Source organism: Fistularia commersonii, chromosome 14, assembly GCF_037954325.1.
Source record: "Fistularia commersonii isolate RoL2024-O1a breed Wild chromosome 14, RoL_Fcom_v1.0, whole genome shotgun sequence".
NCBI lineage: Eukaryota > Metazoa > Chordata > Actinopteri > Syngnathiformes > Fistulariidae > Fistularia > Fistularia commersonii.
In genome coordinates, this window is record NC_141297.1 from 17,975,190 (window position 1) to 18,100,584 (window position 125,395).

General features: G+C 41.5%; 3 protein-coding genes, 1 long non-coding RNA gene and 1 pseudogene across 7 annotated transcripts; 2 read left to right on the plus strand and 3 right to left on the minus strand.

Annotated features, from left to right (window-relative positions):
• Positions 1-772: 772 nt before the first annotated feature.
• On the minus strand, positions 773-1,871 carry LOC147227435 (uncharacterized). Its single transcript, XR_015107122.1, has 2 exons — positions 1,772-1,871; positions 773-1,186 (listed from the first exon to the last, which is right to left on the minus strand). It is a non-coding gene; the product is annotated as an uncharacterized LOC147227435 (long non-coding RNA).
• Positions 1,872-2,100: 229 nt separating this feature from the next.
• On the plus strand, positions 2,101-32,810 carry ccdc22 (CCC complex scaffolding subunit CCDC22). 2 transcript variants are annotated; one of them, XM_086159554.1, is made up of 16 exons: positions 2,101-2,381; positions 2,933-3,110; positions 3,230-3,362; positions 4,167-4,273; positions 11,273-11,345; positions 12,461-12,630; positions 15,668-15,883; positions 16,015-16,191; positions 17,964-18,083; positions 18,169-18,285; positions 19,389-19,490; positions 19,581-19,688; positions 21,402-21,497; positions 22,653-22,712; positions 22,802-22,876; positions 32,148-32,810. In XM_086159554.1, the coding sequence occupies exons 1-16, from the start codon at positions 2,332-2,334 to the stop codon at positions 32,259-32,261; spliced, it is 1,896 nt and encodes a 631-aa protein (XP_086015680.1). In that variant the 5' UTR covers positions 2,101-2,331; the 3' UTR covers positions 32,262-32,810. The 2 variants fall into 2 exon arrangements, with proteins under 2 accessions (XP_086015680.1, XP_086015681.1); XM_086159555.1 differs by having other exon boundaries at positions 2,192-2,381; positions 12,503-12,630; positions 32,148-32,407.
• Positions 32,811-41,313: 8,503 nt separating this feature from the next.
• Positions 41,314-44,851, minus strand: LOC147227437 (uncharacterized; annotated as a pseudogene).
• A 539-nt stretch (positions 44,852-45,390) lies between these two features.
• LOC147227438 (sodium-coupled neutral amino acid transporter 3-like) lies at positions 45,391-63,242 on the minus strand. Of its 2 annotated transcripts, none has more exons than XM_086159654.1 (16): positions 63,124-63,242; positions 57,904-58,019; positions 57,362-57,431; positions 57,012-57,127; positions 54,570-54,643; positions 54,332-54,424; positions 54,083-54,164; positions 50,676-50,758; positions 50,443-50,501; positions 49,256-49,372; positions 49,059-49,138; positions 47,605-47,705; positions 47,345-47,469; positions 46,502-46,646; positions 45,832-45,935; positions 45,391-45,732 (listed from the first exon to the last, which is right to left on the minus strand). In XM_086159654.1, the coding sequence occupies exons 2-16, from the start codon at positions 57,963-57,965 to the stop codon at positions 45,628-45,630; spliced, it is 1,416 nt and encodes a 471-aa protein (XP_086015780.1). In that variant the 5' UTR covers positions 57,966-58,019; positions 63,124-63,242; the 3' UTR covers positions 45,391-45,627. The 2 variants fall into 2 exon arrangements, with proteins under 2 accessions (XP_086015780.1, XP_086015781.1); XM_086159655.1 differs by having other exon boundaries at positions 57,904-57,966; positions 63,124-63,175.
• Positions 63,243-70,826: 7,584 nt separating this feature from the next.
• Positions 70,827-117,087, plus strand: plod1a (procollagen-lysine, 2-oxoglutarate 5-dioxygenase 1a). Of its 2 annotated transcripts, none has more exons than XM_086160043.1 (19): positions 70,827-71,077; positions 72,633-72,724; positions 73,106-73,236; positions 75,830-75,993; positions 79,197-79,309; positions 79,941-80,004; positions 84,059-84,156; positions 87,532-87,633; positions 87,753-87,884; positions 88,103-88,224; positions 88,496-88,600; positions 88,718-88,843; positions 90,804-90,945; positions 91,165-91,278; positions 92,918-92,983; positions 102,073-102,177; positions 103,453-103,599; positions 104,293-104,418; positions 116,868-117,087. In XM_086160043.1, the coding sequence occupies exons 1-19, from the start codon at positions 70,987-70,989 to the stop codon at positions 116,976-116,978; spliced, it is 2,151 nt and encodes a 716-aa protein (XP_086016169.1). In that variant the 5' UTR covers positions 70,827-70,986; the 3' UTR covers positions 116,979-117,087. The 2 variants fall into 2 exon arrangements, with proteins under 2 accessions (XP_086016169.1, XP_086016168.1); XM_086160042.1 differs by lacking the exon at positions 116,868-117,087 and adding an exon at positions 106,343-106,763.
• Positions 117,088-125,395: the final 8,308 nt, after the last annotated feature.

Genomic DNA, 125,395 nt, shown 5'->3' on the forward strand with positions numbered 1-125,395 from the left:
GTGGCATTCAGTCGGCCCCCCGATTCTGTGGATACACCTGTGGGTCCTGAGTATGTCATGAAGCTTCAGACCGTCTGGATACAGCACACAGTTTTGCTCGAGAGCAGCGGCAGAGGGCTGGGGTGAGGCAAAAACGGAGCTATGATGTAGGAGCTCAGGAGAGACACTTGCTGGCAAGAGAGTTGGTCTGGGTGTACAGTCCTCAGTGCAAGAATGGCCGGTGTCCTAAGCTGGACAGCCATTGGGTGGAGCATTGTAGAGTCCTAAAGCGGCTGGGGGAAGTAGTGTACAGCAGTGATCCCCAACCCCCGGGTTGCAAACCAGTACTGGTCCGTCGATCAATTGGTCATTGGGGGCCGCCCAAGAAATAATCAATTATTTCTGTTGGATTTATTATCTGAGTCTGAACAATCTTTATTTTGAAAAGTCTTTCATTTTGAAAAATGACTGGAAACTCTCGGTTTCATCTCGGTGAATTGAGCGCCAAAGCTGTAACCCACAAGCTAGCAAAATTAGTAAAAAACAGACGTTAGACAGAAAGTTTCTTTTTGAAAGGGAAAAGGTATAGTGAAGAGACAGAAGAAGAGCCTACAACTTCCAAGAAAAAACAATTCAACAGACAGTACCAGGAATTCTACTTGAAATGTGGATTTATCATAACAGGTGATTCCCACAGACCAAGCCGCTCTGCATAATATGCGGCAATGAGGCAATGAAGCCTTCTTTATACTCATGTTGTTGGTGCAATGTTACGAGGAAGCTGCTAATAAAGTCACAGAGTACACAGAGGATTCAAGTTTATTATTATAGTCGCAATATAAACAATCTACATGTACACCCGGCTGCAGTAAAATTGTCAAGCATTGACCAGTCCGCAGTGATAAAAAGATTGGGGACCACTGGTGTACAGGGTGCTGTTGCCTTGCTGAAGAAGAGACGTGGCCCTGCACAGAGACAGACTGGCCTCCTACAGAGGGGGGCTCTCCTTGGTTGTTCAGAGGAGAGCAGAAAGCCCTTCCCACTCTGGGTCCCCCCCCCCCATAGCTCATTCTCCCTCTTCCCCCGCTGGAGGCAGAACTGGCAGTTCCCCGGCCCCCATCTCCTCAGGCAGCTGGTCCTCAGAGGCAGAGAAGAGCTTCAGCTTGGCTCAGAGACTTTGTGGGTCCCCTTAGCAGGGAGTGAAGCGCTTTGAATAAAATGTGTTAGTATTATTATATGACTATTATATGTAGTAGTTTTCTAACTCATAACGTACCGAAACCTTGTCTCTACAGTCCACTTTCTGCTTTGCAAATTAAATTTTCCCCACTGGGGAACAATTAAAGGCACATTCTATTCTATTCTCCCTCCATCTTCGACTGCTTATCCTGCAGTCAGGGTCACGGGGATGCTGAAGCCTATCCCAGCTGTCATCAGGTGAGAGGTAGGGTTTCCAATCAATCATATGGCCACATATGTAGATAAACAAACACATAAACAGCCACTTCACCCATTTGGGACAATTTATCTGCTGCATGTTTTTGGACTGTGGGAGAAAACCGGATCCGAAAAGAACCCATGCATACATCATGCAAACTATACACAGAGGGACCCTTGTCGGAATCGAAACAGTGTCCTTCGTGACACTGACCGAAGCGTTAACCACTACGCCGCCGTGCATTTTCACCGTTCTATTCTATTCTATTCTATTCTATTCTATTCTATTCTATTCTATTCTATTCTATTCTATTCTATTAAAAATATGTAGTTAGATAAAAAGATATATTCAAACCTTTGGAAATATGTGATCCAAGTGCTGTTCCGTGGCGTATAATATGTAAATTTGTTAAGCAAGACGTTAGAAATTTAAAAAAAAAATCGTTCATTTTTCCGGTCATGGGACAGTGGCGTTTAATGCATGCTGGGAATTGTAGTTCTTTGTTGCCACATTGGTCTCAGAAGGAAATCTTCGAGAGGACTCAATCTCCCAGAAACACTGTCCACATTCTCTCAAGACTTCATTTTCAGTCTGAGCGAGACGCAGAACTGTTAACTTCTCTTGTTTGTTGCAAATAAGACTGAAGACAACCGATTTAGAACAGAAGTTTGTAGCAAGGCATCCCGGCTACACTGAAATATTGCGATGGATTGAGCGATGACAAGCGGCAGCCTTGCTAAGTAACAAGTGGCTTGTTCTTTATGGTCAGAAGATGGAAGCTTACTCTCTTGACTGCTATTAAAACAATGGGAAGCCATTCTAGTATCCTCTTAGTAAATATTCACAAATTAGCCAATAGAATCTAATGTTTTGCGATATCCCTGTTAGCTAACAGCTAGAAAGGAACCTCAGTAATGGAGGAAGTAGACAAAATTCTGATCCACGCCCTCAAACATGCCGGAACGTAAGTATTAAATTTGAATCATGGTTTCAGCGCTTCTCTTGCCAAAATGAATTGCAGGGTGAGCGTGCAGTTGCGTTAGTCAATTGCTACAGCCGTATGTCATGAAGTATAAAACTTAGCTCAGCGAGGTATGCAGTCAGTAATGTATGATTCAACACGCAGCAGCGCAAGTCAGAAAGGCGTGCCCCCATTCCTTCAGTCGCCTTTTCTGTTACACAAGGGGTTTTACTCTCAAATACTTACTTTTAATTTTTTGTAATCTACTGGAAACTTAACTTCGTATCTTTTTTCAGGAATTACAATGCACTTATTGTCTCAGCAAAGCCAGAGGGAACTATAGCTAGCAGGAAACTATATTAAGAAGATTGTTTTTTTGTTGTGGCTGTCGCTGGTCTGGTGACCAACTAACCATGGTTGGTTTTAGTTTTTCCTTTTGAAGTGAGTGAATTAAACCCAGAGAGTAATTGCATCTAAGACTGGCATAATATTTTGGAAAAGTGTGTTGAATTTGTTGTAATATTTCATTTTGGTACTTCTTGTGCGACTTGTAGAGAGGTGGGTGAGGAGGTCCACAGCATCAAAGAGTTCACAATAGAGCTGATCGTTCAGGCCGTTGTCCAATGCATCCGGGTGATTGATCCAGGTCTGGGCAGCACGCTGCGGACCTTGCTACCCCCTGGCATGTCCGCACGCTTTAGAGTGGGTATGAGTTTGGCACAGGCTTGTCAGGTAAGACGTGATAAATCATAAAATCTTCATTTTTATACAAAAGGATAGTTTAGGCGAAAACAATTGAAAGATTGCCGCATCTGTTTAATTGCTAATTATGTTAAATTGCTAAATTCCAGGACATTGGCTATAAAGGAGAGATAGGCTACCAGACCTTTCTGTACAGCAGTGAGCCAGAGATCCGCTCCCTGCTCATGTTCCTGGTTGAGAAACTTCCCAGGGAGAGTGCTGAGGTCTCAGACCAGCCAACAGGTACCATGCTCATATTTGTTCAGCCTTATCCAACAGTTTATCAACGTCTCAATGCGATATCTAATTATATTCAAATTGTTCGAGGGTTGATAATCAGGGTTTTAGCAATGTCACTTTCTCAGGGACTAAGATTAGACCACTCACACTGAGATGATTCGATTAAAGTCTTGATCCGTTTTCATCAACAAGATCCTATTCAGTTCTTGTCAAACTCATCAGTCCAGTTGCTTTCATCAAAAGCAACTTGACTTGACAAGAATTCACCATGACCTTGATGACTGAGAACCTCCACAGACATACTATCTAATAGGTGTCAAATTGCCAATTATTCAGTGTGATACAATCCAAAATGTGGGCCTTCTAGGGCTGAAATGTAATTTTATAGCTGTGTGTACTATGACAGTCTTATGTCTTTTCTTTTTTTAAATCAATTTAGTGTAGAAATATCAGCATGGTTTATTTTCTCCAGTTTAAGTTAATCATATACTTGCAAGAAAGCAGTACATGAGTCATAGGTGAGTAACTTGTGTTTCCAAATTGAAGATTTTCACCTTGTTTTTCTGGGTGCACTTTATGCAAAACCTCAACCTTGGGAAATTTTAGATAAGAATGTTGTGTGATATTTTATATAATGCTCAGCATATGTTTTCTTCTTAAACATTTGTTCAGTAGTTTTTTGTTTTTTATATCTGGCTTTGACAACTCTACCTATCCATCCAACACCTTTTTTTTGTTGTGACGAGTTGACATTGATATCATCATTCTTTGCACTGTTGACTGGACATTGATTGTTTTCCCCCGAAGGTAAATTGGCAGTCCTCCAGAGAGCCATTGCAGGTTCCATTAAAGCCCAGTTGGCTATCCCCAGGCTGCCTCCAAACTGCAGACTGCCACTGCATGGTGAAATACAAGTAAACTTTTTAAAATTGCTTTTTGGTATCTTGGAATAAAAGAATGTTGATAATTGAACCTCTAAGCCAGGAGTCCCCAAGCTTTTTCCTGTAAGGGCCAAAAAACTTTTCCCTTCTCTGACGGGGAGCCGGGCCAGTTTGTAGCAAAAAGTGTGACGATCGCATAGGTGTCTTAGTCAACATTTATTGTTTACCAAAAGCCACACATAACCAAAAATTGACTCTTTCTGGGATCTTGACAGGAAAAAAAAATCAGAAAATAAATAACATTATTAATGAAATAAATAACACTATTTATGAAATAAATGATAACCAAACAACCCTTTTCAAGTTTTTCACAGAAAAAGACCAATGAACATTGACTTTTTTTCTTGTTAAAACTGTTTTCAGCTCTCTCATATCAAATTCACTGTGAAAACCAGAAAGCAAGCAGGCTATGAAACCGAACTGATACCAACACCTGCCAACACAACACATTTCATTATCAGTATGGTTGTAGAATGGATTTTATCCCAGTAGATTTCATTATGATTATACTTGTTTGTACTCAGAATGGCTCGTTCAAGTCAAAAAAGTAAGCTTACTTATATATGTTCATCCCGATTAGACCAGCCCAATTAGACTGCAAGACGCGCCCACCATACTAGGAGCTCTGTCAGTAGTGATGCTTACAAGCTTTGACCAGCCCAGGTTCAACTCTCCCATGGTTTGGCATACTTTGCCAAAAATATTCTCCCCCGCCGTAGTCCCCTTGAGACTTTGGGGGGCTGCCAGATCCTCGCATATTTCAAAGTTTGGTCTAACTCCACAAATAAAAATTAGCAGCTGCGCTGTGTCCTGCACATCCGTGCTCTCATTCAGTGCTAATGAAAAAAAGTCAAATTCTTTAATCTTCTGCTGCAGCTGGGCATATACATTACCTCCAATTTCTTCGATGCATCTTGTGATTGTAGTCACCGACATACTCACGACATTAAGACATCTTTCTTCTCGGGACACACCCCCTCTGCAACAGCATTCTTGACAAATTCTCCATCAGTGAAAGGTTTACCGCTCCTTGCTATCAGTTGAGCAACCCAAAAGCTCGCTCGAACAGAGGACTGATTCAGCTGAGCTTGGCATACAAATGCATTCTGCTAAACTAACAGTCCATTTTTTAGCTTTGAGAGTTTGTCTCCGCATTTGGCCTTGCAAGCTACCATACTCGTCTTTGTGACGGGATTCATAGTGTCGGTGCAGATTGTATTCTTTGAGAGAGTCATTGAAGATATGTCCAGGTTTCACCACCAGGTGTATTTTAGGTCTAATCCGACATGGCAACGGAATTGACTTCAAGGAAAAGACTGGATGACAACCTCGAAGGCATGGTGACAACTGGAGAGACAGAGGACAGCTTGGAGAGATGGCAACTGGGGGAGGGAGGGGTAGCATCCCGAGCTGCAGCTCCCACAAGGGAGCACCCACACAACGCTACAGAGAACCCAAAAGAGACATACCCCCAGGGGTGCCCGAGAGGGGGGGAGAATGAGCACCCCAAACGGACGGATTTTCTGGTAACAACCCTCGCAAGTTGACAATCAACCGTGGGCGCAGTCTGCAAATGTTGCAAGATCCACAAAAATCTGAGAGGTCTGAAGATTCATCAGACAGAGATGCGCTGCCTAAGGAATCCCGTGGTGCAACGCACAGTGCCAGTACCTAGTACGGCATCTGGTGAGGCGGAGGAGGATCCAGGCCCGGAGACAGCCCACAGTGCCCAGAGCCTCCACGCACTACTGGTAACACCCCAAAGTAGACCATCAGTACATCGACGGATTTTGTGGCCCGCTGCTAACAAGGAGTCTGAATGCAGACAATTTGATGAAGATGTTGATTCAGCCCTGAAAGTAACAGCAAAAGGTCGTGTGGACCAGAGGCTGAAGACAATGAACACGTTCATTATAAGCATCGCATCAGACAGGCTTGGCACCAAAGAACAGCAAGCCACCAAGCCTACAACAGCACCAATTCCAAACCGGCATGAGAAAAAGATCTCTCAACTCAGGCAAGAGCAGAGGACACCAAGGAGCCAGTTCAGGAATGCGAGTGACAATGAGAAGGAAGCCTTGGCAGAACTGAGGGGCGTGGTAAGGGAGAAGCTACTCACCCTCCGTCGGGCTCAGTGGCACAGGAAGAGGGGCAAGGAGAGGGTTCACAAGCGCAGTGCCTTCATTGTGAACCCTTTTGGATTTTCCCTCACCAATGCACCTACCCTGAAGGAAGTCAGAGAGACCATCAGAGCTTCCAGGGTGGCATCTGCATCAGGCCATAGTGGAGTTCCCAACAAGGTCTTCAAACAGTTCCCGTGCGTGCTGGAGCACCTGTGGAAGATCTTCAGAGCAATCTGGAAAACAGGGAAGGTACCCCAGAAGTACCTTATACAGAGGGAGTATTGATTCCCAAGGAGGAGAATGCAAAAGACATCGAACAGTTCAGATCAATCTCCCTTCTCAGCGTAGAGTGCAAGGCCTTCTCCAAGATCGTTTCCAACTGCCTCGAGATTTCTGCTGAAGAACACCTACATCGACACCTCTGTGCAGAAGGGAGGAGTCCGAGGGGTGTATGGAGCACACTAATTCGTGAAGCCAGAGAGAGAAGGGGTGATCTGGCAGTACTTTGGCTGTACCTTGCCAATGCTTACAGGTCGATTCCACATAAGCTGGTGGAATTAGCCCTGAGCAAATACCATGTCCCAGAAAGGTGCGCATCCTCGACTATTAAGACAATTTTAGTCTGAAGGTGTACTGGGGCATTTACATTTGATTGGCACCGTCTGGAGAAAGGCATTATCACCGGCTTCATAATCTCGATGTCCCTGTTCGCCCTCGCCATGAATATGCTGGTGAAGTCTGCAGAAGTAGAGTACCGAGGCCCATTGTCTAGATCTGGTACCCGACAGCCACCGATCAGAGCATTAATGGATGATCTCACGGTAACCACAACACCTGTGCCCAGCTGCAGATGGCTCCTGCAAGGTCTGGATCGTCTCATCACTTGGGCAAGAATGAGCTTCAAGCCCGAAAAGTCCAGGTCCCTGGTCTTCAGGAAGGGGAAGGTGAAGGACTGCTTCCGATTCAGCCTGGGTGACGCCACTTTTCCATCCGTGTCAGAGAAAACAGGGAAGAGCATCGGAAAGCTCTTCACCACCAATCAGAAGGACACCGCTGCAGGTCGAGCAGCCAGCGGCCAGAAGCTTTCTACTGTGGGCAAGTCTGGACTTCCTGGGAAATTCAAGGCCTGGATCTATCAGCACAGCGTCCTGCCTTGTCTCCTGTGGCCACTGCGGATGTGAGAAATCCCAGTTATGACCGTGGAGGGCTTTGAGAGAAAGATTAACCAGTACCTGCACAAGTGGCTGGGCCTGCCGCAGAGTCTGAGCAGTATCGCGCTGTTTGGACAGGGACCAAGCCCCAGCTACCTTTCAGCAGTGTCACTGAGGAGTTCAAGGTCGCCAAGGCTAGAGAAGTGGATCTGATCTGTGGAGGGTGGAGCCACATCATTTCAAGTTCCTCGTACAATCTGTGTACTCCCAAGCCCCTGCTAACCTGTTCACCTGGGGCCTGAAAGATGCACCTTAGTGCCAGCTCTTTCAGCGGAAGGGATCATTAGAACACATCCTCGGCTGTTGCTCAAAGGCCTTGGGAGATGGGAGGTACTGCTGGCACCACGACCAGGTCCTGCGGGCAATAGCAGACACCAGCTGCACCGGCATCAACATCAGCAAGGGACAACAGCCAACCAAGAGAGCCCTTGCCTTTGTCCGAGCAGGGGAGAAACCTTAACCCTCCAAGAAGACACAAGGGGGCCTGCTTTCAACAGCAAGGGACTGGCAACTCTTGGTTGATCTGGGGAGGCACTTGCGTTTCCCAGACAACGTTGCAGCCATGACACTCCCTCCAGACATAATGTTGATGTCAACTTCCAGCAGGCAGGTGGTGCTCCTCGAGTTAACTGTTCCCTGGGAGGACAGAATGGAGGAAGCCCAGGAGAGGAAAGAGCAAGATACGCAGAGCTTGTGGCTGAGTGCCGGAGGAACGGTTGAAATGCCCGCTGCGAGCCTATTGAGGTGGGCTGCAGGGGCTTCGCAGGCAGATCCCGACATCATGCCCTTGGACTCCAAGGAATTTGCGGACTGCAGAGGCAAAGAGCCACTAAAAACATCTTGGTAGCAGCTGAGAAAGCTTCACGGTGGCTCTGGCTGAAAAGGGGGGAGGCGGGGCATAGGGCGCTACCTGGACACAAGTCAAGGGACTGATCAACCCTTGCTGGGTCGCCCCAGTTAGTGTGTATGACTAAGACCCGAAACACCTAGTGCTCTCGGAAGAGTCACTGAAGATGTGGCCAGGTTGCACCACCAGGTGTATTTTAGGTCTTTGTCTCATCTGTCAAGAGACGGTGGCTGTATTCAAACAGCCTTTTCTTTGCATTGAACCAAAAAATAATCGTTTGTCCACTGCAGGTTAAATACTCTGCATTCTGTATCTATTTTTTTCTTGCCTAATCTTTTCACCATTATTCCATGTTACTTGACAGGGGTGTGTCCAGGATTTTTCTTTTTATGAGGGAGGGGTTTCAGATTGCACAGACTGCAGAAGTGTGGACTACAATGTTACGTTTTATGCATGTACAAGTCACGATTACATGGGCAGAAAAAAAAAAAAAAGTCATAATGCATCTTTGGTATTGTTCAGGGGCCGGGCAAAATGTGGAGGCGGGCCGTATCTGGCCCCCGCGCCGTAGTTTGGGAACCACTGCTCTAAGCTGTGCTGTAGGATTTAGGTTTTCCAGAAATGATTGTCAGGAAGCACAGATGCAAAGAGTCATACCCTTCTAACAAGTAAATATCTTGATTAAAATCAACATTATTTTCTCCTGTTGTCCCTTTCACTTTTGCCATAATTATTTTTCAATTCCAATGATGATAAATTGTAGGGCATTCATTTAACCTTTCATTAATGTCAGTGTACATTGTACAGTGACATTGCATACATTGGTTTATACATGTTTCATCCTGTCAAATTCATTAATACTAATAACCCCCTATTGTTTTGTACTGTTTCAATTGGAACTATAAATAAAATATGATAGAACCCCAAACACCTAGAAGAAGAGCCAATTTTCTTTCACTTTGTCAGTTCATGTGGTTTGGGAACGTAATAGTTTGTCTGATCTATATCTTTTGGGGACCTTTTATTTCAAGATTCAAAGTTTATTGTCATATGTACAGTCTGGAAACGTGTTTCCCTGTACAATTAAATTCTTACTTTGCTGTCCACAGATTAGTATTATGACTAAATAATAACAATAATGATAATAAACATACTGTCATAACCTGATGTAATAGTGCCGTGAAAAAAACAGCAAGGCACTACGAACGTACACAGAAATGTAAACTGTATTAGAAAATGTAAATAGTATTGTCCAAGTTAAAGTTGAGAATGGCTTTGAGTGTACAAAGTACAAGTGCTGGTTGTATGCAGATGGTGTAAATAGACAATTAAGTGATATGAACAGGGCTGAAATGAAGAGTTGAGTACAGCACTGGCTGTGCGGCATTTAAAGTGCAGAATTGGAGAACTGTCGTGAGGTGGTACATGACTGCATTAATTCCTGTCTCCTGTTCGAGAATCTGATGGCATTTGGGTAGAATGACTTCTTCAGTTGCAACTGAAGAGGTAAAAGTCTTAAGGGTGAGGAAGAAAGACAATAAGTCTTCTGAGTTTACGGGAATTTATTACAGAAACAATGCAGGGATTACAATGAACAACCAGCAATTGTCAGCAATGGCTGACAACGATCATCAGTGATCGGCAGTCACTTGCAACCAGTATCAGAGTTCAAGCTTCTCTATTTGGCCAAATAGGATGCAGTCTCCTTACAGACTGGACACCAATTGAGGTTCTAGGCAAGCTTTTATAGAGAAAACGAGACATAGAACATGCACACATAATTGTCATCTAATTAAGAAACAGAGAAAGTATATGTTACACAATAAGGATAGCCTGAATCCTCCCCCAGGGATGTCCTACATTTTACACTGCCTTATACCTCCTTTAAGATGTTGACATAGGAAGCTCTTTGTTACAACCATAACAAACTGGAGACAGCAAATATATCCCATCAAACCTTGGCATGGAAGAGTTAGAGTACGATACTTGGGACAGAGATGCCCAGATTGAGCTAATTCAGTCTGCTGCCCATGTGAACTGGCCCTGGATAAGTCATGAGACAGTGACGACAATAATTTGTTTTGATACCTAATTGAAATTTGGTAAAATTTTGCTGTGGTATGTTCCGAAAATTAAACCTTAAATGTATTTTGCTTTTTAAATTTAATCATGTCACAGAATGGGCAGTCTGTAAGATGAAAATGCAGTTTGGATTGCCTATTACTCCTTTAGTTATGAATCAAAATGTGCTGCTGCATTCTGAAAAGGAAAAAGCAATTCTGGTCATGCATTTTAATTTTCAAATTTGCCTTATCTAATTGAAATTTGATAACATTTTGCTGGGGTATGCTGTAATAATTGTATTTTAAATGTAATAAATGTTTTTTGCCTTTTCATTTGGATTATGTCACAAAATGAGCAGCCTGGAAGAAGAAATTGAAAATGCAGTTTGGATTACTTATTACTCATTTTAGTTAGGAGTCAAATTGCTGCCACAAAATGAAAATGAAAAAGCATTCTGCTCATGCATTTTGATTTGAATGTGTTGGAATTGTTGTTAACCTTTTATACAAGTGAAGATCAAGCAATATGTTCACCCCCCCCCCCCCCCATAAAAAAATAAAATCATTGTATGATATAACAAGACTTTGTCCCAGTATATGGATGTTTGATGTATTTCACATGTTCTTGATGTCCAAGATACTTACCACTAGTAGCAAAAATCACTTGTGTTGAAACAATTTACCGGTACTTTGTTGCAACTGACAACTAATCTGTCTTTGCTGTTTAGACACAAGGGGCATCCCACAGCTTCCACATGCAGCCCCTTAGTATGCCACACTTCAGCACCGAGGCACTGAGAGGTAGGCTCCTTTTCACCTTTAGCAAATGTTAAAAGTAATGAATCTGACCTGTGTAAAAAGGCTGTAAAAATGGATGGTAGGCTACCACTGGTAGCAACTTGGTCTGACTTATTAATCAAGGTAAAAGGTATCAAGGTAAACATTATAAATGTATTTATATTATCTATGAAGAGAATTTAAAGAAAATAATGATATTTGCGAAAACAATTTTCTCTCTCATCTTTGGTCCAGAATGTTATATACTTTCATGACACAAAAGTCCACACATTTGGAAAATGGGTTAAAAGGTTATGTGCACACATGTTATGCTGTCACACTGTCTTTAGTGGGCATATTGCAAATGTTAGCATGAATTAATAGATATAAACATTACAACTATCAGTCGGTCAATTTTTCTTTTATATTGCAACTTTTAAACAAGTTAAATGCAATTCAAAGATCCATGTTTACAAAAAAATCAACAAGGAAAAGTTAAGGTAAATGTGGTTGGTTCCTCTGCTGTAACTGAGCGTCTCAACTCGTGGAAGCCTCTCACCCTGAGGGAACCCTCTTTTCCCTCAGTCCTAGTCTCTTTTTTGCTCTCTCATTGTGCCCCCCTCTTCATCTTCCTTTGCTCATTCGCTGGTTCCTCAAACCATGCAGATACACATAAACTTTAATCAGAATGCTTCAGGAAGTTCCAAGTAACTGTTTGTTGAGATTAACCAAAGGAACATAGCCTAAACATCCAGTATGTATCTCAGGTTGTTCGTATGGTGTCCCTGGGTCAGGTCTCGGCTCCTGCTGGAGAGTTCTACAGACTCATAAATTATCATAATTGTCTTATTAGTGACCCTAGGCAGGAACATGTTGTCCAACTTGAAGTATGACAGAGCAAGGGAACCATAATTAACAAGAGAGAGAAAACAAACGCTAAATTGAGAAGGTACTGTATAAAAGCACAAGAAAAACACAGTTCTTCAACTTCAGTGATCATGCATTGCATGTAAAAATCTTATGTGATCCCAACATTGTCAATATTCAGTTTTTGTTGTTACTCTGAGTTCTAACCAGTTATGTGACTTTGTGGATATCATTATATGGGGACTAAGACTGTTTTCTGACGTATGATTCAGAGATGACAGACTACCAACAACAAATTCTGCCACCCGTAACAGCTCAGCCTTCTTATCATGCCTCTGTGGTGGCATCTATACTGGAGCAACACACAGCTGAGCTGAGTTCTGCTCAAGAGTGGGGTAACGAGTGGAACAGTCAGGGACTCCTGTCTCGCCTCACACCACAGGCAAGTTGTGTCTCTTGCTAAATTCATGTAACTTTCTTTTGTATTACTCCTTTTATGTGAGGATGGAGGACTACATCAATTTTACGTCATCATTGGCCATTATCCACCTCTTTGAATTACAACTTTCTGAGGAACGGCCTATGACAAGATATTTAAAGTCCTTACTGACTGATCTTAATGAGAAATTGATTAGAATGGCCTTCTTTTTAAGAGAAACATTTTGTTTGTTGATTGACCCTTGGCACCATTCAATTATTTTCCATCAGCGGTTTCTGTGTGTTGCATTCTGTATTACCTAATGTTTAGGACAGCCAGTCCTGGACTTTGAAAACCCCTATCTTACTGCTTCAAGTAGAAAAAAAGTCAAAACTTTCTATATTTTATATGTCCAATATAAAAGCCTTTTCCATGTGATTGAAAGTTGTCACATTCATATGGTTTTCATCAAGATTTATATAGATAGAAATAGCAACATAAATGGCAAAGCAAACATCAGTATTGGATTGGGTCTTTACTTCTTTGATGTTTTGCTTCTTGTCATGTCCATGTGATCATTATAGCTCAGAGATTTTAGCTCCGTATTCAGATGTAACAACATCTCAGGTTGTTTCATTACTTAACACCACAAAATGTTCCAGTAAAAGGTAATGCATAGTTTGCATTATTCCAAAGCAGAATTGCTCATCAGCTTCTCCCCCGCTGTCCTCACGAAGTGATAATTGTCACTGCATCTTGATCACTGCCACATCTTTTCAGTGTCAGCTCACTTTATGTATCTTAATGCACTTACGTTTGTCTTTGGGTTTTTTCAACATACTTTCAGAGCAGTCATGTTGGTCTGTGTTCTGTATACTGTTCAATCCACATATAATTTGCAAATAGCTTTGCACCTTGCAATGGTTGTTGATTAAAAAAAAATACTATTAATACTCAAATACTATTAATTACATTTACATCTAACTTATTTACATCTCACGTATGCATGACTGTAGCTTTCAGCCAGGAGAAGATGTCGTCAAATGGGTCAGACTTTCACAGGGTGTTTCAACCCTGGACCACTTGTCCTCCAGTTGGTGGGTTTACAGTGAGCGCCAGTCACTGCCTGTCTCCTGGACCCCTGCTCAAAGAGATGCTAAAGGGCTCCAGTCTCCAGATTTCAAGCCACATGAGTTTCCTCTTCGGTAGGTCTCACTTTATCCAGACTCCTTTTTAACTAAGTTCGACTGCCCAAGACCTGGGCCTTTCCTGCTCCAGGTGTCGGACCTCAGCTTGTATCATGTCTCTCCTCTTCCTTGGGTCTCCTTTTGAAGTGGTTGGATCTGAGTCCTTGCCTCCCTATGCATGGGTTTCTAATGATGTCCTTCAGCTTCAGCGTGCTTTCATCTTGTGCCACTGATGTGTCAGGTATCCATTTGTATCCTGAACTTGTAGTGACCCCTGCACTTTAGACCTTTTCATCAGTGGAGTTGTAGCACATCATCACAACCCTGCACTTTGCCACCTTGAACTCTTGAACTCTTCAACCACTGATGATAGTAATACTTGTAAATGGCCAGACCTGTATATCTCTATTGATGTGAATCTTGATGGGATTTAAGTCACTTGCGAAGACGTTTATTTGCTCTCTTCTCGACTCCTTCCTGGTATCCTGGTAAGGATGGTTGTATATGGCTATGCCTGAACAGTTCTGAGCTTTGAGGGCACTGCTGCAGTTGATAATAGGTAGTGTGATGAGCTTGTTGGCGAGTGGTGGTCTCTAAATTTGCGTTGCTTGGATTTTCTATGCACCTCTGTAGTCCTTTTCTGCTCACTGAAGAGCACTTGTGTTGATGCAGTTTTGCGCCAAGTTTGGCGGTCTTGCTCCAGAACTTCCCAGGAACTTGGGTCGCTATCAAAACTCTTCAAAGAGACACACTTTCAGCCATACAAAGGCAGACCTTGCCCAAGCAATACACACGTTCACTTCATGCATGCATTGGAGAAACAATTCACGCTGTCCTGCATCTTGGACCCTGTGGCAATTTTGAGTGCACAGTTATATGTGAACAGGACCTTTTCACCTTAAGGTTGGGCAGTAGCCTCTGCTAGTTTAGTTAGTTGTGTGTGTGGTGGTTATGGCTCCAGCTTCCACTGTATCCTTGCCTGCTGCTTTGTCACTTGCCCATCACCACAGGAACTGACTGAGAGGATGTGAATGGGAGACAGGTGATGTCTTGACTTGCATAAATTGGATTATAATGAGAAAGAGTTATGCAAGTTTTCTGTATCACTCTCTCTCACCCCAGCCTGTCATAATTCAGTTGTCCTAGTCAAGACAACTGGAACCAAGGCAGAATTCAATAAATGCTCAGCAGTGTCCTGGTGTGTGTCACTGTGACCTGGTTGTGATCCACAGAGCCTTGCTAGGTCTACCTATCTGCCCATTAAAACTAGTTGATTTCCTCTGTGCAATCCTCTAGGTCCAGTCTTCACATGCATAGACAAGCCTTGACTTGACAGTTTTGCAGATCCACTTACCTTCACCTATTATTGATGCACAGTTGGAGCCGTTTCCAGGGTGTGGCTGCTGTTGCAAACAGCTACAGGGAGCCACAGGTGGGAGTTGAGTATCATGTGGGGTCCAAGGTGAACAAACTACTCAGGACAGCATGACAAGTTTCTCCAACAGAAGTACTACCTCTCCTCTGGCACCTCATGTACTATTGACACCCCATAAACCCATAAATGTGTACAGGATTATAAAGGTGTATACAAATGACATCCATCTCTTACTTTTTCCTATTGCATTATATATGATGGAAAAAAGATGTTGCGTAAATATTGCTCTGGCTCAGAAAATATATATTTAGCAGTCAGAACTAATACATTGTGACTGTGCTTGAAAACTTTGCGTTCATGTATTTCAATCTAATGTAAAAATAGTATGTTAGCCTGACTAATCACTTTGAAGATTAAATTGTTCTGAAGGCTAAGCATGATGCAAAACAGGCTTTGTGTGCTGTCAACATCCTGACACATTTTCTTTCTCTCTCAACAGGACTACAGGGCCAGGAAACTGATGCGATTGCAAAAACGCATCCAGGAGCAGCTACGGTTTGCAGTACATCCACCTCCTAAAAGTGCCTTTGGTCATTTTCACTTTAACACTGACCTGTCAGATGTACTACAAGCCTTCAGAGGCTCCGCCCCTCATGAGGACATCCTGACCAATGGCTCTCACTTTACCCATACCCAGAAGTTCAACTTCTCATCAGTGCGTAGCACACTAGGGCCAGAAGTATTAAAATTTGTGTCTGGAGTATGTCTGGAGTATGGTGTATTATTGATCTCTATTATATGCTGTTGGATATAAGTGTATGCTAACTGTAACATTGTGTGTTTAAGATCCAGGATCCAGAAAATCTGGCTGGTCCTATACAACTTGGGCGCCAGTCAGGGAGTGACACTCAGCGCTGTCAGCAGAAAGAGCTGGATTCACTGCTGCTGCAGTTCAAGCAGCTTTGCTGTGATGTGGACCAGCTAGCAGGAAACATGAAGCAGCTGAGTGTCACAAATGCACAGGTCCTACCCACACAGACACTCTTTCTCTAAATTTCTCTTCATCTGGTATTATACTGTAAATGTAGTTCTAATTAAGTTGCATAGTTGATGCTGTTATTACTCACATATTGAAGTATTCAAGGGAAATGTAAATGGTCACAACATTCATCTCAGCTGGTGTTTACTTTGCACAATGCACTGCATGACTGCAGGATTGCATCAGCTCTGTAAATAAATTGTGTCAGTAGTTTGTAAGGTTGAGGATTTTATTTTATCTTTTATGAAGTAACTGTACAGTCACATCATCGCCACAGCTTTATTAAAGACCCACAGAACATCCAGAAATATGCTCTTAGTTGGAATTAAGATATATGCATGGCTGCATATAAATATGCATATATAGGTATATATCAAAAAATTGAATATCATGGTTGGTTGTCTATTTGTGTGGCCCTGCAATTGACTGGCAACCAGTCCAGTGTGTACCCTGCCTCTCGCCCAATGATAGCAGGGATAGGCTCCAGCATCCCCTGCGACCCTGAGTGCAGGATAAGCAGCAGAAGATGGATGGATGGATAAATGGATAAATGGATGGAAGTTCAGTATTATTTGCTGGATAACGAAAACCAAATTTCAGTATCTCAGAAAATTAGCATATTACACAAGCGGCCTTGAGGTCATCTGCGCTGTTAAGTCTGGTGTGTCTCATCTTCCTCTTGATAATACTCCATAGTTTCTCTATGGGGCTCTGGTCATACAAGATTGCTGGCCAATCAAGCACTGTTACACCAGATATTCAAAATTTACTTAGATTTGAAAAGAGGAGTTTGGGCCACTGAGCAACAGTTCAGGTCTTTTTCTCCAAAGCCCAGATAAGACACTTTTGATGTCCATGGTTCAGGATTGACTTGACAGAATTATTGCAACATTTGTTGCAAGATTTGTCTATGCGTTGTGGCACTAGATACACGGACCCCAGCCTCAGTCCACTCCTTGTGAAGCTCCCTCAAATGCTGTAATGGATTTTGCTTGACAATCTTCTCAAGGCTGTTATCCCTTGTGCTTCTGCACCTGTTCCTACCACTCAACTTTCTATGAATATTCTTGGATACAGCACTCTGAACAACCAGTTTCTTTAGCAATGATCTTTTGCGGCTTATCCTCATGTGGAGGTGTCAATGACCATCTTCTTGGCATATGATTGTGTAGCCTATTGACCCAGACTGAGACCATTTAAAGGCTCTGGAAACCTTTGCAGGTGTGTTGACTTGATTAGGCTTTTAGGGTGTGACACTGACTTTTCAAGGTTGAACTTTTCACAATATTCAAATTTTCTGAGACACTGAATTTTGCATTTCAGTGTCTGTAAGTCATAATCATCAAAGTAGCTTGAAAGGCTTAAAATATTTCATGCAGTGTGTAATGACTGTATAAAATGTGTTTCACTATCTGAAATAAGTGACAAAAATATTCAACTTTTTCATGACATTTAATTTTTTGGGATGTGTATATGAGGAATATCAATATTCTTTTTGAACAACTTGTTTTTTTACCCCTGAAACCTAAAAGAAAGTTCAAAAAAGTAGATTGTAAACTACAAGGGCCCCCCCCTCCCCCCCTCCTGTAATTTCATGTCAATGTAATTTGGTGTCTAATGAGACTCCAGAGTTGACGAAAGCAAATAAGGAAATACTTGATTAAAAAAGATGTACAGGAGCGGTGTCATAACAGCAGCCATAATGTTTGAACAGTAACAAAAATCTTTTTTCAAATGTATAATTGTTTGAGTGCAGGTGTATGATGAGTTGAAGCAGCGAGAAGTGGAAAACAGTGAGGAAGTGGAAAAGGTACACTTAAAGAAGAAAACAATTGACATGTTGCCAAATGCAGAGACCCACCTAGTGAATCTTCAGGTAAGAGAGCTGAGTTAAATAGGTCTGTCCTTCAAATGTTATTGGGCATCCAAACTTATTTGAAATTCTGGTTTGTTGTTGCTAGGATCTGGTAGAGGCCAGTGCCAATCATGTATTGAGCCTTGCCACTCAGTGGGAGAAACACCGTGCTCCACTCATTGATGAGCACCGCAGGCTCAAAGAAATCTGTAGTCATCAGGATGTAAGTGTGTGTAAACATAGATTAATTGATTTATTTCTTCCTCTTCTTTCGGCTTTTCCCTTAAGGGGTCGCCACAGCAAATCAACTTTCTCCATCTAACCCTATTCTCTCTATCCTCCTCTCTCACTCCAACTACCTTCATATCCTCTCTCACTGCGTCCATAAATCTTCCTGTTGGTCTTCCTCGAGACCTCTTGCCTGGTAGCTCCAATGCCAGCATCCATCTACCAATATATTCTCTTTCCCTCCTTTGTACATGACAGAACCATCTCAGTCTGGCTTCTCTGACCTTCTCTCCAAAACATCTAACGTGCGGTTCCTCTGATAGACTCATTCCTGACCCTATCCATCCTGGTCACTCCCAAAGAGAACCTCAACATCTTCATCTCTGCCACCTCAAATTCTGCCCCCTGTCTTTTCATCATTGTACCTGTTTCTAGGCCATACAACATCGCTGGTCTCACCACTGTCTTGTACACTTTTCCTTTCATTCTGGCCAAAAGTGTTCTATCACATAGTACCCCGGACACTTTTCTCCACCTATTCCAACCTGCTTGGACCCGTCTCGTCACCTATTCTCCACCCTTTCTGTTGCTCTGGACTGTTGATCCCAAGTACCTGAAATCCTCCAATTTCTTGATCTCCACTCCCTGTAGCCTCTTACTACAGATCGCAATGTCATCTGCAAACATCACAGTCCATGGAGATTCCTGTCTAACCTCATCTGTCAGCCTATCCATCACCATTGAGCTAATCCCTGATGGAGTCCCACCTCCACCTTGAACTTCTCTGTTACTCCCACAGCACACCGTACCACTATCTCACAGCTAGCATACATGTCCTGCACTAGTTTAACATACTTCTCTGCCACTCCAGACTTCCTCATACAATATCAGAGCTCCTCTCTTGGCACCCTGTCATATGCTTTTTCTAGGTCTACAAAAACACAGTGCAACTCCCTCTGGCCTTCTCTGTACTTTTCTATTAGCATTCTCAACACACATACTGCATCTGTTGTACTCTTTCTTGGCATGAAGCCATGTTCAGAAATGCTGAATTCTGATAGAGCAAAATTAGTCTGCTAATTATTTTGTTTCTTTCAGCGGGAATCCTCCCAAAAACTGTCTGAAATCAAGTCTCTTCATGATAAAATCTGCGTTTCATCAGATGAGGCAAAGAAGAAGGAAGAACTATACAAGCAGCTGGTACCAGTCAATTCAATTTATTTTGGAAGCCTGGGCATACTCTATTAATCCATTCATTAATTAATTTAGATTGTCTGTTGTCCACTCAAGGTAACACAGTTAGATAGTCAAGCCCAAGACACTTCTCGAGCGTCTTATACCCAGAGGATCCTTGAGATTGTAAGCAACATCAAGAAACAAAAGGCTGAAATTACAAAGGTATGTGAACAAATCATTGTGAGAAGATGGCTGCTTTGACGTTTGGGGGTTCATCTGTGAAGTTGTTTAAGGGGCAATGCTCAATGTTTTTAGCGGCTATGTCCCATAGATAGGGAAATTCTGAGGTGAATTAGATTAAGTGATGCTCAATGTCTTCAGAGCTGAGAGGGTGGTATTTGATATGCTGATGCAGACAACAAAGGTGATAAGGAAGTGATTGGCAGGTTTGGTGTCCAGGATAGAAAGACAGAGAAACAGATGGTGGTAGACTTTGCAGAAAGGATGGAAATTGCTCTTGTGAATACCTTCTTCTAGAAGGGGCAGGAACATAAGATAGACAAAAGAGGGACAGACTTTTTGTGGGGTGGATAAGCAAGTAGTGAAATTTATGATTGTAAAGGTTCTCAATCATCCAGGTCAAGTGTTGCTAACTCACAACTGACAGCCAAATGAACCCTGCTCAACCCCTACTCAAGACAGCCAACCAGTGTCTATTGTTCCTAACAATGCACATTTTTTGCCAAGCACAGGAAACTTCAGGGCCTACCCCTTTCCCTAGTGCTTATATACTTCAAACTCCCCACAGTCAGTTAGAATTGAAGAAGCTCTTGGATGAGAGGCTATATCCTCAACAAACCAAGCCAAGTTCAATTTTATGATAAAATGAGAGGGCAAGAGATAAAACATTTGTCTGCAAGAAGCTTCAAGGCAAATGGTATCCATTGGAAGCATAGAGGTTCGGAGGAGCTAAAACAGAGTTTAGTGGAAGCAATAAATTATGCAGTTCAGAATGGGGACCATGAAAATGTTTGCAGTGTAGAAAATTCAAAGCAAGTCATGAATTTCTTAGAGGTTGCAAAAACATAACAGCAACTTGTATAAAAGACTGACATTTTACTTGACATCAAGCATTTAATGGACTATCTCTGGTGAACTAGACAAAAAAAAAAACAAATCTTTAGAATGTAATTGATCTCTTTTTTTTAAGTATAGTTCTAGAAATTTTCCATTAGCCCTTCATTCAGGATTCTTGTCTTATTCTTGTCTTTAATATCTGGTATCTTGAACGATATAGTCAACATTCACATCGTCAACAGTCAAAAGATTTCTTTGGGAATCGAACTAAAACAAAATTGTGTTTGATCTCTTTCACACTTGTAGTGCAGCTATTTCAATGAAAATGAGTAATAAAAGTGCAACCACCTCTGAGACTCACCCCCTATTTCATAACCTAAACAATTGAAATACATTTTGTATCTATTATTGGCATAATTAAAGAATTTAAAAGAAAAATAACTGATTGTGTGAACTTAACTACCATTCATGGGCTAGCTTGGCATGTATAGACGCAAAGAAAGATCTTGCTGAGGTAAACAAATTATGTTTACAGTAGTAGGGACGGGAAAATACAAAATTGACAGTGACAGCGGTATTTGAGATGTGATGAGACTGGTCAGCGCAGCGAATCTTAGTAAACTGTTGTTCTAACAAGAGCCTTATGTTCTTTACCAACCGATGATCTGAAATGTGAAAAATGTTTTTGTTTTTAAGTTAAACTGCCTTGAAAGTTGACTGAACCTTGACATGCCTATGACAAGGATTAAATTTAGGAATGCAGAAAGTCAGAAGAATGAGTTGTCAAAAGAAAAACTCAGTCTGTGCTATCAACGAGAAGCAAATTTCTCAACAAAACTGTTTTTATCCCCTCCACAGATTTTGTCTGACACCAAGGAGTTGCAAAAAGAGATAAACAGTCTTACCGGAAAATTGGATAGGACTTTTGCTGTGACTGATGAGCTGGTCTTTAAGGTCTGTGTTTCATTTTGTGTATCTGTCAGGTTAAGCAACAATGTGATTTTTCTAAGTGAAGACAGCTGAGTCCTTCTGACTTTTGGTGTGATAAAATTTGTTTGATTTGGAACACTAAATATGTGTTATTCATTCAATAGTCCGTGTGATGGATTGCAGCGGCCCCCAACGTTTTTTGTGCCGGGGACAGGTTTTATGCATGAAAATGTTTCTGCAGACCAGTTAGAGGCTCAGGGGTTCAAATAATATAAACTTTTGTCAGTTCACAGTATTTATCTGAACACAACAATTACACTTTATCTTAGGCAACAGTAAGGCGAAAGCGGAAACAATCATTTTTCAAAATAAGATCCAAAACATCAAATGAAAAAACTACAATTTGTTCAAGAAAGATTTTCTTTGCAGACCAGTACCAAATGATCTGCGGACCGGTACCGGGGGTAGGGGAACACTGATTTAGTGGATTATTGTTTTTAGTGAAAGGAATATCTAACTCATGTAAGTCTCATTTGTCCTTCTTTTACTATTTGTAAATAAAATCCAATTCAAAGGCTATCACTATCAGAGGACAAAGGCGCCTAAGTTGTGAAATTCTGTGTAATAAGTAAATGTGGCAAGGAAGTATAAGCATAGTACAAAATACATTCAATGAATTATAACAAACATCTATTTTTGTATTTTTGATTATGTAAACCATATAAATAGGTTCTGATGTTGCTCTGAATTGCACAAACATTATGCAATACATAGCTTTCAGACTTTTAAATGATACCTCCATACCTGTGAGAATACATTTTATGACATGGGTCTTTACAAATTACCCATCTCCTGATGGGATGGGTGGTAAGGAACTATTTGCAAAGAAAAGTGAGAAAATTATTTGTAGGTCAAGAGATAGCAAGAACTGGGCAATTACAATGGCAAGTTTGGAAGAAAGTGGCTGCCTTGAGTTAAAAGTGTAAATCACAGGAACCGAGACACTCCACTATTGGAAAAAAAAATATGCTCATGTTGTGATATGATGATTTGGAAAGAAAACCGAAAAGAGATGAGGTTTTCATAAATGTTTGTTCCCAGATTTATCAAATCATTGTTCAATCAATCGTCAGTATTTTTGTGAGTGTAATTGACCATTTATTTCAAATTACCTTAAAGGATGCCAAAAAGGACGAGTCTGTCCGCAAGGCCTACAAGTACCTGGCTGCCCTACATGAAGTAAGATATACATCATCTTTCTTTTGTTTTACTCTTTAACACATTTGAGACATGGTTTTACTTAATCTAGCTTTGCACCCCCTCCCCAGAACTGCCACCAATTGATTCAAACAATTGAGGACACGGGCACGATCCTAAGAGAGATTCGAGACCTCGAAGAACAGGTGGGAATTTGATTTACATCAAACACTTTTAAGATGTTGCATGCAACATTCTGGAACTTTACCCTGTTAGCTTTTGACAGGAAATCCCAGGAAAATCAGATTAATCACAGCGATTACTTCAGGATCTGCTAGACAAAAACCGTAAAATACAGGAAGGGGTGAATTTTAAATTTGACCCCTTGTTAAATTACTGCCAAACTCTGCTACAATCAGTAAGAAAATGGAGAAATAATGATAGCAATGTAAGAAAAAGAATGCAAACATCTTGTCATTGTATATGAAGGTTTGTTTTACTGTCTTAAGAATGGTTCCTTCTTAAAGCCTTCATTACTAAAAGTGGTGTAATACCTGCCATATCATGGTGAGCCCAGACATTGAACTGCTAGTGGTGACCCTGCATCTATACTGTTTGGAAGAGGAGTTCACATGTGCCATCATTATCATGGTTTACATTCTGCCGACTCTGGCAGCTACTGAGCAGATAACGTCACATGCAGACTCCAGACACATCCAAATGCACTCCTAGTCATCTCTTGTCATTTCAATCACACCTCTGGTGATTCACAAACTTCTCATCAATTCGTTAGATCACATATGTCAAAGTCACGGCCCGCGGGAGCCCGTGAACAAATTATCTCTGGCCCCTGGGATGAAATTGAATTATTATTAGAACCAGCCCGCAGGCCACAGCCGCCTGCTGGTGTTTTGGCCTCACCAATACTACATTCACTACAATGCAACGGTACCGCGCGAACTCACTGCGGCGCAGCTGGTTTCATTCTTCATCAGCAGTCAGAGCAGATGTCAAATTTCAGCTACCTCCTCCCCGAAAATGGCTTGACAAAAGGTGGACGCTGAAAACAGGGGAATTCAAGGCAGGTGGGAGGCAGAGTACATGTAAAAGGCAAACCTGTGTGTCTTTTATGGGGAGAAAGTTTGGCTGCAGATGCGTATAGAAAACTTGAGCCACTTTCCAGCTGCCAGACCATTGGAAGTAGTACAGTTTGCCTATATGATCAACATACTTGCAGCCGACTCCCGACGGCGATTTGCTGACTTTGAAGCCCAAAAAAGCAGGTTTGCACTGCTCTGCAATTCTTTTGCAGTTGACGTGAAAAGCGCACCACCAAACCTACAAATGGAGTTGATTGAGCTCCAGTACAATGACACACGGAAGGAAAAACATGAGAGTGGGTGCTGCTGAGTTTGCACGTTTCATCCCCGTCATAATGCCCCAGCTGCGCATCCAAGCTGCTCGGATGCTCTCTATGTTTTGCAGCATATACCTGAGTGAATAACTGCTCTCTTTGATGAAGCTAAACAAATCATCGCTCAGGAGCCGTCTTAATGATAAGCACCTTCGCTCAATCCTGAGGATTTCCTCATCTCAGAGCCTGACCCCGAACATTGATGAACTTGTACAAAAGATGAGACACCACCAAGTATCAGGCTCAGCCTCAGACAAGTGATCATCACAGAGCATGAACGTATTTTTAGTTTTTCAGTCAATTAAATTTTTACATTTTTTTCTACAAGACATGTGATTTTTCTTTGAAAAAAATATTATTTTGTCTGTGTGCCATAGATTTTTGTATTTTATTTGTTCATATTTATTTTTCAGTTAATAGATTTATTTTTCAGTTAATGGACTGATTGCAGATAGGAGCCATCAGAAAGAATACAACTGATTTGATTTATTTATTTTTATTTTCTCATTTTACTATTTGAAAGCAGTAATTGATGTGATCATAGAGCAGCACGATATTGCATCTTCAGTTTAGAATGCATGCAATTTCATTTATGTATTTAGGTCTTGGTTCAATAGGCTATGTTCGGTCAGTTCAATATGATATAATAAACACTGAATTGGTCTGGCCCTCAGCTTGTAACAAATTTGTTTTTTTGGCCCTCCGTGTATTTGACTTTGACACCTCTGCGTTAGCTGCTCTAAGAATACGTTGAGGACGCATACCAGTCTCCTACCTTACCCTCACTTATGGAACTCCGATCACAACTGGTACTTCTCACCTGTAAGTACTCTCCCATTTTCCAACAACAGTCCACTGCAACCAGAAATGTGAGAGACTGGTCAGAAGACGGACAGAAATCTCTGCAGGGGGTGCTTTAAAGCCACTAGCACCATGACTAACTGTCTATCCAGTGCACAACTACTTCTGTGTGGATGCTGTTATCCCATCAAAGACTGCCCAACAATAAAACCTGGACCACAACTGACCTGAAGGAGCTTTTGAATAAAAAGGAAAGATGCTTCAGGAATGGGGAAAGAGCAGAGGAGAGCACAGAAGGAGCTGAAGCTGAAAGAGAGCGCAGAGAATGTGGTGTATCCTGTCACTTGCATTTAGGATTGTGATGATGTCTACATTGGAGAGACCGAACAACCGCTGCACAATCTGATGGCCCAACACAAACGAGCCACCATTTCACCCCAAACAGCCTTACGTCTACTTTCCTCCATCAAGGGGCACAGAGCAGAAGGCATCCTTCAGAGAACCCAATGACAGCTTCTTAATGAACGGATAAGACAGACACACTTCATGATAGACGTCCTGGAAACCAAACTCACACAAATAAGGGAAGAAACAACATCACATTTTTCTGGTTTGGTCATGGAGGACATTAACAGGTTTGTAGAGAAGGCACAGACAACTCAACACAACATTAGCAAGGAAAGACGGAGACAGAAATTTCTGCTATCTCCAGAAGAAACTAACCAGGCCTCATTCCAACGCAATCCTTACATGGAACGGAAACAAAAATACCCCCAACACAGACAACAAGAACTGGGTTAGGAAGTTATGCAGCCACCAACTAAACCCAATGATATTGGTGTCCTGTCTAGAGGTCTAAATTTTGCAGTCAACCCAGATTGGGTCCCAATAGATGACATCATCATGTTAAATGAAACAGCCATACGCAACAACCACATCTCCGATACAGAAGCTGAGCATATCCAACTCAAGGTCTCAGCAGCACTCTTCAGTGCCAAACCACCCCCATCCAATTTAATACCTGAAGACAAGACGGCGCTCTCCCCACTCCAAAAGAACAAGAGCATCCATCCTCCCAGCCGACAAAGGTAGATGTACAGAAGTTCTGGATAAAAAGGATTACTAAGCAAAGATGGACAATCTCATCAGGGACACAACAACATATGAAACCCTGAAACAGGACCCAGCCAACACATACAATACAAGAAGAAAGTGGTCAGCTGTCTACAGCTTCTAGAAAAGGATACAGCCATGGACAAACCACTTTATTATCGACTGTACCCAGAAGCCCATATCCCCTATAGTGATGAACATGTACATGGAGGAGGTTAAGAGGAAGGCCCTCGCTTTGTTCAAGGGAACACCACCAAGCCACTGATTCAGGTATATAGACAACACAGGGGTCAAGATCAAGAAGATTGAGATAGAAGCTTTCACCACTCACCTCATCATGATCAACACCCCCTCAAATTCATAAGGGCGGACGTCACTGCTAACCAACTCCCCGTCTTGGACTGTTGCATTCACATCCAACAAGACAGAAGCTTGGACATCAAGATTTAAAGGCAACCAACACACAGAGAACAGTATTTACTTTTCAACTCACACCACCCCCTTGAGCACAAACTGGGGGTAATCAGAACTCTACCTCAACCTTGTTGCCTTCAGCAGTTGATGGGATGTCCTTGGCTCGATGAGGTAAACACATTAGGAAAGCCCTGAGATGCTGCGGCTACCCTAATTGGGCCTTCCCCAAATCAAAAACCACTACACGCAGGAATATAGAACAGGAGGAAAACAAGGAACAAAAGCTCATCATCAAACAATATGTTGCTGGTGTTTCAGAGAAACTCCGAAGGGTGTTCAACAAAAAACATATACTGGTGCATTTTAAACCCCACAACACCCAGAGACAAAAACTGGTACATCGAAAGGACATAACACCCAGGTATAAGATAGAGAATGTGGTGAATGCTGTCACTTGCACTGAGGATTGCGAGGATGTCTACATCCTCGCAATCCTGGAGAGACCGAACAACCTCTGCATAAACCGATGGCCCAACAACGGAGAGCCACCACTTCAGGGCAGGACATCGTGGTCCACTTACACCTGAAGGACAACGGTCACTCTGTTGAAAGGAGCAATGCCAGATGATTCAAGAGAGGAGTCAAAGAAGCCAACTTTGTCAAAACAGAAAACCATCTCTGAACAGAGGAGGGGGACTCAGACACAACCATTCACAAACGTATGGACAACGGTCACTCTTTTGAAAGGAGCAATGCCAGATGGTTCAAGAGAGGAGTCAAAGAAGCCAACTTTGTCAAAACAGAAAAACATCTCTGAACAGAGGAGGGGGACTCAGACACAACCATTCACAAACGTATAACCAAGACAGGTTTGCACACATGGACTAGGCCATCTGCACCCTCCAAACAACCAGGATTTACCTTCACCACCAGAACCAGGCCCCGGTAACATCTGCATGAGCCTCAGTTCATGTGCTCCAAGAGGTTTCACTCCTTTGTTTAGCTTTACCTTTTCATAATCCAATCTGGGTAATCCCACAAAGTTGCTATTTAGTTCCAATGAATGGCACCCCCCTTAGCAAAAAAAAACCCCTTAGATAGTTTCTGTTTGCCAACTCTGTCATTTACATAACAAGCCACCATAACCTTGATCCACTCAAAACCCAGAAACTCCCCACAAGTCATTAGAACAAAGAAGCCTCTCAGATGAGTGGTGAAGCATCTTCAATTGAAGATATTAAAGTCCAGATGCCACGACAGGAAGATTTCGACAAATGAGTGAATGGTTGTTTGCCTATTGCCCATACAACCCTGAGCAGGATAAACTGTAGACCAGGAGTGTCAAACTCATTTCACATCGTGGGCCACATACGGCCTGGGTAGATGTCAAGTGGGCCGGACCATTAAAATTATAGCATACTTAGCTATAAATAACCAAAATATCATGTCTTTCCTTTGTTTTGGTGTAAAGAAGCACAAGAACATTAGGAAAATCTTGAAATTTAATCAACAGTCCTTTTACAAAACATTTCATGAAATACCTCATATTTTCTTAGACCTCTAGGTTGGATGAAATTTACAGCATGAACAACCACCTCCATGACGTGGTCCATTTTCAAGGACCTTCAACACAATGCCACCTTGTGCAAAATACAGTGAAATGTCCAGAAACAATCTCCTCCATTAAGGGCTTGTACTCTCTCTCTGAACTTTGTCACGACACCTGTTTTCTTTCCAATCATCTCTGTTTCAATTGGCTGTCTAAATCTGCCGATAGTTCCAAAATCCTCTCTGCCATAGTATTCTTCCTCAGGCTAATATTGGCAAAAGCTGGTCGCTTCTCGGGACATACGAGTTCAGCCGCCTTCATCATGCATCTTTTAACAAAGTCACCGTCGGAATATGGCTTTGATGCTAATGCTATTTCACTAGCAATTAGGTAGCTGACTTTCACCGTCGATTCACTGACTTCTCGGCTATGGGTGAAAGTGGACTGCTGTTTCCTTAGACCAGCCAACAGTTCGTTGATCTTATCTCTTCTCAGTTGTCCTTGCAAGCTGTGATATTTTTTGCTGTGATGAGTCTCATAGTGGCGCCGAATATTATATTCCTTAAATACCGAAAGTTGTTGCAATCTCACCAAGCACAAAGGCTTCTCGTGCGTCTCCGTAAATAAATAGGACGTAGTCCATTTTTCTTTGAAAATTCTACACTCTTTATCTACTTTTCTCTGTTTTGATAACATTTTGGCTAATAAGATGGAGTGGGGAGGGAGAAAACAGGGTAGAAACAACGTCTTAACAAGCAGCAGACAGCGCATTGATACCGTCTGCTCTTTGGCCTGTCTCGGTGATGTGGGTTTTCTACTCTGACCAAAACGGTGCACCCCGAGTGGATAATTTTTGAGTTGCATTTAATTAAGAAAATATAATCCATGTCTTTTATGCATTTTTTTTACTCTCAAATCATCCTGCGGACTTGATCGAACCTCCTTTCGAGCTGATTACGGCCCACGGGCCGTATATGTTTGACACCCTTGCTGTAGACAGTGGATGGATGAATGGATAAATACTACCCTAAGCAGGAAATTGTGTTAGAGATTAAGGAGGGGGAGTAAATTTGCTCTCATGCAGTTCTAGCAGTCATTGGGGGTTTATAGTGTGGAGAGAATTGAGGAGTTTGACAGCATGCAGGGAAAAAGACTTTGCAAGTCTCTTAGTTCCTTAGTGTCTACCTTATGGCAGAACTGTGAAAAGGTTGTCTTGCGGAGGTGTAATGTCCTTTGTGACACCTTGGGCCCTCCTGATGCTCTTGATATGTCAATGTCCTCTAGTGACAGGAAGACATTTTCTTAGCTGTCTTGATCACCCTCAGTATAGCCTTCCTGTCCTGAGCTGTGCAGCGTCCACACAGTGATGGAGCTGTTGACACTCTTCATGATGCGTCTGGGGAAGTTCAGCCACTGCTATGACTTCCTCAGGAGGTGATAGGTGTTGTGAGACCAAGTGACATAATTGCTACTGTGAGTCCAGAGAAACTTTTTTACCCTCTCCACCTGTTGTTGGTGTTGGTCTGGGACACCGTGCAGTCACAGGTTAAGAGGATGTATAGCACAGAGCTCAGCTCAGAACCCCGGGGGGGTCCCTGATGTGCAGTTCCCAGTTCTCACTGACTGGGGTCTGAGTGATGTTGGGGTGATGGGGTCTGTCGGACCTTCGCTGGGCCCCCTGCAGTTCGCATACCAGCCCCGGATAGGAGTGGAAGACGCCATCATCTTCCTGCTGCACAGAGTCTACACCCACCTTGAGGAGGCAGGAAGCATTGTGAGAGTCATGTTCTTTGACTTCTCCAGTGCTTTCAACACCATTTGACCTGCCCTGCTGAACAGGAAGCTTCTGGACGTGCAGGTGGATGCTCCACTCGCGGCCTGGATCAACAACTACCTCACAGGTCGGCCGCAGTACATGAGCCTGGGAAACATCATGTTGGACACCATTGTGAGCAGCAGGGGGCGCCACAGGGGACGGTCCTGTCTCCCTTCCTGTTAACGCTATACACCTCAGACTTCAGGTTCTCCTCGCAGTCCTGCCACCAGCAGAAATTCTCCGATGACTCTGCCATCGTGGGCTGCATCAATGGAGGCCAGGAGGAGGAGTACAGGAGTGTGGTGGACAGGTTTGTGGAGTGGTGTGGACTGAACCACCTGCAGCTCAATGTGTCTAAGACAAAGGAGCTAGTGGTGGATTTCAGGAAACAAAGGACCCACCTGAATCCGGTCACCATCAGGGGTGCTGAAGTGGACATTGTGGACACCTACAAATACGCTGGTGTCCACTTGGACAATAAACTCGACTGGACCTTGAACACCAATGCCATCATCAAGAAGGGTCAGAGCCGCCTGTTCTTCCTCAGGAGCCTCAGATCTTTCAACGTCTGTAGGACCATAATGCAGATGTTTTACCTCTCGGTGGTGTTCAGCGTCATCTTATACGCTGTTGTGTGCTGGGGCAGCAGGCTCAAGACAGCTGACACCAACAGACTCAACAAGCTCATCAGGAGAGCTGGGTCTGTCCTGGGAGTGAAGCTGGAGTCTGTTGTGCAGGTGTCAGAGAGGAGGATGCTGAGAAAGCTCCTCAGCATCATGGCCAACGTCCATCACCCCCTGCATGCCACACTGACATCCTGTCAGAGCTCTTACAGTCGTAGATTGATACCACCAAGGAGCTCAACTCAACGCCACAGGAGGTCTTTCCTACCTGAGGCTATCAGACTTTTTAATTCCTCTTCCCTCAGCCGCAGAAAATCTTCAAATCTTTGTTATTAAGACCTAAAAACACTTGATAGCCTTAACCTTGACAATATATATTTTATTGTATTTCTTATTCTCCCTCCTTCCTACTATTTTGTATTATTGTTATGTTTTTGCTTGAAACTCTGGCACAACAATTTCCTTCAGGATAAATAAAGTTGTTCTTATCTTACCTTATTATAAAGCTCAACACCTAGTTGCAGAGGGCATGTGTCAGACCAAGGTTGAGGAGCTTCTCAGCAAGTCGATGTGGGATGACTGTGTTGCATTCTGACCTGTAGTCAATAAACAGCATTCTGACATAGGTGCCCTTGCCTTCTAAGTGGGTGATGGCTGTGTTGACTGCGTCACCAGCACACCATTTTTTCCTGAATGCATATTGTAGTGATCCACATTAAAGGTACCATCCTTGCTACCTTGGACCATGACTGTCCGTTCAAAGCACTTCATTATTGTTTAGGTGAGTGCAATAGGGTGATAGTCATTGTGGTTGGCCACTGCGGTTTTCTTAGGGAGGGGCACAATCATGGTGGACTTACAGCACGTGAGAACAGAGGCCTGGGTGAGCGACAGGTTGAAAGTGTCTATGAAGATGTGTGTCTGCATCAAACAGCTGTGCTTCAGTGCCTGACTGAGGATGTTGTCCAGGCCAGCTGCCTTCTGGGGGGTTTTTCCTCCTCAGAACCAAGCTCACTGCTGCCAGTGACACAGAGTGGTGTGCCCTGAGTGTCTCTAGTGACAAAAGTCCCACTAGGTTGGTTGAAGCGAGTGTAGAAGTCGTTCAGCTCATCTGGAAGTGCGCTTGAGCTGTTTGCTGCCCCCAGTCACTTCTGATGGTACTGCAGGTGATATGCTGCAGGGTGTGGCACATGTGCTGGGAATCTGCTACAGCAAAATGTCCCTCCAGCTGGTTCTGCTCTCAAGATGAAGATCTTGTAACATGAAATAAAACGTGTTTAATTTCTTTTAGACGCCACTCATTGAGCTTTTACAGCAGTGTAAAGATGCATGCAGATAAACCAGGTAAAATGAATATTTTAATTGACTGTTTGATTTATAAATATATTTTGCAGTGCTCAGTGAAATCCATTTTTGAGCATTTGGGGTTGCTTTGGAGGAATCCTATAAATTCGGTCCTTTGTTTCCTAATTAATAGGATAAATACAATGGTTTCTTTTCTATGGGAAATTATTACAAATGGCTCTTTAAGCATTAAAGGTTGCCGCCCCCTGATCCAGGTAATGAAAAGGGAAACTTGCACAAGTGATACATACTTATGTCGTTTAAGGTCTTGCTCAATGTGATTTGATACATAAGAGTTGATACATATTTGTCAAGGCCTTAGTCACATTCAACTTGTTCTGATTGTGAAACAGTGGAAAAGACAAGATGAGTGTTTCTTACCATTTTCCCAATATTTCCTCAGATTGAGACAGAAACTGGTAACAAAACTGTGGCTAACCTGGAGAGAATCCTGGAGGACTACAAGGCAATTCGACAGGAGAACTCTGCACTTGCTGCCAAAGTCAGAGATGGCTAACTAAGAGATGGGGTTTCTTCTAAGTTGATGACTGAGGCTTAAGCTCAAAAACAAACCAAACAGACCAGAGCAGGACTGAGGCACTTCTTCATTTTTAGAAAGATTTGGTTATTAATCCAATCAAGCACCAACAGCTGATTTCCCGAAGAGAGATTAACTCATTTTGGATTGATGAAAATTTACCAGAAATTATCAGGTAAAATGGTGATTGTATGGTTCATTTTGTTCATTTCTCTGGCTGGAAGAGCTCTGTGAGGGTCTGTGAACTAGTGGGGTCATTCTGTACAAATTAAACTACACTGGACTTCTGATTTGAGCTCAGTCACTTATTGATATGTGAATGACACTGTAGAATTTAAATCTTTGATTTAGACTTTTAAATACAGGAAATATTCCCAGTATTGTCACTCTTTTGCAGTTGGCTATATTTGATGAAAGAAATGTCAAGTGAAAGAAACCAGATATGGGGCCCTTTCACAAATTTGTTCACCACCAGCAAAGCATCATTGTATATTATCAGTTTAAATAAAGAAGTCTTAAAAACTCAGAGAAGCATTTGTTTCACTATGTCCTTTTTTGTTTGACCTAACTTGCTCATTAGAAGTATTTTAAAATTAAGCTTTTACCGTGCCTGTGAGGGTCTCACACCTGGGTTCAATTCGTAATCGGCGCCAGCTGCAGCAGCGGCCGCTAATCAAGATCCCTATAAAGGGCAGCGGCACGCTCTGCCTGGTGCTGGGGGATTGTGGTTGTCCAACAACCCTGACCACAGCGGATCCCTGTCACGACCGGACCCCTATCCTGCCTTCACCCTGCCTGGGGCCCGTCCTGGTGAGACCCAGCCTTGTGCAACTCTGTCTCGGGGCCAGGGAACTGCCAACGACACCCTACCTGCCTGTCTACCTAAATAAAGCGCTTCAACCCTGATTTCAGCCTCAAAGATGTGGTTCCCTGCCTGAGTCTGCGCCCTGTGACAGCGCCACCTGTGTCCACATAATCCATTGCAGTTCTAGCTACAAGCACACACTATTCTCCAAAGACTTAGGAGATCCCTCCATCTACATTGTACAACATTATCAAAAGATTGTGAGAATGATGACGAATCTGTGCGTACAGGACAAGAATGAAGGTTAGCACTTGATGATTGTGATATTTGAGTTCTGAGGTGGCACTGCATTAGAAAAAAAGATGCGTCTCGGAATAGGCTCAGGAACACCTCGAGAAATAGCGGTCTGTGAATTGTTTTCTGTGCAATCCACAAATTAAAGTTAATGAAAGTATCATACAATGAAGAAGCCATATGCGAACACAGTTCAGAAACACCATGGTCTTCTCTTGCCCAAAGCTATTTTAAAATGGCCTGAGGCAAAATTGAAAACTGTTCTGTTGCCAGAGGAATCAAAATTTGAAGTTCTATTTAGAGACCATGGACACCATGTCTTGCAGACTAAAGAGGAGAGGGATCATCCAGCTTATCAGTAGACTGTTCAGAAGCTGACATATCTTATGGTATGGGGTATTATTAGTGCCTATGGTATGGGCAGCTTACACATCTGGAACACCACCATTAATGTTGAAAAGTTTATCATGGGTTTTTTTGTCATTATTTATTTTTCAACAAATCATACAAATAACAGAAAAACCAAAATATAAAAAGGCAGTCAAAACTAAACTAAAAGGACAACACCCCTTTTCATCCCTCTATACTCTATATTTGTGATTATAACAACTGTGATGCATTTCAACATATGTTCAATGTAACAAGCCCTTAATTTATAAGAAGAAATTGCTCCACGCTAGATGAAACTTCCCTTTCATATTGTTCTTCCTGGCAATCCTATATTGGTACGGTAATATGCAGTCTCAGTCATCAAGTGAGTCAAATGCAGCCTCAGGGCAGCACTGGCCCGTGTCCCCCCAAGCCTGCCTTGGGGGAGCATGGAGCAGTGTCTCCCTGTGCCGGTCCCAAGGCCGGATAAATGCAGAGGGTTGCGTCAGGAAGGGCATTCGGTGTAAAACTTTTGCCAAAACTAAACATGCGAGTCAACCATAACCATATCATACCGGATCGGTCGTGGACCGGGTTAATGACCGCCATTGGTACTGATGACCTACAGGGTACTAATGGAAATTGGGCTACTGTGGGTCGAAGAACAAGAACAAGAAGAAGAGGTGGAGTGCGTGTTCAGAAGTAGAGAGAGAGGAGGAAAGGAAGGAGCCTGGTACTGAGAGTAGGGACTCTGAATATCGGGACTATGACAGGAAAAGGTAAAGAGTTGGTCGACATAATGCAGAGAAGGAAGGTGGATATACTGTGTGTCCAGGAGACCAGGTGGAAAGGTAGTAAGGCTACAAGCTTATGAGCAGGCTCTAAGTTGTACTATTATGGTACTGACAAGAAGAGAAATGGAGTAGGAGTTATCTTGAAGGAGGAGTTTGTTAGGAACGTCCTAGAGGTGAAAAGAATGTCAGATAGACTTATGAGTCTGAAACTGGAAATCGAAGGTGTGATGCTCAATGTTGTTAGTGGCTATGCCCCGCAGGTGGGATGTGAATCTGAAGAGAAGGAGAAGTTCTGGAATGAGTTAGATGAAGTGATGCAGAATATTCCCAGAAATGAGAGAGTGGTCATTGGTGCAGATTTCAATGGACATGTTGGTGAGGGCAATAGAGAGAATGAAGAAGTGATGGGCAGATTTGGTATACAGGATAGGAATGCAGAGGGACAGATGGTGGTAGATTTTGCAAATGGATTGAAAAAAAGGATTGAAATGGCTGTAGTGAACACCTTTTTCCAGAAAAAAACAGGAACATAGGGTAACTTATAAGAGCAGAGGTAGGAGCACACAGTCAGTGACTGGTAGACTAAATCTTGTATAGACGAGGTAACCTGAAAGAGATCAGTGACTGCAAAGAAGTTGTAGGTGAGAGTGTAGCCAGACAGCATAGGATGGTTGTTTGTAGGATGACTCTGGTGACAAGAAAGATGAAGAGGACAAAGAAGTGGGATACTGAGAGGACTGAAGAGAACAGACAGGAGTTCAGGGAGATGCGGCGAAAGGTAAAGGTAGAGGTAGCAAAGGCAAAACAAAGGGCGTGCGATGACTTGTATGCTCGGTTGGATAGTATGGAGGGTGAGAATGATCTATACAGGTTGGCAAAACAGAGAGATAAAGATGGAAAGGATGTACAACAGGTCCGGGTGATTAAGGACAGAGAGGGAAATGTATTGACAGATGCTAGAAGAGTGATGGGAAGATGAAAAGAATACTTTGAAGAGCTGATGAATGCGGAAAATGAAAGAGAGGCAAGGGTAGAAGAGGTGACTATTGTAGACCACAAAGCAGCACAAATTAGTAAAAGTGAAGTGAGGAAGGCATTGAAGAGGATGAAGAGTGGAAAAGCAGTTGATCCTGATGATATACCTGTGGAGGTGTGGAAGTGTCTTGGAGAGGCAGCGGTAGATTTTCTGACTAGATTATTCAACAGGATCTTAGAGAGTGAGAAGATGCCTGAAGAATGGAGACAAAGCGTGATGGTGCCTATTTTTAAGAATAAAGGGGATGTGCAGAATTGCGGGAACTATAGAGGTATAAAGTTGATGAACCACTCAATGAAGTTATGGGTAAGAGTAGTGGAAACTAGACTGGGAGCAGAAGTCAGCATTTGTGAACAGCAGTATGGCTTCATGCCTAGGAAGAGTACTACAGATGCATGCTAATTGAGAAGTAGGCCAGAGGGAGCATTGTGTTTTTGTAGACCTAGAAAAAGCATATGACAGGGTGCCAAGAGAGGAGCTCTGGTATTGTATGAGGAAGTCTGGAGTGGCAGAGAAGTATGTTAAACTGGTGCAGGACATGTATGCTAGCTGTGAGATATTGGTACGGTGTGCTGTAGGGGTAACAGAGAAGTTCAAGGTGGAGGTGGGACTTCATCAGGGATCAGCTCTGAGCCCCTTCTTGTTCGCAATGGTGATGGACAGGCTGACAGATGAGGTTAGAAAGGAATCGCAGCAAGACATAATATATGTGTGTGAATGAGAGGAACTCGGGTGGAACAGTGAGGCTACAGGGAGTTGAGATCATCAAGAAGCTGGAGGATTTCAGGTACTTGGGGTCAACAGTCCAGAGCAACGGAGAGTGTGGAAAAGAGGTGAAGAGACGGGTCCAAGCAGGTTGGGTGGAGAAAAGTGTCAGCGGTACTATGTGATAGAAGACCATCGGCCAGAATAAAAGGAAAGGTGTACAAGACAGTGGTGAGACCACCGATGCTGTATGGCCTAGAAACTGTTACAATGACCAAAAGACAGCAGGCAGAACTAGAGGTTGCAGAGATGAAGATGTTGAGGTTCTCTTTGGGAGTGACCAGGATGGATAGGATCAGTAATGAGTCTATCAGAGGAACAGCACATGTTAGATGTTTTGGAGAGAAGGTCAGAGAAGCCAGACTGAGATGATTCGGTCATGTACAAAGGAGGGATAGAGAATATATTGGTAGACGGATGCTGGAATTGCAGCTGCCAGGCAAGAGGTCTCGAGGAAGACCAAAGAGAAGATTTATGGACGCAGTAAGGGAGGATATGAAGGTAGTTAGTGTGAAAGAGGAGGATATGGAGAACAGGGTTAGATGGAGAAAGTTGATTTGCTGTGGTGATCCTTGAAGGGAAAAGCCGAAGAAGAAAAAGATTTATTTTATACATGTACTACTCTCAGATTCACATAAAGATTTTACACATACAGCTTGGGTGTTAATGACTCCTGTAGGTCAGTTCACAAGCCTCAGTGAGACAAGCTTCTGGTCTCACTCAAGGGGTTGCTTCCTAGGCACAGCAAATCTTTTAATTCACGCCAAATATTCCGCACCAACCCAAACCCCAACCTTGATCCCCACAGAACAAGAATTAGGAGGATTTTTTTTTCCTATAACTGCACATTTCACTGATATTTAAGTACTTTAAAAAGCTTTCAATTCAACCAAACCTATACTGCAGTGGGTCAGACTTTTAACAAGAAAAGATATTTTTCAACTACGTACATGTTGAGACTTCACCAGGTGCTCTGCCTCCTAACTCAACATTTTCTTTAGGGGTACTCTAACCCCCTCAGGACTTTAGCCCTTCGGGTGGACTCTAACCCCCATGGGACTTTAACCCTTTTCCTTTTTTTTTTCTATTGTATTTTGACTGCTGCCGACTGGGACATATGGTAATACAATGACAACAAACAATTGTGTCATTTTCAATTGCAGAACTCTGATAAAACAGGCGTCTGCTTACCCCTTTTTATTGTGAATGACGCACGCCATTGTTGTCAGAGTAACCAGTTGTCCGCTGTGGATGATTATCTGTTTAGCCTTCACTTCTCTGTCTTCATCATGTCGGGGTCAACAAATTGTTGGATCGTGTCCCATTCTACCTCGACACTATGAACGGGTGGATCCTGCATGTTTGTCGATGAAGCAATAGGGGAAGCTATTTAAGCTTCAATTAGTCTTTAATTTAATTTAGTCTTTTAATTTAGTCTAAACAAAGTGTGTCAGTTCACGAAGTCTGACTGGCCCAGTTTCCCTGACCCAGTATTTTATGATACAAAGAATGAAATGTGCATTTGTAGGTGTCTTCTTCTCATTGGTGATCTCCCAGAGTGTAGCTCCGGCAGATTGGCCTGTCTTTATCTGACTCCTGACGTCTTTTGGGTTCCCCAGAGCAGGGGCTGCAACTCAAAAGTCATCATGCTCAGCACACACTCCTCCTCTACTGTATCTAAAGAACTCTCAGTACCTACTTCTTTGTTTTTGTTGATCATCTATGGAGTTGTTATCCATTTCTCTACAACCATGTTCTTTACATGAGGCCCTCTAATGTGGTTAAGTATGACCACATACTTGTGGTCATACTTGATCGGATGGCCAGGCACCATGAGTCCTTTGTATCTGTAAAATGTGCTTGGAACTTCTGTCCATAGACACACTTGGCTTTTCTCAGACCCAAGTGCAAGTTGGCCCTGGCAGATTTAAAGGGCATCCTTGTCCCCTGACTTGAAGGCACCATTCCATGCTCTCAGAAGCTCACATACCTCAGCGAGGTTTTTGATGACCGTCACACCTTCAGTACATTTTGCTTGGCATGCAGTAACAGTACATGCTGCCAGGTTGACATGCTTGTTGGTGATTGCAGTCTCCAAAAACAGTCCAGTCTGTGCAGTTTAAACAATTCGGGAGAGCGACGGTAGCTTCTTCTGGCCATGAGTCACTGTCACTTCACAGGCGGCTTGTTTCTGGTCAATAGTTGTCTGTAAATGGGAGTTAGGAGAGATGTTCCCCAGGTGGGGGTTGGGACCAGCTCTTAAAGCCTGTTTGATGTGAGTGTAGACCTGCTTAATCGCCTGCTCTCCCCTGTTTGAAAAAGTTTATATGTTTGTAGTAATGTGGTGGTACGGTCTTCAATTCAGCATGAATAGAATCACCCATGATTATGTGGAGTTCAGGTTGGAGTTCTTCATGGAGCTGACAGACTGATACAGCATGGATCTCCAGTATAAACTTGCTTTACCTGAATGCATTATATAGTGAGTAGTTGCTTAGCAGCTACTTGGATCATCATTAGTCACAATGAGGCACTGAATTCAGTTGCAAATATCATTTTTAAGCATGTGTCTCATGGAGAGCAGGGCGGACTCGGGCAGGGAACCACACCTCAGAGCAGGAATCTGGGCTGAAAGCGCTTTATTTGGATTGAACGGCACGTATGGTAGGACGGGTTGCAGGCAGGACAGACCCCCAGGCAGGGTGACGGCAGGCTCTCGGGCTGGGTCAAGGTCCGATGGTCCACCAGGGGTTCCCGGTCTATACACAGAGTCTGGTGGCTCACCTGGGTCAAGGCAGGATCTTGGGCTGGGTCAGAGTTACGCCGGCTGGCTGGGTCCGGTCGTGGCAGGGGTCTGGGACATCCGCAATCCTCCGGCGCCAGGCAGAGTGTCCCGCTGCCCTTTATAGGGATCTTGATTAGCGGCAGCTGGCGCAGATTGCGAATTAATCTCAGCCGTGTCTCCTCTGGGCTGCCAAGAGGAGATCCTGACAGTACCCCCCCCCTCCCTCAATGGGCGCCTCCTGGCACCCCACGGAGCCAGCCTGGGTCGGTGTGGTTCCCCGAGTCCATGGTGGCCGGAGGATTCTGTCACGGAGAGCAGGGCGGACTTGAGCAGGGCACCACACCTCAGAGCAGGAATCTGGGTTGAAAGCGCTTTATTTGGATTGAATGGCAGGTATGGTAGGACGGGTTGCAGGCAGGACGGACCGGGTCTCACCAGGACAGGTCCCAGGCAGGATCTCGGGCTGGGTCAAGGTCCGATGGTCCACCAGGGGTTCCCGGTCTACGCGCAGGGTCTGGTGGCTCACCTGGGTCAAGGCAGGATCTCGGACTGGGTCAACGTTACGCTGGCCAGCTTGGGCGGGGCAGGGGTCTAGGACATCCTCATTCCTCCGGCGCTAGGCAGAGTGTGCCGCTGCCCTTTATAGGGATCTTGATTAGCGGCAGCTGGCGCCAATTGCGAATTAATCTCAGCCGTGTCTCCTCTCGGCTGCGGAGAGGAGACCCTGACAGTGTCCAACAGCAAGCAGATCTAAAGTCAGAAAATTGCCTTTATTGGGGGTAGAGAACACATTTATTAGCAACAGTCTATACTGGCAGCTGGATTGGTCACTTCATCTGTAGCCTGCATTTAAACTTGGGTAATCAACTACATTTCCTTAATCATCTTGCACCAAATTCTTTAAGGCCAGACTTATTGCAATCATTTGCATCTTCTGAGGCAGTGGTGCTGGTAAACCTGACTGTTCAGCGGTAGAATTGGATGGAAGAAGCCAGGGATCTCAAGTGGGATGAGTGCCATAAACTGGTGGAATAAGGTCAGAAAAGGGGCATGAAATCTCCCTGTGGGGTACTTGATTGGGTTATTAATGTTGGTGAGGTCAATCATATTGAAAGACGACAACCGGTTGACCTGATTTGACATTGGAGGAGCAACAAATCAAGCGACAAAGCCATCATGTCCACATGTGGAAGTGTTTTGTGACCAAGGATGTGGATTTGATTGCTTCTGGCTGGGTTGCTTAAGTTAAAGTTTCTGAGTTTGTGACAATTTTATAACTCAATTTGCTTCATAGGATGCATTTTAAAATTCCTGTCTTGCCTCTGAAAGTTGTGTTTAGGAAAATGTAATGCCTCATAGGGAAGGAGAGATAGTTGGTTCTAAGTATAGGATTATCTGTTAGGATAATCCAGAGTACTAATGGCCTTTTGAGATAACCTATATTGTATATGTATATCTATACTTGTATTACTAACACACAAACACGCATTATATATAGTGAAATGGCTATGTAACATTCTTACCACCAAGTTTTCTTTGTCTAGCAGACTTACCTTCCACTTAATCCAACCCAACACCAGGTGTTGATCAGTTGACAGCTCTGCTCCTCTCATCAGATGTCATAGACATACGGTTCCAGACCCAATGATACAATTGCATATTTCTCTGATCTTTGACCTGAGGTGTTACATGGTACCATGTACCATGTTTATGAACAACCATTTGCTAAAATATCATTTTTCCTATGGCCACTTCATACAGAATTCCACTGGCAAAACAGTATTTTGGTTAAAATCAGATAGGGAGTTTGTTCCAATAGCATTGTCAAGCTTTCTATATCACTGCATTAGGAGGGGTTGAAGTGTCCCAGCAAAACTATCGAGTCACATCATCCAACAATTTCCTGAATGCTTGATATTCTGATGTATTTGTTTGCAGGTAAATCAAAACAGCCAGAGAGAATCCCCCAAAACCTTTATTAAGATATACTATAGGTAGCAACAGACAATGTATTCAGTGAATGATGATTTCATATGTATAGCAAATATCTTTTTCTACGGTTATGAGATACATCTTGTGATGCAGTTTCTTGGACACATCATCAGTGATAGTACCTGGGGTCACAGTGGTTTTGGGTCTTTCAACTTCAGACCCCCTCACCCAGGCAACCTGGCCAGGAGTGATCAGTTCCCGACCTGTGTCCAAGAAGCGCTGATCTTTGTCCCTCTGAATCCAGAGCCATCTGGATGCCTTCTCAGTGGCCTCTGACGCTGAACAGATGGCTCTCCTTTTGCGTGCCCCTGTGATGCCCCGGAGACTGTAGGCCCGGCAGAGAGACTTCCCTGCAAAGCCCCTTCCCCGACCTCAATGGGCAAGCATTGTGCATGCCACCCCCTGTTGCGGCAGTCTTCCACCAGCTCAGCATACTTCTCCTTCTTTCTTCTGCCGGCTTCCTCCATTCTCTCCTCCCAAGGCAGTCAGCTCTAGCATGATGACCTGCTTGGAGGACTCTGAGTGTAGGACGATGTCTGGTCTTCGGCGGGTTTCTATGATGTTCTCAGGGAACCTCAGCTGTTTGCAGAGGTCCACTCTTAGCTGTCAGTCCTTTGCAGTTCCCAGAAGTCCTATTTGGGTCTTTGGTTGAGGAGGAGGTTGTTCCCCGGCTCTGATGAATGTCACGCAATGCCTCTGGGGCTGGAAGCGCTTGCTGTGGTCAATGGCAGAGTGGATGGACTCAGCAATTGCCTTAAGCACATGGTCATGGCGCCAACGATAGCGACCTTCTCCAAGTGCTTTTGGGCAGCTGCTAAGGATGTGCTCCAGAGTTCCCCTTCCTTTGCACAATGTGCATGATGGCATTTCACTCTTGCCCCAAAGACAGAGGTTTGACGGGCTGGGCATGACATCATAGACCAGGGGTCGGCAACCCATAACACCCAAAGAGCCATTTGGACCCGGTTTCCTCGGAAAAGAAAACTCTGGGAGCCACAATTACTTTTTGACATCTAAAATAAAGGTACCACTGTATATATTGCTTTTTATTACGATTACACTTTGTGAATTTCAGAAGCAACACACTACACACTTAGTTATACAAAGTATTGCAGAGAAAATTAAATTTTATTTATGTAATGAACTCATTTTGAGCTTTGGGCTTTAAGAGCGTGTAGCGGAGCCTTAACCTGAATTTTAAAAATGAATCGGGAAAAAAATCCCTGTGTCAGTAAAATATCTTCATAAATATTTATTTTACCTAGTTTATGGGACTTCTGCTCCTGAACTTCTGCGCACAGCATCTGCAAATTGGAACTTTACTGGCTGGCAGGTATACCGGCTTCCACGAGTGTGACGTTATTTTGTGCAGCGAAAAATAATAAATATAATTTTATTTAATATTTCAAGATCACAATAATCTTCCAACTTAGAACTAAAAGTTAAAAAAAGGAATTAACACAAATGAAATACACTTCAATTAAATATTTATAATTTATTTTCCCAAGCCACTCGGAGCCGCAGTGTAAAGATGATAGAGCCGCATGCGGCTTCGCAGCCGCGGGTTGCCGACCCCTGTCATAGACCGACTTGATGAGGAATTTTATGCGGAGTGGCTCAACCCTCCACAACTCCATCCACGAGATCTTCCTGTCCATGGCTACCTCCCATGTAGTCCATGCACCTTGCTGCCTTAGCCCGACCCACTGGCTCGCACGCTGCTCTTCGACACCAGCCCGCACCTCGAGTTGGACCCGGTCCCACCTTTCCTTGCCCTTCAGCTTACTGAGGTGCGTTGTCGGAGTAGTTCCTGGGCCTGCCCGACCAGTTACCAAGGACCCCACAAGCTCGTTGTGGAACAACAGAGCTTCTGCCTGGTCCACTGGCTCTTGCGCCTTCCACCTTCTACCTGTCCTCACCATGATACCGGCTTGAGCAACCTTTGGGTCCTTTGATTCCCTGCACTGGAGAAACTCCCTTGCCCTGGTGACCATGAACTCCTCAGTAAGGCTGTTGATTGGTAGGGTCAGCTTGTTTTTATTGCCATAGAGGGCAATGCTGTTGAGACTCCGGGGAAGCCCCAACCAGCGTCGGAGGTGGCGCTGACCCTCCGCTCAAACCCTTCCACGATGGATATAGTAAATTCATAGACAAGCAAGGGCCACAGTATCCTGGGCAGAATACCGTGCTGGTACATCCATGCCTTAAACTTCCCCAGGAGACCTGACTTGTCCACTGATGTTAGCCAGCCTTCCAGCTGATTGTTGGTAGCCCTGATAGAGGCTGTATCCTTCAGGGATCAGTCAAAGATCTTGCCAAGGCTTTTCACAGGTTTCTCCGTAACTAATGGGATCTGGGAGCCTCCCAGGGAGAAGCAGAAACGGTTGGTCACCCTTCCACCCTTCGGGACTAGAGACCTGGATTTCTCCGGCTTGAAGTGCATGCGTGCCCAGGTGGTGAGTTTCTCCAAGTCCTGGAGGATCCATCTGCATCCTGGAACTGACGCAGTTGTTACCATCAGGTTGTCCATAAATACTCTGATGGTGGGCTGACGGATCCTGGACTTGGTTGTGGGCCCTCTGTACTCTGGTTCGGTGGACTTGACTAGCATGTTCATAGCCAAGGCAAAGAATATCACTGAAATGGTACATTCAGTGATTATCCCTTTCTCTAGCCAGTGCCACTCTGATGTGACTGTTCCAGAGGAAAATCTCAGGTGAAAGCACAGTAGTCCATGATTAAGGCCTTGATGTTACATGGGACATGGTGCCGTTCCACTTCCACCAGCTTGGGGGGTATGGAGCCATATGCATGAGCTAGGTCAAGCCAAAGCCCAGATAGGTTCCCTTTCCCCTCTCGAGCCTCCCTTATCAGCTGTGTCACTACTCCGCTGTGTTCCAGGCATCCTGGTACTCCTGGGATCCCACCCTTTTGCACAGAAGGGTCGATGTAATGGTTCTGGAGAAGATAGTCGGACAGTCGATGGGAAAGAATTCTGAAATATATCTTTCCCTCGACATTGAGCAGTGAGATGGTTCGAACCTGTTCAATGGTGGTAGACTTCTCTTCCTTTGGGATCCACACCCCTTCAGCGGATCTCCATTGATGGGCAACCTCCCCCCTCCTCCCGGTCACCCGTATGATTTTCCACAGGCGCTGAAGTAGCTTGGGGCACCTCTTGTAAAGCAAGTATGGGACTCCATTGGGTCCAGGTGCTGAGTTGTTCCTTGCAGTCTTGACCACAGTCTGAATTTCTTTCCAGGTGGGGGTTTTGGTGTTGAATTTACAAGCTGATTCAGGTGGCTTGATTAGCTCTCTGTATTCTCCTAGGTCCTCCTCCCTCACTGCGTCGCTGTATGTTTCATGAAGGTAGACATCTACCTCCTCTTTCGTGCAGGTTAGATGGCCGCTGCGCTTCTGACCTAGCAGCTGTTTGATGAACCCAAAGGGGTTTGCTAGGAAGGCTAGCCTGCCTCCTGTGCCACTCTGCTCTTCTGAGGGTGAGCAGCTTTTTCCTCAGGACGCCGCAAATATCCACCAGCCCCTGTCTCTGGTCCTCACTTGCACCCAAGAACTGCTCCTTCAAGTCCCTGAGTTCCTGACGCAGCTGTGAGATCTTCTCTGGCCTGCGTTTCTTAGAGTAGGGGATTGCAGCAGCACGCCTCTCCTCTGTACCGAACCTTCTGTGGCGAGGCTGATGACCATGGTGGCCATTATCAGGAGTTTCCAGTCAGCCCCTCCGTCCATTGTGGCTTCCAGAATACCATCCATATTGTCATCGAACTTCTGCCACTCACTTGTTTTGCTGGCTGGAGGCCACTTGACCAGTTTTTGTTGTTGTGGGATGTCTGGCGCTTGGGCTTCCTGAGTGGAGGTTCTGGGCACTGTGGGGTGACTCCTGGCCCGAGTCCTCCTGCGTCTCACCATGGTCCTCCAGAGTACGTTGTTGGAGGAGACTGTGGGGCTCGTCGCCTCCTGGCACCTCCTGCCGCTCGCTTCGGCAGTTCCTTGTGCGCTGCTCTGGTTGCACTCTTGCCAAGCATCTCATCTTGGTCTGATGGATCTACAGACCCCGCATGTTTTTGCAGCTCTTACCGCATATGCATGTAACAGTATTCGTTGTCGATTGTCCGTTTGCATGGGTCGTTGCCTGGTTGTCCGTCCGGTTGGGGCGCTCTTTCTCCCCCCCCTCTCGGGCTCCCCTGGGGGTGTGTTCCTTTAGGACGTTTTGTAGCTGAGTCGGGGTTCTACAATAATTGTAGTACAGATTTAATGTCCGCATGATTTCTTTATTATTTATTATATATGTTATTTAATGCAGTCACAGTTAATCCCACCAAATCAATTTTTGTTTTGCTACACTGCATGCAACATATATACTGCAAATAATTTGAAGATAATATTTATTCCACTTAGCTTTTAGTATTACAACATTTTCCAAATTCCTTGAATTCCTAGTGTTAACCGGCTATGGATTGGAAAGAAAATGTGAACCAAGGGGTAATCTAATGTGACCCAAGACTTCGCTTTTTTCCACTTGTCCAATCGAGTCCAATGAATGTCAGGCTCATAGTCATAAATATAAAACCCAGTGCTGTAAAACAGGCAGCCTGAAAACACAGAGACATGGAATCAAATGACCTTCTTTGAAGTAAATTTTAAGCAACAAATGGAACAGACAGCCTGACCAATATTTTCTGCCGACATACCTGGATCTTTGGCCTGGAGTTCATGGGCTCCTGATTATTAGGGATGATTTGTATATAAAAGAGTCCAGGAAGAATGAAGATCAAACTGGGAGCAGTTGTTGCCCCTGGATTCAGAGAAGAAACATATACCTTACAGAAAAGTTAATTTACCTTGTATGGATTTCGAAGTCATTCAATAATGATCTGTCACCATTGTATTTTCTGAGATTTTCTGTACTTTTCATCTTCGTGAATTTTTCTCCTCCTCAACATGAGACAAAATGCCCTCACTCCCCTTGATCCTTGATCTTCCTTTCACCCTTCTGTGACTCTTCTTGTTTATGGGGAGCTCTTGACTTCTTACAACAGCTTTGGGGATAGGTGCCGTTCACATTCTATCTTTATACTATTTTGTGGGTAGCACCCCACTACCTCGCCTCAAGACAGTCCTTAACAATTTATAGCATTACATAATATTTAATTATAAATAGATTGGCATGCTCTACTGATACTTTTTATTCAAACAGTAAACTAGATAGTGCTAATATTGTTTGTGCCTCCTGGCATAAACAGCCCTGATTTTCCCAGTTTTCCTTAAAAACTCAACCAAAATAATAACTGACTTGAAAAATATTGACAAGAAATTTCACAAGAACAGCACAAGAATCAGAGTATAAGTTTAATATCTTACCTGTTATTCCAAAGATATCGCGGATGTTGGGCACAAGGATGACCAGAATGTTGACAGTGAATAGAAGACAAAGAGCAATGGTGATGTGACGCAGCCAACTGAAACTTTTTCCTGGGAATAGAAGTTGCAGGAGAGCCCGACGGATCTAACAGAAACATAAATGCATTATAACACAATGATAAAATTTTAACAGTTCATGACTTGAACATTTCTGTCTTTAATGCAATCTTGGACAGGACTTCTCATTAAACTACATTGCCCACCCCTTTTTTGTTATATTGTCTCCCACTAATTCTGAAAACATATTTCAAAACACAGAACAGCAGGGATTTGAATAAATTACTGCATGAATCAGCTCAGTATGTGAAAGAGGGTATATACAAATATACATATAATATACAAATATACATATAATGTGCACACTGATAGCAGGGTGATCCTTTGTTGCCTTGCTCTGCCTCCTCCATCTTTTTCAATGGTAAATGAACTCCACTTACACAGCACTCATCATTTTGTGGTTTCAAAGTCTTTTACACTGGATTCATCCATTCACAGACAAACTGATGGCAACAGAGCTGTCATGTATAACCAGAAGGTCCAATGTCTTGCCCAAAGATAATTCCACATGTGTGGATGAGTTGGGAATTGAACCGCCAATCTTGCGATGAGACAAGTGCCAACTCCACCAACTGAGCCACAGCTTCCAACCACAACTGACAAAGCTTATACAGATATGTACAGCTTTCTTTACGCCATATATGTCAACTTTACTCACAGTTGAATTATATTTGAATATTAACAAAAGTAATATATAAGCAAATTGTGAGAGTGATGTGTTCATACTGGAAACAGGACCACTGGAACAGTCAGAGTAACTGCTACGAGGACAGCCAGGCGAACACACAAGATCAAGGTGTCTAAAGGGTCCACCTTACTGTACGTATGAAGGAGCTCTGCCTCAGTATTCCCTGAAGATGTAAGTCAAACACACACACACACGCACACACACATACACACACACACACACACATACACAGATATAAAATCTGAATATCTGCTGTCTCTATTAGAATTATTTGAACTGTAAAAGTTGTTTGTCTCACCAAAGAAGGTCAGATAACCAAATATAGCAGTGAGGAAGTACATGATTAACATGCAGATGATGGATACATTGCCAATGTTCTGCATTCTTCTTTTGGTTGGGCTTGAGTCAAAAGAAAGATCAATAACAGGATATCAAATGAGATCATTGGAGGACATCTCACATAGCAGGCAAATTTTTGCTAATCTCGGGAACTGTGACTCTGGTCAATGGCAGTTCAAACATAAGTTAACCTTTTGTTGAGTTTGGCCGGACAAACAAGACGCATGCTTCATGAGCTGTGTTGGCGGTTATGGCATGTTGTGGGAAAAAATGCACTTGACCTTGTCAAATGTGATCCATGTATTGTGGATCTGTCACTTTGTATGGATAGTTACACTCACCCTGGGTCAGTCCAATAATTTCTTTCAGTTTTTGAAATTTCAATAGTATAATCCTGAGCATTATACTGATGTACAGTCAACTTTCCCTGGATGTGCCTTTTGTGTAAAATCACTACATATGAAAAATGTATTTCAACGTAGTCTTCATTTGACTGAAATTGGAATCTATTAATAAACACAACAGATTAATTCTGAGTATGTGGTAAATAGCTTTTTAGCTATTTAGTTCATTTAGATGTATAAATATGTCCACAATTCTCACAACTTTATGTTCCCATGACTTTTATGAAAAATTGATAAAACTGCATAATATACACCTATTTGAATCTAAATGGTAAAAACCATACATTTAATTGTAATTGGAAATATTTTGTTTGATAATGAGCAGAAAACATTTCGCATTGCTGCCGTATCCAGTATTAATGTACACATACCATAATAAACTAATTTCCATATATAGAGCTGTATTCATTCTTTAGACATGGTAATACAAACAGAAAAAAGACAACCCTAAATGAGACGGTAGTTCTTATATGTTTTGTACTCATGTTTTTTACTTATACGTTTCCATTGTAAAAAAAATCTTGGTTGTTATATGAGTGTTGTACTTTGGATTACAAAATAAATGCAGTATTCAATGTTGTTGAAAGGAGTCTGATTGCATTGGCCCTTAAAATCACATTTTCCAGTCTATGTCTTCCTCTTCAGCAGCCCACAACCACTCCTGGTGTGAAAGTCCCAACATTTTTTTTTTTTAATTTTTCATTTGATAAACCATGATTATCAGTGTGGAAAATGTATGTTCTGTGCTTTTTTATTCTGTATACATAATGCAACTAACCGCTGGAAAAAAAAAATAAATTTGGTGCCCAAACAAGTGTTTTCCCCCCCCATTTGAGCCCTCGAGTTCATGATCATGAAATCAATCTTAATATATTAACACTGAAGTTGTAAATAATCAGAAATTTTCTTAACCAAATGAACAGATATCATTAATGATGAAATGAGAGGATATTTTAGGATGAGAGCTATAAAATGCATATGGCATGTGTTGAAACCAGACATAGCTTACCTCTGCAGTTCAGTGTAGATGGGAAGGACTTCAGGGTGACATACAAATGCAAATGCCAGAATGGGTATTGCATATGCAGTCTGCAAATCAAACGACAGATCATCCTCGCTTAGATAAATAAAGACGTCAAGTATCACAAATGAATTGCGAGGCAAACAAAAATTATAATAAGTTTTTTGAAGGCAGTCGTCTCTAACCTCTTGGTTGATGTTGAACATTTTCATAGAACATGTGTCCTCTGGGTCTCCTGTGCTCACTGAATGGTTGCCAAACTCTTTCAGAGGACATGGGATGTTGAATCTCTTGTAGATTACCTAATATAACCAAGTAGAAGAAGTAGAATAAATTAAAATGATCATACTTTTTGGAATGGAGCTCTCCCCTCCCTTGTATGAAGGTCAAGGTCTTGTAGTGGAATTTTGCATTACATTCACTATCACGTCAACATGTACTATATGTCTGCTGTTTGATCCTGAGATTTATGGTGATTATTAACAGCATTTTGAAGCAATGATGATCTACAATTAAAAAACTTTTCGAGGATAAAGGCAGAAACTTAAGAAACGGTTCAGTTTGTGAGATTTATTATGAGGTACCTGTGCATGGTCCTTTTTTTCCACAAAACTCAACCATTGAAAATGTATTTTGATTCTTATTCTTGTTCTCTTATCACAAAATTATAATACATTGTATATTAATATTAAATCTCAATTTAATAACATAAAAATTGCAGCATTATTTCTTTACAAGACTTGTCACATCAGAAACACCACTTCTGATACATCTGTGTTTTAAGTGAGACTCTTTAAATGGTCTTTTAAGACCAGCTTTCTTTTTCTTTGAGTTCTTGGGGCCTTCTTCTGTTTCCCTGTCTATCCCTTTGCAAAGACTCTCTCCAAAGACATCTGATTCTTAGGTTTGCTGTGGGCTCAAATTTTGCTGCTATGTATCATGTGACTGAGACAAGGGGAGTAGAATGAAGCAGTAAGGTGACCAGTCTTTCCTTTTTTTCCTAAAACTCAAATGAATATCCTTTAGACTGATAATCCATCAAATTGAATTAAGTTATTTATCCTTTCTGGGCTAGAGTGTGGCACAGGGTGCATTTTGATGTCTGAGCTCAACTCCATTAGAGTGCTTTAACTGACTCTGACCTGAACAGTACGTCACAGAATCAAGTAACCTATGTACCAATACTGATCAGAGTCCCTGTAGTTTTGAACAGCTGATCTAGACAACAGAACCACCTCTTTACTTTTAGGCACTTGAGCTGTTGGATACATTTGTTAAACAAATCATTTGGTTAGGTTTTGACCCTTACAAAACTGCAATTTAGCATTGAAGTAGATTTTCTACTGACAGTTGATAAAACTCATACACTCACCACTGAGAGAAAGAAAATCATGCACGAGAGAGAAAAGCCACTGGTGTAACCAAGGTACCCTGTGAAATAAAAGTGAAGAAAAAAGAAAGTGAAGGAAAAAAATCATGACACTCATGATTACATGGCTACAAATTGTCTGTTCTGAATTACATACAGTATATCCGATGGTTAATTTTACTTTCAGTGGATTTATACTAAAATGGAGTGTGAGAGGGACTGGAAAAGTGGCATACCAAGATGTTTCATCAGAGCCAGTGGGAGGATGATGCAAACAGAGACAATGATGATAAGGTAGTTTCCATTCATAAACCATTCACTAGATGAAAACCATAAGACAACACACAATTATTTTTAACTATAAATATTACTGCGATGTTAACACCATTATTCATATACTGCCAACTCCAATTCCAATGAAGTTGGGACGTTGTGTAAAGCATAAATAAAAACAGAATACAATGATTTTTGAATCACTTTCAACCTATATTCAGTTGAATACATTCCAAAGGCAACACATTTAATGTCCCATTACTGGGACAGAGGCATCAAGACTGTGTGAAGCTGAGGAATGCTCTATATTCCACAGGTGAATTCTGAAAGATGGGGCGAGGTTCACAACTTTATGAAAACTCTATGAGAAAAACAGTCCAAGAGTTAAGAACAACATTTCTCCATAAGCAATTGCAAGGAATTTCGGGATTTCATCATCTGTGGCCAATAATATAATCAAAAGCTTAAGCACAGGTTAATTCAAAGTTGAGCAGCTATTCCAGGCAAGCTGCATCAGCGACACTTTTCTGATGGTTGAGTGCTTAATTTATGGGTACACAGTAAGAGCCCTTCTGCTGTCTCCTATATATGACCTCCAGACAGCATCTTCTTTATTCTTAAATCCCACCTTCACACTTGTAAACATGTGTGACGTCTTTTTGAATGGTTTGGTGTTATCAAGATGACAGATATTTAGAAAACCTATCATTATTCTTTCCACAGTTGGTATCTACAGGAACACATTTTGCAGTGCTTACACATTATCTTTCATACACAAGACCAATAGGGAAAAAAACAAAAACTATAGACATAAATTGGCTAAGCATAGACCACAATGTTCAGGGTAATTCATCAAATCCTCATTGTTCCGTGCTGTAAATGCAATTTTGAAGGTCAAACACTTTCTTTTTGACAATAACAAAGTCTCTGTTTGGAATGTTGATGTTCACACTATTTCAATTACTTATCTTTTATTGTTTCCATGATATACAACTCTTTGTGTGAAAGAGCCACCAGCTAGGCCATTGGAACAAAATTTAGTCATTGGAAACTACACCACATTTAATTTAAAGAGAACTGATATTTGATGACCTGTGGGATTCAGATTACATTTCAGAGGATATTACAACATTGCATAGACACACCTATTGGAACAAAAGTCATTAGAAAAGTCATTAGAGAACCAGTACGGTTGAGTTTCATTCCTCCCTGAACAAGACAAAATGTTTCCACTAGCTTCCACTTCTCTTCTCTAGCTGGTAGGGAGATGCTGCTTTTATCTCGTTCTACCTCTGATAATAGCCAATGTAAGTAACCTGAACACAACATGCCAATAAGCCTGGCTCATCAATGAACGCATTGATGCTGTCTTGAGAATTTCCACAGCAAAACTGCCACAAGATTTTTACACTCAGAATAAACTTTGTTGATGAGGTATGGCCACACATACAAGGAATTTTGCTCAAGTTGACAGCTACACCTTGTGCTGACATGAAGGTAAACTATGACTGGACGAGAACAGTTTACACAATTCAAAATAAAAAGTGCGCTCATAAAAAAAGGCTGACCAAGCAACACTGTTCCCTTTAAATCCATCAATGGTTGGTTGTTTTTTCATGTATGAATCTATCACTTAAAAATAGGGCAATTGAAATGGACTTCACATATGTTTCATATCTAATCCCCACACATTTTTTCAATGTATCTACCAAAATTCTGTCCTACTGCTCAGTTTAAAAAACTAAATGTGGCTCTGCACCCTACCACTGCATTAGAGTGTAAAGTAATCAGGTTAAGAGTCAGCACCACAAAAGTTCTGTTCCTGAAACTGTTGATTGTCCCCTCCAAGTTAAAAGAAAAGTACTGTATGCTTCAGGTGAGGGAGTTCAAGTATCTTGGAGTCTTGTTGACTTGTAAGAGGATAGAAGGGCACGTGAAAGAAAAAAGGGCCTTGACACAAGTGTCTGACATGAATTTCCACTGGAGAGTGGTGAGTTTCAGCTTTAGCAGTAGGGTGGGGGGTACTGATACGCAAGGGTAGCTCAGGGTTGATTCACTTCTCCCTACTGTCAAAAGAAGTCAGATGGTAGGGACGGCTATTAAAGATGCTTCCAAGGCGCCTCGCGTAAAAGATGTTCTGGGCGCATCAATCTGGAAAGAGGCCTCCGTGGTCAACCCAGAACAACTTGGAGGGATTATATCAAGTTTGGACCGGGAACACCTTGGGAAGAGCAGGATATCATCTCTGGGGACAGGGAGATTTCAGACTTCTCAGTCTGCTGCCACTACAATATGGCTCCAGATAAGCAGTGGGAAAATGAATAAATGACTTCTGTTACATTTGTTTTTTCTTTTTGCCTTTCAGTTCTCCTTTCACCTTTACTTCCCATGACCATTCTTGCCTTGTTATGTCCAGTATCTTCCAGAGAAAAATTAAAATAATCATGGTGTCTATTCAATCAGAATTGGTGAAAACACAATGTGATAGTTCCTCACACTCTATAGTAGACTGTGATGTACTTCCCCCCTCTAAATATTAGTCAGCTACTGTACCACTTGGCAATTGGGTGTTTTGAGACACTGCTTTAATCCTGTGGTTCATTTATCATCTAAATCACGGGTATCAAACTCATTTCACATCGTGGGCCACATACGGCCTTGGTAGATGTCAAGTGGGCCGGACAATTGAATCAATTGACAATTGATCTTATCTCTTCTCAGTTGTCCTTGCAAGCTGTCATATTTTTTGCTGTGATGAGTCTCATAGTGGTGCCGAATATTATATTCCTTGAATATCAAAAGTGGTTGCAAACACACCAAGCACAAAGGTTTTCCGTGCGTCTCCGTAAATAAATAGGACGTAGTCCATTTTTCTTTGAAAATTCTACACTCTTTATCTACTTTTCTCTGTTTTGATAACAACATTTTGGCTAATAAGGGTGGAGCAGGGTGGTAGAGAACAGGGTTGAAACAACATCATAACAAGCAGCAGATGGCGCATTGATACCATCTATTGTTTGGTCTGTCTCAGTGATGCAGCATGTCTTCTACTCTGACCAAAACAGTGCACATCCTAGCGGATAATTCTTGATTGCATTTAATCAAAAAAATTTGATCCATGTCGTTTATGCATTTTTTCACTTTCAAATTATTCTGCAGCCTGTATGTTTGACACCCCTGATCTCAATTGTTTTGAATTGCAAACACTGCATGTTGTTTTAGCTGATTTGTTTGAAATACGCCACATATTCAAATATTTTTTTAAATTTCTTTCAGAGCAATTTTTTATCACTGCATTTTTATCTGCGACACTATAAATATTTCAACCACTGTGCTATATATGTTGTTCACACAATAAATATCTACTCACTCAGAGGAGGATGTCTGACCTAGAGACGCTTGAATGACAAGCGGTAACTCCGATTTCACAATGAACAGGTAGCTGGACATGGCTGAAGAGATAAGATGAGAGAGACCGGGGATTATTTATTACCTCTCATGAGCACATTTATTTTCTTGAAACAAATCTCTTCTGCAATTTTTGGGTTGTTCTTGCATTATCTTGTTCTAGGTTCTCATGATTAGCTGTAAATGTCAAAACAATGCATCGAGATCTTACCTCCAATATTGTGTAACATTATAATAATACCCGACAGAATCTTCCCTGGTTTTCCGAATGCCCGGAGGCCCAGCTGCTCATATGCACGAATACCTGAACAGGCAAAAAACAACAGACACTTGGCATTTAAGTCCTGAAAAGAAGTTATAGCTCAATATGTTTTTCAGAGAAAGGGAAAGACAATCCATTGGAGTAATTGCTGATTCTTCATAGTGTTCCCGATAGAAAGAATGCTTACCCACAACTCCAGCACTACACAATAGCAGGTGGATGGAATAACAGGATAGCCAAGCAATACAAATGAGTAGGATCCTGCAAAGCAGAAACGTTGAAGAAGAGAACTGTTTTGATAATATTTTACTCAGGTTTGCATGAAATAGAGGTTCTCATCATTGGTTTCTAATTTAGTATTCAAGAGGATCTGTAGAAATTGACATCTATTCAAACTCAAACAAGTTTTTCAATTATACAGTAATAATACAAACACCCAAATACCAGAAAAAGTAAAAAACGAATAAACAGACACAAAAAATATCACTGATTGTTTGTACAACTTGTGCCGAGGTTATGGTGGGGCCGAAGCAAATTTTACATCTTGGCTACACTTTGATGGGCTGCCCATTTGATCACGGTGCTACATTTAAGGGCATACATCCTTGGATAGGGTTAATTTGATATTTATTGAGATCCCCATCAAATACTTTGGAAACCCTGAAATTAAAGGGAAAAAAAAACATGATTCAAAACAATATTAGTAATGTATCTTCTTTTTGATTTGCAGGTTTGGTTTTCCTGACACAACCCCTTGCATTTATCCGGGCTTGGGACTGGCTCAGGGAGACACTGTCCCATGCTGCCTTTAGCCTGCATTAAGATTAATAATGTAACTACTTCAACTAATTTCATTTCTAATGTAGCCTTAGGGGGGCACAAGCTAGTATGTTTTTGAGCCCCTCCCAATCCTGGATTAATGCAAAGGGTTGTGCCAGGAATCGCATTCAGCATAAAACTTGTGCCACAACCAAATATGCAAATGTAACGTATGACTCTCATACCAGATCTCTCAAGGCCAAGGTTAACTATGGATGCAATTGGTGCAGATAACCAACAGGCTACTAGTGGGAAATTGTGCAACTGTGGGTTGAACAAAGAGAAGATATAAGCAGAGAGAGAAGAGGAAAAGTAAATGTTGGGGACTGAAAGTAGGGCCTTGAATCTTAAGATGATGTTAGGATTGTTCTGGAGTTGAAAAAACTGTCTGATAGACTCATGAGTCTGAAACTAGAAACTGAATCCATTATGCTAAATGTTGTTAGTGGCTATGCCCCTGAAGGAGATAGGTGACTGCAAGGTAGAGTGTAACCAGACCACATAGGAAGGATGGTTGGCTGTAGGATTATTCTGGTGACATGGACATTGAAAAGGACAAAAACAGAGCAGAGGACAAAGTTGTGGAAACTGAAAAGTGAGGAGTGTTGTATGGTTTCCTGGGAGGAGTTGAGAAGACAGGAATCTTCCTGATCTATGATGTTTGCAGATGATATTTGATCTGCAGTGAGAGCAGGGAGCAGGTGGAGGAATATTTAGAGAGGTGGAGGTATGCCATTGAAAGGACGGGAATGGAGGCTAGCAAAAGCAAGACAAAATACATGTGTGCAAATGAAAGGGACACAAGTGGAACATTGAGGCTACAGGGAGTGGAGATACAGGAGGAGGAGGAACTTAGGTAGTACTTTGGGTCAACAGTCTGGAGCTTTTTCGAGTGTGGAAGAGACATGAGAGAGGTGAAGAGACATGTTCATGCAGATTTGAATAGTTGAAGAAAAGGGTCAGGGGTAATGTGTGATAAAAGAGTATTATCCAAAATGAAAGGAAAGGTGCATAAGACAGTGCTGAGATTAGCTATGCAGCACTATGGTTTAGACATAGTAGCACTGTGGAAAAGACAGGAAGCAGAACAGGAGGTAGCAGAGATGAAGATGTTGATGTTCTCTTTGGAAGGGATAAGGATGGATAGAATCAGGGATGAGTCCATCAGAGGGGCAGCACATGTTAGCTGTTTTTGAGATAATGTCAGAGAACCCAGACTGAGATGGTTCCATCATGCACAGAGAGGGGCTCATGAATATATTGGTTGAAGGGTACTGAAACAGTGAAAGAGGACATGAAATTAATTGGTGTGAGGGAAGAAAATACAGAAACAATGGCTAGTTTGAGGAGGTTGATACACTGTGGCAATCCTTTAAGAGAGTAGCTGAAAGGAAAAGAAGAAGAACAAAAACTTTTACTTCTAGCAATTGAAAATAACAGTTGAATGTCATAACTATTTTTGTCTCTTAGTTTGCTAATTCTGCAGACCTTTTCATGAGTCATGTGATTAAAATGTTCAAAAGAAACCTAACCAGTCATATTACTTGTAACTACAGGTAGATATAAAGTCTTTCTGTTGTATAATGCTGATTAATGATTTTCAGAAAACATTCCTACCTGTTGCAAGAGGACATCAAAAGCCTCTTCATTTGTGTCAGCAAGCAGGGGTATGTCATAACCATATTATGTAAAGTTTACCTTTTACCCTCTGGTCTCTGTTTGTCTTTTATCTGTCTCTCTCAGGGTACCTATTTGGGCATTTGTGGTGGTTTGTGTGACATTTAGTTATGCTCTTTGCTCTGTAACTTACAGAAAAAGGATAATCCCTGTGTTTGACATGGCATATGAGAGACCCAGAATGCCACTGCCCATGATAGCATTGCTCAGGTTGAAGACAGACATTGTGAAGGATGTTTTACCCTGAAACTGGAGGAGACATATGATGGAGGATTACCTTAAAGACAACAATTTCAACTTCACTTTTACATTGTGACTTAAATGACATGTCATCAAAGTAAAGAAATGCCATGTTTTTCTGTATCCTACCACAAAATGAATGTAAATGTCAACTTTGAAGCTGTAAATCCTATATAACTCATTTTAAAAGAAAAAGGAAGTTATAGAGTGGAATGTCAAGCAGTCCTTTTGTCTTACACTCACATCAGTGAACTGAGATCTCTTTGACTCCTCATTCTTGGGTTGCTGGAACATGTCTTCTTCATCTGGGGAACTAAAACATCTGTCAAAAACTTTTTTCAACTTCTAACAGTATATATTATTTATTCCATGGCATATATGATATTACTCATATTTTATTATTCATGTCTGTACCAACAGTGTGTGCTATGTTTTGAAAAATTATGCCACAGACAGATATCAGGCCTGCATTCGTTAAATAGATGAACTGACAATTATACAATGTGACCATCAAAATTTTCTGTCTAGCCATGCAAGAGTCCTTTTTTACACTGGAAAAAAGGACATATTTGACAATGTTGTTTCGATTCCTTACAACAAAGCCCTTAGATTTCAAGTCATCCACATCCAATATACTGTATGTTTTTCCAAACATCAAATTACTTCTTTCGTGCACACACAAGCTAGCTAGGCCACTGTTCTTTGATTCTTTGAATTTATCTGAAAATTTACTTTATGACAACAAACATCTAGGAAGACCTAAGTAAACTATGAAGGGAACATACCCTCCTTCCAGTGGTGCACTTTCTTGGTGATGAGTACCATTTGATAACTTCTGCAACTCCATACTTCCAGAAAGGTGGGAATTTCAGAAAAAATGGGAGAGACAGCGAAATTTAATCTGAAGGATAGAAACAACAGAACACATAGAGCTAATGATTGGTAATGCTCCATAGACCAATGATGTCATGTTCCAGATGTGAAAAGATTATTGTTGTTTAGAAAATGATATTGTAATTAATCTTTTTTATTTTCTGAGAAAGGTTTTTGGGATAAAACTGCTAGAATTAGATGAAGTACAGGTGAGGCTTGGTCACATTGAAACACAAAACAGTAACCTCAGCAACCTTTTCAATGCTCAAAGATAAAAGTGACTTTCTGGCTTGAATCTTTTTTAAATTCTTTTGTTTTTTTTTTCTTATTTTTGAGATACTTTTACCAAATGAAGACAGAACATGATAAGTAATCACAATGAACCTGTTGTAGCTCTAAGAGATCCTCACCAGGTCGTCAAGCGATGCCTGGAGAACTATTTATTGAGGCAGAAAAATGCACCTTCCACGCCTCCTCTGTGTTATTTCTGGGGCTAATCTGGAGGGTGGACGGACTCGGCCTGATCCCCGGAAGATGCAGGCAGTCATTGACTAGCCAAAGGGCACTAATTGGGAGCAACTGCAGAGTTTCATCGGCAATTCATACGGCGCTACAGCAGAGTTGCATCACCCCTCAACCCCCTTACATTGTCCCTAGACCCATTTGTTTTGACTACGATAGCCAGCACCACTTTTGAGGCCCATCCTGCTGCACCTTGACCCCTCCAATGCCTTTGTAGAGGTGGATGCCTTCAACACAGTTCTGGGGGTGATGCTTTCACAGCAGTCAACCTCCAACAACAAGTTGCACTGCAAGTTCTTCTCACTGCCGTTCACACCCAGTGAGGAGATTACAAATGGAATAATATTATTCTTGAGTCCAGTTCAGTGGTCTGTTGTTGTTGTCCGTCTCCATCATTAAATGCTTTTCCTAGGCACTAATCTCCTATGTAGCTGCGATTTGGTTCAAAGACAACCAAACCAGAATAGATCCTACATTTTTTAATTATCTTTTTGCCCAGCATTTCTATGAGCAATTATACAAAAATATTTTTTGATGACAAGGGGGTGACGGGCATATATTTTTTTTCTGAGGTAAAATTATCCATGCTTATCCATGCTTCATCTGCAACAACATGCAACAACAGAGTCTTCTTACCTGATGCTAATGATGGTACAACGATGTTACTTCGTTTGTTGTTGTCTACTCTACGTTGTTGGTGTTTCGGAGAAACTCCAAAGGGTGTTCAAGAAGCACCATATACCGGTACATTTTAACACCACAACACCCTGAGGCAAAAATTGGTAAACCCCAAGGACAAAAACACCCAGGCATAAGATAGAGAATGTGGTGTAAGCTGTCACTTCCACTGAGGACTGTAATGATGTCTACATTGGAGAGCCCAAACAATGGCCAATGCACAAAAAATGCACAAACGGATGGCCCAACACAGGAGAGTCACAACTTCAGGACAGGACTCCGCAGTCCACCTACACCTGAAGGCCATTCTTTTGAGGACAGCAATGTCTACATTCTGGCCAGAGAAGACAGATGGTTTGAGAGACGAGTCAAATAAGCCATCTTTGTCAAAACAAAAAAAAACATCTGTGAACAGAGGAGGGGGGCACAGACACAACCTTTCACAAATGTACAACGCCATCTGGGATCAATACCAAGATGGATTTGCACATATGGACCAGGCCCATCTACACCCTCCAAACAACCAGGAAAGACCCACCACCAGAACCAGTCCCCGGTAAAGTCCACATGAAGCTTAGTCTATACGATCCAACAGGTTTCACTGCTTTGTTTAGCTTCACCTATTCACATTCCAATCCAGGTAATCCCACAAAGCTGCCCTGTGTTCCAACGAACGACACCTCCATTAGCATAACAACCCGCCTTAGATCCTGCAGTTCAACTCTTCCATTTACACAACAAGAAACCATAACCTAGATCCACCCACAACCCTGGCACTTATATCCAGAAAGTCCCCATAGGTCATTAAAATTGAAGAAGCCTCTTGGATGAGGGGTGAAACATTTTCAAGTGAGGTAGTTCAAATCTAGTTGCCAAGACAATAATGATTTCGACCAGAATTCTCCATGACCTGGATGACTGAGAACCTCCACAGACATAGTCATTAACTAATTTATTTATGAGGAGACACTTTAAATTGAGGCTGTTTTGGTATGTTACTATGTAGTTTTAGAGAACAGTGTCACAGTGCCAAGGCTATATTTATAACTTTCATAGTAGGCCTGACAATGGATATAATAGATACAGAAGGAAAATAAAAGAAGGAAACATATACTCTACACCAGGGATCATCAACCTTGATGAAACCGAGGACCACATTTCTGGGTACTGATTAAGGCGAAGAGCTACCGGTTTGATAAACACTTCTAAATAGCAAATTTGCTCAATTTAGCTTTAACTATATGTTATTATTAATCATCAATGGTTTTTAGCCATGTAAAGGCACTGATCATGTTAATAATTTCTCACAAAAAACAACAATGATAACAGGATAGGAAATAAATTAATATCAATATGCAACACTTTATTACTATGTTTTCATGTTTAAGTATTTTTCAAATTGAACATTTTCAAATGATCACTTCTGCAAAAGTCTAAGGAAATCACTATGTACCTCTGCAGCATTTTTAACATTTTTAACAAACACTCTGTATAAGCCTAAGAAAAAAGAAAACTCAAAAAATTGTGCTGTAAATTGTTACATTTTACAAACACATTTAACAAATCATGAATGACACATTTTGAAATGGACATAAAATCTGGTATCTGTTTTGTCAATTAGTGGGAAGCCTGAAATTTCATGCTCTCCACCAGTGTATTGTACTCTGGTGGGTAATTTGACACTGTAACTCTGAGTGAGTCTTGCAGATGTGCATCAGTGAGGTGTGGTCTGAACCAGAGGCCACCAACTTTTTTGGAACTGAGGGCTACTTCTTGCAAAGGGCAACCAGTTTGATACACACTTATGAAATAACAAATTTGCTAAATTTACCGTTAATTATATGTAATTACTAATAAATAATCATATTTATCTATGTGAAGACACTGATCCCTGATTTAACAAGGTAGGAAACAGATTAATATAAATTTGCAACACTTTATTTCTGTAATTTTCTGCAAGTATTTTTTTTCAAATGATCACTTCTACAACACTCTCACTAGCCACCAACAATTTTTTAACAAATCATGCACTACATTGCACCATGTTTGTACAGATTGTCAATTATTTGACATACAAAAATTAACTTTCAGATTTTATTGAGCGAATCACCCAATCTACAGCATTTAAAAAAAAAAAATCATATCCTACATGTAAAAAACACATTTGTCATGATATTTTAATAACTGAATTCAACGTTTTGGGAGTTTTTCACCAATCTCATGAAAAAAAGACAGCTGTATGTTCAACCTCCCTTTAACTCACTGGCTTTTTCTGCTCGTAGTGTGATGCCCGGCGAGTAGTTAGCATGGTAGCTTGCGTGACACATTTAGAAATGTCTCTCCACACTGCGGTGCTTTGCAGTCGCCACAATCGCCACGCAAATGTGATACACGCAGGAATCTTTCACAGTGGTAAAAAGGATCTCTTGCTCCCATTCATTGTGAAAAAAATATTTTCTGTCTTTTTTTCTGCCATGTCTTCAGGGATGAATCACCTCACCTTCATTGCGCCTGTTAGCAAGTCTCCACGGCAACAGTTGCCGTAGAGACCAGCTAGCTAAAATTTAATATGAAAAGATTTATAATATGGCACATTTTTATTGTAATTTTCAAATTCACACAAATGCAAGTGTGATTTAAAAAAGAACGGCAACAAAAAAAATTATGTGCAGCTCACTGGTAAGTAGCACTATGGGTGTTTTTGGCCATGGGAAAAACACAATCGGGTGCCAATCAGGCACCATGTTGGTGACCCCTGCTCTACACTATATGTAGTGTCCTCCACTAGGAGGTAACAGTTAAAAATGTATTAATAAGTCGTGTTGGCACTGGTGTTATTTTCTAAAAGAGCTGAAAAAATTTCTTTATGTGCAAATTTTAAAAAGCAACTCTAAATTTTACAGAAATAATTAATTTAACATGTAAGACTAGATACTTTTTAGAGATTGTTCAAGTGATACAGATAATTTTGACATTTCGCCTGAATCAGTGTGACTGACCCACCTTTCAATTGCACCAATCAGACTAAATAAATATTTCCCGTGACCTTTTGCTTAAAACTTTCATAAACCCATTCTGAAAACTGTTTATGATGGTGATTACTCATTGCATTGGATGGTTTGGTCATAATGAAATTACCATTCAATAAACTTCAATAAACAGTCAAATAACTATTAATGAATAATGGCTGGTATAATAATTTACATGTATGGACAAAAGTTCATATAATTATTTGTGCATTTTCACATGTTGATAAACAGAATGAACATTCCTTTACCTAACATTTACCTAAACATCTAGAAACATCATCACGTCATCATGCGTCATCACTATATGTCTAACACTGAATGGACAGCAGCAGTTGTAAAGCAATTGTTAACTCTTATTGTGTTATAGGAAAAGAAATCAGATATATACATGTATTTTCAAATCTTTTATGGTCGTCTACCAGAAATGGTCAGTTAAAAACAAAGCCATCACATGTAAGAAAAAATAAGAACTGAATTTAACTTTATTTCTTTTGTAAGTTTGAAAATGAAGCTAAGTAAAGTAACAGTTGTTGTTTTAGTTGAGAAATTCAGATTTGGACTTTGTATTATGATCAGTATGAAACCATTTGAAATGAGCTGAGCATGCAACATTTAGGCAGTGAATAATAACAAATAGCATATCTTACTCCCACTTGTACTGTGTGTGGTGGGAAATTTTTCAAAAATGTTTATTCATCAAACAATAAAAAGAACAGGCATTGGAAGGGTCAGAGCTATTCAAACACAGCTGCTCAACCTACAGCCTGAGCGTTTCAGATATGAAGAGAACCTTGAATTTTTCCCATTGTAGAGTTCTTCCCTGTCCCCAGTTTTTCTGAGCAGATCTCTTCAAGCATCAAACATATGTGGCAGTGCACCTTATAGAGGAGAGTCAAGACTTACCTCAAGAAACAGACCCAGCTGGCTCTCCCAAGCAGAAATGGAGACTGGAGTAATGAAGTCCAAAGGTCAGAGCAGTTTGTGGAAGAGGATGGTAGTGTTTGGAGCTGTTTGGAGAAGTGCAGTTTTCAGAGAGGGGGGCAAGTGTGGGAATGTGCAAGAGGGGTTGCCATGAAATTATTGTGTCAGTTTTCTTGTTGTCACATAAACAATCACTCTTCTTCCTTTCCAAAACACACACAAAAAAGAAACAAAACTAAAACAGCAACAAAAAAAGATCTTCTTTCTTTTGTATTATAGTTGATAGGTCGGTGGACTAGTACTGTTTATACCCACTTTCCCTGCAGGATTATTGGGCGTATGTAAATGTATGAATAGAAATATGAAGTAGTAGACACAGAGCTCAACGTCAGATCAACAGAAAAAAATAACCGAAGATACCTTTATAGGTTTTAGCAAATCGTTTCACCAGCACATACAACCTTGATCAGGATCTCGCAAGCTGGCTAGTGGACTTCTTAACTGACAGACCACAGAGGTTGAGGGTAAATGGTGTTTTATCCAATGTGCTTTTATCTTCCATTGACTCTCTCCGGGCCTGTGTCCTCTCCCCTTTTTTATTCATTCCATATAAAAATGAGTGCCAGAGTCAACATGAAAAAAGGAAAATTATTAAGTTTTCAGATGATATCCTGTAGAAAAGAACAGGGCTGTCCCATTCACTGCCCGGTAGGCAAGTACCAGGATCTTGAACTTGATGTGGGCGGCTACTGGGTGCCAGTGAAGGGACATGAGAAGAGGAGTTGTGTGGGAGAATTTGGGACGGTTGAACACCAGGTGGGCTGCCGCTTTCTGGATAGGCTCTAGAGGCCTGATGGTCACCGCTGGGCACCGGCAAGGAGGGAGTTGCAGTAGTCCAAACCAGAGATGACTAGAGCCCAGATGAGTATCTGTGCTGTATCCTCCTTGAGGAATCTGCAAATCTTCCTGATGTTGTAGAGGAGGAATCAGCAGGAACTTGCAACTGCTGCAATGTTCACTGAGAATGACAGTTGGTTTTCTCGGACCACACCCAGGTTTCTCGCAGTTGCGGTTGGTATTACCACGGTGTTGTCGATGGTGATGGCCACGTCTCTGTGTGGACAACCTTTCCCCGGGAGAAAGAGCAGCTCACTCTTGCTAGGTTGAGCTTCAGGTGGTTAGTTGCCATCCAATCTGAGATGTGGGACAGGCAAGCTTTAATTCGGGTTTCCACTTGTGTGTCTGACGGAGGGAAGGACAGGATCAGCTGTGTGTCGTCGGCATAGCAGTGGTAAGAGAAGCCATGTGAGCGAATGACAGAACCAAGCAATTTTGTATACAGGGAGAAGAGGGGAGGGCCTAGAACCGAAGGAGAGGGCCTAGAACTGTTTGTTTTCCCTTTGTTTCCCTGCTTGATGTGAATACAAATACCCCTTCACAGGGACAGCAAAGTTCAACTTTAAATAGGTGCAAGACAGCCAGGGTGCAAGTGTTTTTTAGACCACAGATGGTTTGAGACACACATTTTCCCATGAGTCTGATGATGCATTATTTCCACATAGGAGCACAGCTGTAAAAGCTGTATAGTTTGTGCCTGTGTGGCTGTGTGTGTATGTTTGCATGCGTACCCATCACTATAGGATTAATAAAATGCAGGAGAAAACATTTTTACTTGTGTAAGGTCAATCACAGAGGATTGTTTTTGATGTGAGGCACAGCGTAAAATGTAAACAATTGAGTCATTCATGTGTGAACAATGGAAGTTTCCTTTAAAAAATCAACTTGCCTTTACTCCTTGTCAGATCTTATCTTGGAAACTTAACTTAATTTCTTCTCTTGAAAAGAGTTCAATTACATGGATTTACCATAACCTGGATAACAAAAAACCTCCATAGACAATTTTCCTTCAACCGAACTAGTCAGCCCTGTCCATCCCGCACCTCTTTCTGCTCAACACACTTAGCACAATTCCCTTCGTCCTTAAGCAGGAACCTATCCCCATGATTGTAAAATCAAATAAGCACAATGGTGTTGCAGTTCAGTGGTAGAGTGCATGTTTCACATGCATGAGGTCATGGGTTCAATCCCACCACCTTCACTTTCGATGAAAGTGTCTGCCAAATGTCTGTAAAGCAAGTGGGAACCTACCCCCCTGAGTGTAAACAGGAATTACCCCCTCCCTATTTATGATCTTGTCAACACATTCACACAATAAAAGGCCGAACAAGGAGGAACTCCGTGGGATTCACTGGATCTTGCCTCCAAAGAGTGTACTGAGGCTCCCCCTCTGCAGAACTCAAATTAATAGTTGCTTGTCTGTGTTATTTCTTATGACAACCTCAGTCTCTTCTTTACAGGCTTCAACTTAGACCAGAATTAGAATTACTCCCCAACAGCAATGTCATCTGCAAACATCATGGTCCATGGAGATTCCTGTTGCACCTCATTTGTCAGCCTTTCCATCACCACTGCAAACAAGAGGTTAAGAGCCGATCCCTGATGGAGTCCTACCTCTAGCTTGAATTTCTCTGTCACCCCTATAGTACACCAAACCACTGTCTCACAGCTAGCATACATATCCTGCACCAGTCTAACATACTTCTCTGCCACTCCAGATTTCCTCATACAATACAAGAGTTCCTCTCTAGGCACCCTGTCATATGCTTTTTCCAGGTCTACAAAAACAGAGTGCAGCTCCCTCTGTCCTTCTCTGTACTACTTAGCATTCTCAAAGCAAATACTGCATCTGCACTACTCTTTCAGGCATGAAGGCATACTGCTGTTCACAAATGCTGACTTTTGCTCTCAGTCTAATTTCAACTACTCTTTTCCATAACTTCATTGTATGGCTCATCAACTTTATCCCTCTAAAGTTGCCACAATTCTGCACAACCCCCTTATTCTTAAAAATTGACCCAATCACACAGTCATCAGGCATCTTCTCACTCTAAGATTCTGTTGAATAATCTAGTCAGAAACTCTATCGCTGCCTCCCCTTCTTTTAGGACCAACTGCCTGTCCACTCTTCATCCTCTTCAATGCATTCCTCACTTCACATTCACTAATGTCTGCTACTTTGTGGTCTACAATAGTCACTTCTTCTACCCTTGCTTCTCTTTCATTTTCCTCATTCATCAGCTCTTCAAAGTACTCTTTCCATCTTCCCATCACTCTTCCAGCATCTGTCAATACATTTCCCTCTCTATCCTTACTCATCTGGACCTGCTGTACATACATTCCATCTGTATCTCTGTTTCCAACCTGTATAAATCATTCTCTCCCTCCTTACTGTCCAACCAAGCATATAAGTCATTGAACGCCCTTTGTTTTGCCTTTTTTTTGTCCCCTCAGTATCCCACTTCTTCTTTGCTACCTGCTTTCTCTGTATATACTCCTGCACTTCCTCATTCCACCAACAAGTCTCCTCATCTACCCTCCTTCCAGACGATACACAAAGTACTCTCCTACCTCTCTCCCTGATCACATTAACTGTAGTTGTCCAGTCATCTGGAAACTGTTCCTGACCACCCAGAGCCTTTCTCAACTCCTCCCTGAAAACCATACAACACCCCTCCCGTTTCAGCTTCCACCACTTTGTCTTCTGTTCTGCCTTTGTCCTCCTCATCTTCCTTGTCACCAGTCATCTTACAAACCACCATCCAATGCTGTCTGGCTACACTCGCACCTAACCCTACTCACTGACCTCTTTCAGGTTACATTGTCTACACAAGATGTAGTCTACTTGCGTGCTCCTAACTCCACTCTTATAAGTTACCCTATGCTCTTATCTTTTCTGGCAAAAAGTGTTCATTACAGCCTTTTCCAAATCTCCTGTATCCCAAATCTGCCCATCACTGTCAATCACCTCTATCGCCTGTGCCAACATTGCCATAGAAGTCTACACCAATTACCACTCTCTATCACATCATGTATCTCATTCCCGAACTTCTCCTCAACTCACGTCCCACCTGCAAGGCATAGCCACTAACAACATTGAGCATCACGCCTTCAATTTCTAGTTTCAGGCTCATAAGTCTATCTGACATTCTTTTCACCTCCAAAATATTCCTAACAAACTCCTCCTTCAAGATAACGCCTACACCATTTCTCTTCCTGTCAGTACCATGATAGTACAACTTACAGCCTGCCTCTAAGCGTCTAGCCTTACTACCTTTCCACCTGGTCTCCTGGACACACAGTACATCCGCCTTCCTTCTCTGCATCATGTCAACCAACTCTCTACCTTTTCCTGTCATAGTCCCAATATTCAAAGTCCCTACTCTCAGTCCCAGACTCCTGTTTCCTGGAGGTCATCGGTACCAATGGCAGTTGTTGTTAACCCGGGCCTCGACCGATCCAATGTTTGATCTGGTTATTGGGTTTGAGTCACATGTTTGGTTTTGGCAAAAGTTTTATGCCAGATGCCCATCCTGATGCAACCCTCTGCACAAGGGTGCCTTAACAACTGAAATTTACAAGTGTGTAAGTATGCACATCCATTTTCACGATAAAATCTAAAGTTCCACAAATAAGTCAAAATCACCAATGTCCAGCATTTTGATTCAAATTTCTTTCTTTCTGAGAAATATTATTGCGTCACTGTCCAATTTTGGGGTGCCATGGTTCCCTACTTTTCCTCAATGGCACTGTTTCTAAACCATACAACGTTGCTGGTCTCACCAACTCTCTTGTACACCTGTCTATTCATTTTCGCTGAATACTCTTTTCTATCACACATTTACCCTGACACTTTTCCCCAGCCATTCCAACCTGTTTGCATCCATTTCTTGAACGTCTTTTCCATACTCTTCATTGCTCTGGAGTTTTGATCTTAAGGACTTACAATCCTTCACCTTCTTTATCTCCCTCCATGTAGCCTTACGGTTCCACTTGGGTTCTTCTCATTCACACAGATTTCTTCTGTCTTGCTGTGGCTAAATTACATACTTCTCATTTCATGAAATGTGTGTGATTAATTCATTTGTTAATATGAATTAAAATAAAATGAACAGTTTCCTCAAAACTATCTTGCCATTAAAGTTGATAGAAGTGGTTATATTTTCTAGAAAGAAACCTATTTCAGGAGTGTTTAGCTACAACACTCAAAAGCTGTTAGAAGTACATTTTTACTTCAAATTCATTTAAATAGACAAATTGCAGGGAAACCTTTGAATGAATTATATCTAGATTATGGTTCATTTTTTTCTTTTGAATTCAGTCTATTATTGATAAAGCTGTTCAAAGAACATTTATGGGAAACAAAACAATTTAGAGTTTATTCTACAACTCGGGAAAAGTCACAAGTGCATTTCCACTTCAAATACAGTAATAAGACATGCAAGTAAATGTCTTAAGTTTCGGAATTAATTGTGTAACAGATGAGGTTAACCATATCCTCCAAATTGTCTCTCGATGAGAAAAGCTGCTGTGGCAGATCTATCTCTAAACAAGCTTGCTTCAAAATTGTACAAATTCTACTGCTTACATACTGTATCACATTTACAACTGTTTTACACACACACTAACCCAGTAACCTTGTTGAAATAATAGCCTACCTATAAACTAAACACTGCCTTTATCTGAATTATGGGGGGAGAAGCAGTGATGTATCTACCCTGGATCTTTTTAAAATGTTAACAACCAAGTCATCATTCCTCATTGTTATCACAAGTGTAGTTTTCATTCACACAGGGTTATAATATTGACCTATAAAAATTTAGGCTAGCATTGTCAATGGAGATGGTCAATGATATAGTATGGTAGACTGACACAGATGTGTATCCAGCACTCCCTCTTTGCCAACTTCACACTTTTGGTTAAATGGAGCCAAACTGCCAAATTCCAGGTTCTGGGATGGGAGGCAATATACTATCAGTGTGTGTGAGTGAATATGCCCCTTTTTTCAGATTCGAGTGTCCTCAAACAATGCCAATAGCAAAGCACACAATCATTGAAGATGTCACCAAAGAGACAATTAGAGCGTGTACAGCAAAGAAATTAAAATTAATTTTTGTTCAATTTGGAAAAGCTATGCCCTTTACGCAAAAAATTAGTGTTGATGACACTGTTGCTTCAACCAATCAGATTTTAAGTTGGCGACATCAAAGCCTTCTAGCAGGCTTCAGCAACGTCAGTATATTCACACCCTCTGATTGCATAGTCAGAGAGTGGACAAGTGTATTTGCGAGGAGAAGCGTATTAGCTAACAGAAAAATAGTTGTGTTTATTTAATATTGTTTTTTTCAACCCACAATGGCTGCAGGAGGAGAAGAAACGGATTTAGTTACTAATATATTGTTGAAGCGATTTTCTTTTTGAAGAAAAGCTGGACATAGTAAAGAAAGGTTGGGCAACTCCTAAGGTAGTGAAGCTGTCACAACCAGGAAAAGGATTTGTCCGACATTTTCAAGCCACGAACAACGACCGGTACCCCTGGCTCACAGGCTCCGAGGTACACTGGAAATTTTAATGCTTGGAGTGCTTGGAGCCAAAGCGCACGGATAATCTGTGCAACACAATAATTGAACTCTATTTGAGGAAAGAAAGGAGGATGGATTTGGTCTACAAATGATCAGAATTTTGGTGAGTAAAATGCTGCTATTTTCCTAAATAATACTGCAAGTTTATAAGGTTATTATTGATGCTTTTTATGTGTCACAGCTGTTTGCTATAAAGGCATTTATTGTGGCTGCTGTCCGCTTTTGTGGCTCCCGCCACAGGACCGGACTTTTGCGTTCAGGAACTGATCAAGCAAGAATGGTTTATTCAAAGTCAGGAAATTCCCTTACGAGATATCCCGGGCCAGAGATATCCCGGGCTAGAATGAATGTCACCCCAAGAGGATCGTTCACCCTCTCTGGACACCCACTGAGCATGGATGTGCAGGTGAGGAGGTTCTGGCCCCGAGCCGAGGAGGCGCGGTCATTTTATACCATCGCCTCAACGGTAGGGTTTATTACCTAATAAGGACTTGTTTTACACACTCAGGGAATTTGGGCACTCAGGGGATTTGGACACTACATGGGTTATCTATCTCCGATGCACCTCTTTTTATACTGCATTTCTCCATAATAGGATGTTTTTTATAGCCATTAACTAATAATTGGGGGTTGGATTGATTCAGAGCACTACTGAAGGCCGAGGTGTAAAACGCACGGCCTGCCACTGCAGGTGAGGCTTGGCCTCCCCTGCCACTACTGACTGCACGTCATTGCTATTGTTATTACTCCTGAGATATCATGTATTGACGCAATTACTTGTCAACCTCAGTGCCTTTTTGGGAATTATAAAGCACAAATAATCTATATTTTTAAAAACTCAAAATCAGCAAAACTAATGATAACAAAAAGAAATAAAAAAAATCAGAATGTATATACCATTAACTGGCCCTGTGATTGACTGGCGACCAGACTGGGGTGTACCCGCCTCTCACGGGTACAGCTGAGAGAGGCTCCAACACCCCCCGCGACCCTAAGTGCAGGATAAGCGGCAGAAGATGGATGGATGGATGGATGGATAGATGGGTAGATGAATGACCGAGAGCATAAGAGCTACGTGCAGGAGCTCACGTCCCCAATACAGCAGGGCTCCTCCTGTTACCAACCCCACTCCCGTCGGAAGTGGGCGGCCTTGCGCCGCGCTCAGTTTTTACCAAGGCATGTCTTTCTGCTGTTTTCGGAATGATTTGAGTATGTACTGACAGTGCCTCTGTGCGTTGTGTTACTGTATAGAAAGACGGTGAAAGGAGGTACCAGCGGCGACCATACTCAGTCCACGTAAACGGAGGTTGAAAGGATCTACGTTACACTGAGACTACGGGGATTTTAGGGTTTTCGTAGAACTACGATGAGATTGTTGTCTGTGCCGTTGTTAGTGGGGTTCTTGGTCTGTTCACTTTTCTTGCTGATACACTGTGGAGAAGAGGAACGGCCAGAAGGTAAGTTTTGCGCACTTTTTAACGTTTCAAGTTTGGTACAGGGGGTAAGTTTGGGCTGAAAATGGCTCTTGTGAGTCTCAGCTTGTGAGAAACTCCGATGAACATCTGTGACTCCAGTGCATTGTTTTTTTTTATTGGTAACATCTGAAAAAAGAGAAACTCTGAAAGAGTGAGAGTTAAAAATCCATTCGAACGTATTGTCAAGAAATAGCTGGTTCACAAACCTTCAGCAAAGAGCTGTTAGCTAACCCCTACCTTTATAGCTAGCTAGCTACATGGTAAGTTATATAGCTATATATAGTTGGAGTTTACTTGTTAACAAGCCCTAACTGATATTTCTGAGACACGTCGCTCCGGTTGTGATTTAAAGCTGTAAAGCGCGCACACACAAAGGCGTGCGCTCACACGCACTCACATGCGCGCGTTTACATCGGAGGACCGGCCTGTCGCTGACGTGGACAGGACATGCTGCTTGAAAGGCAAAGTCAGGAGGAGGTAGGCTAGGCTGTCGCAACATCGCCAATCGATTATATATGTATATGTATATGTATATGTATATGTATATGTATATGTAAATGTTTATGTATATGTATATGATCGATTGGCGAAATTCGACACACAGTGTGTGTCGATTTTCGTGTGTGGGTCACACACACACACACACACACACACACACACACACACACACACACACACACACACACACACACAAATTAATTCATTGAGAATACAGAATTCCCGTGAGAAAAATTAAATAATTAACTATTTACTCGTCATCTATTTTCTCTTTAGAATATATTACATATGTTGTTTCATTTTGTATAAAAAGTTACTGAACAGACTGTAACATTAAAGAGACAGTTTCACATTTCAAGAAACAGTGGACATTTGACATCTAAAGAATAAAAAAGATCAATATTTTTTACCAGGCTTTTTGTCATCAAGCATCTGAATGTTGGGTGCTGTCCCTGTATGAGTACTGAACAGTGCTTGCTACCCATTCAACAGTTTGATTTTTTTGGATACACGGGTAAGGCCATTGCGCAACCATGGTTCTGAACAGCATTTGCGCTAAAAGAAGATGGTTTTCACACCAATATCCTGCAGTGCAATGTAGCCTGTGGTGAGGCTGGACTTGTTCACCAGGATGCTTTCGTTGTCTATTTGGTTAGATTGTCTACACTATTGCCAAGACTCCTATTTCCTGATAATCCACCTGCGGCTTTACAGTGACTGCAGTGAGCACCTACATAGTAATAATTCTGATGGAAACACAACATCAAAATAATTTAGAATTGATTCTAGGTTATGTTCAGACAGTCAAATTGGGGACTCAGAAAGGCTTCATGTTTTTTAGGTTTACTGTACTCAGAAAGGCTTCATGTTTTTAGGTTTACTGTACGTGTTGTCAGACTGGCTGTTACCAGATTGCCAGTATCCTCAGTCAAGCACATCTCAGAAACATTCATGAACCATACTAGAACTGTGGCATCTAATGCTTTGTATTGAAAAAGAAAAAACTGTCATAATTCCTGTTTTATTCTGTTGCTTGCAGAGAAAATTGTCGTTGTGACGGTTGCAACAAGAGAGACTGATGGCTTCAAGCGATTCTTGAGATCAGCTAGACATTTTAATTACACTGTGAAGGTAAGAGACAGTTGTTTAGCTGTCTGTCTTATCAAATGTGTCATTACATTTCACCTATTCCTGTGTTTTTGTTAGTATGATTTTATAAATATATCTAAAAGTATATAATATTATTTATAAGATTAAACATATACTTAATTAATATAATGCAAGTTAAAAAACTACCTTATATACTGTGTAAAAATATTTCTGACACTCAGACAACATGAATATCTATCTCATAGGATAGATAGTAATCTAGGAAAATTATATCCAGGAAAAATAATCAATTATGGATGTGACTCCTTACACCTACTGTACATTGATCACTGTGTGTGTGTGTTTGTGTGTGTGTGTGTGTGTGTGTGTGTGGGCGCATGTTTGTGTGTCGGTCTGGTTAAGGTTCTTGGTCAGGGTCAGGAATGGAAAGGAGGGGATTTCATGTCACCTGGAGGCGGCCAGAAAGTCCGACTTCTTAAAAAAGCTCTGGGGAACATGACAGATGAGAGCAAACTTGTACTTTTTATTGACAGGTAAGTGACTATACCTGAGGGAAAAAAAAAACTCTATCCACTCAAGCAACACTTTAAAACCCTTATCAAATGGGGTCTTTACTTTGATTTTGGTATCCACAAATTTCAAAATTTAATTGCAATTACTTTCTACACGACTAAAGAGATACACATAAAGCTAAAAACGAAAATCAATATAACTCGGTGGACTGTAGAATAGGTAGATGCGATCAATTTCTATTTCAATTACCAAATCCATTCAAAAGTTGGAATTTGGCACTAGAGAATGGTGCATCACAATGACTGTTTCAGTCTTTACAGAAGGAGACATAATGTGCAATAGATACCTTTAATTTGTCAGTGTGACAGATAAACAGTATGACCATCCCAGCACCATAAGCTCAAGGGATTGCAGAAGTTTTTAAGCGCTGGCACACTTATAGTCTATCTACCATCATTTCAGTTTTATTTGGGTATTAAAACTATGAACAGATAATGTATTAAACACATGCCAAGAACATATATTGTTTAGTAAAATGTTTAATGCAAAGCAGATGTTCTCTATAAAACCCGTAGCTCCATCATTAGCAAAATGCTTCTCAGCTGAATTTTAAGTTGAGGCTTGTTTTTTTTCTGTGGCAGTTTATCTCAAGTCAGTGGCCTTCAGAAGCTCCAAACATTTACATGCAGGAACAAGGCTAAAACCAATATAGGTTATCTCTACGTGACTGTCTAAATCAGGGATCTGTAGTCTTGTCCTATTTAAAAGACCCATTCCCCCAAAATAAAATTAATCTGGAGCAGCAAAACCTATTTGACCCAAAAAGGTGTGAATGCTCATATTGTATAGCTGTTCTTGTTTGTTATAATAAAATAAATCCCAAATCTTTATGAAGACCATAAAACGAGGCAAGCAAAACCTCTGACATACATGTTATTACAAAGTAAAAAAATGGATCATGCTGGCCTATATGAGGCCTTCCTTTGTGTGTGGAGTTATATTAGATTAAATACAAAGCAGCCACTTTTGAAATTAATTCAAGGACTATAGCACTAGAAGAGTTTCATAAAGGGTAAATTTTAAGACTGGTTGGGTTACATTTGATTATAACTTAAATCATTTTGAGTGTGCTGTTGAACTTCCATGTTTTATTCCCCTGCAATATATTTTTTTGCAAAATTGCAGCACATTAACTGTTAATGTATTCACCTGCTTTTTGTAATTTCTATTTCTGAACATTGAGAAACGCTAGCAAAAGATTACCCTTTTATAATGGGCTCAATTCAAATACACCCTGAAAATGAAAAACTATAAATAATACTAAAGGCTTATCCACTTAACTGAAATTTATTTGCAGCCCTTCAAAATGATATTCAATAGTTTGTATTATCCCAATGTGCTTGTATACATATCTGGCAACCTCCAGGAATGCTCCCAATGAGACAATGAATGTGTCCTGGGTATCTCCTCCAAGATCGGGACCAGGGCATCATTGAGCTCCTGGACAGTCTGAGGTGCAGTATGGAAAAAATGGATTGAAACAGAGTTGTCCTGTTGGACTTTGGTTAGGTTAGCATGGGGGCCAGTCGGTGGTGTTAATTCCTTCATCGTCCAGGAGCTTTCTACATACCCTCGTCACATTAGGCCAGTCACTGTCATGCACCATTGTCCCCTTACCTAATGGCAGTCAGGAATGCTGTGGTTCTGTGCATCCCTCCATATATATACATACCAAGCCCATCGCAAACCCAGAGATAAAAGACGAACTGGTGAGACACAAGCCTTCAGACCTCAACACTCTCATCAGCCTGGCCACTGAAGTTAACCAACGCCTGTGAGTGCTGCAGAGCACTAAAATTTGACAGAGGCCCGAGTCAGGAACAAATGGATGGAGTGTTTATGTCAACTAATATAAATACTAGGTAGAATAGAAGTAAATGTAAATTCCATTAACACAAAAGCAACTGAAACTGATTAACTTACCCCTCTGCTACTTAATTTACCAGAAGTTCAATTGATTTGACACTGCACTCTGACACTACACACCTTTAATCTCTGTGGCCAAAACACTTGTGTGTGATGCTAGACTCATTTGAGTGACATAAAAAAAAAAAGAATTTTCATTGTCTTTCTGAGATTTTAAGTTAAGTTATTTTGCTATGGTATAAAAAATGATGAGATCTCTTGCAGAAGCCTTATATGTTTCCACAATGATAGATCATCTATAGAGGATTAATTTAAATACAGAAATCACTTAAATTTTTCTGTAAAATAAGAAATAAACTTACGATCCTTCAAAATAAAATAATTGAACCTCTAATATCTTGTTCAAGTGGGTGAGTTGTTGAGGTTAAATTGAAAGAAATACTACAGCATTGTCTGATAAGACTGTATTATCTATAGTCCTATTGAAATTTAATATACCAGTATTTTGGTGTTAAAGAATAATCCATTTCTGTGTTGCATTTATGAACATTCAAAAAAGAAAGACAATTACCTCTCCCTGGGATGTAATGCTCTTATAAAAGCAACCCCATCATTTGACATAATACAGTGTGATATTTATTTTTACATTAAGAGATATTTTTACATTCACTGCCTGTTTTGACACAGCTACGATGTAGTGTTCACCTCAAGTCCCAAAGAGCTACTCAAGAAGTTCCAACAGACCAGACACAAAGTGGTGTTCTCTTCAGAGACCCTCATCTGGCCTGATCGACACCTGGAGGACAAACACCCAGAAGTTAGGGAGGGCAACAGGTTCCTAGGTTCAGGGGGTAAGTTCAACTCTCCTGAATTTCCCTTAGATCACCTTGGCCACTTACAACTTTTTGAAATATTTTTTTCTTGACTACTAAAGAACTACTACTATATAAGAATGATTAGAAGGGTAACGTTCCCATGTAATGTTTTTTCTACTTTGCTGATTGTTTCTTGTTTTCTGTTTTGTTTTTGTTTTTTTTATTATTATTTTTAATTTAATCTAAGGTAAGAGAACCCAGGCTGAGATGGTTCAGTCATGTACAGAGGATGGATAGTGAATGTATTGGAAGAAGGATGCTGTGGATGGATGTTGAAAAAGGGCATGAAGTTAGTTGATGTGAGAGAAGAGGATTCAGAGAATAGGGTTTGAGGTTTCCAAAAGGAATTGAAGGAGTTAAGGAGTTGTCTAATAGTTTGTCTATATTAAATACTTATTTTTTTATACTTATAACTTTTTCCTTATTTTTAAAGTAAACACTGATTTATTGTATCTATTATCAATATCAATACTAATGTATCAATACTGCAACTATTCAAAAATCCATGTAAAGGATGATATAATGTTTCCGTGTATGTTGTTGACCAGGTTCAGGTAGATACAGTAAAGGCACTAATGTTGTTGATATCCGAAAGCAAACATTCCTGCAATATTAGCAGCTACTGTTAGAATCAACCTTAATGTAATATGATTATTAGCACAACTTCAGTTGTATAGTAATTCTGAGTCAGGTTTATTGTGTGGAGGGACAGAGGCATTATCATTGAAGCATTGCAAGGTTAGATGGACTTGCACCATGGTAGTGTTATATTATAGACAGAACCCAGTGGGCTTTGTTGTTACTTTGACAGTTTCACTTGGATTTTTCATAACCATGGCATTTGCAGTGGTATAAAAAAAGCATATAATCTCAACTCCTTAACAATGAATTTGTTTTGCATACATTTTACATCAGATATTATTTTGCTTACACCTAAAGGCTAAATAGAACATTGCCACTTTTTAGATGTAGCAAATTTTCCAGACTATAAGTCGCTTACAATAACAATTACAATTACAATGGTAATAGCAATAGAGTAGAGAACAAAAGGCTGAACAGGTGTCTGGTAAGTTAACGTAACCTATAAACAGCAATTTAGATAACTACAGCATAAACAACACAGCATAGCAAGTTTACCAAACTCTTTATCTCACTCCAAATCACTAAATCCATTGAATTTTTCATCCTCTGTGCCACCTCTGAGCAACTCCGCCAACTCCTGAGGTAGATGGTGTGCCACTTCCTCTTGTGCGTGGCTGTTTTTAGGACTTTGTTGTCCATGCTCTGATAAGGCGGTTACATAGCATGAATCTGTAACACCAAGAAGATCCTGCTGTAAAGTGATTTCTATTCATCGACTTGGCAACGACCTTTGGCATTGAGATGTAACTGCACCATCGACAAGCCTCTTGTTAATAGTGCAGCACAACGGCAGCACGTTGTTCAAGCACCCATTTGTGAACATGTTCCTCTAGCTATGGAAATCTAGCTATTAGAATTTTTTATTTTCTTCATTGCAGTTAGAGTATCCTCCGCTTTTAGCCAGTTCCTCACTTGTTTTTTGCTCACTCCAAACTTTCTTTCTGCTGCTCCATTACCGTTTTTAGAGCTACATATTTCACTACTTGCAGCTTGTAATATGCAGAATATGATTTTACTTTTGGGGACATTTGTGTAGAGTTTTACCCGGTTGTCTTTATAAGGTATGTTTAAATTTTGAGCTTTCCGTGGACAGGAGCAACAGGAGTAGCAGATACTGGCACACAAGCCTAGAGCCCACTCTCACAGCTGTCAGTGTGATAATAATGAACATGTGAAATCACTGTATATGTTTTTAATACAGAAGTCACACCCGAGTGTGACTTATAATCCGAAAAATACGGTATGCAAAATTATCAGTGGTAATTTTAAGCCAGTTTTGCAGTGCTCCCAAGTATTGAAATATAATAATAATAATAAGTTATCCTTTCTTAATCTCCATGGGGAAATTTGTTCTATGAAATTAACCCATCAGTAGGCTGCTGGCAACCAGCACCAGGGTAGCAGTTAGAGGTTGTGTCTTGCTCAGCAATGCTGTGACACACATCGAACTAGGAAAGTTTGGTTCCAAAGATGATTGCCCTACCTCCTGCACCATACCCCCACAAAACCAGGCTGTTAATCATATAAGTTACAGTGAAGGTCATCCTTACATCCAACCAGAGAACAAAAAACATTGGTGTAACCATCCAATTACATAAATGAAAATTAAATTCCATCTGGAAGAAACAACAAACAAAAGCACCACAAATGTGGGGTCATTATAACATGGCCTAAATTTCTGTATGAAAGATTCAGTATATTGATTCTGTTCTCTTTGACCACAGTTGACTGATGAGACTTGTTAAATATTCTTTAAACCTAGATTAAGATTTTGGACAAGAAGATATTCTGTGTCAGTCACAATTATTCTTTTGCAAAAGTGGTTACAGTATATACAAAAATATCAGCACAGACAACGGTCAGTCATGAGACCCCACTGACCTTATGTCATTAAATACCAGCAATACCGAAACGTTTTACCTCCATTATGCTGTATAAAGATCATAACTGTCTCAATGTCTTGGGTGAAAATGCTTTGAAACTGAAGGAGCTGTGCTGAAAGGCAAAGCTCTCGATTTCCTGGTTAATCTACGTTCCCACCTTCTGTTGTCATGAGCTGTTTGTAGTGACCGAAAAACAAGATATCTCATTTAATGGTCCGAAATTAGTTTTCTTTGCAGGGTGTCCAGGCTCAAACTAATAGGTAGGGTGAGAAGCTCAGTCATCAGGGAGGGGCTCAGAGTAGAGCCACTGCTCCCCTGCATCCAGAGTCAGATGTGGTGGCTGGAGCACATCTACTCAGGATGCCTCCCGAATGAGTTGCTCGAGGCATGCACCACCTAGAGGAGGCAACCTGATGCTGGCTGAGCAGCCGAATTGTGATGATGGATGAAAAATTGTTATACAGAAAAGTATTATATAAAAGTGATAAACACATCACTGCTTAAAATTTCTTCATAATGTGTTGAAATTTGAATGGTAGCTTTGTATTTCTGTACTGTATTTTTTATGTTCATACGAAGATCAATGACATACAATTTGAATAATTCCATACATAATGATCGGATGAATTTTCTCTAAATTACTCTTTCTCTCAGGTTTCATTGGCTACCTTCCCAATGTCAAACAAATGGTTGCTGAGTGGACTGGAGGGGACAATGATAGTGACCAGCTTTTCTTCACCAACATTTATATCAACCCAAAAAAAAGAGTAAGACAATACAGTTTTCAGATCTTTCTTAATCTATTATTTTTTCACCAAATGATCAGTTAATCCATCTTTTTTTTTAATTTATTTTTGATTATTCTTTTTAAAATTTATAGTAAATATAACGTTTTGAGTGTATGCTATTGTAACATACAGGAAGGGCCTTTGTACTAGATATGTCATTGTGTTGCTAAAATGACGAGAATAATTTTCATAAAAGTAGTCCATTTTTATTTAACAGTGGCAATTTAGTCCTCAAACTGTTTAGAGACTTGATTGGCTGGCATCACTACAGCTGAAATCTGCCGTTTTTTTTTTTTAAGTGAGCTGATTAGATAGTTTGATATATTTGGTAATTACCAAGTACAATAGGGGAGGTGACTATAAGTCTCAAGGCCTTCTTCTACAATGTTGCACACATGGATTTCATTGAATAGTAGCAGAGGGATTATTATCCTTCCTTTTCCTGAATTTAACACATATGAGGTTCAAGTCATTTGGACTTTTTCCAACAGACATACTGTAGCAACTCAGCAAGCCTGAGGCAATAAAAATTGAGTAGTAAAGTAAAACAGCATGTCATTATGAAATTATGCCACATAAAGAGTAATGATTTGTCTTATCTATTTTTCAGAATTATATGAATATCACACTGGACAGCAAATGCAGAATATTCCAGAACCTTCATGGAGCGCTGGGTGAGTTCTCGAACAATTATCTAACCTGACCTGAAGAAGGTTCTACAGGTTTGCTCTCTGCAGGTGCAATGTTGAAAATGTTAAAAACACCCCTCTTCAACTCCTTCAAATTTTTGATAGCTTTCGTTACTTTAACTAAAAGTTCAGTGTCTTTACCATCCAGTAGATATTGTTGTGGAATCATTAGCATCAGAATGCTTTTTATTTCCATTGAAAAATTGGTGTTGCAACAAAATTGTCATGACAATGATATTGAATACAAGACATTCTCACATGCCCACTGTAAAACCAATTAGACTTCAAGCATGGGAGTGTTTCCTGGAGATATAGTAATTCCCACAAGTCCTGTCCAAAGAGAGGCTATAGGTTCAGACCAAGAGTGGCCTCTATTTGGCAAGTCTCTTGCTTTGGGGAAATGCCACACCTGCAGTAAGGGTGCAAAACTTACCTTAAAGAAAAGTGTTAAACAGCGAAACAGCAGTTGAAAGGAAATCTTTCATTCTCCCACTTGGAGTGAAGGAGCCTGTCACTGAAGGAGCTGTTCAGTGCTGCAATGAGATCTGCATGGGATAGGAGACATTGTCCATCCGAAATAATAGCTCTATTATTATCCTCTTCTCTTCCGCCACCTGAACTGAGTCCATGGGAAACAGCTGGCCCCGTTCAGCAGTTTGTCCAATCTCTTCCTATCAGCCACTACTACTCCAGCAGGCTGCCTTCTCGAAATGGCTGATGCCACCATAAGTAAAAGATAAACCAAACTAAAAAATACTCAAAAATCAAGTAATGTGGACAGTATGTTCCAAGGGGAGGAGACAGATGACCCATTATGATGAAAAAACAGCCCTTTCAGTTGATGATCAAATTTTCCTGGACATTTTTGACACAGAGGTGTTCATGGTAAATGTGAACAACTGGGTTGCACCGCTTTTGCTCTTCAAACCCTGCTGACTGTTATTCCTTCTACAAACACCGGACAGACACACAGATATGAAAGAATATTTCCTCAAGTTCATGAAAAAAGGATTTCAGAATGGTCAAGCAGAACCAGCACCTGAATTAGAGGAAGATCAAGAAAGTGGGTACTTACCCATTTTCGGAGTCTGCGACCCCAAAAACCAAACCAAATCAGGGTTGTAATTGATTCAAGCATCAAACATCACAGTGTCTCAATGATTTGCAACTCAGCGGGCAAGACTTTCGAAAGAATACCAGACAGGATGTTCTCATGCATTTTAGAAAAGAGAGTATTGCAATGACCACCGATTTTTAAAAACAAGTTTTATGCATTTGTCAACTGTGAAGACCAATGTGACTACCTATGGTTCTTTTGGCACAAAAATAAAGGCTAAGACAGGGAGATAATTGAATTCAGGATGAAAATGCACATACCAGTATGTGGTAATGGTTTCATCACCAGTCTTCCACCAGGATAAATGTGGGACTCAAATGTAGGCACAATAAGAATTTTGATTTTGGTGCATATCCTCTCCGGCGTCAATGGAATCTTGGGCTAAAGTAGAATCTGGAGAGTGCTTTGGTTACCGAGTATCCCAAGAAGACAAAGCTTTCACATCCAGGGCCATTCTATCTAAGAGTTAATAAGCAGGTGATTGAAGCAGGTAGAATTGAGATAACAGACAGTAGGCAATTTTGAATAGTTGGCTTTTGAGATTTGACTTACACCAAGGAGGGGAACCAGCATTTCTGATGTCAGGGAGAAGTGACTTCCAAAGCTCCTTGAAGTCTTCCAGGAGCTTCCTGGACTTCCAGAGCTCCTGCTCCTGGAAGGAGCAGAGGGACAGAACTCTCTGTATCCCATCGTATTAGCCAGATGGAACAACAAGTTAGGTCAAGGTTGAAGACCTAAAATAGCAGATAAGAGTGGCAATATGAAACAGGCTTGATAGGTAGTGAGAGCCTGGTTATGTATGCATTTATAGCAAGTAGCATATTTTAAAGTTAATCCTTGATTTTATGGGCAACCAGTTGAGCTGTTGAACAACTGGGTTGACTGCGTTCATTTTAGGTGGACAGCAGAATTCTGGAGGAGCTTGAGTTTTGTTTGGGTATTTGTTCAGGAGACTGAAAAGAAAGGACTTATAGTGGTTGTAGTAACTGGGAGGTAACAAGGCCATGGGTAAACAATGGGCACTGTGTTCAAGGTTCAATGTGTTCAGAATCGAGATTCAAAGTGTTTATTGTCATATGTACAGTGTGGAAACATGTTTCCCTGTTCAATGAAATTCTTATTTTGCCGTCCACAGTGAAGCCAGATACGTTCCAAAAAAAAACTAAATAGATAGTAAGCAGGTCCAGTGCACATAGGTGGGACAGTGGTTAGCACTTTAATTCCAACAGGGGTCGTTTCTGTGTGGAGTTTGCATGTTCTCCCTATGGGAAAATTGTGTGTGAACGCGAGTTAAAGGTTGTTTGTCTCTGTATATGGTCTTGTGTTTGTCTGGCAACCAGTCCACAGGGTGCACCTTGCCTCTCACCAAATAACTGCCTGGAAAGGCTCTGGCATCCCCCGCAACCCTTAGTGTGGGCTAAGCTGTAGTTAATGGATGGATGAAGTTGTAAGCATATTATTGCAACGTGGAGCAGTGGAGTAAGGACTTACAGCCTGCAGGCCAGATTAAACTGCTTTGACAGAGCTCTTTCTGTACTGTAAAGGAGGTGGAATGACAGAGGTTGTGATAATTGACGTGCTTATAAAGCTGGAAGGCTACAGCTTTCTCAATTATTAAAAATTGGGAGTATGCTTGTTTTATGTTTGTGGTCTATGTATCTGAGCCAGGCATTTTGAGAGTTTTGACTGATGAGGGAACACTTCCAGTGATAATGGAAGAATGGATGTTGGAGGTAATGAGAGATGCCAGTGAAATGAAACATGCTTTAACTGGAACAGTTGGGAGAGTCAAGCTGCCAGGTAGATGGTTGAGTTTTTACAGTGTTTTTGAAATATCAGTAATGGAGGGGAGAGTGACGTTTGAAAGGCATTGAGAGATGGACATTGGTTCGCCACCTGCTGATGTACAGTATCAGCGCCCAGTGCAGCTGCATCCACCGTTGCCGTGACTCTTGTGAACCCGACCCCTTTGCCCATCAGTAAGGGCCCAGTGCAGACAGGGCACGCACTGCAAACCCCTGTTCTCACTGCAGAGCAGGTTGCAGCTGGAAATGAGGCTTTATTTCTTTATTTCTAGGGGATGGGAAGCGCTTTGGGTTCTGTAAACAACCATGGCGAGTTGATGTTCTCATTCTGAGTTGATGTCCGGCCACTGAGCTATACTGAGTACCGTATTTTCACGACCATAAGGCGCACCGTACTAAAAGGTGCAGTCTCAGTCATGTGTGCCATAATTGTATTTAACACACACGTAAGGCGTACCTGATTATAGGGCGCAGGTTTTATATACAATCCACGCCTACACTTCCCCCTTTAACATTCTCATTGTCCTCTACTACGTCCGCCTTACAACACACTCACATTTTTTTTTAACCGGTAATCGTCATCAATCAGGGCCACCCCGCCCTATGTCCGCGAACCATCGTTTCATTAATCTTAAATTCTCTCGCGGCTGCTTGATTTCCATGTTCCTCTGCAGAGCTGATGACCATCAGTTTAAATTGTGCTTCATGAGCGTGTCTGCCATTTTCGGGGTTAAAACAACGATGTTCTGCATAACGCACAAACCCATTCTTTTGTATACAATCAACGCCCACACTTCCCCCTTTAACGCTCTTATGGTGTTCTCTACTACGTCCACCTTACAACAACAAAACACAAAGGGCGCACTGCACTATAGGGTACTCCGCACATTTTGAAGAAAATCTAAGACTTTTATGTGCGCCTTATAGTCGTGAAAATACAGTACCTTACATTGAATTTATACTTGTTAGGCTCCTTTGAATGAAGGGAATTTTTAAACTACAACTCTTCTTCTTCTTCTTCTTCTTCTTCTTCTTCTTCTTCTTCTTCTTCTTCTTCTTCTTCTTCTTCTTCTTCTTCTTCTTCTTCTCATCTCATCTTGTTTGGTTATGTCCCCAGATGAGGTGGTGCTGAAATTTGAAGATGGACAAGTGCGAGCCAGAAATGTGCTATATGATACACTACCTGTCATTGTCCATGGAAATGGACCCACCAAGGTATGGTACTTATATGTAAACAAAGCAGTTGCTTAGAGCCAGAATGAAGCCAGATTGATTTTAGTATTTTGGGACAATTTAGTGTGAGACAATAATTTAGATTAACCAATTTCCTCTTCTTCTCCTTTCGGCTTTTCCCTTCAGGGGTTGCCACAGCGAATCAACCTTTTCCATCCAACCCTATTCTCTGTATCATTCTCTCTCACACCAACTACCTTCATATCCTCTCTCACGACGTCCGTAAACCTTCTCTTTAGTCTTCCTCTAGACCTTCTGCGTGGCAGCCCAAATTCCAGCATCCGCCGACCAATATATTCACTATCCCTCCTCAAATCCCTCCAAACCATCTCAGTCTGGCTTCTCTGACCTGCTCTCCCAAACCTCTAACGTGCTGCTCCTCTGATAGACTCACTCCTGATCCTATCCGTCCTGGTCACTCCCAAAGAGAACCTCAACATCTTCATCTCTCCTAGACACTTCAACACCTCCACAGGTAAATCATCAGGACCAACTGACTTTCCATTCATCATCCTCTTCAATGCTTAAGACTATCAGCCAGAATAAAAGGAAAGGTGTACAAAGACTATCAGCCAGAATGAAAGGAAAGGTGTACAAGACAGTGGTGAGACCAGCAATGTTGTATGGCCTGGAAACAGTTACAATGACGAAAAGACAGGAGGCAGAACTAGTGGTTGCAGAGATGAAGAGAACAGAAGCCAGACTGAGATGGTTCGGTCATGTACAGAGGAGGGATAGAAAATATATTGGTAGACGGATGCTGGAATTGGAGCTGCCAGGCAAGAGGTCTCGAGGAAGACCAAAGAGAAGATTTATGGACGTAGTGAGAGAGGATATGAAGGTAGTTAGTGTGAGAGAGGAGGATACAGAGAATAGGGTTAGATGGAGAAAGTTAACTCGCTGTGGCGACCCCTGAAGGAAAAAGCTGAAAGAAGAAGAAGAAGAAGAAGAAGATCCTCTTCAATTCCTTCCTCACTTCACTTATACTAATCTCTGCTACTTTGTGGTCCACAATAGTCACCCCTTCTACCCTTGCCTCTATTTAATTTTCCTCATTCATCAGCTCTTCAGAGTATTCTTTCCATCTTCCCATCACTCTTCTAACATCTGTCAATACATTTCGCTTTCTATCCTTAATCACCCAAACCTGCTGTACATCCTTTCCATTTGTATCACCCTGTTTTGCCAATCTATATAAAACATTCTCTCCCTCCTTACTGTCCAACCGAGCATATTAGTCATCGTATGCCCTTTGTTTTGCCTTTCCTACCTCTATATTCACCTTATGTTGTATCTCCCTGTACTCCCGTCTCTTCTCTTCAGTCCCCTCAGAATCCCACTTCTTCTTTACTAACCGCTTTCTCTATATATAGTCCTGCACTTCTTCATTCGACAACCATGTATCCTTATCTGCTTTCCTTCCAGATCATACACAAAGTACTCTCCTACCTGTCTCAGATCACATTAGCTGTAGTTGTCCAGTCATCGGGAAGCTCTCCCTCAACTCCTCCCTGATAACCATATAACCATACATCCTACAAACCACCAGCCTATGCTTTCTGGCTACACTCTCACCTACAACTACTTTGCAGTCACTAATCTCTTTGAGGTTAACTTGTCTATACAAGATGTATTCTGTTTGTGTGCTCCTATCTCCGTTCCTATAAGTTACCCTATGTTCCTATCTTTTCTGGAAAAACGTGTTCACTACAGCCATTTCCAAAGTCTACCTCCATATGTCCCTCTGCATTCCTATCCAGGATACCAAATCTTCCCATCACTTCTTTATCCCCTCTATTATCCGCACAAACATGCCCATTGAAGTCTGCAGCAATTACCACTCTCTCATCTCTGGGGATATTCTGCATCACTTCATCTAGCTCATTCCAGAACTTCTCCTTCTCCTCAAACTCACATCCCACCTGCGAGGCATACCAACACTGAGCATCACACCCTCAGTTTCCAGTTTCAGACTCCTCAGTCTATCTGACGTTATTTTCACCTCCAGAACATTCCTAACAAACTCCTCCTTAAGATTACTGCTCCTCCTATTGTCTTCCTGTCAGTACCATAATAGTACAACTTAAAACCCGCTCCCAAGCTTCTCGCCCTACTATTCCGCCACCTGGTCTCCTGGACACAGGGTATATCCACCTTCCCTCTCTGCATCATGTTGACCAACTCTATATTTTACTATCATTGTCCCAATATTCAAAGTCCCTACTCTCAGCCCCAGACTCTTTCCTTTCTTGTTCTCTCTTTGTTTCTGAAAAGCCTTCCTTCTCTCCTTCGACCCACAGTAGCCCTGGCAGTCGTTGTTAACCTGGGTCTTAACCAATCCAGTAGGAGATTGTTAGGTTGGCAAAGCTTTTATGCCAGATAACCATCCTGACGCTCTTCCTCTGCATTTACAGTGTTTGGGCTCGGGACCGGCTTAGTGAGACACTGGCCCGTGCCCCTAAGGCTGGCTTGGAGAGACACTGGCCTGTGCCACTTTGAGGCTGCATTATAATTTAGATTAACCATTGAACTGGCTCGGGGCTAGGTGATAATCAGTCCCACAATCCATTCATGGAAAATCCTAAATTCTGCTAAATCAGTGACACCATACAACACACAGGTGCATGTAAAAAAATTAGAATATCAGGAAAAAGTTCAATATTTTTTGTCACAAGTTTCAGAAAATGAAACCCACATTTTATATAAATGCTTTTCATATAGAGTAAAATATTTCAAGCCTTAATTATCTTGAAGTGATCTTCTTGTCTTCTTGTTCTGCTTCTTATCTTATCTTGAAAATGTATTTTTGATTTTGGATGACAAATAGTGAAACCCAAAATTCAATGTCTCAGAAAGTAAGACTATCATGAACAGTTTCACAATTGGGAAGTCATGGCATTACACTATAAAAGGCTAAATACCGCAAAACACATGCAAAGGTTTCATAGGCCTTTAAATAGTCTCAGCCTGTGTCAGTAGGCTACGCAATCATTGGGAATACTGCTGCCTTGATGGATGTCCAGAAGTGAGTCATTGACACCTGGGCTTTGGAGAAAAAGAACAAGTAGAAGTTGTCTTTACTCTCTAACGTGTACATTTTCCTGGAACCATATTTAAACAAAGCGTGTGAATTACAAAACACCCAACATAGATTATGACATCTTTCTTGACAAATATTTCTACACATTTACATCAGGAACGAAACTCCCTTGTGAGAGCTTTATTAACGAAATTATTAATTCACCTTTTTTAAGCATTTTGATTCACCTTGTTTACATGTTTTGTTTGGAATAGCTTTTGTTTAGTTTTTGTTTAGTCAGGGTCTTAAATTTCATCAAATTTTTTTCTATTTTCTAGATTCAGATCAATTACTTGGGCAACTACATCCCCAACTCCTGGACATTTGAGATTGGATGCACAGTGTGTCATGAGGATCTAAAGTCACTAACATCTCTGAAGGTCTGTCCTAGTCTCTGGTATGAGATAATTGTGTTTTTACAACCAAAATCAAATATTTTTAAGCAATTTCGAGTCCAGTGATTATTGATTTCTTGAGCAAAAATACTTGTGCCCAACAGGAGAGTGAGTACCCCCTAGTGTTGATCGGTGTCTTCATTCAGCAGCCCACTCCCTTCATTTCTGTTTTTTTTGAACGACTGCTTCAGCTTCAGTATCCTAAGGACAGGCTCAAACTCTTCATTTATAACCAGGTAACATAAGGAGATTCATCCACAGTAATAACATTACATCTAAATTGATATTAACAGTATTTTTGTCTTGTGTAGTCTTTGTTTTAAACAATTGTAATTTTATTCTAATAAAGGGAGATGTCAGACTCAAGAGTAATTGTTTTAGGCTTCTGTTAATTAAAGGTGTTTTTAATGAAATTTGTGACAATTCAAACTTGTTTTGCCATTATTCCTTACAGGAAACGCAACATGAGCGGGAAGTCAGCTCTTTCTTGCAAGACCACACAAGTCTGTATCGTGACGTCAAGTTCATCGGGCCTGAAGATGGGGTTGATGGAGTCACCTCCCGCAACATTGCCCTGTAAGTTCCATAATGTGTATGTTCGGGTGTGTGTGTGTGTGTGTGTGTGTGTGTGTGTGTGTGTGCTTTATTTGTAGCTTTTATTTTACTTCCAGCCTAAGTCAAACCAGATCCATCAGTTTTTTTGGTTTCGCACCTGATCCTTTGAACACTTTGATGCGTATGTTTTTGTTTTTGTTATTTTAACTTGGGCTGATTGAATGGCGTTTCTTTCAACCTTTTTCTTTGAGTTACACCTTAAGTGTTGGTGTTGGTATCGCCTTTCCTACAGTGATATGTGTCGGCAGCAAAAGGACTGTGACTATTTCTTCAGCTTTGATGTTGAGGTGGTTTTAAAGAATAAAGACACTCTGAAGCTTCTCATTCAACAAAATTTGTAAGTAAATTGATCACACTGAATTGACATCATTTTTTTATTTTGCATGATAAATTTCTGTACAAACTGAACAAACTGTACAAACAAAACATCGAACCCATCTTGCTTGATCTCCAGGCCTATCATTGCACCGATGATCACTCGAAGTGGCAGACTATGGAGCAACTTCTGGGGAGCCCTCAGTGAAGATGGCTATTATGCCCGCTCTGAAGACTATGTGGACATCGTGCAAGGACGCAGAGTGTAAGTACCTGCATTGTTGGTCTCTTATGTTGCTTGAGACCAATAATCACTGGCTGCTGAAAAAGAGCATCAAAATAGACTTATTTTCTGTCCAGACATTGTGTAGCAAAGTGAAGCTTTTGCACTTCACTGTAAGAAGGTTCCTGGTAAAATTTCAAGAAGGGCTTTTCTGCATTGGGCCTAGCTGGGTCCCTCCCAGAGGCCAAAAATAGCAACAAGTTGTTTTAATTGGTACAACTTTCAATCAGTGGCCCTGTAATTGACATACAGCCAGTCTAAGGTGTATTTCATTAACACTATTTGTGAATGAATACACCCTATTGTTCCCCTTTGACAAACTTGAAGAGGCATTCTTATGAGAAGATGGGTTATGACTCTTGTTTGTGACAATGCACCAAACATCGGCCCAGACTACCCACCCTTTTTGAAGTCTATTGACTTGGAAGGATGTGACTGGTGGAACCCCCCCCACCACCACCACCAACCCCCCACCCCCATCTGAACTTGAGTAATGTTTGGTTATTAAACTTCTGTGCTTGTCATTAACTTTTCATAACAAACACCATGTTCAGGCATAAGGGTGTGAGTATGTGTAATTGGCACAAACAAACCCTGGACCACCGTTTGATGATTGACTTTGTGGTTGTGTCATAGGACTTGCAGACACTGGGGTGATAAGAGGGGCAGACCTGTCAACTGATCACCATCTGGTGGTTGACTCCAATGGTGGGGAAGAATGCCAGTCAGGCTGGGCAAACCCAAATATTGTGAGGGAATTTCTGGCAGAATCTCCTGTCAGAAAGAGTTGCAATTCCCACCTCCAGTAGAACTTTAACTATGTCCAAGGGGTAATTGAGTTGGAGTTGGCCATATTCTGTGCCTCCATTTTTGAGGCTGTGATCATTAGGCGGTTGTGTCTGTCAAGGTGGTAACCACTGAATCCATCAATGGACACCGTTAGTGAGGGATGCCATCAAGCTTTAAAAATAGGCCCTTTCAGGCTGTGAGACTCTGGCAGCTGGCAGGTACTGCCAAAACTCAGATATGGGAGGAGTTTGGTGAGGCCCTGGAGAATATCTTTCAGACAGATTTGAGGAGATCCTAATCCACCATCGGTGGCTCAGGAGGGGGAAACATTGCACTGCCAACATTTTGTATAATGGAGACGGTGTGCTGCTGATATTGTGGGTCAGTTGTAGGAACACTTCAAAGACCTCATCAATCCCTCAGACATGCCTTTCAAAGAGGAGGCAGAGTCTGGACTCCCCTATTTCTGGGGCTGAAGTTGCCAAGATGGTTAAAAGGCTCCTTGGTGGCAGGGCCTAGGGATGGTTGAGATCTGGTCTGAGGTCCCTGAGGCTTGGGCTAAGTTGGGGCTGTCCTGGCTGACATGTCTCTCCAACGTTGCATGAACATCAGGGGCAGGGCCTCTGGATTGGCAATCCACGATGGTGCTCCTTCTCTTTTAAGGGGGATTAGAGGGTGTGTTCCAGTGGGGATTGCCCTCCTGAGTGTCTCAGGAAAGGTCCATTCAGAGGGTGCTAGAGAGGAGGTGCCTGTTGGGTAGTCGATAGTCAGATTCTCAGATTCTCAGATTCCTTTACAGTGGATCAGAAATTGCCCAAACAGTCTAAGTGTGTTTTGTGGACCTAGAGAAGGCATTGGATCCTGTGCATTGAGGAGTCCTGTGGGAGCTGTGGGAGGATTTCTCTCTATGGCAGATTTTAGATTCTGCTCTACATTGTTGGCTGTCAGCCAGATTTGTTTCTGGTAAGGGCAAAAATGCAAAAATGCAACACATACATGTTGAATTTTTTTGTTTTATTTGGACATGCTAGATTAGCTGATAGATTTTCCACCCTGTTTGCACTGCTTTTATGTGCCTTATGAAGAAAATCTTGAAATATCTTATTGAAAATGTACTGTTTTCACTGTTGTGGGATTGTAATTTCTGTTGCAGGGGTGTGTGGAATGTGCCATATGTATCCAGGGTGTACTTGATAAAGGCCAACATCCTTCGCTCAGAGCTCAATGAAAATGACCTGTTTTACTCACAAGAGGTAGACCCTGACATGGCTTTCTGCCACAATGTTCGCAACAAGGTTGGTGAGAAAATCCAAACATATTATGTTTTGACTATAAAAAAACATAGCACTGAAATTGTCACATATTTCAGAACTTTACAAATAATGAAAAAAATCCACAAGTTAAGAAAATGACTGCACTCATTCATTGTTTCTGGTGTATTCTTTACTGAATTATTGAAGTAATATGCAAAAGTATGTTAAGCACTTTGCCCCATTTGGGACTCTTTCTTTCAGGGTATCTTCATGTATGTAACAAACATGCACTCTTTTGGTCGCATCCTATCAACAGAGAACTACAAAACTGGTCACCTACATAATGATTTGTGGCAGATATTTGAAAACCCATTGGTAAGCACCTCTTCAGTCAATCAAATGCACAATATTATCTGCTGTACACTAACTACTGTCTCCTTAAATGACTAAAGCGTATTAAATTGATCAAACAAATTAGTTTTTTTTATTTAGCCTATTTGGATTTTCGCGTTTTAGATATACATACTTTCAAGATTAGCATGATTAACCCAACTAACACAAAACACCCAGAATTCCAGTACCAGATCCATTCATCCACTATCTACCGCTTATCCTGCGGTCAGTCGCAAGAAAGCTGGAGCCTCACCGAGCTGTCATTGGGAAAGAGACGGGGTACACACTGGACCGGTTGCCAGTCAATCGCAGGGCAACATATGGACAAACAATCATTCTCTCTCTTTTTCACACCTCTGGGCATTTTTTCCAATGTATTCAAATGAATTAAATTAAGTAAAATTAATTAAATTAAATCAAATTAAGATGGATCGCAAAAAATGTGCAGTTTTGGAAAGAATATGTAGGTTGTTTTTTTTTTTACAATATTTTTTCAATTTGATGGCTAATTTGAAGATACATGTGTCCTGACCTTTTTGGAACCCCAGTATATATTAATAATTTCATCTGAAAAATATATACATTTTATATAAAATCCCATATTGCCTGGATGATGAGTTTGAAAAAATCAAGCAATTTAGAACCACGTCCTCTTCATGTGAAAATTGTAGATGGCATGTGTCCGTATAATACTTTACTAAAAGTCAAGTTCTTTTTAATATTGAGAAATATAAAATCACAGATTGAGCATATAGTGATGAGCATAGTCATAAACACACCTTCAATACTAAAATCAACTTTGTGTCAACCATTTCTTGTTGTGTTATCTTTAATTTTTTACTTTTTTAGTTGATATTGATATCAATATCCTCAATATCTGAATTGAAATAAGGAGTAAGATTCAGTTAAATTAAACTATTTTAACTTTTCTTCTATCTTGACTTCTTTCTTCTTTTTCTTCTCCTTTCGGCTTTTCCATTCAGGGGTTGCCACAGCAAATCATCCTTCCCTATCTAACCCTATTCTCTGTAACCTTGTACACGTTGAACTGCTGTTCATCCTTTCCATTTGTATCTCTCTGTTTTGCCAATCTGTATAAATCATTCTGACCCACCTTACTGTCCAACTGAGCATACAAGTCATTGTATGCCCTTTGTTTTGCCTTTGCTACCTCCATCGTGACTTTACGTTGTATCTCCCAGTACTCCTGTCTGTTCTTTTCAGTTCTCTCAGCTAACCACTTTCTCTGTATATACTCCTGCACTTCCTCATTCCACCACCAAGTTTTCTCATCTACCTTACTTCAAGATGATACACGAAGTACTCTCCTACCTGTCTCCCTGATCACATTAACTGTAGTTGTCCTTTCATCTGGAAGCTGTCCCTGTCTCAGGATAACACCGGCCCGTGCCGCCCTGAGGCTACATTTTTCTTCTATCTCAAGTAACACTCTATTATATCATTTATCCATCTTCTGTAAAAAAAAAAAATAGACAGCTTTGATTTATTTATTTTTTTTGTCTTTTTATATAACATGGCATACCAACGTTGCATTTTTGTGGCTTTGTGAATAATTGGGTTTATTGTCATCATAGTAGCTCTGTATTTACGCTGATTTTAGGACTGGAAGGAGCGCTACATCCATGAGAACTACACTCACATCATGAAAGAGAAGCTGATTGAAACTGTGAGTTAAGCATGACTCATCTGCTGAGTAGTTTCAAGTAGTTTTTGAATGGCTGTGGATGGAGGATTGTCAGTTATAGTTGATGAATGTGAAGCAAGAGGTTCTTGAAAAGCCCCTAGTGGCAGAGGTACATGTCTCCAATCAGACTGACTTGATTTCCTCCCAAAAATAATTTTTGTTTGTCAATTTGCTGTCGCATATGACTGCAGAAATCTTTTTGGGGCAAAACCGAAATTGATTTAATTCACATGGAGACATTGATGAGTAAAATAACATTCTCGCAATAAATAAGCACCTTAATTGATTTGGCTTCATCAAATTTGAACATGTGTTTGGGAGGCTTTGAGTTTTTCTGTGCTTTCCTTGGTTTTTGCATGAGATTTAGCATTGCAAAATGAATCCATGATTAGTTTGTTTTATTCATCATTTTGTCAAGCATTTATTTTTTAACAAACGACATAGAGAATATATGATAAAATCAAAAAACACAAATGCTGTCAAAACTAAAGTTAAAGGACAACACCCCTCCCCGCCCTCTGTACAATTGTATTGTTCATCATTATTTCAATTATGATGCTTTTCCACATATGTTAAATGTAACAAGTCTGTCATAAATAAGAAGAAATATTTCTTCCTGGCAATCAGTTTTAAGAAAATACACTAATGGTGCAGATTGGACACATCTTGAGTTATGAACCCAGGCTTATGGGGTGTTTTGGGTCTTTGATCATCAGACACTTGCCCAGGCGAGCCAGCTGGGGTTGATCAGACCCTGACTTTTATCCAAGCAGTGCACTACTCCATACCTCACCCCTCTACCTGACCCCTCTGTATAGAAGCCCCTTTCTGGCTTTTGAAACTTTAATTCCTCTGTCAGGCCAGAGAAAGGAAACTGCAGTTTGTCAGTGTGACCATAAAGGGCAGTACAACTCAGACTCTTTGAGCTGCGGGGGAATTGGTTGGTGTTATGCTCGAAGGTCTCCACTGGTGTTGTTGGGTCTTGACACATTAATAATGACCACAGAAATCTCTCCAGGATGCCATGTTGATATATCCACACCGTGTATTTCCCTGACAGGCCTGACTTATCCACTGCTGCCAGCCAGTTTTTCAGCCCGGTGTGCATCGCTTGGATCACTGCTGTGTCTCCCAGAGTAGCGTAAAAGATCTTTCCGAAGCTCTTCACCGGCTTCTCTGTCAGCGATTTAATTTGAAGTTTGTTCATGTGGAAGTGGAACTTGTCCTCCACTTTCCCCTTCCTCACAACGAGGGACCTGCATTGGCTGGCTTGAATGTAATTCTCGCCCAAGATGTTAGCCTTTCGAGTCCTTTGAGGAGCCAGCAACACCCTGGCACCAATGTCGCTTTGACAGTTAGGTTGTCCGTAGAGGCTCAAATCAGAGATTGGCGAATGCCAAATCTAGAAAGAGGCCCTCTACATTCCACTTCCGCTGCCTTGACAAGCATGGTCATCGCCAAGGCAAACTGTGTTACTGATATGGTGCAACTAGGGATGATGCCTTTTCCCAGGCGATGCCGTGCCGATGCTGTTTGTCCAGATGTGAATCTCATGTTGAAACAGTTTTAGTAGTCCTGTATGAGCTCTGTAACCTTATGTGGAACATGGTAGGTTGGCAGGGCTTTAGTCACCAGTTTATGGGGATGGATCCATAGGCATGGCAGGTCAAGCCAGATGACTGACAAATCACCTTGGTTTTCCCGTACCTCGCAGTTTACGGTCGTATGAAAAAGTTTGGGCACCCCTGATCATTTTCAAGATTTTCCTTTCTAAATCATTTGTTGTTCGGATCAGCAATTTCAGTTAAATATATAGCAGTGATATTTGAGAAGTGAAATGAAGTTTATAGTATTTACAGAGTGTGCAATAATTACTTAAAAGAAAGTAATCATTTGGGCACCCCAACAGAAAAATTATATCAATATTTAGTTCAATATTTAGTTTAATTCTCCTTTAATTCCGCTTTTAGTCTAATTCTCCTTTTGCAGAAATAGCAGCCTCGAAACGCTTCCTGTAGCTTCCAATGAGGGTCTGGAATTTTGTTGAAGGTATTGTTGACCATTCTTCTTTACAAAACATCTCTAGTTCAGTCAGGTTTGATGGTTTCCAAGCATGGACAGCCCACTTTAAATCACACTACAGATTTTCAATAATATTCAGGTCTGGGGACTGAGATGGCCATTTCAGAACATTGTACTTGTTCCTCTGCATGAATGCCCTAGTAGAATTTTAGCAGTGTTTAGGGTTGTTGTCTTGTTGGAGTATCCAGCTCCGGTGCAACTTCAGCTTTGTCACTAACTCATGAACATTGTTTGTAAGTATCCGCTGATACTGACTGGAATCCATGCGACCTTCAACTTTAACAAGATTGCCAGTACCTGCACTGGCCACACAGCCCCACAGCATGATGGAACCACCACCAAATTTTACTGTGGGTAGCAAGTGTTTGTCCTGGAATGCTGTGTTCCTCTTCTGCCATGCATACCGCCCCTTGTTATGTCCAGATTACTCAATTTTAGTTTCATCAGTCCACAGCACCTTACTCCAAAATGAAGCTGGCTTGTCCAAATGTTCTTTAGCATACCTCAAGCGACTTTGTTTGTGGCATGTGCGCAGAAAAAGCTTCTGCCGCATTACTCTCCCATACAACATCTCCTTGCGCAAAGTGCGCTGAATAGTTGAATGATGATGCACAGCGACACCATCTGCAGCAAAACCATGTTGTAGGTCTTTGGAGCTGGTCTGTGGGTTGAGTTTGACTGCTCTTACCATCCTTCGCCTCTGCTTATCTGAGATTTTTCTTGGCCTGCCACTCCGGGCCTTAACTAGAACTGTGCCTGTGGTCTTCCATTTCCTCCCTATGTTTCTCACAGTGGAAACTGACAGCTGAAATCTCTGAGCTATCTTTTTGTATCCTTCCCCTAAACCAGGGGTCGGCAACCCTTAACACCCAAAGAGCCATTTGGACCCGGTTTTCTCGGAAAAGAAAACACTGGGAGCCGTAATTACTTTTTTACGTCTAAAATAAAGGTACCACTGTATATATTGTTTTTTTATTACCTTTACACTTTGTGAATTTCAGAAGCAACACACTACACACTTGTTTATACAAAGTATTGCGGAGAAAATAAAATTTTATTCATGTAATGAACTCATTTTGAGCTTTGGGCTTTCAGAGTGTGTAGCAGAGCCTTGACCTGAATCTTAAAAATAAATCGGGAAAAAAAAAAATCACTGTCAGTAAACAAAAAAGAAATATTTGCAAAATATCTTCATAAATATTTATTTTACCTGGTTTATGGGACTTCTGCTCCTGAACTTTGGCGCACAGCATCTGTGAATCTTGACTTACCGGCTGGCGGGTATACCGGCTTCCTTGAGTGTGACATTATTTTGAGCGGCAAAAAATAATAAATATAATTTTATTTAATATTTCACAATCACAATAATCTTCCAACTTAGAACTAAAAGTTAAAAAAAGGAATTAACACAAATGAAATACACATCAATTAAATATTTATAATTTATTTTCCCAAGCCATTCGGAGCCGCAGTGTAAAAATGAAAGAGATGCATGCGGCTCCGGAGCCACATGCGGCTGCCCTAAACCATGATGTCGAACAATCTTTGTTTTCAGGTCATTTGACAGTTGTTTTGAGGCTCCCATGTTGCCACTCTTCAGAGAAGATGTAAAGAGGAAAACTTGCAACTGGCCACCTTAAATACCATTTCTCATGATTGGCTTCACCAGTGTATGTAGGTCAAGGGTCAATGAGCTTACCAAACAAATTTTGTGTTCCAATAATTAATGCTAAAGGTATTCAAATCAATAAAACAACAAGGGTGCCCAAATTTATCCACCTGTCTACTTTTGCTTAAGTAATTATTGCTCACTTTCTGCAAATCCTATAAACTTCATTTCACTTCTCAAATATCACTGTGTTTGTCTGCTATATGATATATTTAACTGAAATTGCTGATCCGAACAACCAATGATTTAGAAAGGAAAATCTTGAAAATGATCAGGGGTGCCAAAACTTTTTCATTTGACTGTAACTAGGTGACCACACCGGTGTGTTCTATGCAGGCTGGTCTGCACAGTACATTCATATTGCAGCTCTTGTTACCAATCGCCCTGTTATAACAACCTGCTGTTTCTTTTGCTCTCCCTCTAATAGGGGAGACTGTTCCCTCTTCACTTTTCTCTTGTCCCCTCTCTGTTCCTTTAGTTCAATCCTTTCTCATTTTTTTTTCTTTTTTTTTTTTTACTCTCGCGGTTCTCATCTGGGGGATGGTTATGTACGCCCCAGACGTGAGCGTTTCTATGATTGATTTCCATCTCTTGGCGAAGGTGGATGGACCATCCAGACCCGCCTCCACTGACACCATCTTATGATCGGTTTGTTTTTTCAGTTTTTTCCTTTTTTTTCTACTCACACAACAATCTGTACCTTCACACTTACTTCTGCAGGCTGGCAATTTCGTTGCCCTCTCGAGGTTTCCACTGACCCAACTGCCTTCAGTGGTGCAGCACAGCATTCACACAAATACAAAATTCAAACATTTACTATAATTTTGGTAACGGTATCTTGAACACTAGCGATCCACACGGTGCAATCACTTCCGCTGACCCACTAGGTGGAGCCCTCGACTCCCACTGTCTTCTTTCACAGTGTACCAGAGGTTGTCCTAACCTCGACTAATCTTACGTCAAATCAACTCCTCCCTTCTCTCGGGGACGGTATCTTGAACACTAACGGCAGGCACGGATCATTGTCTCACTTTGTGAAACTAGTCAGTGAGAGTTGATAACTCCACTTAACAGAACATTGGACAGTGTCTCAGAGGTTTTCCTAACCTCGGCTGATAACAGATAAATCACCGTTCTCATCGTGAGTCCTCGACTCCTCCAGAGGCATTCCTAACCTTGACTTCTTTTTCTTTCTATACCTTCAGATCCAACACAATGTCCCTCTGACTCCCTACCTTGGTCAGCCAGTTCCTCTCCGTCACTTTGTCTTTTACCGGATTAATTTTCAGATTTCATTTTATTTCTCTCTATTTAAATCACCCATTCTCCCTCAGAGGGGTGCTGAATCTCCCTCATCCGCAAATCCGACTGGATGCGCCTCAGCGGATGTCTAGGGAGGGCGAACGATCCCCTCGGGGTGACATTCATTCGGGCCCGGGAATTCTCGTAAGTGTATTTCTTGACGTCTAATAAACCACTCATCACCTAATCAGTTCCTGTCAGTTTTGATGTCTTTCTTGGATCACATCTGAACACGCTGGGACAACACTGGGCGAATTTTAACACTGCAGGGCCAAAGGTCCTCCTCCCTTTGCCTGTCGCTGTACGTGTCGCAGTCATATATTTGCACAATGCAGTCAGTCTCATTAGCTGAGTCCAGTCTTCAAACCCTGGTGTACATGTACTCCTCCAATTCCTCAATAGCATCCCTGCTGCAGTGATGAGGCTTCCAGTTATTAGTGCGTACTTTCTTTTATTAACTCCCTGTGGCAACAGTGTGCCGCTATCTCCTAGGGGACAAAACAATATAGAGATTCTGGTCATTTTTGTACCAACCACTCTCCCAGTTTCTTTAATACTTCTTCCAGAAAGGTACCATAGGCCATTCCTAAAAGTCATGCAAAAATGTACCATCTTCTCCTTTACATTTCCAGCATCTTTTGTCTTCCACTAGGCCCAATTTAAAAGCTTCATAGGAGTACAGTAGCATCTATATAATTTTGTAATGGGTAAATTTGCTTCTTATATTCTACATTCTAAATCTCATTGCCATGTTGATCTTAGAATTTCAGTATTCACACTTTGTATTTCCATTACATTTTGTAAAATAATGAGGCACTATGAGGTGTACTTGGCAGGTCAAAAAGGTTTTTTATCCTATTAGATTCTTCTATGTTCCTTTTGAGTGGAAACACACTTTGTACACTGTTCCATTCTTGTCGATATTTCCAAAATTTACCCTTTCCTCCAAATGAAATTGATCCATAAACTCCTTATACGAGTTAAAAACTTCTTACTTAGATAATCAATCATATGTATGCTGTTCCTCTGCCAAAATGCTCCAACAAATTGAATGCTAACCTACCACAAAACGTGGGTTGTCCCATATGGAAGAATAATCCAGCTTGGAGGCAGCTAATATGGGAATTTCTTTACCCAATCTGGCTGAGATTCAGAGTTAACCCAAACTTCTTCTCCTTCCGGCTTTTCCCTTTAGGGGTCGCCATAGCAAATCAACCTTCTCCATCTAACCCTATTCTCTTTATCCTCCTCTCTCACACCAACTACCTTCATATCCTCCGTCCCTCTGATAGACTAATTCCTGATCCTATTCATCCTGGTCACTACAAACGAGAACCTTGGCATTGTTATCTCTGCGACCTCTAGCTCTGCCTCCTGTCTTTTTGTCATTGGAACTGTTTCTAGGCTATATAGCATCGCTGGTCTCACCACTGTCTTGTACACCTTTCCTTTCATTCTGGCTGATAGTCTTTTATCGCATTATACCCCTGACACTTTTCTCCACCAATTCCAACCTGCTTGAACCATCTCTTCACCTCTTCTCCAACCTCTCCGTTGCTCTGGACTGTTGACCCCAAGTACCTGAAATCCTCCAACTTTCTGATCTCCACTCCCTGTAGCCTCACCGTTCCACCTGGGTTCCTCTCCTTTACACACATATATTCTGTCTTTCTGCGACTAACTTTCATTCCTCTCCTTTCCAGAGCATATCTCAACCTCTCTAGATTTTCCACAATCTGTTCTCTGCTCTCACTGCAGATCACGATGTATTCTGCAAACAGCAAGGTCAAAGGAGATTCCTGTCTAACCTCATCTGTCAGCCTGCCCATCATCACTGCAAACAAGAAGGGTTTCAGAGCTGATCCCTGATGAAGCCCTACCTCCACTTTGAACTTCTCTGTTACCCCTACAGCACACCGCACAACTTCCTCACAGCTAGCACATATGTCCTGAACCAGTCTAATATACTTCTCTGCCACTTCAGATTTCCTCATAAAATACCAAAGTTCCTCTGCATTGTGGCCTACAAAAACACAATGCAGCTCCCTCTTGGCTTCTCTGCACTTCTGTTAGCATTGTCAAAGCATCTGTAGTACTCTTTCCAGGCATGAAGCCATACTGCTGTTCACAAATGCTGACTTCTGCTCTCACTCTAGCTTCCACTACTCCTACCAATAACATCATTGTATGGCCCATCAACTTTATCCCTCTATAGTTGCCGCAATTCTGCACTTACCCCTTATTCTTAAAAATTGACACCGTCACACTTCGTCTCTATTCTTCAGGCATCTTCTAACTCTCTTAAGATCCTGTCAAACTATAAACTAGTAAGAAACTGGACTGCTGCCTCTCCATACCTCCACAGGTATATCATACCACTGCCTCTCCATACCTCCACAGGTATATCATCAAGACTCACTGCCTTTCCACTCTTCATCCTCTTCAATGCCTTCCTCACTTCACTTTTACTAATCTATGCTACTTTGTGGTCTACAATAGTCATCTCTTCTTCCCTGGCCTCTTTCATTTTTCACATTCATCAGCAATTCAAAGTACTCTTTCCATATTCCGATTACTCTTTTAGCATTTGTCAATACATTCCCCTCTCTATCCTTAATCACCCAGACCTGTTGTACATCCGTTCCATCTTCTCTGTTTTTGCCAACCTGTATAGATCATTCTCTCCCTCCTTACTGTCCAACCAAGCATACATAAATGCGCGGTGCTTTACCTTACGTTGTACCCAATCTCATCTCAGGCTCTTGCCTTTCCTCTTCGCTGTCTGCTTTGGAACACACCTTCCTCCTCTCCATATTTGATTTACAGTAGCCTGGTTCCCTGTAGGTCAATGGCGGTAGTTGTTAACCCAGGCCTTGACCAATCCTTATGATTGATTCTCAAGTTTGGTTTTGGCAAAAGTTTTACGGTGAATGCCCTTCCTGACGCAACCCTCTGAGTCAGTCCCAAGCCCGGATAAATGCAGAGACACTGGCTGTCACGGGGGCGGACTCGGGCAGGGAACCACACCTCAGAGCAGAATCTGGGTTGAAAGCGCTTTATTATGTCGAACAGCAGGTAGAGTGTCGCTGGCAAGCCCCTGGCCCCGAGACAGAGTTGCACGGGGCTGGGTCTCACCAGGCAGGGTGAAAGCAGGACAGGGTCAGCTGTTACACCGCCCGGCTGGGTCCGGTCGTAACGGGGTAGGGGCCCAGTCATGGCAAGGTAAAAGCAGGGCAGGGTCTGGTGGCTCACCTGGGTCAAGGCAGGATCTCGGGCTGGGTCAAGGCAGGATCTCGGGCTGGGTCAAGGCAGGATCTCGGGCTGGGTCAAGGCAGGATCTCGGGCTGGGTCAAGGCAGGATCTCGGGCTGGGTCAAGGCAGGATCTCGGGCTGGGTCAAGGCAGGATCTCGGGCTGGGTCAAGGCAGGATCTCGGGCTGGGTCAAGGCAGGATCTCGGGCTGGGTCAAGGCAGGATCTCGGGCTGGGCCAGCTGTTGCACCGTCCGGGCATCCCAATCCCCCGGCGCCAGGCAGAGCACGCCGCTGCCCTTTATAGGGATCTTGATTAGCGGCATCTGCTGCAGCTGGCGCCAATTACAAATTGGACCCAGGTGTGATACCTTGACACTGGCCCATCCCCCCCCATCCTCGGGTGGGCTCAGGGAGACATTGGCCAGTGTCATCGCCCGATGTCATCATCCAGAAGTGAAAATGAGAGGTATCTGATTGGGAACAAGACTCAGATACAGGCATCACCTCTGATTTCTCTCAGATGCCTTAGGGGACAGGTAAATAATCCTTACCTTTTTTATGAAGCCATCTTCAAATCCAAAGACCCACAACCTATAAAGGAGATGAGCCAGTTCTACCCTGTATATGGTTTTTCAGAGTCCAATGCGATTGCCGCAGTAAACTTGTGCCAAAAGTGTGAAAATGTTTTCTGCATTCCACCTGTATTTCCATAGTATCATTGTGTAACCGGTAAAGTCAGATCATGCCATGTCATCTCTGTCTCTAGCCCTGTCCTGATGTGTACTGGTTCCCAGTCTTTACTGACATTGCCTGTGACCACCTGATTGAGGAAATGGAACACTTCGGGAAGTGGTCGGGAGGTGGGCATAAAGTAGGTTGTCATCCTGTATCAAAACTACTACAGTAGACTCTCAAAGTGACAAGAAATTAAAGATATTTAAGGTATTTTTGTGCTGCACTTTTCCAAACATCAGTGTTGTTTCATTAAGATTTTCAGATTAAAGCCCTAAATCAGAGGTGCTTGAGACATATGACTTCCCACAAACCCAAGTAATCAATATCTGTATTTTATATTGCGTATTTTGTCAAACCAAGATTGGCCATTTCTGATCATGTTATGATTTTACAATTTCATGGGAAATCTGCAAGAATTGCAAACCTGCAATTCTTGCGGATTTACATGTATTTCTTAGTTTAATTGTTATTTCTTTTTTTTTTGTTTTGAAATGATCAGATTCTATCAATTCCATATCGGTGAAAGTTGAGAAGTCTGTTTAAGGCAGTGCTTCTCAATTATTTTCTGTTACGCCACCCCAAGCGAGAAGAAAACAATTTGCCCACTCTCCGCCGCGACTACAAATAATATCATTTGTCTATAAAATTGTTATAAGTACACGTCTGCATAAAATTACATCCTTATTAACATTAAAGAAAACAAATAAGAAAGAAATATAGTTCAATTTACAACAAAGACTAACTTTATTAACATCGTTTTTAGGTCTTTCCTCGTCTCCCACTGTAGTCACGGTGAAGCCAAGCGCTACATACGCTTTGTCATTGTCATATTTCCTCGTCTTAGCTTTCGGGTGACTTTCTTTTGTCTCATTATCTTCGTGTCTCTCCGCCTCTCTTTTCATCCCTTTTAAAAAAAATTCATGTTGTCTCTTGAGGGTTTGTTTACTGCACTTCATATCATCTGCTCGGTGCAACAACAAAAAAAAACACCATAGAGCTAATACTCTCCGTGCACACTCTGACAATGAGAGCGCCACTGCCAACTACCGTAGTGGATGTGCAATTACACTTTATTCTTGTACGGCAAAAGAAGCATGTTCCCCCAGAGTCTCCCCCCCCCCCCCACCCCCGGCATCGCACCGCGCCCCCGCAGGGGGGGCACCCGCTATTTGAGAAGGGCTGGTTTAAGGGAACATTTTGAACTGAAAAGTGCTAGATCCTTAGAATGATCCAAGTATACCACTATCCCTATTAGCAAAGTCTCATTAGCCTCATTAACTTGATCAAATCTTGGTTATGTCTTGTCATTTATGAAGAGGATAAATTACCGGTAACTACTGTAAATTATAGAAATACAGAATATGGAAAATGTGCTGTGTAAGTCAGTAACATACTTTATATTGCTGGGCAGGATAAAAGAATCCAGGGTGGCTACGAGAATGTCCCCACCATCGACATCCATGTAAATCAGATTAATTATGAGAAGGAGTGGCAACAGTTCTTAGTGGAGTTCATTGTTCCTATTACAGAGAAGATGTATCCAGGGTACTACACCCAGGTAAGAAAAACCTTCATGTAACATAATTTAATGTCATGAATAATGTTATATGAATAACAACTAAAAATAGATTCTTGTTCTTAAAACTGTCATAACATTTATTCTGTTTGTGGATTCATTCTCTTGAGTCTAGAAATAGTTTAGGCTTCCTTCAAGCAATTAACCAACAACATTATTCTGAATTTATAGGATTTAATGAATATCAAAATCAAGATAAAGAAAATATATAAATAATGTATAATCACATTCCAAAATTTATTCTGCCACCCCATTGGCAGGGATTTTTTTTTTTATACCGATTTGTGCCTAACCTTTAGCAGAGGGTAGCACTCACCCCTTGTCATGTTTATTCTACATCATGCTAATGCTAGTTTGAGGGTCTGGCACGCAGGGAGCATTGTTCATAATGGACAATCACATTGCATACCTTCTTCTGTCAGCCAATAATTTTGCCTTACCATGACACCTTACCATTAACTATAAACACAGCTTTTACTACCAGTTAAACGAGGTGGTCAAAGCTTGAGGACATGTTGATGCAGGTAATGAGCTTTTCTCTGTTTCTGTGCCATGCCTTGAAATAAATCTTGTAGGGGGAGGTGATGCTTTATTTTTTGTGAGCACTACCTCTGTGAATGGACCTGAAGTGTCTGTTTGGTTGCAAGATAACTGTCTTTTTGTCTGTGTTTGCAGGCACAGTTTGACCTTGCCTTTGTGGTTAGATATAAGCCAGATGAGCAGCCCTTTTTGAGGCCACACCATGACGCGTCCACTTTTACTATTAACATTGCCCTCAATCAGGTGGACCAAGATTACCAGGTGAGTCTGTGAAAAAATAGAATTTCAAAAACACAAAAAAGGAATTTATGCCCTCTGTGTATATCCTGCCTTCTATTTTCCCTGTTCTTATTTTTTTGAAGTTTGCAAATACTGATTAACAATAGTATTGAAAACATAATGGAGCCATTTAGGACAGTTTTAGATTGCAATTGTAAAATAGAAATCTTGGGCCATATATTAAATAACATCAAAGACTAATGCTGTCTACACACCGTTTAACCTGTTTCATAGAACCCACACTGTATTTGTCTTTTCCTGAAACGTTTGACTCATATACAATCTTGTTGAAGTATTACAAAACATCCACAATGGATGCAGTGGATTTACTGTTCACATGAGCAGTGATCTACTGTAGTTTTAGTATAAATTTTCAGTAATAAAACTAACATCAATTATTCTTATGTCACACCTGGTGGAACTGAAGCCAAGATGAAAATTTTAAGGTGGTTTCAAGATTCCTGGGGTGGAATATTTTGTTCATATATTGGTTTAACAATAATAAAGTATCCTTTATTAATCCCTCTTTGGGGAAATTCGTTCTCTACAATTAACCCATCATGGAGGAGCAGTAGGCTGCCATCCACCAGCACCAGCAGTCAGGGGTTCAGTGTTTTGCTCACCAACTTCGACACACTAGGAGGTGCTGGGAATTGAATCCAGAATGTTCGGTTTTTAAAAGACGATCACTCTACTGCCCCACGCCGCCCCTTAAAACAGGTTAATTGACAAAGACTAAATTTTTTCCCCTCTGAATCACAAAAGTGCTGAGAGTAGGTTTTAGTAAGGTTATATTTGGAAAATGTACAATAAGATAATTGGGGTAGTTGTTGCTTAATGCACTTAATAATGTATAAGCAACATATAAGTGGACAAGAAAATTCAAGATCACAGTTATAGGTCCCCTCGTGACCCTGACTGCATGATATGTGGTAGATAATTCATGGATGGACAGTCATACATCCATCCATACATCCATCCATCCATCCAAACAGTCACACATCTGAGAGTTAAATGTAATAAAATCTTAGAATATAAAGTTATAGAAATGAAAAAAATGAAGTGATAGATATCCCAAATTTGATGGAAAAATAGTCTGATTTATTATTTTTGTAAAAAAAAAAGTCAGTGAGTTTAATTATACACTGAATAAGCCTCTTCACACAAGATTATGTGCATGCTAATTTTAGCATGCAATTTGAGTAGCAATACCTATTATTCATCCATAGCTGACCCTTTCCTGACAACCCAGTGGCCTCTCAGAGTTCCATTGTTCATGATGAGATTGTGAGTTTCAGGGAAATAAGCAGTAAGTCTTTCCTAATGTGTACTAAGGAAAAGAATAACATAATATAATTAGACCAGTGGTTATCTACTGCAGGAATAAAATTGGATTCTGAAAACACAATCAATCCACACATTTCCCAAATGAAATTCACTCATGTGCGCACACACATACATGCACACACACACACATGAGGTAGGTAGATGCTGTATGATTCATGTTTGCAGTTTGACACAAAATTAACCAAAAAATATTAGATTATTAAAAGTACCAACAAAACATACTTCGTCTTGACACAAATTTCTGATATAGAAAAATCATCAAAAGCCTTCCATTGAATCCTTGTGATGAGACACTTGCTGTCTGATGAAACTTTCAGAAACCAAAATTTTATATTTGAATTTTTGAGACTTGAGACACTGAGTATACCCAAAAATGTCTTTCAGTATTTACATGCTCATTTCCTAGGTCCCTCTCCTAATTTGGGTACACGCAAGTTATCTGACTGATAAAACTGATCTCCAAAAAATGAATACAAGCCTACCGCTTATGACATGATATTTAGAACAAACAAAACTCCTTTGCAGGGATTTTGGATAATGTGTCATGTTGTGATCACAGGGTGGTGGATGCAGATTCCTTCGCTATGACTGCTCAATTAAGGCTCCACGCAAAGGCTGGGCTCTCATGCACCCTGGACGCCTCACACACTATCATGAAGGCTTGCCTACCACAGCTGGAGTGCGCTATATCGCAGTGTCCTTTGTAGATCCTTGAAATTAAGACAAAGTACAAGTGTAATATTGTCATACTTTTATTTATATGTGCCATTTGAGAGACAAAGAGATGAGCCAGAGGATTAGAGTACTTTTCTTATCAATTATTGAGCAGTTCATCATGTTCATTTCCCTTGTTCTGATGTCCGTAATGATTATCTTTTTAACATAATATTTTTGACATTGATGCACCTGTAGCAGCAACAGATGACTTTATGATGGAAGTAAACTCCAATGCAAACAATGAAATAAAATAAACAATCATTAAGAAGATGTAACCATTTTTTATCATAAACATCTTTTTATATTTAAAGTGTGACTTTTTTTCAAATGTTTAAAAACGACAAATTACATCCCTGATCTGACTTAAAATTCTTATCCTTTCAGCTTTTCCCTTCAGGGGTCACCCTATTCTCTGTATCCTCCTCTCTCACACCAACTACCTTCATATCCTCTCTAAGAGAAGCCATAAAACTTCTCTTTGTTTTTCCTTGAGACCTCCTGCCTGGCAGCTCCAATTCCAGCATCCATCTACCAATATATTCACTATCCCTCTCACAGGGATAGTGAGAGATATCTGTACTATATCAGAATACAGAAAAATGGTTCCTTAAAAGAATGGCTTTGATTACATTAATTAACAAAAAACATCAAAATGGGAAAGATAATCTTAATAATTCCTAAAAAAAAAAAAAAAAGGAGTTAGTGAGCAGCAGATTGTTGAGCTGTTAATTTCATTTGAAGATAATCCTTTTCTAAGATGTAATGATGATCAAGCACTGATCTTGTGACATGTACAGACATATGCATCCAACACCAATTGTATGGGAAGGAAGTTATTTGCTCATTCAATCATCCATTCATTTTTCTTTCAGCTTACCCCCTACGCTGGGAAGCTGGAGGGCCAATCACTTCCAGATAAACACAGTTGCAAGTCAATCAAAGTTCTACATATGGATATCTAAACATTCACCTCTCATAGTCAGGCCTACAAACAAATTTCAGTAATCAGTTAACCCACTGACAATGTTCATTCAAATAATCAACAGTTGCTGTACTGTTACAGAATTTTTTCATATATATGACACTAATTCTGGGACATTGAAGTAACAGTTCATATGTAACTTCAACATGAGACTGGTTCATGGCTTTAATGAGCTTGGGTGCTTAAAAATGCTACTGAAAAGAAAATCACTTTAAAATGAACATTTACTTCAAAATCCACACAAAGAAACTTCAAAATGCCCATATGAACAATGTTGAGCCCCACTGGTCAGAGGTGGGGGATCCTCCAGATGTTAAAATCATTATTATTGTATTAGTATAAGTTGAGTTTACTAGGCAGTACAATCCCTTGTACAATCCCTCTCACTTGGTGAGGGGTTGAGGGTAAAGGTATTAACGCTTCACAGGGACCTTCAGGTGGTGTTTGGTGTTTCATTGAAAGGCCCACGACACCGCTCAATGGCGACATCTGGCCTTCCAGATGTGCCCACCTCTGCATTTACCCTTCGTTGGTCATTTTGTAGCCCAGTTGCAGTCCCTTCTCTTTATTCCAATCCAGTTGCTGCTTCATTCAGCAGTGCCTGACAGTGATTTGACAGCATGCCGGAAAGCCTGTCCTCTCACTCCCATTCCCTTAGGAAGCAACCTGGTTGTGTCTCTTGGAATAGTGGCCCTGGGAAAAACTGGTTTGCAGCCAATGAGGATGTACCTCAGTGTTGCGGAGATTTGACGCAGCGCACAACAAGGATCTTTACAAAACCACTGGTTTAGGTTTGTGTGTGGGAAGAACACCATAGGTGTCTGTCACGATGTGCTGGGGCGGACTCGAGCAGGGAACCACACTTCGGGACAGAGATGGGTGGAAAGCGCTTTTATTTGGTTGAAGTTGCAGACTGGACTAGACGGGTTGCAGACTGGACGAGATGCAGACAGAACGGCAGAAGCTGGGCCTTAACGGTTCGGATTGCAGACGGGACGAGTTGCAGACGGGACGGCAGAGGCTGGGCCTCAACAGTACGGGTTGCGGGAGGGAACAGAGGTCACGCCGGCCAACTGGGCCCGGCCGTGACTCGGGAAGGGAACAGAGGTCACGCCGGCCAACTGGGCCCGGCCGTGACTCGGGAAGGGAACAGAGGTCACGCCGGCCAACTGGGCCCGGCCGTGACTCGGGAAGGGAACAGAGGTCACGCCGGCCAACTGGGTTTTGGCCATGACTCAGGAAGGGAAAGGAGGTCACACCTGGGGTCCGGTCATAGCAGGGGTGAGGTCCAGGTTGGCAGGGGTGGGGTCCGGGTCGTGGCAGGGTCCCACAGTAATCCATGAAGACCACAATCCCCCGGCGCCAGGCAGAGTGCCGCTGCCCTTTATAGGGATCTCGATTAGCGGCATCTGCTGCAGCTGGCGCAGATTACAACGGGGATCAGCTGTGAACCCTGACAGGTGTCTATGATGATAAAGCTGATTTGGCTTCCTGCCATCTCCCAGAGATCCAGAGCCAGTTGAGCTTTCCAAGTTCAAGGTTTTTTCAGCTACCCAGCTTACCCAGCCTTGTTTGGACGGCGAGACTGCCTTTGCGCATCTGTCTGCCTCTTGTTGCTGCACCTGAGCCACTACCAGCTTTCTCCTCTGGCTTGATTTTGCTTTGTGCCATATTGATTGACTCATCCCAAACCCAAATCCACCTCTTACATGCTGCAGCTGGCCTACAATGTCTCAATGCCTGAGAGCAGATTTTGCTTGCTTCAGGGCCTCAGATGGGATCAGTTTCCTCCCAGTTGCCAATCTGGGAGCAGTGAATTGAATCTTGGGACTCAGTCAGGGTCATGTTCAGCCTCACTTTGGTGCATTTAAACTCCTCTATGAGGCATATCCAGGGCACCATGTCCATACAAGCCCATGTTGCTGAGGCAACGCAGGAAGCAAAGCGATTTCTTGATGTATGATCTGATATTACCCTCAAGCTTCTAAAGTTTGGTCATAGGGATCTCGTAGACCATGAGACATCAGGTGATGGAGCAATCTAAACTGCAGGCACTACAGTTTCAACCTCCAAGGAAGCAAGGTCTTGTGACAAGGCCTTTGATGGTTTCTTTCCTCAACTGATCACTCTGGCCAGAGCCTTGAGGTTTGCGTAGTAACAGCACCCTAGGCCCTTTACTGGCAGCTCTGATACCAAGGCAATGGGTGTCTGCTTGATGTGGAACCTCTGGTTCACAAGTTTTCCTTTGACAATGGATATGCTCCTGGACTCACTGGGTTTGAACTTTATCCGTCTCCAGTCAATGTTGACCTGAAATTTTCTCAGTAGCTGTTTAGTGCATGCACCAGTCGAGGTCAAAGTGGTCAAATCACCATGATGTTGTATATTCTGTTGTTTGAATACAGAATTGCAGCTCTTGGAAGTAGTTCCTCACCAGGCCTGTGATGGTAGTTGGGATGTGGAAGAAGTCAAAGGCTGTCAAGATGAGAAAATGGGGGACGGATCCAAAGGCGTTGGCTCGGTCCAGGAATAAGACGTGCAGATCTCTTCCCTCCCTTTTGGCGCATTGGATCTGGTGACTTATCATGCTTGTATGCTCCAAGCATCTGAGAAACCAGGTATTCCAGCTCTCTGCACAGCTGTATCTATCATGTTATTTTGCTTCAGGTAATAATACAAATATTGCTATCTTCCGATAATGATAATGATAATTATTATCATTAACAATAATAGTAATAATATTAATTGACAAAAAACACCAAGAATGTTGTACATCCAGCAGGTGATGCTCTGTGCCTATAAATTATCCTCATAGATGAAAGGAGGTTATACAGTGAGGTTGTTGGATTTTTTTTTTGTCTCAGCTTATAAAAACTTCACACACATACTTTTTATATGTTCACGCACAACCAAATGAAACAAATTTTTATGCCACCCCTGTTTAACTCTCCCCATGAATAACATACTGCAGTAAAAATATGATCAAAATTGGTGAAAATTCCAAGTCAAAATGTGCTTTGTACTGGCCAGTGTGATGACAACGAATCAAAGCCATTTTGTCACACTTTGCAAGGCCTAGCAGATCTTGAATATACTCTTTCAAATTAGCATTTTATTTTGTATTTTGAAAACAACAAAAAATGATCATGAACAAAGATTAAATACTTTTCCAGGCAGGTGAATTGGACGGGTTTAGAATACTTGAAAGAACAGATTCAAAAACAGTGCAAGCAGGCATGCGCCCATGCAGTGCACATGCACACACACAATGGTGCAATGCCCGACACTAATTAAGAGCAGAAGTGAGCTAGAATATCACCGATATTGTTGTCACAAAAGTAAGGCACCAGTTTTTCTGTTTATTATAGACAAATCGCTATATTTAACAATTGTGCTTGCTGAACTTCAACTTTTTCAGAAGGCCATATGAAGACTTCTGAGTAATTCTCTCAATCAAATAGTAGGAAATGGAAGCAATGACTAATATTGTATTTAGATATTTCTATTTCATGTTTTAATTTAAAGCTTTTAGACACTAATTTTACATGTCTCACCTTTAACAATGGGTGCACAATAAGCAAGTAGATGTAACATGCTGAAATTGATAGATTATAAAAAAAACAATGACAGTGGGCATTAAATAATGCATCCCTGATATGGAGTAATTCTTTGTCTCTTTCATCATTATTTAAATAGTATCTCAGTGCAACTGTTAGTTTGATCATCAGTTGGACCTTTCATTCCCTCAGCAGTGGAAATGTCAACAAGTCAGTTTAATTAACATGTTATCTGGTGTCTTTGTCTGTGTATTCTGGCGTCAATGTGTCTCATCATCCAGCAAACTGAATCTCTGCTCATATGGGTCATCTGGCCTCTTTCCCTACATATAATGTGTGGAAAGAGTGACAAGCTCTGGAATACCTTTCTGTATATTTATCTATTTATTCTTCTAGTTGTTTAACCATGTGATAATATGGATGCAATTAATGTAAAATATATCTTAGATGCTGTTAAAACACTCCACAAGTGTATATAACCAACAAGCAGAGGTGAATGATAGTCTGGTTGTCATTGCAGTACTACTTTCAGTCTAGCAGCCTCAGACTCTCAATTTTCAGTCTGCTTATGGGAACATCAGACATTTTAAATGGTTGCTGTCCCTTAAAAGTAGGTGTTCAGTGTATAGGGTGAAAAGCAGATGTCTGCAAGTGACAAGGCAGTTTGCAATGTATAAAAATTATAGACCTTCCCTGAAATAGAAAAAACAAATCTAAGATGTCTTATTAATTTTAAAGAGTGTGGTCTGGACCTCAATATGTAAAGTGTCATGAGATAGCTCTGTTTTGAATTGGCATTATATGAATTTAATTTGAATGGACTTTACTTGAATTGACTACCAAATACCCAAAGTATGTTGTAGCGTCTGTGTTTTATGTGGTTGAAATTTTGTAATGGTTGACTCCCTATTGCCTGCCCAAAGAGGGAACACTTGAAGCATCAGACAGAAATGATCCGGAATTGTTGCTGCTGCTCTGTATGTGTATAGTTTGCATGTATAAAAAGTATTTTGTTCTCCCTCACTCTGACACTACCAGACAGAGAATGGACACTTAACAGAAATTCATTTATTTGTCACATTTCACACACATACAGCATAAAAAATAAAATTTGACCACTGCATTAAACCCGCAGACAGCCACTTAGCTGCAACAAGCTGCAGGCAAGCAGTTAGGGTTAGTGAAGCAGTTAGGGGTTCAGTGACTCTCAACACTACTTTGACCCCTTAATAGTGATTGGCTGTGAAATCTGTTTGAATCCCACCTGTGTTAAGCAGCCTGGTTTGGGTACAAATACTTTCCAGGCTTAATCGTATCTAGCCCCAGCTTTCGTACAGTATATTTGTTCAGTTTGGATTGAAGATCAGCATTTTTCGGTGAAGATGTCAATGGTGACATTTGACCAGGGTCTCTTCAGAATGGTCAGGTTTAAGGAGTTCTGCGGGTTCTTGCGCAGACCAGACACCTGCCACCCACCCACTGCTGAAGTATCTTATCCTGCTGCTGAAATATCTTATCTTTATTTTCACTGTCTCTGTACGAAGCTGTCCGCCCTTTGGCTTTGCAAAGGCCCAAGGGCATGACCAAGTATTTGAAGTGCCCAATGGGGGTCTTAAAGGCAGTCTTCCATTTGTCTCCAAACAAGATGGTAGGCGTTGTGGAGGTTGAGCTAGGAAAAAATGGTCCCACCTTGAACTGGTTTGAAGGCTGACAACAGGAGGGGTAAGGGATACATATTCTTGATGGTGATCTGATTCCATCCTCTGTAGTCGATACAAGGCCAGAGCGAGCCGTCCTTACCAACAAAGAAAATCCCTGCCCCAGGGGGAGATGAGTGGTGGATAATACCTGCAGCAAGTGATTTGTGGGTGTACTTCTCCAGAGCCTCCCTTTCCGGACAGGAAATATTATAGAGCCAAGTGGAAGGAAGCGGAGCCCTGGGGAGGAGATTCATTGCACAACCGTAGGCAAGGAGGAAGAGAGAGAGCCTTATCTTTGCTAAAGACCTGGTTGAACTTGTGATATTCTTCAGGGACATGTCAACCGGGTTTGCTTCTTTGGGATTGGTAGGAGGCAGACTTGGTGGGATGGCACTCTGCAGGCAACAGGATAGGCAGATAGATGACCATGGTTCGACTGAGCTTGGTTTGATGTACTGGAGCCAGTTGAAGCCAAGGAGAATGGGTGAGTGTGACATTGGGAAGACGTAGAAGGATATTTGTTCACGATGGTTTCCAGAAATTATCAACTCTAAGGGCTTGGTTTTGTGGGTGATCTGAGGTAAGGGTCTACCATTTAGGGCAGAACCGTTCAAAGGTGTGGACAGAGGTATGGTTTCAATGTCAAACTGTTGGACCAGAGAGTGGTGGGCCTTGGATGGGGGAAGAGCTGGAAGAAGAAGAAGAATGGTTAGTCTAATGCACAACCGGCTTCTCTCCCTCAGGTGATTATCAAGGCGGATAGCCAAGGATATAAGTCCATCCAGGGTTTCTGGCTCATCCACAGGAGCAAATTTATTCTTCAAGGAGTCTTTGAGGGTGTGAAAAAAGGCGCTCTTCAGCATGGGTGTTCCACCCAGATGCAACAGCAAATGTCCTAATGTCAGCGGCAATGTTGGAAACAGTTCGCTGACCCTGTGCAAGCATCCTGAGATTCCGGGATCAGGTGTTGTGGTCAGCTTGAACTCCTGAAAGAATTCCTTGAAGGTGTAAGGGATGGGTCCCAGAACCGGACCTTGGGCCATCTTGGGTCCTTGCTGGAAAAGAGGCCCAGGCCAAAGAAATCTTGGCATCATCGTGGGAGAAGCAATGTACGTAGCAATTAAAGGCTAGGGTGCATTGTAGAAGAAATCCCTTACAACCCCCTACCTGTCCCAAGAATTTCTCTGGCACAGGTGTGCTATCATCTCAGGAAGTGGCGAGAGCCTGAGAGACTGGCGGGGAGGTGGGGGCCTCTATAAGAGGAGGAGATGTACTAGGCTGAAGGCTCAGGAGTAGCTGGGTCGGCTGATCCAAGCACTGAGTAGCACTCTTATTGTAGGCTGAGGGACCTAAGAACAGCATCGTGAGAGTGGACAAGAAAACTCTGCTCAGCAATGGCTCTCCAGAGAGCATCCGCTGGGTCAGAATGGCCGATTGTTCTGTCATGTTTAAGGACATGCAAGGACACTCAAGAGGTTAGGGCATCTTAAGAGGTTTATTGACGAGGTAGGTGAATGGAGAGCTGTGCAGGGGTATAGTTGTGTTGGGAATGTCACAGGGGGCTCAGGAACTAGGAGCTGGCAAGGAGAGGCATCAGGGGTCACAGGAACTAGGAGTTGGCAAAGAGAGGCATTGACCATCAGGAATTAGGAGCTGGTGAGGTCACACAAGAGTATCTAAACCAACTTACAATTGCATCACATTTTCATTATTTATGTGCTGCACTTGCTTCAAAATTCTCAATTTGGAGCTCTAAACACAACAAAGGTTGACAAAGACTATATCTTTATATTCAATTATAGATTTGTTTAACATTGTTCTTCCATGGTTGCTTTTATTTTCGGTACTATAACATGATTACAATCTATAACTCAGCATTGTCTGTGACTGAAATTTCAATGTCCCAGCAGTCTGTCTGTTCCTACAAAATTCAACACTGTGACTTCTTCCAAATGGGGAAACAGTGCAGAACAAGCCATTCAAATAGATTTTACTCTCTTTGGAGAGGCTGTTTTCCTACCTTAAACAATCTGTACACTATGCTTGAGTGTACCCTGGTCCCAGTATGTTGCATGCGCCTTCAGTGCTACAGTATGTGCCAGTATCTTCAGAAACCCAGATAGTTACTGTCAGTGATGGCAAAGCAGTGTTAATATATTTTTGTCAGTATTTGGCTTGATATGAAATGAGAAAAGATCAGTCAGACCCTTGTCACTTACTTTCAATCATCATGATGTTAGCTGTCCTTTATTCCTACGCTTTTTTCCTTATCACTTTCATTGAAATGCCACATGACCAGAGCTTGGAAAGCTTGAAGAGGCTCGATATGCTCTGATGTATGAGTGTTATTCATGAGATGTGATAGACTAATTAAAAGCAGACTGTTTCTAGTGCTCAGCAATCCTAGATGCTACAAAATACCCTGTGAGAATGTGGAAATAAGTCTGTTAATGTTCCCCTTGTTTCAGTCACTAAGCCACTTGTTTTATCCTGCATTGTGCCTTATTTAATTACTGAATCCGAGAGAGAATAGTCATCAAAGCACAAAGCTATAAACCAGACATTAGATATACCGTTACAAAGTTACAACAGAATGTATGACAAAAGCCTTTGAATATTGTATTGAATTAAAGATTTGAGAAAAGGTACCAATGTTGGTTTGAAAATAATCAATATTCTGTGTCTCCCTATTTTGTCTCTGCAACTCCACACCAGCTTATTGCGGACCTTTATTAATCTCTTTAGCCGTAATCTTGTTGAACCAATGAGTGAAATAATAAAAATTAATCTGACTCATAAATAATTCATGTTCAACAAACAGTGATTTAGCATGCTTTGAGGGAGGTTATGTTGCAAAGGTCACTGAGAAACACAATTTTAACTCAATTTGGTTACATCATTTGCATCCTATAATTTACGAACAAGCCAAACTGATTACTTAGTTATGCTGAAGTATCTGTATTGGTCACTTTCATTTTGTTGAAAACAAAATCAAATCATATCTTTAAAAAAGGCCATGACAAATATATCCCTCAATCCTTTGGCCAAAGGGGGAGGTAGCAGGTACAGATTAGCCACATTGTAAACCAAAATGGTTTAGCATCTTGAGTGTAAACAATCTTTTATGTACCAGACAGAAAAGTCAATTCATGCAGGATGAGAAGTCAAAACAGAGCCCCTTCAAATTTATACTCATCTAAAAAAATAAGCTGTTCGGTTCCACTTCTTGATCTGGTCTCCACAGAGTCCTTAAAGAGCTGGACAAAGGTCAATAGATTGCTTGATAGTGTAAGATGTTAGAGTACTATCTTTTAAATCAAAATGGCAATAGTGACTACCTTATATATTAACTGTGACCAATAAAAGTCCTCTTCTCCTTTCGGCTTTTCCCTTCAGGGGTTGCCACAGCGAATCAACCTTCTCCATCTAACCCTACTCTCTGTATCCTCCTCTCTCACACAAACTACCTTCATATCCTCTCTCACTGCATTCATAAATCTTCTCTTTGGTCTTCCTCGAGACCTCCTGCCTGGCAGCTCCAATTCCAGCATCCGTCTACCAATATACTCACTATCCCTGCTTCTTTATACATGACCAAACCGTCTCAGTCTCGGTTCTCTGATCTTTTCTCTGAACATATAACATGTGCCGTCCCTCTGATAGACTCATTCCTGATTCTATCCATCCTGATCACTCCCAAAGAGAACCTCAGCATCCTCATCTCTGCGACCCTTGGCTCTGCCTCCTGTCTTTTTGTCATTGGAACTGTTTGTGGCCAAACAGCGTCGCTGGTCTCACCACTGTCTTGTACACCGTTCCTTTCATTCTGGCTGATAGTCTTCTATCACATAGTCACCCTGACACTTTTCTCCTCCCATTCCAGCCTGCTTGAACCATCTCTTCACCTCTTTTCCACCCTCTCTGTTGCTCTGGACTGTTGACTCCAAGTACCTGAAAGCCTCAAACTTCCTAATCTCCACTCCCTGTAGCCTCACAGTTTCACCTGGGTTCTTCTCATTCACACACATATATTCTGTCTTGCTGCGACTAACTTTCATTCCTCTGCTTTCCAGCGTATACCTCCACCTCTCTAAATTTTCCTCAACCTGTTCTCTGTTCTCACTACAGATCACAATGTCATCCGCAAACATCATGGTCCATGGAGATTCCTGTCTAACCTTATCCATCAGCCTGTCCATCACCACTGCAAACAAGAAGGGACTCAGAGCTGATCCCTGATGGAGTCTCACCTCCACCTTGAACTTCTCTGTTACCCCTACAGCACACTGCACCACTTTCTCATAGCGAGCATACATGTCCCGCACCAGTCTAACATTCTTCTCTGCCATTCCAGATTTCCTCATACATTTCGGATCTTATGCGACTGAATTGAACTTTTTGTAAGTCGCTTTGGATAAAAGCGTCTGCCAAATGACTGCAATGTAATGTAATGTAATGTAATGTAATGTAACAATACCAGAGCTCTTCTCTTGGCACCCTGTCATATGCTTTTTTTAGGTCTACAAAAACGCAATGCAGCTCCCTCTGGCCTTCTCTGTACTTGTCCATTAGCATTCTCAAAGCAAATACTGCATCTGTAGTACTCTTTCTAGGCATGAAGCCATACTGCTGTTCATGAATGCTGACTTCTGCTCTCACTCCAGTTTCCACCACTCTTTCCCATAATTCCATTGTATGGCTCATCAACTTTATCCCTCTATAGTTGCCACAATTCTGCACATCCCCTTTATTCTTAAAAATAGGCACCATCACACTTCGTCTCCATTCTTCAGGCATCTTCTCACTCTCTAAGATCCTGTTGAATAAACTAGTCAGAAACTCTAGCGCTGCCTCTCCTAGACACTTCCACACCTCCACAGATATATCATCAGGACCAACTGCCATTCCACTCTTCATCCTCTTAAATGCCTTCCTCACTTCATGTTTACTAATCTGTGCTACTTTGTGGTCTACCAACAAGTTTCACCAACAAGTCTCCTTATCTACTTTCCTTCCAGATGACACGCAACCTTTCTCTACCTTTCTCCTTGGCAACACTAGCTGTAGTTGTCAAATCATCTGGAAGCTCTCCCTGACGACTCAGAGCCTTTCTCAACTCCTCCCTGAAAACGATACAACACTCCTCTCTTTTCAGCTTCCACCACTTTGTCCTCTGCTCTGCCTTTGTCGTTTTGATCATCCTTGTCACCAGAGTCATCCTACAAACCACCATCCTATGCTGTCTGGCTACACTCTCACCTCCAATTACTTTGCAGTCACTGATCCCTTTCAGGTTACCTCGTCTATACAAGATGTAGTCTACCTGCGTGCTCCTACCTCCGCTCTCATATGTTACCCTATGTTCCTGTCTTTTCTGGAAAAAAGAGTTCTCTACAGCCATTTCCATCCTTTTTGCAAAATCTACCACCATCTGTCCCTTTGCATTCCTATCCTGTATACCAAGTCTGCCAATCACTTCTTCATCCCCCCTATTGTCTTCACCAACATGTCCATTGAAGTTTGCACCCATTTCCACCCTCTCATCTCTGGGGATATTCCGCATCACTTCATTTTTCTCATTCCAGAACTTCTCCCTCTACTCATCAGCGTGGCATAGCCACTTATAACATTGAGTATCATACCTTCAATTTCCAGTTCAGACTCATGAGTCTATCTGATATTCTTTTCACCTCTAAAACATTCTTAACAAACTCCTCCTTCAAGATAACTCCTACTCCATTTCTCTTCTTGTCAGTACCATGATAGTAAAACTAAAAGCCTGCTCCGAAGCTTCTAGCCCTAGTACCTTTCCTCCTAGTCTCCTGGACACACAGTACATCCACTTTCCTTCTCTGCATCATGTCGACCAACTCTCTACCTTTTCCTGTCATTTCCTGGCCCGGCAACCCCCCCCCCCCCCCCCCCCGAGACTGGCTCAGGGAGACACCAGTCTGTGCCGCCCTGAAGCTGCATTAACTGTGACCAATAAAAGTTCAATAAAACTGCTGTTATTTTATGACAATATAATACAACCTTAGATATTGAGATTGTCTGTAATTTTCGCCAAAAAATAGGCACCAAGAAAAGAAAAAAAACATAAACCACTTTTGCATTATAGATTGCAAAAGTGGAATTCAGTAGATGATATAAGAATGTAAAATGTTTTATTTATAATCTTAACTGTGAAATTTGAAGTTGAACTTAAGTACGACAGTCTTTTGCTGTGGTTACACCTTCAGACTTACAGTAAGACTAAAGATTTCAAGACTTGAGTAAAATTACCAACTCACATCTTGAGACTAGGTTTTAGAGTACTAGGATCTTAGAGAGTCAGAGGATGCCCTTGGAATGGAGGAATAGTTTTATGAAGAGTAGTGGAAGATAGACTAAGGACAGCAATTAGCATACACATATGGCCAAAAGTATTCACTCACCCCATCAAAATAACTTTATACATCAGTCATCTATTATCCAAAATTATTCCAAATAAGAGCTTCCTTCCAACTGATAATTTAAGATGCCCATCTTAAGCAAGCATTTCCTACAAAAGATACACTATGATGTTCTCCCCCACAATGGAGGTCAGCTCAAGGGTCTCGCAAATCTGCTGACAGTTACCTTAGGGCTAGAAGGGCTGCAGCTTTGGTGGCCCCACAAACAACGTCTGAGTGTGGTAGGAGTTTGGAGATGCCAAGTAAAAGGAATTTCATATGGCCTTGAGGAGATTCTGGTAATCTGTCAGAAACCTTGGGAAAGGAAGACAGTGCATACGCCAAGCTGACTGCAGTGGGTGAGGAGACCTATCGACAGCTTTCTGATTAAGGCTGGAATGGCCTTTGGAATGGCTGAGGTTGACCTGCTGAACCTTCTCTAATTGTTGTTGCTGTGGTCGTCAAGCTCGTAGCTCCTCAGTGCCTTTGTATCAAATGGGGAAAGCAGTTTATATCTGCTTTATGGACTTTGAGAAAGTACACAACTGCATCCCAAGAGGTATTCTATGGGGTGAGCAGTGTGAGTGTGAGATCCTGGGGTCATTCCTGCTAGCCATCCATTATGTGTATAAATTCTGCAAGAATTGTGTCCTCATTCTCATTATGATATCACACAAATTGTCAGTGGAGATTGTGCTAGCAAGACTTTGTTACTCAATCTGACCCTGGTCTTCAATTCCCATATTCTAGTCTGGGGTCCTCCAGATCAGTTCTCTTCTTTTCATGGATTCTTTTGTCATGTTGCCTTGTCATAGTATGAAGTCAAGAGTGATTTGGTTTGTTTGTGGTGAAGTGTGAAGCATTCTGGTTGACTGTCAACCCCCTAAAATCAGAGACTATAGACTATATGTGGATTGCCCACATCAGGTTGCTCAGTATAGAGCTGTTGCACCTTCTAATCAAGAGGAATAGGCTGAGGTGGATTAGGCCTGTGATTAAGCTGCCTCCTGGGCGCTTTCCATTAGAGGGAGACAAGTTTAACAGGCATGAAAGATACAGCAGAGATAAAATATCCTGTACAACCAGGGGATACTTTTGGGTACTGCAGGACGGGCTGAGGACAGGTACACCAGGGTCAACCTATTTAGTCTGCTGCCACAGTGACCTGGTCCTGGACCTGGAGCTATGGGACAAAGAGTGTATTTGTGATAAAATGGAAAGTATTGAAAGACTAGAATAAAATAGATAATTATGATAGTGGCACAGTTGTCAGACATTCATAGCTCTTTGCAGCCAGCTGTCGTTTCCCTTATTGACATGTAGAGAGCAGTACTGCTCCGACAATCCCCTGGGTGAGGAGTCAAACTTGGGACACAGCCAAATCCCTGACCTGTCTTAAATGTGGGATCAAATCTAATAATTGACCAGAGGCTGAGGGCTCAGGAATTGTGGATTAGATGATAATGTAGGTCTAGAAAAAAAAAACAATGTAGTTTTATTTATGTCTTTCTATCCTTTTTTCTTTCTTTGATCCTTTCATTTGTTTGAGAATGGGATCTTTCTTTGTTTCTTTTTATGTGAATAATTTACACTCTGTCTCTGTGTATGTGTGTTTGTGTATCTCTCTGTCTGTCTGTCATTGTCTGTGTCTGTGTCTGTGACCGTGCATTCTTAATCTGTGTTGTCCTGCCTCTCTGCAGGACACCACAGATTTCCTGCTGCGTCATTGTCAATGGAAAGATACATCCAGGCAAGACATGTTGATGTACAGCATGTTCTAACAGCAGATTAGAGGCTAGATTAGATCGGGATTATACCTGCACACAATTCATGGCATGGACAGGAAGTGGGATATTCTGGAGGATGAGGCTGCCTAATTTACCAATCAATTAACTCATCAATCAACTACTCATCCATAGTGTATTTTTTACCGTCAACCAGTAAATGATAGAATGTTGCAACCACTCACATCCAAATTTGGTCTGTCACTTAGTATGTGTGAGAAGAGAAATGGTAGATTCCAGAATAAAATAAAAAATATGATTTAAGACAAAAGGTCTACTTCTGTCATTGGGCCAAACTTGAGATTTGTGATGGGTTTGCAAAACAGATGTCTAGCCTTTGTCTGAAATAAGGAATTTCAACAGCTGCAAGTCAACCACATACTCCATCCCCATGTGCGACACCTTTTTTTGTCTCGGTCTGGGGGCAGGTATTATGGCAATGCAGAAACCCCCCATCTCTTCAGGGAATTGCTCTGCTTACCAAGCATGATGTTAAGCTGCTTGTGCACTGTTGTGACATCTGCACTACCCATTTGGACCCAGCTGGCATTTCAGTGCCCCTTTGTAGCAGTCATGGTGGGGGCCATAATTAAGCCATGAAGGACGAATATCCTTAGGACTTTTTTCAGTCAGATTCATGCTATGTTGTTGTGGCCATTGATAAGTTCACAGGGTGGCCTGAGGCAAAGGATGTGCCAAATTAGAGTGACAATACAATACGGGAGAGTCCAGTAGAGGACAATTGCTTGTTTTAGAGCCCCTATTCAAAATGTATTTCCAAAACATGGGAGAAATAATGAAAACAATAGATAAGATTCAACTTTATTGTCATTACAAATTTTCAAGAACAGGGACAAGAAATACATTGGCTAACATTTACAATAAATAACCTGAAAATGTGGTCTATCAAGTACAAGTTCCATCCATCTTCCAGCGCTTATCCAAAATCAGGTAGCAGCAGCTGGAGCAGAGAGGCCCAGACTTCCCTCTACCCAGCCACAAGATCCAGCTCTTCTGGGGGGATTCCAAGGCATTCCCAGGCCAGCTAAGAGACATAGTCTCTCCAGCATGTATGAGTTTTCATGTGACCCCCCCCAGATGGACATGTCCAGAATACCTCCCAGGAGGCGTTCAGGAAGCATCCTGACCAGGTGGCTGAGCCTCCTCATCTGACTCCTCTCTATGCGGAGGAACAGCGACTCTACTCTGAGCCCCTCCTGATGGCCACATTCAGCATCATATCTCTGAGGGCGAGTCTCTGAGAGACACCCAGTGCTGTGGTCACCGGATGCTCTCAACGCCATGGCTGTGGCGAGAAATTCTGTCCATAAAAGTTATGAACAGAATCATTGACAGCCCTGGCTGCCCTTTGAGTACACCGTAAACCGACTTACAACCGACAATGCGGGAAAAGCTTCGACACCGGTCATACAGGGACCAAACAGCATGTATAACGGGGTATAACCCCGTTATACTGTATTGTTTATAGGCAGGCTCCATTTGGGGTCCCCGGTGACCAGTGTTCGGGCAGGGGAAAACTGTGTCCAATTGCATTTTTCCTCATAGGCAGTCTTCTGAGCGGCGCTTTGTCTGTTAGCAACGGGGGTTCAGTGTCTTGCTCAACAACACTACGACACACTAGGAGGAGCCGAGAATTGAGCCAGGAATGTTGTGGGAATTCTATGAATTTTACAGCAAGTAAACAATAGTTGTCTCTGCAAGCATATTTAACAGGTCTGATGTACCTCCCATTGGTTGCTAGAACACATTGAGCGGATTCTACATTGGTCCATTCACCCCTGGCCTCCCTCTCCATTTCAATGCCTGCATCTACCCCTGTTTGCCCTGCCCCTCACTTATAGTAAGCAATGTACCCAGTGCAAAATAAGGAGGGCAGAACACTGGTATGTTCATGTGTGATGGGTGCATGTGAAGCCTTATGTGACTGTTGGCAGTCTGCATTAATATCCACACAAATTAAATCTAGTAGGATAAACTGGGAACATACATGTGCCAGGTGACAAAGACCACAGTCCTATAGGATGGATCTCTTGCCAACCTATATTCACTTTTAAAGGGCTTTTTGTGGGGGGCTATACTTTCCCACAACTCGGTTCACTGTTGCACCCTGCAAAAGTCCTGCTTTTTCAGCATTTAAAAGATAGAGTAGGTTAGCTGATCAATTGCTCACTCACTCACAAAGATACTCTCTTTATGATTGTTTTTTTGGGGAATTCCCTAAAAAATACATATGACTTAATCCAGGGTCAACCAATAAAACCAGTCTTCTGAAATCTCACTGTTGCAAATTACTTACATTCAGAATTTTGAGTTTGAATTATTAGATTTTTCTAGGCTCATTAAAAAAATACAATTCTTTGTCTCAGCACGTGCTTGTTATTGGGGTCTCAAATTTTTGACTTCATGTTGTACATATTAGCTTTGATTTTAATGACATCTTGGGACCGCTTTCCCCTTCAACTATGGACAAAATAATCCAAACATAGATTTTTAGTTTTAATCATATATTTCAAGAAAAGTTGTCATATATATATATATATATATATATATATATATATATATATATATATATATATATATATATATACATATATATATACATATATATACACACACACACACTAAAAAAATCTCATACATCTAATAGCTTGTGCCAGCTTTCTTGAACAAAAAACAGTATTTAAAACATTTTTAACGGACAGTGCTATACACACTTGACAAGCACTAAAGAAAAATACAAAAGTTTGCATACGGTCTAGTCAGTGTATTTAAAAGAGCTATCAATCTGTCAATCCTTTCCATGTCCGGGCCAGTTGAGGTTGCCCCCGTTGAGTCAAATTAAGCTGCAGGCTCCACGCCTGGTGGTGCCCTTACGTCAATTCCTTTACATTTCAGTTTTGGAACCATACTCCCCAAAAAGTGTTCTTATTTGGAATAATTGTTAGCATATAGATAGAGAGTTCAAACATTCGATTGACATCAAGGTGTTTGGACCAGTTGTAATTTTGATGATTTTGGACATCAATATCCTCAGGTAGCTAAACCATGCAAACAAAGACTTGGAAACATTTGGGAAAAACATTCAGTATCTTAAAGACGGAGGCACAGTTTGAAATTGGATTTTTGGGTTCAAAGATATTGAGAAGTAATGTAAAAGAACATACATGTCTTTCTTTTACACTGCATTTAAAGTCTACCCCCTGTCAGGGGAAATGGGTGATGAAACATTATCAGCCAGAATGAAAGGAAAGGTGTAGAAGACATTGGTGAGATCAACAATGCTGTATTGTTTAGAGATCGTAAGGATTGAAGCAGAGCTAGAGGTACCAGGGACAAAGAAGTTTAGGTTCTCTGTCAGGGTGATGAGGATGGATAGGATCAGAGGGACAGCACATGTCAGATGTTTCAGAGTTAATGTCAGAAGCCAGACCGAGATGGTTCAGTCATGTACAGAGGAGAGATGATGAATACATTGGTAGAGAGATGTTGGAGACATTACTGCCAGACAGAAGGCCTCAAGGAAGGCCAAAGAGAAGATCCGTGTCTTCTTTCGCTCAATAAATCTTATAATCATTTGATATGGAGTGAAAGACTATATGAAGTTAGTCTGTGTTAGAGGAAAAGATGCAGAGAATATGATGAGATAGAGAAGGTTGTTTGCTGTGCTGACCCCTGGAGGGAACAGCCAAAAGACTGAATTGGATCTTGATTTCAATAGAAGCTAAGACAATTCTTAAAAAGTAATCAAACAATGATGAAACAGTTTTTAGTTTATAGTTTTTTTTGACTGGTTTTAAAATTCTTTATGTTGAAAATTGAATAGGGTGCTTCTTTGTTCAAGTAAACAATGCAGAGAAAAATATTCAAATCCTTACATAATTTTGTGATTTTCTGATTAAAACCAACAGGAGCTTCAGTTAGCCCTTTGAACCAATGCAAACTGTGCCTGAAATTGGATGTTTCTATCCACAACAACAATACTTGAAATAGAATTGAAAATCCAAAGGGTTCGGTAATAGAAAATTGAACTACAGCTCCCATGAGTGACCAGTTTATTTCAGGTTACGGAAATAAATGCAATATCAAGATCCTTTGACCTAAAATCAAGACCAAATTGTCCATAGACAAAAGAACAACAGGTCAGCTGGTAACAATCAGCCTTTCCTGCATCTCCCTTACAGGTTATTCATCAATGTGATTTCAGAATGTCAGAAAGTAAACAATTCAACAAGAGTTGAATATCTAAATGCTTATTTTTGAAAAGGGGTCATCATTAGACTCAGTGGGGAAAATACATTAGAGTCTGTTAGAGTCAGAAATTAGTACTGCTCAAGATTTCAACAGGATACAGGTATTATCGCCCCATTCATTCTGTCTAATTTTGTATACATTTTTGGAAAAATTGCTGATATGAACAAAA

Bases quoted from the DNA above. Each gene is read 5' to 3' on its own strand.
- ccdc22 (XM_086159554.1), top strand. From the start codon at position 2,332: ATGGAGGAAGTAGACAAAATTCTGATCCACGCCCTCAAACATGCCGGA. The intron at 16,192-17,963 runs GTCCTACCCACA...GTTTGAGTGCAG, and splicing joins TGAGTGTCACAAATGCACAG to GTGTATGATGAGTTGAAGCA. The intron at 19,689-21,401 runs GTATGTGAACAA...TCCCCTCCACAG, and splicing joins AAAAGGCTGAAATTACAAAG to ATTTTGTCTGACACCAAGGA.
- LOC147227438 (XM_086159654.1), bottom strand. From the start codon at position 57,965: ATGGAGTTGCAGAAGTTATCAAATGGTACTCATCACCAAGAAAGTGCA. The intron at 54,165-54,331 runs GTAAGATCTCGA...TTATCTCTTCAG, and splicing joins AATGTTACACAATATTGGAG to CCATGTCCAGCTACCTGTTC. The intron at 49,139-49,255 runs GTTAGAGACGAC...TTTGATTTGCAG, and splicing joins TGTTCAACATCAACCAAGAG to ACTGCATATGCAATACCCAT.
- plod1a (XM_086160042.1), top strand. From the start codon at position 70,987: ATGAGATTGTTGTCTGTGCCGTTGTTAGTGGGGTTCTTGGTCTGTTCA. The intron at 73,237-75,829 runs GTAAGTGACTAT...GTTTTGACACAG, and splicing joins CTTGTACTTTTTATTGACAG to CTACGATGTAGTGTTCACCT. The intron at 80,005-84,058 runs GTGAGTTCTCGA...TTATGTCCCCAG, and splicing joins GAACCTTCATGGAGCGCTGG to ATGAGGTGGTGCTGAAATTT.